Source organism: Dromiciops gliroides, chromosome 3 (assembly GCF_019393635.1).
Source record: "Dromiciops gliroides isolate mDroGli1 chromosome 3, mDroGli1.pri, whole genome shotgun sequence".
NCBI classification, from domain to species: Eukaryota; Metazoa; Chordata; class Mammalia; order Microbiotheria; family Microbiotheriidae; genus Dromiciops; species Dromiciops gliroides.
The window spans coordinates 177,491,019-177,612,914 of NC_057863.1; the positions used below are offsets into that span (position 1 = coordinate 177,491,019).

The window sequence follows — 121,896 nt, forward strand, 5'->3', positions numbered from 1 at the left end:
TGAATGGCCTAAATGGGATGAGGAATGGGATGCTGGAGACAAACTTTGTTCAATAAGTTTTTACCTGTGTCTATTTCATAAAATTATCTCCAAATTTGCCCAATTTAAGAATTATTAAGAAGAAATTTACAAAATATCATTAATGGAGGAGGCGAAGGGCTGCAACTGAAACAAGATGAGCAAAGCACACCCGCCCGAGCTAAAAAAATTTATGGACAAGAAGCTATCATTGAAATTAAATGGTGGGAGGCATGTCCAAGGAATATTGCGGGGGTTTGATCCATTTATGAATCTTGTGATTGATGAATGTGTAGAGATGGCACCAGGTGGGCAACAGAACAATATTGGAATGGTGGTAATCCGAGGAAACAGTATCATTATGTTAGAAGCCTTGGAACGAGTTTAAGAAATGAAGCACCATTGATACCATATGCCTCTGCTTTTCCTTTATATCACACCAAGAGCCTCTTTTTTTTCTTTTGATACATACAGTTAGTCATTGTATATTCTGTTTAACTTTTTGAAAATAAACTTTTTGTAAGATGGAAAAAAAAAACAAAAAAACAAAATATCATTAATGATAATTCTTTATCTTTCATGAGTATTCCATTATGTAGAGCCAATTAGGTAGTAGGGTTCTGTGCCCTGGAGTAAAGATGTCAATCTTTGCACTTAATTATGTGTGTGTGAGAGAGAATGTATATAGCACCCCAACCCAACAAGCACTGAAGTGACTACTGTGGGAAACACTCCTTACTAGATGGTAGAGATATAAAGACAAAACAAAAAATTGTCCATGCCCTCAAATCATGGACCTCAAAGCCCTCTCGTACTAGGGAGACCCATTGATAAATATATACATGATAATTTGAAGAGGTAGAGACCAATAGCAAGTGGGGGGGATTCAGTAAAGATTTCCTCATAGGAGAGAACTTGTGAACTGAACCTTGGATGAAATTCAAGATTCTACAAAGCAATACTGTTACTCTAAGCACAAGAAGCCTTCCTAATGATTCTAAAACATAGTTTAAATAATATCAGAGCCCAAGATTTGGGCCTTTTTTTTTTTTTGCAAGCATCTGGGTGTGCATTTCCCAAAGATACTGATGTGATATGTTTTGGTGATGGTTATATATTCCTAAAGATCATTTCATCTTGTGCATCCTGCCTTTCAGGAAATGCTGAAATACAGTAAAAACTGTGAAGGAGCTGAGGATCTACAGGAGGCATTAACTTCTATCCTTGGAATTCTCAAAGCTGTCAACGATTCCATGCACCTGATTGCCATTACTGGCTATGATGTAAGTGACAATCATTTAAGTGTAAGGCATTCTTTTTTTTTTTTTTTTCGGGGCAATGAGGGTTAAGTGACTTGCCCAAGGTCACAGAGCTAGTAAGTGTCAAGTGTCTGAGTCCAGATTTGAACTCAGGTCCTCCTGAATCCAGGGCAGGTACTTTATCCACTGCACCACCTAGCTGCCCCTGTGCAAGGCATTCTAATTGAAGAACTGTACTCTATCCCTGGAACACCCATTTATTTGCCTGCAAGGACCTCATCAATCTAATAATCTAATATGTAATAATAGAATATATGTACCACATATAATGTTATATAGTACATATAATAGACATGTATCCATACAATGATATATATTACATATGTACTACATGGATTGCATGTAGTACACACAGTATATGTAATACATATATAACATACAATGTTATATATTACATGTATAAATATAATGATATAATAAGTATACTAAGTTCTGTTTAAAGGGAAAGGAAATTATACTTCACAAGTCCGAAGTGAATGTTCCCCTCTATATCTCATATGCTGGACTAGATATAGCAGCTGTAGAAACTTATTTCGGTATGCTATGATTTATTTATGATTTACGTGAGAGGTAGCAGGGTGTGTGGATAGAGAGCTGCTCTAAAAGCCAGAAGGACCTGGGTTCCAGTCCTGCCTCTGATATAAACTGACTGTGTGACCTTGGACAAATCACTTAACTTCTGAAAGTTCTAGGCCAGTGGGGTAAAACTCAAATAGAAAGGGAGCTCCCTAACAGTGTCTAACATCACTCTAGTGCTGTTCTTGGAGTCAGGAAGATTCATCTTCCTGAGTTTAAATCTGGCCTCAGCCACTAGCTGTATGACCTTGGGCAAGTCACTTAACCCTGTTTGCCTCAGTTTCCTCATCTGTAAAATGAGCTGGAGAAGAAATCGCAAACAGGATCTTTGCCAAGAAAACTCCAAATGGGGTCACAAAGATTCGTATGTGATACAACAACAACAGCAATGCTTTATTGTATTTTTAAATTTATTTTTACAAATATTTCCCAATTATACTTTTAATCTGGTCAGAAGTGCACTTGGCAGTGTTGAACACTGTGCATTTGGCACTTCTGTGACAGGCAGTTGCCTAACACTATAAAGTTGTACAGAAGTAGCTAAGCTTTAGTGGTAAAGGGCATTTCCTCATCCAGGTGTTCCCTGTATGAAGGAAATCCCAGGTCTAGACAGCTCTTCTGTTGTCGATAGAAAGCCAGCCTTGCATGCAGGGCTTCCCAGTAAGAGGTCTCAATATCTCCACTATGACACCTTCTGGCATTGAATACATTGTTGAAGTACCAGCTCACTTGGTTTTTTTTTTTTTGATAGAGCAAATTAGAGCCCATTCACAGGAATTCTTGTTTGTTGTTGTTCTATTGTGTCCTACTCTTTGCAACCCCATTTGGGGGTTTTCTTGGCAAAGATACTGGGGTGGTTTGCCATTTCCTTCTCCAACTCATTTTATAGATGAAGAAACTGAAGCAAACAGGGTTAAGTGACTTGCCCAACATCACACAGCTAACAAGTGGCTGAGGCCAGATTTGAACTCAGGAAGAGGAATCTTCCTGACTCAAGGCCTGGCACTCTATCCACTGTGCCACCTACATGCCCTTGGAATTATTGTAGGTATGAGGTTTTCTCAAGGGCTACTAACATGCATATGTCAACTTTCTGCCTTTCATATCTATTTTATCAGTCCCTTTCTCTCTCCCCCTTTTAATAATACCTAACATTTGTATAATGTTTATTACGTGCCAAGCACTTCAGAATTCTTATCTCATTTGATCCTCACAAGAACCCTGGGAGGTAGATGCTGCTTTATCATCATCATCATCATCATCATTCCCATTTTATAGATGAGGAAACTGAAGGCAGTGGGGGTGTGGTGACTTGCTCAAGGTCACACAACTAGTAAATGTCTATGGTTGGATTTGAACTCAGGTCTTCCTGATTCTAGGCCTAGCATTCTATCCATTCCACAGTTTCATGTCCATAATTTTTTTTAATGTGATTGATGTGTTTTCCTTTTTTTTTTCCCAGGGGAACTTAAATGACTTAGGCAAGCTGTTAATGCAAGGTTCCTTTAGTGTTTGGACAGATCACAAGAAGGGTCATGCCAAAGTAAAGGATCTGGCCAGATTTAAACCAATGCAAAGACATCTGTTCCTCCATGAGAAAGCCGTTCTGTTCTGTAAGAAGAGAGAAGAGAATGGAGAAGGTTATGAAAAAGCCCCTTCATACAGTTACAAGCAATCCTTAAATGTAAGTAAAAGTTTAGAGAAGATTTTGTGCTTTTCAAGAAAAGTACTCCTTTCTCTCAGTGTGAAAAATTTTATCGAGAAAGAAAAAAAAATATTGAGGATATATCTAGTTATGATTTATCTCAGTTCGAATCCAGTCTCAGATAATTACTAATTGTGTGACCCCAGGCAAGTCTCTGCCTGCCTCAGTGACCTCATGTGAGGACCAAATCAGCACTTAGCACAGTACCTGGCGCATAGTAGGTGCTTAATAAATGCTTATTTAATTGAAAAATTAATAAAATGATACTTAAAAAAATAATCTGGTCACCACCATGCCCCAAGGGTGCATCAGAATTGAACTTAAAAGGATGGGGGGGGGGGAGTGTGCAGCTAAGTGGTGCAGAGGATAAAGCACCAGCCCTGGATTCAGGAGGACCTGAGTTCAAATTTGGCCTCAAACACTTGACACTAGTTGTGTGACCTTGGACAAGTCACTTAATCCTCATTGCCCTGCAAAAAACAAAAAGGATGAGGGGACTTTCTTTAAGACCTGGCTATGCCCTTTAGAATATTTTTAATGAAACAGTTGGTTTCCTGCATGTATTTATGCCCCTTCCCTGTGTCTTGTGTTTGCCAGATGACCTCGGTTGGAATAACAGAGAATGTAAAAGGAGATGTTAAGAAATTCGAAATCTGGTACAATGCAAGGGAAGAGGTTTACATCATACAGGTAGGGGAGGCATGCCGATTTCTGTTTCTTAAACGGGGTTTTCATTTCCTCTGTTGTCCCTGTGTGGGATTTTATAATGTTTCCCTAGGCCCAGGCACCCAAGTTCAGCAAGAGTAGCCATGTCACTCTAATAGGAACTTGGCAGAATAGGGAGATGGGTGTGAGGTAGATGGAAAATGATAACTGAGACTGGGATGGCTTTCCTAACAGTTCTAAGGGAGGCTTGAAGCTTTATTAACAGCTGCCAAGAAAAGACTTTAAAGAGAGCTAACATCAAGCCTCTTTTGTAAAGTTACAAGGCTGTGAGCTCAAAGACATGGGGGAGGGAGGAGGGCAGCTAGGTAGCGCAGTAGATAAAGCACTGGCCCTGGATACAGGAGGACCTGAGTTCAAATTTGGTCTCAAACACTTGACACTTACTAGCTGTGTGACCCTGGGCAAGTCGCTTAACCCTCATTGCCCCGCAAAAAAGAAAAAAAAAAAGACTAAACTTCAAAGACATGGTGCGGCCTTTGATAAGAGACATCTAAAACTGAAAAAATCGCAGGATCTATACAGTAGAGACAGAAAAAGTTGAATCTACTCAGGCTCCCTATTACTCTGCAGATGTTCCCAGGTGAGGGGACTAGCTAAGTCTACAAAGTGTTTATCCCAATATATCTTGAGCCAAATTATCTATTTGCCCAGACTGCATCCTGAAAACGAGGGCGCCAACCTTAGAAACCACATGACTATTTTTGAGCATGTCTAGGCATATTTTGTAAGTGAATCCTGCAGTTTACTTATTCAAGGTCAGGGTCTTTTTAGCCATGGAGGCTAAAGGCTCTGGAGGCTCAGAGATACATGCTGCCTCTGGTTCACAGATCCCTGCCCCAGCCTCTGATTCACTTTGAAATTGGGCTGCTTTGTAAAACTCTTCTGGAATCCCCAACCCAGGAATCAGCCACATTCCTCCCCTTTTATCCAAATCAGCAGCTCTAAAATGGCCAAACCTTATTATGGCAAAACCCTAATTCAGTCTTTATAGTCTTCTCACCCCTGGGGAGAGAACACATAACTAATAATCCAGGGCAGGGGCATGCTCGGTAAACTGTAATGCTGTCTTGGGCTCCTCTTAAGACCCATAATTAAGCTGCCAATGAAGAAGTTGGATGGCCCCTTGAGTCTGAGGTGAGCTATGGTAACAGAATAGGTAGAAGAGAGGGACAAGAGTCACATCCAATTATGCCTTTCCACAGACCTGCCATGCTGTGTGTGAGTCCACCCCTACCTCTATTCTTTACAGAAGTCCCAGAGAATGACTCGAATCAATGATGAGTAAACTAGATATCACTATAATCCCAATCTGAAAGGACCATGAAGGCTTTGGGTGACTAGATAAAGACGAATGGCAGCAACCACAAACTATTTCCTGTGTGTTCTCATCCTCTCTGATCCAGTGATCCTCTCCATTGTTAAAGGACTTGCTCCAGCTTGTTTTACACTTTTGATCCAATTAAGCCTCCTGGGACTTCTGTAATTACTTGGGATTGGAGTAGAAATATCTCCTTATACCTGGCATACTCTTCTTCCTCACTTCTACCTCTTAGAATCTTTTGGCTCAAGTGAAACCTCCTACATTGATTCCTCCCAAATTGACTTCAAACTTACTTTGAATCTATTTTATTTACATATTTCTCCCCAGTAGAATATAAGATCCTTGAAGGCAAGAGCTATTTTGTTTTTTGCTTTTTATCTCCAACAGCTCCCAGCACAGTATCCGATACATAGTAATGAATCATTGATTTTGGCCAGTATCTTGTATTGATGCCTCTATGTTACCTCTGCTGCTTATAGCTCATATTCTTGACCAAATCTCCCCTCCTTCCAGGCATGAGGGAAATACTTAAGGAGGCTGGATCTGGTGGTTTCTAAGAATAGAACCATGAGATTTTTTTGGAAGACAGGATCTTCCTCAGCTTCGCTCTGTGATTCATTTATCATCAGAGTAGTTTGTGTAGAATTCTGAATTCTATTAACTTTGAACCATTGTTACAGTTGTGTGGAGCCCTAGGGGAGGGAGCATGGGTAATGGAGAATCAGAAACATCAGGTCCCACCTGTGACACGTATGAGGTGTGTGACTCTGAGAAAGCCAGTTTTCCTCTGGGTTCCCAGTACCTCTCAAAACTGTAAGGGGGCAGCTAGGTGGTGCAGTGGATAAAGCACCAGCCCTGGATTCAGGAGGACCTGAGTTCAAATCCAGCCTCAGACACTTGACACTTACTAGCTGTGTAACCCTGGGCAAGTCACTTAACCCTCATTGCCCGGCAAAAACAAAAAACCCAAAAAAAAAACCAAACCTACCACTATACGTAAGAGAAAAGCCAATCTGTGTTGGTAGAGAGAGTTCCTACTCCAAGGAAATCACACATCCAAGTCTTTTTTTTTTAAATAGAGTCCTTATTGAATTGCTGTTTTGATTTGCAAAGGAAAGGTGTTCTAGCAAAAGGAAAATTACTATTTTTCTTATTTCTCAGCAAGAAACTTGGATGAAAAGCAGTTGGATAAAGAACAAAAGAGATGGTATCATTAGCTACAGGAAAAAAATAATACTAGCTTGTGCCCTGGTCTCAAACTACTAACTGATACCCACCAATCCCATCATCCCAGTCCTTTTTTATTCTTGTATGTGGCATTCCATTCAGATGATCTAAGGAGTGCTAAGGTTACATCTTTGCACATGGAGTTGGATGAGTAAAGTACGTATTTATTGTACAAAAGAGATTCAATACTTTCATGCTGACTTTTCACTTTTTTGGCAGGCCCCAACTCCTGAAATTAAAGCAACCTGGGTAAATGAAATCCGGAAAGTCTTAACCAGTCAGCTCCAGGCTTGTAGAGGTAAATAGTTCTTTCTCCAGCATTCTGTGTGCCCAGCTGATTTCTACTTTAAGAAAAAAAAGCCCCAAAAGTCAGTCAGTCAGTCTGTCTGTCTGTCTGTCTCTCTCTCTCTCTCTCTCTCACACACACACACACACACCCTTCAATCCTGTCTTATGTTTGTCTTTCCTTACAGAGGCCAGTCAGCACCGAGCATTGGAGCAAACTCAGAGCTTGCCATTACCTGCATCCTCCAACACAAGGTAAGTGGCCATAAATCCAACATGTGAAGCACGGTAGGCTTTTTTGCCACAGAATGTGGTCTCATTTTCTTTATCTGACCCTTTCCTCTCTGAGTCTCCACAAGGGTGCTTCTATGAAGGGGTTGGAAGATCTTTAACATTGCTTCCAGCTCTAAAAATCCTGGGAGTCTGTGGTATTCTCCGCCAGGGTAATGTTTATCATCGACTGTTTCTACATTTACAACACCTCTTGAATCTGGTCCCTTCTCTTCATTCACATAACTGTTACCTTCAGTCCCTCAACTTCCAAATTGGTCACTCTGCCTCAGGTCTCTCCCCATACCCATCCATCTTACATACTATTGCCAGAGTAACCAACTCTAGTGACTTCCTATTGCCTCTCAAGCAAAACATAAAATACATTTAGCTTCCAAATTCTTACACAACCTGCCCCAATCTATCGTTCCAACCTAACTGAATGATTCCTTCTCCTGCCCTCTATGATTCAGCTCAATTGGCCTTCCCTCCACTCTTCCCTAACAACTCCCCATCTCCATGCTTTTGCACTGGCCATGCCCCATTCCTAGAATATATTTCCTCCTTTTCTCTAATTTGTAGTCTCTCTCTTCTATTAAGATACAGCTCAAGCACCATCTTATGCATTCCTTAACTGATTCCCCACAGCTTTTTGTTCTTCAACTGTGCATGCCTCTGAGTGGTTTACCATTTCTTTCACCAGCTCATTTTACAGATGAAGAAACTGAGGCAAAAAGGGTTAAGTGACTTGCCCATGGTTACACGGCTAGTAAATGTCTGAGGCTGGATTTGAACTCAGAAAGATGAGTCTCCCCAACTCCAGGCTAGGTGCTCTAAACACTGATGCCTGATTCCCCCAATTAATAGTGTCCAAACTATGCTGTATTTAACTACTTTATATTTGTGCTATTTATACAAGGTGTCTCAAAAGTCTCATTGTAGTTTTAAACTATTAAAACTTGAGCTATTGTTTATATTTATTAGCTATTAAGGCTTAAAACTACACTTAAACTTTTGGGACACCCTATATATTTATATGTTCTTGTTGCCTTCCCCATTAGAATGTATGATCCTTGTAAGTAGGGATTTTTTCGTTCTTTATACTTGTATCCACAACATAGTGCCTGCCACATGATAGCCACTTAATAAATATTTGTTGATGATCAATTCCCTACATGTTGGATTGGGGCCATTGTATCAGCTTGAGGAAAAAAAAATCTCTCTCCCCATACACCCATCCTCTCCCACCAACTCCAAATAAAAAAAAAAAAATACAGGCATCAGCCTAGATTTTTGTGTGTGTCAATCATTCATTGCCAGTCTTGATAAGGTTATGTCAGTATCTAAACAGCAGGAGACTAATTATAGGACAGTTACATGCTGTCATTTAATGTTGGACTTGGAATCAGGAAGACTTGGAACCAAATCCCTTCAATGGTCAAATCACTTATCTGGGTTTCAGTTTGCTCATTTATAAAATCTGAGGTTCTGGGTACACTCGATGACTTCTCAGATGGCCTTCAGCTCTAATTCTATGACTTAGTGAGCAGTTTTTTGGGCTAGTGCCATTCCCCTCTAAAGTTACCTTGCATCTATTCTGTATTTATCTTTTCAAATTATATCTATATATGTTGTCTCCCCATAAGTTTCTTGAGGGCAAAGACTGTTTTTGTTTTTTCTTTGTATGTCTATTGCTAAGTACAGTGCCTGGAATGTAGCAATTGCTTAATAAATGATTCTTGATTGATTAGACTACAAAGCCCAGTTGTCTATTAAAAAAAATGAAATCTCTATATTCTAACTCATTTTTATTTGTTTCTTATTGCAACAAATTCTTTTTCTACCACCTTGTTAGAAGGCTATGGATTCAATTTTTTTGGAGCATGTGTTGTTTTTAAGCCGTCTGCCCTTCCACTCTGAACAGAGGCCATGCTTGCCACACAGCCTCTGTATAACCTGATCCCTTTCGACTCTCTTTCCCTAGAATGTGAGATGTCTCCCTAAACCAAAGCTTCAACTTTGGCAAGATTTATCAAAAAAAGATTATTTTTTTAAAGAGAGGGAAGACCCTAATGGTTGGTAGTATTTTTTCTGATGCTTTGGAAATGGAAGCATTCACTCACTCGAAGGACTCAACAAGAAAATGTTGTCAGGGGTATAATATAGAAAAGAAATCAAGAACATCCAGGTACCAAGATGCTTGAGAAATTCTGAGTGTGACTGATATTATCATCACCATCCTCATTATTAATTTTTATTATCATTTGTCTCATCTATTAGTCCCTCGAAAAATCAAACAAAGAACATTAAAAAATTAGAAGAAAGAAAAATGGACCCAGCAAGTCTGGAGGGATATGTCAATTCAGCATCGGTGACAAAAAACCCAGACAAAAGCAAAGGTGAGGCTGCCTGCATGTGTTCTGTGTACTCACAGGTATCTGATACATCTGTGCCTCTTTACTGAGTTAACTGTAACATTTAAGTTAGAAATTTACTATTTGTTATTACAAGGTAGCCTTTACACAGATAACTCTCGTGCTTCTCCTATTGTCCCAGGTCTATTTTCATTAAGTCAGTTAGTATTGCCTTTAACCCTGCTACAGAGAGAAGCTTTTCTGAAAAGTGATGCTCCCCTGGAGTTGGGCTCACAGCCTTGCCTGCATCTAGCCCTGAGAATGCCGAGTATAGACAGACATCCAAATAGTAACAATAAGTTGCACTCCTCACCCTTCCTTAAAGGCATCTTCCACTGTCTTTATCACTGTCTCTACGCCCTAACTCTGAGGTCCATCAGTTCCTTGGGGGTTTTGTGTACTCTCTCCATTTTCTTTGTCTCTCTTTTCCTTTATAGATGACACAGTTACTAGCTCTACCTCAGAGAGCTCTGCGCTATCCAAAAAGCGCTTTACACTGCAGGGTTTTGCTAACCTCAAAAGTCAGAAAGGTAAACACAACTCACCTTGGCCTCTTTCCCACTTGTGTCCATCGTTGTGATAGCATGTCCTTGTATTTGTGTGGCAGCTCATCGGTGTGTTGTATGCAAATGTTGCTTGCCTTCCCTGTTCTTTGGTAGCTTAGGAGACCTAAAAAGAAATTTTAAGCCCAATTACCTCAGATGTTTGAAACATATCAGCATTAAGTAATAACCCACAACATTTTTTTAAATTACCTCCCCTTTTGAAAAAGGAAAGTTTTTCAGAAGAAAACTTGCCCAGAAATTGTTGGTGTCATTTTGCTTTTGTGCTTTTTTTCCCTGTTAGGTCTTTTATTAGTCTTTCCCACCATCTTTGTTCTTTTCTGACAAATGAAGGGCCTCATGTTACAGTGCACTCAAATAGCTATGTTTACTGGGAAGTTCAAGCCCTCTGAGTCTTTCCTGAGCATTCTGGGTAATGCAATTCCATACCCATTCTTAGGTAACTGAGCAGCAAACAGCGCTAGTGTTCCATGCTTGCCTTTACAGAATCTCCATGCCTTGCTGCTAAGGGGCAGGACATGACAGTAATCCTTCTACCAAGACCAAGTTTCCATGTAGTTATTTCCTTCTAAATGGCAGCTAGATGGTACAGTAAACGGAGATCTGGGCCTGAAGTAGTTCAAATGTGGTCTCACACACTTATTAGCTGTGTGACCCTGGGCAAGTCATTCACCCTGTTTGCCTCAGTTTCCCCATCTGTAAAATGAGCTGGAGAAGGAAATAGCAAATCACTCCAATATCTTACCCAGAAAACCCCAAATGGGGTCACAACTGAAACAACTCAACAACAACAAAGTTCCTTCTGAAAAAAAAATAGTAACAACTTCAAAATCATGTTTAATCTTTCAACTTTTTTTGAAAACACCAATGTTTCATTTTTTACTGTGTCTTTCTGAAAAATAGTTATACCATAGAGTGACCATAAATTAAAGCCTCATTCCCATGAGGCGCCCTTGGAAATTGAGTTTCATTCAACAAAATTTATCATGCAATTATTATGGGCAAAGCACTAGGGATATAAAATACGCTCTGCCCTCAGGGAGGTTATATTCTATTGAAAATAATCTCCTTCCTTTATAACTACATTGCATTTGCTGTATTTACACTGTTAATTCTCTTGACAATTGCCCAATTACATTCTATGTTTCCTGGAGCCATTTGCTAGATCTCTCTCAATCAATAATTCAGAAGCTCAGGGGCATGAATGTTTCCTCCACAAAAGCAGATTTCAAACCCCTCCACACTTCAATACATCTGAGATCCTGTGGCCAAGAAAATCAATCCCCTCATGGTCAACCATGTAGAGATAAACCTCTATATAAACTCAAATGAGACAAGTGCACAGGGCCCCTGCTCAAAAGCCTTTTCAGCTTAGTCAGATGTGCCAAAATGTATGCATCCTGTTATGTCTGGCAGAGCCTTTGAGAATCTATAGGAAGTCCCATGCCATAGGGAGGCATCAGGGCAGGATTTCAGTGTAAACAAAAGCCAAAAGAAAATCTGTATCCCATTCTAGAATGAACTTGGACTACTTAATATTTCTCCCTCCTATTCTTCATTATCTCTCTTCTGTTTTTTTTTTCTTTGCCTGTTCATCTTATTGCAGCTTCTCCTACCAGTCCTGACAAAAAAGCTAAGCGCCACGAAGTTAAGAGTGATCCAACTCCTTTTGGTTTAAGAGGTAGAGTGATGCAACTTTCTGTACACAAAATGACGAACCATTTTCCAATCCCACCACAAAAGCCTCTGGGGCACTTCAAGGGATGCCATCTGTATTGTTGTTGGCTATTGCCTTCTATGAACTTAACACTTCCTTCCTTGCCAGTGAAAAACTTCACATGTGTTTATGACCATCAAATTCTGGATATGTCATCAAAAAACAAATCTCACGATGACTTCAGTTCCATCAGGATCATCAGTCTTGTGATTAATCTACATTTTTTCCCTAGTACTTTAGTCTAGCTCATTCCTATCCCAAGCTGAGACATTCTGGGCCTCCAGAGACACTACAGGGTTCAGGCTGGGTACCTTCTACTTATTTCTCCATCAAGCTTCTGAGTAACAAACATCCCAACTTTCCTAAGAACCTAAAACAAATTATCAGAGGGTAACAGAAGCACCAGGGAGGGAAAGAGTCCATTCTCATCCTTCTGTTTTCCTATGCATGCCTATTTATGTTTATTAAATAGTTTTTATTCAGTTACCTGGAAAAAAACATCTTTTTTTGTCTTTTTCATTCCAAGGCTGAAATAGACTTATCACTTATGCTCTTCTAACTGAGATGTGAGCCCTGTTAAAGCCCTTCTTATCCAGTCTGTTTCTTCCATTTCTCCCTTAAAGAGAGATTTTAAAGAAATTAAAGATGGCACAGACTTACTGGATCCCTTCATCTAAAATACTATTCTAACAAAAGTTGTCCTGGAATAAATACATAAATCATAGGATTTTAGTGATGTGTGGCTAAAACTACCCAAAGAATGTTGTCATGTTATGTTCTTTCATATTTATTACTATCTAGGGATTTTTTAATTCCAACCTTTACATGTTTGTTTCCTTGCCTTCTCTATTTTAATGCAGTGGCAGCTTCCAGGGGCCTGTTAAAGCAGGTTTGTCCAGAGGACATTTGGCAGCTACAAGTATTTTCAGGCCCAGTAAAAGAATGTGCTACAAGCAGGGATTTTGGTGTTAGAAAAGCAGGGGCTCTGCTTTAGACCCAACCTGTATTTTTCTCTTTGGGAGATGCTGTCAGTCTCCCATAGACTTTTGCATAAAATAAGATTAGTAACATTTGTACATAAAAAGTGCCTTGAGCTTCAGTGTCGAAGTGATGTGCATAATAGCTCACTACAAATTAAGTGCCCCCTTCTCCAGCAAAAGGGATTGACTAGTTAGCAGTCTTTTCATTTTTATTAGTAGCAAGGAGGTTGATGTCCAGTTTGGACAAGGAGCCACATTCTCCAAAGTATTTAATAACCAAACCTGGTTGAGATGGGTAAGAGAAAGAAAGCTATTAGATCTTCAACCTTAGAATCCAGTCCTCTTATCCAATCTTTTCATGTACAGGTCTTAGTGGAAGTGTTAGAAAGTTGATGGTTGGTGATAATACTTTATCTTGGCATTTTACTATTTGTTGCTGTTCCCTAAGGTAGAACCCCCAAAGCATGCTAAATTAAAGTGAGATTTACCATAGAAAAACTCACAATTCCTAGTTCTTTCACAGATGCAACCTCAGTAGTAACACTGACCAGGGCCAGGTGGTTCAGCTCATCAAACTTGGCCCCAGCAGCCCAGCACAGGAAAGGTAAAACCCAGGGCTGGACTGACCCTGCCCTTGCCCCCAATCTTGCTGTAATTTGGAGTGAATCCTAATCTTGGTGTGCAGTGGGACCACAGTAGAGATGATGGCTCTGGCTCTTTCTGGCTATAACTAGTCTATTTAGAATGCTTCTTTTGCTGACTGAAGACACTCTGTTGACTGATGGCAAACTGAAAGGAGAGAGAGTAAGCAAGAATGAGGTTCCTTTTTCCTCCCCATCTTATCTGTCTCCTGTTTACCTGCACAAAATGGTCTTTTGACCTCCTTTTAAAAAGCTATGCTTTTCACTGAGATTAAAAGCAATGGACAGTTATAGGGAGTTGAGCTTCAGCCAACTCTGCCCCATCACCTTTCCAAAAAAAAAAAAAATTGTATTTGGCTATTTTTAGTTCTTTGTATCCAGTGAAAATCAGGCTGCCCACAGTACTGGAGTGTAATTTGGGAAATGCATGCCGCATATTCTGGTTGGGTCAGAACCAGAAAAGAAACTGGAATGGCTTTGTTTCTCAGGTCGGCTTGTTCTTAATCATGCGCAGCATGGCCTGTGGACATGGTATGGCTCTTACTCCCACAGGAATTATGCTTAAATTTGTTAACAGAGAGAATGTATTTTACAAGGTTATTTTGACTTTTTGATGTCTATTCATATTAACAGTTTCCCTGTCCTATTAAAATGTAATTGAGGGGACAGCTAGGTGGCGCAATGGATAAAGCACCGGCCCTGGAGTCAGGAGTACCTGAGTTCAAATCTGGCCTCAGACACTTGACACTTACTAGCTGTGTGACCCTGGACAAGTCACTTAACCCTCATTGCCCTAAAATAATAATAATAATAATTGAAATCTCAGTAGCAAAAAGGAGAGATATATAGATATGTGTATATGAGTGTTTGTATATGCACACACATTTATGTGTATAGTACTTGCCTATTTAGGGGGACGTTAGCTCAGCAGAGAGGCAGCACAGCATAATGCAGTGGTTCTCAAACTTTTTGGTCTCAGGACCCCTTTAAACACTAGGACCCAAAGAGCTTTTGTTTAGGTGGGTTATATCTCTTGATATTTACTGTATTAGAAATTTTAACTGATAGCAATTTAAAAATATTTATTAATTCATTGATTAAAATAATGCTAAACCCATTACACAATGGCATCATTTTTAAAAGCATTAAAAATATCATTTTAAACTATATTTTCCAAAACAAAAACATTTATTCAGAAGAGTAGTTTTGTTTTACATGTTTTTGCAAACCTGGCTTTTAATTAATGGAAGACAACTACATTAAATGTGTTGTGATGTAGTACTTTGGTTGAAATATATGAAGAAAATCTTGTTTCATATATGTGGTTGAAAATCAAGCAAATAACATCTTAATGTTATGAAGTTTTGGTCTCATAAATACCCCGTAGGGGTTTCAGTATCCCCTAGGAGTCCATGGACCACACTTTGAGAACCAGTGTTATAATAACTAGAAAACAGCCTTAGAGTCAAAAAGGACCTGGGTTCAGGTTCTGCCTCTGACACATACTGGCAGTTATGACCCTGGATAAGTCATTTAACCACTTAGCACCCAATTCATTCCAAAAAGAATTTTTTAAAAATAGTCCAAAAGCTCAGTTTTTCCCTCTTTGGATTCTTTCTTATTAATCTACTAGATTAGAAAAATTACTGTTTTCTTCCCCCAGTTCTGGTTGATAGGATGATTTATAAAAGCAGAAATACCAAGTGGTTCTTTTCTTTTACTTGGGCATCTCTGATGTGAGGGAGAAGTATAGCTATCTTAGGTGTTCCTAGTGAATTCCCATTGGAGTGTTAACTTGTGTTCACCAAAAGAGACTAGCAGAGTAATCCTTTCTGCTAGAGAAAAGGATATCCCTCCTTTCCTTGTAAAGGACAGATAAAACTTTGCAAGGTCCCCAGATAAATAGTACAGCATGAAGATCTGAAATTAATTTCTTTCCATTGTGCTTGCTTGGCAGATAGTAGCATTTGCCAATATTTAATCCTTATTTCCTCAGTATTCATTTTTACAACTAGGCCCTAACCAGCTTGTGTCAGATATTTCTGAAATCTGAGGTCACGGAGAGATGCTATACATAACAGAATTTGGAAAAGATTAAGTATATGTGTAGCAATTTTTTTTTGGCTTTGAATCCCAAAGTTTTGCTCATAAATGTTGTCATATAGACATAGTACAGCTTGAAGTCAGGAGACCTGAGATCATTCAGATTATGGCTCCAACCTTTGCTAGTCACATGTCTCTGGGCATATCCTATCTGAGCCCTTTCTTCGTCTGTAAAGTGGAGATGATAATACTTGAGCTACCCACTTCAAGGTTGTTGTGTGGAAAATACTTTGTACTACTTAAAGTTCTTTGGAAATAGGAGCTCATATTGGTCCAATTTATGTGAGGCTCTAAAATTACACGATGCTTTTGCCACAAGGTGGGTGCCTTTGTGTAAAGTTCTAAGTTCCTTACTTCTTTATCAGGTTGGACTAAAACCTCTCATTCACTTGATGCCTCTGAAGACAATGACGGCTGGTCAAGTACTGAGGAGGCCCTGAATTCATCAGATGCAGAGGAAGAAGGTGGAGCAGGACCCAGGAAACTGGTAAGCCCTTTAAGGTATTCTCATTCTGGTCATGGAATGTTACAGGTGGACTTCACTATATTCGGGATAAATGCTCCTAACAAAATAAACCCAAGCCAAATTTTTATCATGTGAATCCAGTCTCTTTATGGTAAATCTGATAATCTCACAGATGTCTCATCTTCACTTCTGTGATCTGCGTCTAATTGGAAGCAGCCCCTCATGCTGAAAATTTGGGTTTCTCAGCCCTCTGAGGAACTTCTCTGCCGAATAGTTTTTTAAACAAAAACCCTAAATTCCCGAGAGCTACTATTTTGTGGTTTGAATTACACTGTTTTCTCCTTTTTTGAAAATTAGAATGTTCCTGCATTTTTGTAAAGCAGGGCATACCTATACAGACTCATGAGGTTGGTTGGAGTCTTAAAACTCGAATCAGATTTATTCGTGAGAGTATATTGCACTTCTATGGTCAACTATAATAATCTGTTTGAATTAAAGAGGTCTTCAAATGTGATCATTTTATCATCAAAAGATTATAAAAACAGCTAACATTTACATAGTGCTTACTATGTCCTAGGCACTGCATGCACTAAGCACTTTATAGTTATTTTCTCATTTGCTTATGTGATAGAAGTTCACAAGTATGAGCAGATTCCATCCTCTTGCATTTCCTCACAGAGGCCTCAATTCCCTCACCTTCCCAGATTTCCCTTCATCCCCTTCCTTGGCACCTAGAGAACCTACAGCACAGAATTAGACACTGCCTTATATTATGCTCTCATTGTTTCATATTAGAGTCCTACCCTTACCCTCTCTCTGAGGGCCAATACCATGTCCCCAAGTCTTTTCTGTCTCCATATCCTGTCAAAATTAATCTGTTCACTGAATATCTATGGATTGCCTGCCTCTCAATATACACTAGTTTATATATGTATGTATATGTGTACATCTATGTGTTATGGGGGAAATAGATGAGGGTTTGGGGTAGGGGTTCTTAGGAATTCCTCTTTAAAGAATTATACCCAGGGCAGCTAGATGGCGCAGTGGATAAAGCACCGGCCCTGGATTCAGGAATACCTGTGTTCAAATCCAACCTCAGACACTTAACACTTACTAACTGTGTGACCCTGGGCAAGTCACTTAACCCCAATTGCCTCACAAAAAAAAAAAGAAAAGAAAAGAAAAAAGAATTATACCCTCAGGGCAGCTAAGTGGCCCAGTGGATAGAGCACCGGCCCTGGATTCAGGAGGACCTGAGTTCAAATCCAGTCTCAGATACTGACACTTAACTAGCTGTGTGACCTTGGGCAAGTCACTTAACCCCAATTGCCTCACCCAAAAACCCCACAAAAACCAAAAAATAATAATTATACCTTCTTGCACACAATTCCAATTAGAATAAAATAATATTTTATTTAGGCTCTAGGGAAAGGAAACCAAGAGAGAAGGCATGGCACAGAGGTGTGGCTCTCTGAAATACCTATCTCCTCGAGCAGAAGACAAGCAGATATTCTTATGGAGGACTGATGGTGGTCCAATGGGCTCATCATCCCCCTTACTGGGGGAGGACTGTCCCCCAGTGGTGATTGGGAGGATTTGGGTGAGAGGCAGCTCTGATCTCTTAAGCCATCTCTGTCCTCCTCAGGCCACAAAGGCAGCAGCCATACCTAATCTTATCTCCCCAAGGGGTAGGGGAGACTGAAATGGAGGGTGGTGGTGGTCCTGGAGCTCAGTCCAGATCTGGTGTTGCTTATCTCTTTAGGTGTGTCTGTCCTTTGGTTTAGTTTCTCAAGGAGAAGTTTCCTTGATTTCCCCCAGAAAACTTCTGAGGTTCCCCAGGCCCATAATATATGTATATATGTGTGTGTGTATATATATATATATATATATATATATATATATATATATATATATATATATATATATATATATATATATGTGTGTGTGTGTGTGTGTGTGTGTGTGTGTGTGTATGTATATATATGCACACACATATAGGTATAGTTTATATATTTATAATCCATCAAAAGACAGTGTTTTAGGGGCAGCTAGGTGGTGCAGTGGATAGAGCACTGGCCCTGGAGTCTGGAGGACCCGAGTTCAAATCTGGCCTCAGACACTAGCTGTGTGACCTTGGGCAAGTCACTTAACCCCAAATGCCTCACCAAAAGAAAAAAAAAGACAGTGTTTTTCTGCTCATATCCACAGGAACCCAAATACTGTAAATAATTTTGTTGTTACCCTTTCTTCATTCCTTTTTTCCCCCTCTTTCCCCAACCTTAGGTTCCTGGCAAATATACAGTTGTGGCAGACCATGATGAAAAAGGAGGTCCAGAAGCCCTTGCTGTGAAAAGTGGAGATATAGTAGAATTGCTACATGAGGGAGAAGAGGGACTTTGGTAAGGGAGAAAGTCATCTGTGCTTTTTACCTTTTTTAAGACTTCTTTTTTAAACACATGGAATAGAACCATTTGACAGATACCACCTTTTTTAGGTTTGTAAAGAACCTGACCACCAGCAAGGAAGGCTGGGTACCAGCCAGCAACCTGTTGGCATTGATTGGCAACTCAAAATCAGCTCAGTCTTTAAGCAGCTCAGGTAAGACCATACTGCCTGCATGTCCAGGGTTTCCGGCTTTCCCATTCCAAAGAATATATCTATGTGTTCAAGAGCAAAGTTAAAAGTAAAAGCGGTGACAACATCTATTTATTCTAAATAATTTTCCGTCTTCTCTAGAATCTGGTACCGGCTCCACCTTTCTGAGCTCCTCCTCAAGCTGCAGTGAGAGTTGCAATGCCACCTTCTCGGACATCAAGGGTTAACAACTAAGGGCTTACTTATTATTCCTGAAAGGAAGATACCATGTTCAAACTTCTGATGGTCAAAATGCAGGAGCAAAAATCATCATGTACATCTGACAGTTTTGTCTTGCTTGGAATTGACTTGGTTTAGACAAGGGGAAGTTTCTTTTAAGGATAAAAAAGATTCGGATGATGACTCTGAGAATCTGAAAATAATTTACTGGAAGAACTCCCGTGCTGTATGTAGAACATCATAAGGTGTAAGAATAAAAGGAAATGTGCTGAAGAGGGACACGCAAGAAGCTTCTCATCTCTAGTCTCAATTCCTGAACTTAATTCTTAATGTACAATATTCCAATTTTCACAGAAAGATACCACTTCAGTCATGCCACATTGGAAGAAATGGACAGTGGTGAATGCCCTGGTAAAAATAAGACCTTGTATAAAGTATGGCTAAGCAAACTTATGCTACTAATCATATCCTCAACGAACATTCTTTCCCAGACACTTATGGGTTGATAGTGTCAATTATAAATAACTAGAAATGAGGTTTTGATCCAGTTATTCTGCTTTTGTTTTCTTCTGCAAGAATATGCATCCTTTTGAAATTAGTCGCTAAAGAAATGAACATTTAATTCACTGACCCAACAGCCTGGAGACAGGACTATTTTTATCTTCTAGAAGTTTTTTTTTTTTTAAGATAATTATTTGGTGGCCATTTTTTTTTTTGTGGTACTTTGGCCTCTAATCAAGTTCTTTACCAAGAATCACCATGTTTACCAAAAAAAAAAAAATTGATACCACCTTTGATACAGAACTATTTTTTTGTTATTAGGGTTCAGATTTAAACATATTTGTAAAGTTAAATGCTATCTTACCTGTTTATAAAACCAAGGTAACTGCATTCAACTGAAGCTCTTTGGTTGTTGGTGAATGAAATTGGGTTGATTTTGATTGCCAGAAGAAAAATAGAAACTGTAAAATATTCATCTTCTTTTTCTACCAAAAAAAAAAAAAAGGTGTGAGGGAACTCTTTCCATTTTTTAAGAACTTCTCTACTTTACATATCTTTTTTACTGTTTTTAAAGAAATGGTAAAGATGCAATTTTTGCAGGCTATTTGCCCAACCAGTGTTCTTTATGATAGCCTGAGATTCTCTGAGATCTAGCCTTCTACTATGCAGGCTTAGACCATAGCTGGTCTATTCCAATCCAGAACTTTCTTCTGCTTAAGAATCAAAACTTTGGTTGTCCATGTAACATTATTTTACAGTACTTCAAATATATCAATATAAATGCAGAGGAAATTTTTTTTGCTCAAGGCAGAACTGAAAAGGAAACACCTCATTTTTGTTTGTTTGTGTTTGTGTATGTGTGTGTGTTTCAGAAAACAAAACTCTTGTTCTACTGATTGTTGAAACACACCCTGTACCTGATTGGGGCAGATATTTTTTATATGTATGTATATATGTTGATGTGTGTACATATGTATATATAAATATTGATGTAAAGGATGTATTTATAGTCTCCATGCTGCTGAGAGTATGTCACTTTACAGTCCCTAAATAGAAGTCTTCATGAACTCCAAAAACACGAGACTGATCAGGGTTTTTGTTTCCTAGTCTGTGTCTCATATGCTCTACCAAAAGGAAATCACTCTACATTTCCTGGTCTGTGACTCTTCTTAGCCAGAAACCTCTTGCCTCAAGTGCGGTATTGAAAGTAGAACATGGGAAGAGGCGTATGATGGCTTTTCTTCAGATTTGTAAATCATTTGTAAATGCCATGTAACATAATTTACTCAAGTCTACTCGGATGCTTTCCTTGTGGCAGACTCGCTACTTTGTGATTGTCTATCTCAGCACTTTAAACCTCACATTTCATTCACTGTTACTTTTTTTTTCTACTGCTAATGTAAATGCCATACAAAATTAGAATTCTTTATTGTATGTATTATGGTTGGATGAATAAATTTCAGCAGCTCTTTGCTGTATGTATATCCCTCATTTTATAAAGAGAACCAGAGCATTCTCTATGTGTCTTCTTACTGTATCAGTGCAATTTGCTCCCCCACCCCCCACCCCCTCCACCCAAGGTCCTTGTGAAATGTATGTCAATTTTGGAGGGTATATAAATCTAGCCTTAAGTAGGATTTGCTTGAGCTTTCTTTGTTTTTTGTCTTAAAGTTATTATTCCCTTGTGAAGGGCTCAGCCTCTCATTCTGTGTGGTATTGGAGAAATCACCTGTCTGTTCTGGTCTTTTAGTTCCTTCCATTCACCTGTAGGTTAAGATGATAGCATAGCACATTATACTTTCTCACTTTCTCACTTTCATCCATCCCTAATAAAGAAAATGAGGGAAAGGTTGAAAATGTGTGCAAAGGGGAGTTTCATCATCTCGTTTCTATGGAATGGGGTGTTCTGGATCATAGCAACATGAATCTGCACAGCTTAACATAGTTATGTTGCTAAGGCGGTAATACTGGGCATCCTTTTAGCACCTTCCTGTAGGAAACTATAATATTTATTTGAAATTTATCTCCTTTACTCAGCACTGACTTATTCAAGCAATACTTAGTGTGCACCTTCTATGGTAACTATTCTGTTAGACAATGGCAAAGAGAAAATGAAAGAAATCCCCAAAACATCTCAAATAGAGACAGGTAGCATTATCCCTATTTTCTGAAAGAAGAAACTATGACCTAGCAAGTTTAACTTATTTTCTCAAGAGTGTAATGAAGCTAGACCAAAAACCTGTTTCTAAATCCTAGTCCATGATTTTATTCATAATCCCAAACATGTTACTTCCTAGTCTTGGACAAGGAAGATACCTCAGAGATGATCTAGTCCAAAGTTTCTTAAACTGTGGGTCTCAACCCCATATGGTGTCATGTAACTGGATATGGAGGTTGTAAAAAATTTGGCAACAATAAGAGGTTATATATACCTATTTTATATACCTATATACCCGGGGGCACATAAAAATTTCTCCAGTAAAAAGGGGTCAAGAATGGAAAAAGTTTAAGAAGCGCTGATCTAGTCTAACCCTCTTATTTTTCACATGAGGACACCAAGGCTGATAGATTTGAGTGTGATTTGCCCAAGATCACAAATCCACAAAGTATCAGAAGTGGAATTAGAATCCAGCAATCCTTGACTTTTACCTAACTGCACATGTATAACCTATACTGATTGCTTTCTACCGAGGGGAAGGAGGGAGGGAATGAGAAAGGGTTAGAATTTGGAACTCAAAACTTTAAATAAATAAATAGAATCCAGCAATCTTTCTACCATACCAAAGTGCCTCTATAGAGTATATTTAATTTAGCTGATCCTTGAAATTACTATTAGTCCAGTAATTGATATGAGTTTCATAATTTCTGTTCCAATAGCACCAAAAAAATCTGCATGGGAGAGAAACAAGGGGTTTGGTTTTTTGTTTTGTTTTTAAATGAGTTTCTGTTAAGTGATCATGGATATAAGGAGAGTAAGAGACCATGAAACCAAACAGATGGCATTGTGGAGTGGGGGTGGGGAGGACACTACAAACCTCTACTTCCTAGCTTGCTTGACCTCTCTGGGATGCCATGTTCTCATCTTTAAATAAAGATGTTGAATTAGCTATCTCCAAGGTCCTTTTCAGTTGGACCAGTCTGAGTCCTTTTTACCTTTTTACTTCAGACCTTTAAAGACCTATGGTTTTGTTTGGCCATCTCCCTTAGCCCATAAGGATCACAACCCTTCCATACCTTAGTAGATGATCGTCATGGATTACTTCATGGCCAAAAAGATTCATCATCTGGTGATGGGCCTGTCTGAACAAACCAGCACCTGCCAGTGCTTATGCTCCATTGAAAAACCTTTTAGGACCCAAGATCATCTCACTTGTATGAAAAATTGGGGGAGCAATTTGGATGAAATGAACTAGAGTTTTACATTGTTTTTTTTTCATCCATTAACCAAAGGCCTGACAGAAATTAAATGAGTTTTGATATTGAAGGCTGTGCACTTGTAGACTGAGAAAGCAAGCTTTGTAGGTGAGAATTTAAAAGCGTTGGAAAAACTGGAATGCTGACGTGTAGCTAGCTTTCTGCGGGTAAACAATTCCAACTGACCAGAAGGAATGGAATGTGTGAATAACAGAAACCCCAGGTCACAGATCTCTTCTGGGGAAGTTATTTTTAAACAGCTTAACCACATTGTGTGATGCCCTCCAAGCAACAGGATAGGATGCCAGCCAGCTGCTCCCACTGCCACGTCCACTATGGGAGATAAGCTCGAGACCATCAGCCAAAAACATTAGGCCTTCTCTGCTTGTTGGAGGGTGTGAAATGTGACGAAAGCAACAAAACTTTTTTAAAATTTTCCCCTGTCGGGGGCAGCTAGGTGGCACAGTGAATAAAACACCAGCCCTGGATTCAGGAGGACTTGAGTTAAAATCCAGCCTCAGATACTTGACACTTATAGCTGTGTGACCCTGGGCAAGTCACTCAACCCTCAATGCCCCTCAAAAAAAAAAAATTGTTTTCCCCCCTGACACCAGTTTTTAAATTTCTGTACTCACAGATGATCTGAAAAGGATTGTGTTGAAATGAAAGGCATTTTAAAACCAAAATCCAAAAAAGAGAGAATATTTTCCATGCTATATGCATTCAATATCTTGTGGAGACATATAGACAATGAAGAGTGTTTAACTACACTCCTAGTACCACCTGTGTGACCTTGAATATATCTCAACCTTCCTGGATCTCAGTTTCCTCACCTAAAAAATAAAGGGATTGTGACTAGATGGTTTCAAAAGTCCTTTCAAGTTCCAAATCTATGATCCTATGAACCCAAAAACCTCAAAGAACATCAAGTTCAACCTGGGGCTGAACCAGAATTCCCTCTACAACAACCCTAACAGTCTCAGCTTGCATTCCTACATTGAGAGGACCCAGGCTTGTTGTTCATCATGTCCAACTCTTCATGAGCCCATCCAGGGTTGTCTTTGGCAAAGATGCTGGAATAGTTTGCTGTTTCCTTCTCCAGCTCATTTCACAGATGAGGAACTGAGGCAAAACAGGATTAAGCGACTTGCCCAGGGTCACACAACTACTAAGTGTCTGAAGCTGGATTTTAACTTAAAAAGATGAATCTTCCTGACTCCAAGCCTGATACTATCCACTGTCCCATCTAGCTGCCTGATAACAAATGCATCCAATACCCCTTTTGAACAACCTTTTTATCTTGTTGAGCAACTGAAACCCCAGTGGGCCAAAATAGTTCTAGTTTAATAAATCTGTTATAACTAAAAGTTTTGTGCATTTGGTTGTCATCCCCTATACATTTTCCCAGTGCAAGAAAGCCAGTAAACTTCATTTAAAAAAAAACAAAACAAAACACCTACAACAGCATTTTATTGACCCGAAGATTCTGAAATTAGTTGGAAACCATTGCAATTATATTATTCGTTATCTTTAAGATAGGAAGCCTACCGTGGAAGGAGGAAATGAGAATTAATGGTAGAGCCAGTCAGGTAGAAAAGCAGGCAGTATCCAGGCATTTTTCTCTCTGATCATCTGCTTCCTTAGCATACCTCACTGCATCCTGGGAGCCTGAACCATAGTGCTTTCCTGATGCCACTCTCCTCTGCTGTCCCTTGCCGTCCAGATACTAGGTCTGCTGTACCCTACATGCCTAACTCCTATCTCCTAACATGATCTTTTCTCCTAATTATCCCAGCCCCTAATGATTTTACTTTATTAATAATTTCAGATGACCTGACCATAACAGTAGAAGAGCTGAGCCCTTCCCCCAACACAAAGATAATTGTCAGAAATTACAAAAGCATTTCCAAAGATCTTCAAATTTTCTTTGTCCACCTCCATTTTTCTTTTCTACCTGCTTTCATGTGTTACTAGGGCAAGAAAAGATCAGCATTTGTCTGTGGCAGATGCTATACTTGTGCTTCTTCCACAAGTAATACTCTTCATGGATACCAGTAGATGGCCCTGTGACCTTGGTCACCAAACATTTACTATGTTCCAGACAAACAAGTGCTCATACACTAAGTAGCTATGTGACCCTGGGCATGTCTATTACCCTTGTTTGCCTCAGATTCCTCATCTATAAAATGAGCTACAGAAGGAAATGGCAAACCACTCCAGGATCTTTGCCAAGAAAACCCAAATGGGGTCACGAAGAGTTGGACACAACTGAACAACAACATGCTAGACACTGTGCTAGGAATACAAATATAAGCAAAAACTGCTTACTATGATTAATGAAACTATAATGGGATCTCTTAATATCCAAGTTTCCTTAATTATATTGTAAATCAAACTAAATAAATTTCTTTTTTATACCAGAAAAAAATCTTGCATGTTATAAATTTTTTTCATAAGATGTGCATGTTAATATCATACAAGATTCCTTGGACTATCTATATGCAATGCAGAAAACAAAGAGATATATGTCTACCAAAGTATCACTAGTAGCTTTTTTTTTGTACTAATTATACTAAGCATCAGAAAACTACAGGATGTCCTCAAAGAGATACACAATCACCCAAAAGGAATTAGCTTAACAAGGAACACAAGAAAAAAACCAAAATAAATGAAGAACACTCGTGTCCAAATAGTGATGTGCTTGATATGCAATATACTTAAATGGATAGCCCATTGAATTAGTCCAATAATACATATATTTTGTATAAGCCCTTCAAATGGACAAAGAGTTTAACAAAGGATTGAATAAAAGAGCAAGTTATCTCTTATTTGGGAGACTGTTTCCCTTTTAATAATTTCAAGCTGCTTCCTGAAATAGACACTCATCTTTTTAATGCAAATGGCCTCCCAATGGTGCTTTACAGCTGCAATTCATGAAGTCAATGATGTCCAAAGGATGAGAACTACAAATGATCCAAAGGACAATGAAGAGACTCAAGGGAGTTATAAGTAAGCCTATTTCCAATGGTATTTCTGTACAAGGGGTGGTTTAAAAGATGTAATTGAGGAGATAAGATCTTATAAGGGATAGACAAGGAGACAACTGCTCAAGTACCTATGAAAAGTTTCAACACCTAAAGGGCTTTCTGAGCCTCCTTTTGGTCAGTCTTCTTGGGAAGATTTATTGGGGACTTCATGTGAAACATAGAAAGCAGCATTATGCAGAATTTTTTTAAAAATGGAATGGTTGTGAGATCCCTCCATGGATAAAGTATCAGTACTTCCAAAACTCCATTAATACGTACTAGGAAGGAGGCAGCTAGGTGGCTCAATGGATAAAGCACTGGCCCTGGATTCAGGAGGACCTGAGTTCCAAATCTAGCCTCAGACACTTGACACTTACTAGCTGTGTGACCCTGGGCAAATCACTTAACCCTCATTGCCCCTCGCAAAAAAAAAAAAAAAAAAAACCCAAAAAACCAAAAACAGAAAAAAATCTTAGATTCTTTATTGTTGTTGTTACTGTTTATTTATTTCAGTTGTGTCTGACTCTCCGTGACTCTATTTGGGGTTTTCTTGGCCAAGATACTAGAGTGGAAAGGGCAGCTAGGTGGTGCAGTGGATAAAGCATTGGTCCTGGATTCAGGAGGACCTGAGTTCAAATCTGACCTCAGACACTTGCTAAGTCACTTAACCCTCATTGCATCAGCCCCCGCCCCCCCCTCCCCAAAAAGGATATTGGAATGATTTGCTATTTCCTTTTCCAACTCATTTTACAGATGAGGAAACTGAGCCAAACAGAGTGAAGTGACTTACCCAGGGGTCACACAGCTACTAAGTGTCTGAGGCCAAATTAGAACTCAGGAAGATGAGTCTTCCTAACTCTCAGTTTAGCACTTTATCCACTGTACCACCTAGCTACCCTAAGTTCTTTTTTTTTTTTTTTTTAGTGAGGCAATTGGGGTTAAGTGACTTGCCCAGGGTCACACAGCTAGTAAGTGTCAAGTGTCTGAGGCCGGATTTGAACTCAGGTACTCCTGACTCCAGGGCCGGTGCTCTATCCACTGAGCCATCTAGCTGCCCCACCCTAAGTTCTTTGTAAGGCATATGAAATAAAATATATATGTGTTACTATAACAAAATCTTATTTCCCCTCATAAAACTAAAGCTTCGAAGTAGTCCTAGTCCAAATTAATTTTTCAAAGATCCAGCTACTTAATGATTCTAAATGCCAATACAAGAGCAATTCAACCAACATTTATCAAGCCTCCTTCATGCAAGACACTGTCCTTGACATTAGGGGAAACAATACAAATTAAATAAGATTGTCGCTCCTTTTGATGTAGGAAGCAAAAAAGGGTTTCACAGAAAAATTCAAGATCCAAGCTCTAATTTGGATAGGAGCTCTAAGAGGGATTCAGATCCCAGTTAATGGATAACTCCTTCATTAACATAAGTCAGGGCCCAGCTTCTCCTGTACCTGATGTGGGATGCAATTTGGGGTCCAATTGATCGTGAGTCGTCCCAAAAGAATTACAAGACTCGGTGACTCCGTTTCCCAAGTTTTATTGCAATACTTTGGGTGACCACAGGGAGAGAACCAGAATAGTGGAAAGGTATCTCTCAAATAGTGAAAGAAAAGACAGTTATATTTATAGTATGGATAAATTGATTATCAGTCTCATTATAATAATCAGATACTTGACACTTATAGCTGTGTGACCCTGGGCAAGTCACTCAACCCTCAATGCCCCTCAAAAAAAAAAAAATTGTTTTCCCCCTGACACCAGTTTTTAAATTTCTGTACTCACAGATGATCTGAAAAGGAGGGCCTGTCTTTCTCATTATAATAATCTGCATCTTTGGGAGGTACAGGGGAGGGCTTATCCTAATTTGGAGTTCCTGTGGTCCTAAACCAACCCCCAAGGCGGTACCTTTTTCAGTGGAGGTGTGTTTTGGGGGTTCACATGTCATAAGGTGAATCTGGGGACAAATTTGGCCTTTTCTGCGCATGTCTCTTTCTGGTTCCCATGCTTAGTTTCAACACATCTTCATTTTTCATTTATTTCTAGTCTAAGTTTCTATAGCTTATCAATGTATCATTGTTATAGTCTTAGGCCTTCATGGCCTAGCTCCCTCTGTTCCCATTATGGCTACTGATTACTGTGGGTAAGAGAACTTAGCATCCTGACTTGTAAGTTATCCATTAACTGGGGTCTGAATCCCTCTTTTTTTTTTTTCTCAAGGATCAGATAGATTTTTTTTTTAATTAATAAAGTATTTTATTTTTTTCCCCGTTACATGTAAAGATAGTTCTCAACTTTTATTTATACAAGCTTTCTAATTTCAGATTTTTCTCCCTCCTTCCCCTCCCTCCCCCCTCCCCTAGACAGCAGGTAATCTGATATAGGAGATATATATATATATATATACACACACACATATACATATATATATATACACATAATAACATTAAACATATTTCTGCATTAGTCATGTTATAAGAGAAAAATCAGAGCAATGACGAAAAACCTCAAAATAGAAAAACAACAGCACCAAAAACAAAAGAAATAGTATGGTTCATTCATTCAGCATCTATACTCCACAGTTCTTTTTTTTTTTCCTTGGATTTAGAGATCCTCTTCTATCATGAGTTCCCTGGAACTCTTCTGTACCATTGCATTGGTGAGAAGAATATAGTCCATCACAGTAGATCAACACACAATGTTGATGATACTGTGTACAATGTTCTTCTGGTTCTGCTCATCTCACTCATCAGCCCACGCAAGACCCTCCAGGTTTCTCTGAACTCCTCCTGCTCATTGTTTCTTACAACAAAATAGTATTCCATTGTATTCATATAACACAACTTGTCCAGCCATTCCCCAATTGATGGGCATCCCCTCAACTTCCAATTCCTTGCCAAGACGTAAAGAGCAGCTATAAATATTTTTGTACATGTGGGTCCCTCTCCCCTTTCCATGATTTCTTTGGGAAAAGGTCTGAATCCCTCTTAAAGCTCATATCTGAATTAGAGCTTAGGTCTTAGGTTTTTCTGTTAACCCCTTTTTGCCTCCTACATCATACATTAATCAGTACTCATAACAAAAACATAAAGAGGCAGGTCAGAGAGATCGTAACAATAACAATGATATACTGACAGACTATAGAAAATCAAACTAGAAATAAATGAACAAGGAAGATATTTTGAAACTAGCCATGAGAATCAGAAAATGACATGCACAGAAAAGGCCAAATTTGTCCCCAGATTCACCTTATGACACGTAAACCCCAAAACACACCTCCACAGAAAAAGGTACCCCCCTGGGGGTTGGCTTAGGACTCCAGGAACTCCAAATTAGGATAGGCCCTCCCCTGTACCTCCCTAAAATGGAGATTGTTATAATGAGGCTAATAATCAATTTATCCATACTATAAATATAATTGTCTTGTCTTTCACTAATTGAGAGATACCTTTCCACTTTTTTGGTTCTCTCCCTGTATTCACTCAAAGTATTGCAATAACACTTGGGAAACTAGGGGCAGCTAGGTGGTACAGTGCACTGGCCCTGGAGTGAGGACGACCTGAGTTCAAATTTGACCTCAGACACTTAACATTTACTAGCTGTGTGATCCTGGGCAAGTCACTTAACCCCAATTGCCTCACACAAAAACAAAAAAAAACTTGGGAAACTGAGTCACTGAGTCTTGTAATTCTTTTGGGACTACTCATGATCAATTTGACCCAAATCCACCCCACATCACTTTCTTGTCATTTACCATTCGATATGCAGTATTGGTTTCCAAAAGTGTTTGTGGTTGTGTTCCATCTAATTATTCAGCCTTTGTGCTTGAAGGAAAAAAAAATATGCTTTATAAAAATAGGTATTTCTTTTCTTTGGTTGTGGAATCTATGCTAGCTTTCCAATATCTCCTGGTGCTTTCTTAGTCACCAAACCACCAAAGCCGTGACTCCCTTATTTCCATCCTTGCTCAAAAAAGCAAACAAACCTATCAGCTTTCACTGAATTAGATATTCTCCTAGTGATAATTAATCAAAAGGAATGAGTCTAAAGTCACTCTGAGCAGTCGGAAGCAGTGAATGTATATATAGATGAATGTAAAAAGAGAGGTTTTACATTTTAATACTATCTTTTGCTCCCTTATCCTATCATCAATCATGCCTTGCTAAATTGCAACCTTGTAATACTGTAGTCTTCACTTCCTTTCTTGTGCTGCTAACTGGATCTAAAACAAATTACATACATTATCTCAACAAGGCTCTCACCGCTACAAGACAGTCCTTTTCTACCTCCTTAATCCATTCACTTTTCTATTTACCACAACAGTGAACTGAACTGAATATTGAGCAGATTTTCAGAATGCACTAGGTTCCATGACTATAGCCCTCTTGCAATTCCTTGATAATTGGCCAACTTAATCATATGAATGTCAGTAGGTAAACTGGTCACATGCAGTCCAGTGGAGAGTCTAATAACCACAGTGATTTCAAAATAGTAATGAGCATAAAAGATAGTTCAACATATATGTTATGGGCCTGGGAACCTCATTGGAATGGCCCTGGATACCTCAGAAGTTTTGCGGGGTAAATCAAAAGAACCTTCTCCTTGAGAAACTAAACCAAAGGACAGACACACCTAACCAGTATCCCCCAGCCCTAGGAGAGATAAGATTGGGTGTGGCTGCTGCCTTTGTGGCAGGAGGAGCAGAGAGATGACTTGAGAGATCCAGAACCACCCCTCACCCAACTTCCCCCAGACACCACCAGTGGGGGATGGTCCTCCCCCAATAGGGGAACTTGCACAGTCAGACCTCATCCAACCACCATGGACCTCTATAAAAGTATCTGCCTGTCTCCCGCTCGAGGAGATAGGTATTTCAGAGCCACGCCTCTGTGTTATGCCTTCTCCCTATAAGAGAAGTCCAAGGATTTCTCTCTTGGTTTCCTTTCCCTAGCCCCTAAATAAACTATTATTTTATTTTATTGGATTTGTGTGCAAGAAGGTGTAATTCTTTAAAGAGGAATTCCTAAGAATCCATATCCCAGACCCCTACCCCAAACCCCCACCTATTTCCCCATAGCACACACACACACACACAATTGTAATATGTTACAAAAATGTTTGTGGTTTTTATTAGTGACAAAGTCAAAAGTACTGCTTATATGACTAGTTTGTTGCCTACTTTGATAATTGAAGGAAATACTAGATTTCATTTAGAGAGTAGTAAAAATGAAGATCTAATTTTTCCCCAAAGTTCATGACCTCCCCCTAAAATAATCTTTCCACCAGAATAAGAACCCCTGCTCTAAAATTTTCTTCCTCCTTCCCCCCCCCCCAGCCATGTGATTCCCCAATTTGAAAATCTTTGATTTAGGGCAGACTCAAGATGGTGGACTAGCAGAAAGAAGTACAGCCTTGCTCCCCCCACCCCAAACAAAGATAAAAAAAAAAGCAACAAACCAAATTTTCCTCCATGGAACTCAACAAAAAGTCACAGTCATTTTTTCCAACCTAGGTCAGCTCAGTGTGTCAGATAGAAGTCTATGGGACCACCTGTATGTGAAGTATTCCAATGCCTAGGTATTGAGAATCAAGACAGATACCAGGGTAGGAAGCATTGAATTAGGAACAGGAACCTTCTGGCAGCTCTATAACCCAGAACTAACCAGTTCTCAGTCAGACTGGGTGAGGTAAGTAAAGGGGATCTGCACCTGAAGGTGATGGAGAAGAGCAGTTGCTAGTTGGCCATAGATGTGTACTGAACAAGGAATAGGTCTGTAAGCAAATAGGAGCTTAGTGGCTCTGATTCTGGGAGTAGAGGAGGAACTCCATTCCAGCCTTTGGTCCAGACTAAAGCCTGCAGGACAGTAACCAGGCTAGGACTCACACCAAAGGGAAGCCTTTTCAGTCACTCTAAATCTTCTATAGAGACTCAGTCTAGAAGTAAATCCATCAGGAAATTGCAGAGCTCAGACCAGGAAGACAGGGTGTAAACTGCATCCTGGATTGAATAATTTAGGGAATACTAAAAGCTTGTAGAACTTCAATAATTTTATTAAAAAGATGATAACAATGAAACAATATGCCAAAATTTTGTGGGGTACAGCCAAAGTAGTCATTAAGTGAAAATTTCTAAATGGTTTCATCAATAAAAGAGAAAGAGCAGATCAATGAATTGGATGTGCAAATTAAAAAAAACACCTAGAAAACCAACGGATTACAAACCTCCAACTAAACACCAAAAGAAAAGTTCTGATAACCAAAGAAGAGATTAACAACATTGGAAGCAAAACAAACAAACAAAAAAACCCTTCACTGAATAAGGAAAATAGGACCTTTTTAAGAAAAAAAATAATAAAATTAACAAGCCATAAACTAATTTGATCCAAAAAAGAAGGAAACCAAATTACCTATATCAAAAATCTGAAAAGATAAATTCACAATCAATGGAAAACTAAAAGATATTGATGAGTCATTTCTCCTACCTATATGCCAAGAAAACTAACAAGCATGAGAATCGGAGTGCCACCATCCTGCTGAGAGGAACATTGTGAGAAACAGGGAGATGCCCCCCTGAAAAGAAAACATGTGAGTAAGCATCCAGAAGCTGTCTGGCGTCTGGGAGTTAATGCCTGTAAGTCTTGTCTATCAATGCTATCAGCCAATTAGCTTAAAGCTGTGTGTGTGTGTAGCGACCTCGCCTGGGCAGCCCGCAGAGGGCTTTTGCTGGAGAGAACTGGGAAGAAGGCCTTTCAGTTGGAGGTGACAGAAGGAGCAGCTTCAGGTGCAGGGAGCTAGGGTTTTTTCTTTCTTTCTCCACGTGTTCTCTTTACTAACCCCTAATATACTTTAATAAATGCTTAATGCCCAAAGACTGGTGCTAAAGCTTCTAATTTGAGGCAACCACTCATTAGATTTTAAACATCACAGTCAGAAACTTTAGGCTCCACACAATCTAAATGAAATGGATGAATATTTGCAAAAGCAAATTGTTCAAATTAACAGAAGAGGATATAGAGTATTTAAATAATTCTGTCTTAGGAAAAGAAATTGAATAAGCCATTAATGAACTGCCAAAGCAGGGGAAAACAGGATCAGATGGATTTACAAGTTAATTCTATGAAGCAGTTGAAGAACAATTAAAATACTACATAAACTGTTTGAAAAATAGGAAAAGAGGAGTTTCTATCAAATTTCTTCTATGATACCAATATGATCTTGATTCCTAAACCAGGAGAAAGAAACAAAGAATACTATAGATTTACATCGCTAATGAATATTGATGCAAATAATTTTAAATGAAAAATTATCAGGGATACTAAAACAATGTCACAAGGATTATATATAATGAAAGACTTAATTTATAACAGAAATATAGGGCTGATTCAATATTAGGAAAAATTTAATATAATTAGGCAGCTAGGTGGCATAGTGGATAGAGTGTTGGGCCTGGAGTGAGGAAGATACAAGTTTCAATCTAGCCTCAAATACTTACTAGCTGTGTTACCCTAAACAAGTCACAACCCTGCTTGCCTTAGTTCCCTCATCTGTAAAATGATGTGGAGAAGGAAATGGCAAACTACTCCAGTTTCTTTTCCAAGAAAACCCCCAAACGGGGTCACAAAGAGTCAGACATGACTGAAAATGACTAAACAACAACAACATAAACATAATTGATTCTATTCATAACAAAAATATGTCTGTGTCAATAGATCCAGAAAAAACTTTTGACAAAATGTAACATCTGTTCCTGTTGAAAGAACACTAGAAAGCATAAGAAAAAAATGGAGATTTCCTCAAAATTATTAGTATCTATTTAAAATCAAGAGCAAGTATTATCTGTAATAAGGATGATGGAAGTTTTTCCAATAAGATCAAGGAAGAAGGATGTCCATTATCACCATTACTATTCAATATTGTGCTAGAATACGAGCTATAGCAATAAAAGAAAGAAATATAAGGGGAAAGCATAGGCAATGAGGAAATAAAACTATAACTTTTTGCAGATGACATGGTGGTTTATTTATAGAAACCTAGAGAGTCAACTAAAAAATTCATTGAAACAACAACTTCAGCAAAGCTTCAGGATATAAAATAAACCCACAGAAATCAACAGCATTTCTGCAAAATTAAGCAGGAAAAGATAGAAAGAGATATCCATTTATAATAAGTACAATATAAAATACTCGAGTCTACCAGCCAAAATACACTCAGGAACTACATGACCACAATTACAAAACACTTTACAAAAATAGACATCTTACTTGCTCATGAGTAGGCTAAGAAAATATTATAAACATGACAATACTACCTAAATAAATTTACTTATTCAATACCATACAAACCAAACTACTAAAAAAACTTCCTTATAAAACTTGAAAAAATAATAACAAAATTCATCTGGGGGAACAAAATGTCAAGAATATCAAAAGAATAATGAAAAATGGGAGGGAACTATACTCCAAAGCTGTAATCATTAAAATAATTTGGTGCTGGGTAAAAAATAGAACAAATTATGTACACAACATACAGAAGAGGCAAATGTGCACAATAGCCTCATGTTTGATAAACCCAAAGATTCCCATTACTGGGGCAAGAATTGACTACTTGACAAGAGCTGTTGGGAAAATTGGAAAGCAGTTCGGCAGAAACTAGGTATAGACCAACATTTCACATTGTACACCAAAATAAGCTCTAATTAGGCATATGCTTAGACATAATGAATAACATCATAAACCAATTAGAGGAACATTAAATTTTGATGACATAAAATGTAAAAATTTTTGCACAAAGCTATTGTAGCTAAAATTAGAAGAGAAGCATGAAATTGAGAGGGGGAAAAAACCTCTGCATCAAAGTTTCTCTGATAAAGGACTTATTTCTAAGATATATAGGAAACTGAGTCAAATTTATAAGAACATGAGCCATTCCCCAATATGAACAAGGATATGAATAAGCAACTTTCAGAGAAATAAATATAAGTGATTATTGGTCATATAAAAATACTCTAAATCACTGATTATTTGAGAAATGCAAATTAAAACAACTCTGAGTTACCACTTCATACCCAAAAGACTAGCAAAGTTGATAAAAAAAGGAAAATGACAAATATTGTTGGCTACACTGTGGGAAAATCAATACCTTGATGCACTTTTGGTGGAACTGTGAACTGGTCCAGCCATTTTGGTCTATACTCCAAAGAGATCAAAGAAAAAGAAAAGGCACCCATACATACAAAAATGTTTAAGCAGTTCCTTTCATGGTGACAAACTATTAGAAACTGAGGGAATACCCATCAATTGGGAAATGGCTGAACAAGTTGGGTATATGTATGTGATGAAATACTATTGTACTGTAAAAAATGATGAAGAGGATGATTTTCAGAACAACTTGGGAAGACTTACATGAACTTATACAAAGTGAAATGAGCGGCACTAAGAAGAAGTCACATGATAACAACAATATTGTGCAGACAACTCCAAAACACTTAAGAACTCTGAAGACAATGGCCAACCACAATTCCGAAGGATTCAGGATAGAACATGCTATCCACCTTCAAACAGAGAGATGATAAACTCAGTACAGATTGAAGCATACTTTTTTTAAAAGACATTGCTAGTGTAGGAATTTGTTTTGTTTGACAATACCTATTTAGAATAGTTTTTGTTTTCTTGATTTCTCACTGGGATAGAATGAGATGGGAAGAGAATTCAGTACTGAACATAAAATACTTAATTTTTTTTTGTTTTTTTTTTGTTTTCGGGGCAATGGGGGTTAAGTGACTTGCCCAAGGTCACACAGCTAGTAAGTGTCAAGTGTCTGAGGCCGGATTTGAACTCAGGAACTCCTGAATCCAGGGCCGGTGCTTTATCCACTGCACCACCTAGCTGCCCCCACTTAATTTTTTAAAAAACTCATCAAACATGAAGGTGGGGCTTTCTGAAATGTCAGTAAACATTTATTAAATATGTACTTTTCCTTCAGCTCAATTCAGTCATTTTTTTGGTCATGCTCAACTCTTCATGACTCCATTTGGTGTTTTCTTGGCAAAGATACTAGAACTGGTCTACCATTTCTTTCTCCGGCTCATTTCGCAGATGAGGAAACTGAGGCAAATAGGGTTAAGTGACTTGCCCAAGATCACACAGCTAGTAATTGTCTGAGGCCAGATTTGAACTCAGGAAGATGACTCTCCCTGACTCTAGGTTCAGCACTGTATCCACTGCACCACCTAGCTGCCCATTATACTTTTCCTACAGTCATTAATTGCAGAATTCAATAGTTGAGTTTGGGCATGTTCATTCTAACAAAGACCTTTAGTATAGAGAAATATTTTATTTTACATAAATAAAATAACTAGCTAAAATAACTATTACATAAAGTAAGAAATGATGGGAATATTTGATGCAGAATACAAGGGAAATCAAAGGAGATAACAGTCATTATTGAGGGGCTCTAAGAAAGCCTTATAGGGGAGATATTTAGATTGGGATTGAATTCCTCAGGTAGAAAGAGAGAAGGAAAGGCAATCCAGATGGAAAGAACAATAATAAATTTCTTCTTCAAGCTTTATGTGTTTATATGCTGTAAAGAGTAATGTGAGAGACTACATAATGGAACTTGTATCAGGAAAGGTCCAAGTTTGAAGTCTTCTTTCAATACTTATTAGTTATGTGACCATAGGCAAGTCACTTAACCTAGTTCAGCCTGTTTCTTATTCTATAAAACAGATACTATATGTAAAGTATTTAGTAAATGCCAACTATTGTTACTATTTTAGAGTAACCCCAAACTATGAAGGGCTTTAAATGTTTGGCTAAGGGGGTTGGACTTTACTTGGTGGGTGATATGGAGCCGCTGCAAGGTTTTGAGTAGAAGAATGACATGACAAGAAAAAAAATGTATCTGGTAGTGAACTTAAGGATAGATTGGAGAGGCAAAGAATTATGGTTGAAGAACTTTTTAAGGTGCATTATAATAAAACAGGCAGCAGAGAACAAAAGTATGAACTCAGGTGGTAGCAGTGGGGATAAAAAGGAAAGGATGCCTATGAGATATTACAAAGGTAATTTTTTAAAAAGGATTTGGTAAATATTGGATCTGATAGTAAGGATGTGCAGGAATCAAAAATACCAAAGTTTGGACATGGGAGACCAGATGAACTGATCAAAATAGTAACATGTGACATCAAAAGGAAAAGCAATCTTTGAGGGAAAGATTATATGCTCCATTGGATACATTTAAAATTTTAATTACAAGCTACACACCCAGATAGAGATGTCCTATGGTAAAGCTGGAGGGGAGGGTCTAAAGCGGTTGTCTCTAAATTTTTAAGAAGCAGAACTCTTATTAGTACAGAAACTTTTGAGCATTCACCTCTCTCCCCCTCAATATACATATAAGTACATATATATATATGTATATATATACACACTCACACACATCTTATATATGTACTACTGTACTTAATAATTATATATTATAAAATAGAAAGAGAAATGTTATAAGATGAGATCAAGATGAAATCACATTTGAAAAATAATACTACTGGTATAAATATCTTTTGCATTCTCTAAAATATTATTACTAATGGTGTTTTTATTAGAGCAATGTTGCTGAATATGCTGCATTAGGCTCAAAAATTTTGCTTTAACACTTTATGAAACAGCAAATCAAAGGTCTGTTTTTAAGTTCAGTTCATTTTGATATTTTATTTTAATGGCTGTCATAGCTGAGAATGATCCTCTCATATATCCAAAAGGAAGATAGGCATTGGTATAGGTTGTGCTTATTAAGTTATTATAATTTTTTCACTTAATAGTATTTTATTTTTTCCAATTACATGTAAAAATCATTTTCAACATTTATTTTTGTAAGATTTTAAGTTACACAGCAACATTGTGTGATGATCAACTGTGATAGACTTGGCTCTTCTCAGCAGTGCAATGACCCAAGACTATTCCAAAGAACTCATGATGGAAAATGTTTTCCACATCCAGAAAAAAAAGAACTGTGGATTCTGAATGCAGATTGAACCATACCGTTTCTACTTTTTTTGTTTTTTTTTTCCTCTTTCTTGAGGTTTTTCCCTTTTGTTCTGATTCTTCTTTCACAATATGACTAATGCAGAAATGTGTTTAAAGTGATTGTACATATATAACCTATATCAGTTTGCTTTCTGTCTTGGGGAATGGGGAAGGAAGGGAGGATGGGAGAAAAATTTGGAACTAAAAATCTTATGAAAATAAATGTTGAAAACTATTTTACATGTAACCGGAAAATAATAAAATACTTTTATGATTTAAAAAAAAAACCCAGTAGGGAAAAGTATTCAGTTGTTTTCTGGGGAATCAGCACTACAATATTAGGCTTCATCTGGGATAATTTTCTGGCCTTCTGCATCCATAAGAATCCATTAGAGTGATGATTCATCTGGAACTGTCATTCTTAGATACCCTAGTATTACGTGATTTATTATTAAAAAATACCATTTTTCTCTCTTTTTTTGTTCTATAATTAATTTGTTTTCTGTTATATTTGCATATAAGCCAGACCAGTTTCTCTGTGATAACTGATTGCTTAGGTTTTAGTATCTGTTATATTTTCCCACCTTTATTAGTATGGAAGCTATGAGTTATATGGAATTTTGCACCCCTAAAATGCTAGTACTTAACAGTATCCCTAGAATATATTGTAGTAGCTGATAAAGATTCACTTTTTCAAATGCCTAATCAAAAAAAAAAAGTTTTTGAGTTACAAATTTTTCTCTCTTCCTCTTCCCTCCCCCTCCCCAAGAGAACAAGCAATCTGATATAGGTTATATATGCACAATCATGTTTCCACATTGGTCATGTTGTGAAAGAAGAATCAGAACAAAGGGGAAAAACCACAAGAAAGAAAAAAAAACAAAAAAGGGAAAATAGTATGCTTCAATCTGCATTCAGACTTCATAGTGGAGAACATTTTCCATCATGAGTTCTTTTGGAATTGTCTTGGATCACTGTATTGCTGAGAGGAGCTAAGTTTCTCATTGTTAATCATTACACAATGTTACTGTTAACTGTACACAATGTTCTCTTGGTTCTGCTCACTTCACTCAGCATCAGTTTGTGCAAGTCTCTCCAGGTTTTTCTGAAATCCACCTGCTCATCATTTCTTATAGCACAAGAGTATTCCATTACATTCATTTACCACAACTTGTTCAGCCATTCCCCAACTGATGGGCATTCCTTTGATTTCCAATTCTTAGCCACCACAAAAAGAACTCCTATAAATATTTTTGGACATGTGGCATGCTTATTTTTTAATCCCAACCACCAATAACACAAAAGTTTTTTGTTGAAATTCAGCATGCAAATCTTTATCTTCATTGACGTCAATCTGTTGTGAGTTCAAAACTCACATGATCAGTGGAACTGATTTGGTACACCACATAAAAAAGCAAATGCATCCAATACCATAGTTTTTTGATAAACATAAAAACCCCAGCTACTGGGATTAGGACTCAATATTTTACCAAAAATACTGTAAAAATTAGATAGCACCATAGAAGAAGTAGATATAGACTAGTACCTCACACCTTACATAAAGATAAGCTCCAAATGAATATATGATCTGTATATAAAATGTCACATTGTAAGTAAATTGGAAAAACAAATACTTATCAAATCTACGGACAAGGGAAGAGTCCAAGAACAAACAAGGAAATGAGGGGATTACAGAAGATATAATGGACAATTTTGATGGTGACATATTTTTAAAATAAATTTAATATTTTAAATATTAATATTTTAATTAAATATTATATTTATTTACATTTACATGTAAAAACAATTTTAACATTTGGGGGGTTTTCTGCTACAATCTTTGGTTTTATTTTTAAAAGCGTAGCCTCTAAAACAAAATCAGAGTGTTTCTGCCGTCTGTTTGATCAGGTCACATTTGGAGTATTATATTCACTTCTCAGTGCTATAGTTTATTTTTTTTAATTTAGTATTTTCTTTTTCCCTAATTACATGTAAAAATAATTTTAACATCTATTTTTAAAACTTTGAATTTCAAATTCTCTTCCTCACTCCAATCCCTATTGAAAAGGCAAGCAATTTGATATAGGTTTTTAAAGAATTAATTGTTATTTGAGGTTTTTATGATGCTATCTTTTGGCTAGAACTTAAAAAAAAACCTTGGCATGCACAGTGGCCTGGGGCTCTGCAAATGGCACGATCGCTCACTGACACCTACATGGGCCTGGCAAAATTATAATGATTGGAGGCCCAATGAGGGCAGTCATTTGACTGTCAGAGTGGCCAGCCAACTGGCTGGGGGCTGTGTGTGGGCAGCCTGGGGTCTGCAGGGAAGAAGGGAGGTTTTTCCGCGATTACATCTTGAAACTGGAAGGTGACAGGAAGCTACTGTGTATTCTCAGCTGATTCCTGGGAGGTGGTGTGATTCAGGTTGTATTATTTCCCTTTCCGCATTTTATTTCCTTTCCCTTAATCCTACTGATCCTGTTTGTGTTTTTTTTAAGTTCGTTCTTGTTAAATAAATCCTGCTCTGTCTTGAGGGAGGCTGTCAGTTTCCTTCCTTCCCCCAATATTGCGGCAAGCCGCCTAGCTAACACTCCCTAATTAAAAATTGGTCCCTACACTTTATACATGTGTAGTCATGCAAAACATTTCCATATTAATCATGTTATGAAAGAAAACAGACAATAAACCTCAAGAAAAATAAAATTTTAAATTATTCTTCAATCTGTATTCAGACACCACAGTTCTTTCTCTGGGGATGGATAGCATTCTTCATCATGTCTTTCAGAGTTGTCTTGGCTCATTGTATTTCTGAGAATAGCTAAGTCATTCACAGCTGATCATACCACGACATTGCTGTTACTTTGTACACAGTACATTTATTTCACTTTGCATCAGCTCATGTCTTTCCAGTTTTTTCTGATAATGTTCTGCTCATCATTTCTTATAGCATAATAGTATTCCTTTATAATCACATACCACAATTTGTTCAGTCATTCCTCAATCAATGGACATCCCCTCAGTTTCCAATTCTTTGCCACCAGAAAAAAAAACTGCTATAAATATTTTTGTACCTATAGGTCTTTTTCCTTTTTGTTTTTTATCTCTTTTTGGATACTGACCTAGAAGTAGTATTGGTAAGTCAAAGAGTAAGTATGCATGGTTTTATAGCCCTTTGAGCATAGTTCCAAATTCTCTACAGAATGGTTGAATGGGTTTACAACTCCACCAACAATACATTAATGTCTCATTTTGCCCACATCCCCTTTAATATTTGTCATTTTCCTCTTCTGTTCTATTATCCAATCTAATAGGTATGAGGTAATACCCCCCAGAATTGTTTTGATTTGCATATCTTCCATCAACAGTGAGAGCATTTTTTTAAAAATATGGCTATAGATAGCTTTGATTACTTCATCTGAAAACTGTTCATATCTTTTTTTTTTTTTTTTTGGTGAGGCAATTGGGGTCAAGTGACTTGCCCAGGGTCACACAGCTAGTAAGTGTTAAGTGTCTGAGGCCGAATTTGAACTCAGGTCCTCCTGACTCCAGGGCCGGTGCTCTATCCACTGCACCACCTAGCTGCCCCTAAAATGCCAATTATTACTACTTGTATTAATTTTGGCATCTCTCATTCTGCCTGGCATCCAGCGTGTGTGTGTGTGTGTGTGTGTGTGTGTGTGTGTGTGTGTATGTGCACGCGTGTGCAGGGCAATGAGGGTTAGGTAACTTGCCTAGGGTCAGACAGCTAGAGTCAAGTGTCTGAGGTCGGATTTGAACTCAGGTCCTCCTGAATCCAGAGCCAGTGCTTTATCCACTGTGCCACCTAGCTGCCCCCCATATCTTTTGATAATTTATCAATTGGGGAATGGCTCTTATTTTTATAAATTCAACTCAGTTCTCTATATGTTTGAGACATGAAGCCTTTACCAGAGAAACTTGCTTCAAAATTTTTTTTCACAATTACTATTGCTAACTGTATTTCCCTCCATCCTATTCCCTCCTCACCCCCATTTATCCTATTCGTTGTCTCCTTTCACCCTGTCCCTCCTCAAAAGTGTTTTGCTTCTGACTACCCCTTTGCCCAATCTGTCCTCCCTTCTATCACCCACCCCACCACTTCTTATCCCCCTCCCCTCCTACTTTCCTACAGGGTATAATAGATCGATTTCTATACCCAATTGAATGTGTATGTTATTCCCTCTTTGAGCCAATTCTGATGAGAGTAAGGTTCACTCACTTCCCCTCACCTCCCCCATATTCCCCTCCAGTGTGTAAGTTTTTTCTTGATTCTTCTGAGATAATTTACCCCATTCCATTTCTCCCCTTCCCTTTCTCCAAGTGCATTCCTCTCTCACCCCTAATTTTATTTTTTTAGATAGCATTCCTTCATATTCAACTCACCCTGTGCCCTCTGTCTGTATATACTCCTTCTAACTACTCTATTAATGATAAAGTTCTCATGAGTTACAAGCATCATCTTCCTATGAAGGAATGTAAACAGTTTAGCCTTTTTAACTAATGATTTCCTTTGCCTGTTTACCTTTTTATGCTTCTCTTGACACTTGTATTTGAAAGTTGAATTTTCTATTCAGCTCTGGTCTTTTCATCAAGGGTGCCTAAAAGTCTTCATTTTCATTGAATGCCCCCTTTTGACCCTGAAGGATTATGATCAGTTTTGCTGGATAGATGATGCTTGGTCATAATACCAGTTCCTTTGCCCTTCAGAATATCATATTCCAAGCCCTCTGATCATTTAAAGTGGAAGGTGCTAAATCTTGTGTGATCCTGACTGAGGTTCCACAATACTTAAACTGTTTCTTTCCCACTGCTTGCAATATTTCCTCCTTGACCTGGGAGCTCTGGAATTTGGCTACAATATTCCTGGGAATTTTCATTTTGGCATCTCTTTCAAAAGGTAATTGGTGGATTCTTTTGATTTCTATTTTACTCTTTGGTTCTAGAATATCAGGACAGTTTTCCTTGATAATTTCTTGGAAAATGATATCTAGACTTTTTTGATCATGGCTTTCAGGTAGTCAAGTAATTTTTAAATTGTCACTCCTGGATCTATTTTCTAGGTCAGTTGTTTTTCCAATGAGAGATTTCACATTGTCTTCTATTTTTCATCATTCTTTTGGTTTTATTTTATTGCTTTTGATTTCTCATAAAGTTATTAGCTTCTATTTGCTCAATTCAAATTTTTAAGTAATTATTTTCTTCAATGAGCTTTTGAAGCTCATTTTCTATTTGGCTAATTCTACTTTTTAAGGGCTTTTTTCTTCAGTTAATTTTTGGCCAATCTTGCTTTTCAAGGAATTCTTCTTCTCATTGGCTTTTTGTACCTCCTTTACCATTTGACCTAGACTGGTTTTTTTGGGGGGGGTTTGGTTTTTTTGCGGGGCAATGAGGGTTAAGTGATTTGCCCAGGGTCACACAGCTAGTAAGTGTCAAGTGTCTGAGGCCGGATTTGAACTCAGCTACTCCTGAATCCAAGGCCAGTGCTTTATCCACTGCACCACCTAGCTGTCCCCTGACCTAGACTGTTTTTAAGGTTGATTTCTTGAGGGTGTATGTGTGTGTGTTTGTGTGTCCATCCTTTACCAAGCTGTTGACTCTTTTTTTCATGATTTTCTTGTATCACTCTCATTTCTCTTCACAATTTTTCCTCTACCTCTCTTACTGTATTTTCAAAGTCCTTTTTTGAGCCCTTCTATGGCCTAAGACTAATTCCTATTTTTCTTGGAGGTTTTCTTGGAGCTTTTACTTTGTTATCTTCTGAGGCAGTGTTTTGATCTTCCTTTGACCATAGTAGCTTTCTATAGTCAGAAGTTTTTTCTGTTGTTTGCTTATTTTCACAGCCTACTTCCTGACTTTTAATTCTTTGTTAAAGTAGAGCTCTGCTTCCAGGGTGAAGGGCGCACTGTCCCTAGGTTCAGGGGTTTTGTGCAGTTGCTTTTGGAGATACTTCTAGGGATCTTCAAGTTTTCAGTTCTTCTAAGGTGGTATGATCTAAGGAGAAGTATGTTTATTACTCTCCTGGTATGTGCTCTGGTCTGTGAGTGACCACAAGCACTCTTTTCTGCCCTAGAGCTATAAGGAGTATCCCTCCTCCACTGCAACTATCTGCAAGTTCAGGTGTACTAGCACTCCTCCTTGCCCTGGAACTCTCCCCAGGACTGTGACCTAGATTCAAGTATTAGCAAAGTAACAGGATCCTGCCTCAGTGCCAGCAAAGAGATCTTCTGACCGGTTGTTTGACTTCCCTTACCATCTGAGGGCTAAAAGCTTCAGAAGCAGCTCCCGCCACTGCTGATTCAGTGACTCTCTGGGCCTGCTTATGGTTTGCTGGGGTCTGGTCTGAATGGGAGTATCCTGTGCTAGTCTGAGCTCCACTCTCACCCTGGTAGGTACAACAGACCTTTCCTGCAGACCTTCCAAGTTGTCTTTGGCTGGAAAATTATTTCATCATGTCCTTTTGTGGATTCTGCTGCTCCAGGAATTCTTATAGCATTAAAGATATTTGGAGGGGCAGCTAGGTGGCACAGTGGATAGAGCACTGGCCCTGGAGTCAGGAGTACCTGAGTTCAAATCCGGCCTCAGACACTTAACACTTACTAGCTGTGTGACCCTGGCCAAGTCACTTAACCCCAATTGCCTCACTAAAAAAAAAAAAAAAAAGATATTTGGAGAGGTTTGGGAGAGAACTCAGGGGAGTCACTTCCTTTCCTCTACCATCTTGGCTCCACCCTCAATGACAAAACATTTTAAGTTTTTGCACAATCAAGGAAATAGTTAACTGGTAAGAAAAAAACCAACAACCTTGAAGCAAGAATCTTTGATAAAAGTCACATTCTAAAGCCTTATCAACTTACTACTGTACTAGGACTTTTGAGATGCCCTGTTTAAGTAACTGATTCATGTTTGTAAGAATAAAAGCTATTCATCAATTGATAAATGGTGAAAATAATGTTCTCAAGGGAAGAAATATAGATAGAAGATAGAGAGATAGAAGAAATATAGATAGCTTGGAAATCCAAGCTATCTATAACCATATGAAAAATGCTCCAAATTAATAAAGATAGAAAGGCAAATTTAAACAACTTCCACAGGAAAGATGTATAACTCCAGGTAGGTGTAGACCCAGTGGGTCTTGGAAAAGGCCTGACAGCAACAACAACTTTGTGAGTTCTGAGCCCAGAGATGGTAAGGAGGTAGGACAACTGGTCAGAAAAAGATTAGAGGGGAAGCTTTGCTGGTCCTGGGTGCATCTGACACTGATTGGCAACTCTATTACCTATAAGCAGTTCTGGGAGGCAGTTCCAGGGAGGAGAGAGCAGGAGCCTTGGTCACAGTTCCAAGACCAAGAGGAATGTTAGCAATTGTAACTACAGGAGAACAGGAGACCTAGTCACAGTTCCAATCTGATGGATGTGAGGTGGTGCCTCAAGAGTTGATTTAGGAGGCAGCTTGATGGCACAGTGGATAGAGCCCCAACCCTGGAGTCAGGAGGACCTGAGTTCAAATCTGGCCTCAGACACTTGACACTTACTAGCTGTGTGACCCTGGGCAAGTCACTTAACCCCAATTGCCCCACCAAAAAAAAGAGTTGCTTTAATTTGCCTTTCTCTAATCAACAGAGATTTAGAGCAACTTTTCATATGAATACAGATAGCTTTAATTTCTTCTTATGAAAACTGCCTGTTCATATCCTTTGAACATTTATCAATTGGAGACTGGCTCTTATTTTTATAAATTTGGCTCAGTTTCTTATGCATTTCAGAAATAAGGCCTTTATCAGAAAAAATTGCTGTAAAATTTTCCCCCAGTTTCTTGCTTTGACTGCATTAGTTGTGTTTGTGCAAAAACTTCTTCATTTCATGTATCAAAATTATCCATTTTATTTTCCATGATTCTATCTGTTTGGTAATAAACTCTTACTGCATCCATAGATATGACAAGTAAAATTTTCTACACTCCCCTAATTTCCTTATATCACCCTTCATATCTAAATCATGTACCTATTTTGACTTCATCTTGGTATAAATGTGAGAAATTAGTCTATGCCTAGTTTCTATGAGACTGCTTTCCTGTTTCCCTGGCAATTTTTGTTAAGGAGTAGTTTTTGCCCCCAAAGCATAGATCTTTATCAAACATTAAGTTACTAGGTCATTTACTGCTGTATATTGTATGCCTAATTTAGTCCACCAATCTACTATTGTATTTCTTGGCCAGAATTAGATTTTGATGACCACCACTTTGTAATATAGTTTGAAATCTGGTACTGGTAGGCCACCTTCCTTGGCATTTTTTTTTTTACATTTATTTCTGTGGTAAAATAAAGGGATAATTGGAGATGGACCACACCTGGCCTGCCCTGAGTGACATATGCTGCTGATGTCAGCAGAGGAACCACTCTCCACAGGCAGTTTGAAGGACCTCCCTTTTGGGGGAGGGAGAGTAAATACTCACTGAGGGAAGCTCTGTCCTTTTCTGGTTGGCAAGCTGCTGGGAGCGGATGAGAGAGAGGTTTTTCCTGGCGGTTTGTCCTGTGGGCCCTGGCTACATAGCTGTGTTTCCCATTGAAACTATGGACCCTAGGTGGTGAGTTACTAAAACGATCCCAGCTCTTTGAATTAGCTGAGCAGGAAGCGAGTTTGAGGATTGTATAGGCTTTTGTTAGAGTTAGGGGGATTATCCATTTTCCTTTTTCTCTATTCCCTTGTCCTTGACTTTATTAATTTTTACCTTTGCTGTGTATTTTATTCCCATTAATAAAACCTGATTCATTTGTGGAAAAGAGGCTGTAAAGCTCCTTTCTTATTGGCCTGGGAGAAATATTTTAAAAGGCAGTTCAGAGGGGAGGAAGTTTTAGACCTAGAGGTCCCTCATTATTTTCTGAACCCCAGTGTTACAACAAGCCACCCAATTAACCCTCTACATATTAAATTTTGCCCCTACATTTCCTTGATATTCTTGACCTTCCATTCTTTTTTTTTTTTTTTTTGCAGGGCAATGAGAGTTAAGTGACTTGCTCAGGGTCACACAGCTAGTAAGTGTTAACTGTTTGAATCCAGATTTGAACTCAGGTCCTCCTGAATCCAGAGCCAGTGCTCTATCCACTGAGCCACCTAACTGCCCCCTAAAGCAACTCTTGAGGCACCACCTCACACCTATCAGATTGGAACTGTGACCAGGTCTCCTGTTCTCCTGCAGTTACAATTGCAAAAGGCAAAATAGATAGATATTTTTGATTCTATAAAACCAAAAGCTTCTGCGCAGACAATATTAATACACTGAGATAAGAAGGGAAGTGACTAAATGAGAAAAAATATCTTTGTAAAAAATTTCTCTAAGAGCTTGATCTCCAAGACGTATAAGCCATATCTATGTAGCTATAAACATATGTACACACATATGACTAATAGACATTCCTAAAGGCTATTAGTGGTCAAAAGATATAAACACATAGTTCTCAAAAGAATTGCAAAGCATTTACAACCACATGAAAGAATGCTCCAAAACACTAATAATAAGAAAAATACAAATCAAAAGCACCTTGGGGTTTCATCTCACAACCTAATTGGCAAAAATGACCCAAAAATGTCAATTGTCAATGTCAGAGGGTTTGTGGAAAGATTGACATACTAATACATTGTTAGTGGGGCTGTGAAATGGTACAAAAATTTTGCAAGGCAATTTGGAATTATGCAAATAAAAGAACTAAAATGCCCATACCCTTTGAATCAGAGACTCCATTATGGGGCTTATACACAAAGAAAGTCATAAATAGGAATGATATACACATATACCAAAATATTTATAGCAACACTTTTTGTGATGGAATAGAATTGGAAACAAAGGAGATATTCATCGATTGGGGAATGACTAAACAAACTGTGGTATGGATGTAGTGGAATTTTACTGTGTTATAAGAAATTCTATGTGATAAACACAGAAAAACATGGAAAGAGGGGCAGCTGGGTGGCGCAATGGATAAAGCACTGGCCCTGGATTCAGGAGGACCTGAGTTCAAATCCGACCTCAGGTGCTTAACACTTACTAGCTGTGTGACCCTGGGCAAGTCACTTAACCCTCATTGCCCTAATAAATAAGTAATTAAAAAAAAATGGAAAGATCTCTATGATCTTTCTACAATCACTCTGTAATGCAGAGTAAAGTCATCAAGACAAGAAAACAATACATACAATAATTATAACAATGCAAATGAAAAAAAACAGCCACACACAAAATCAAAAGTGACTATAACAAAATTATATAGATCACATATGACTTAAATGAAGAGATATAAGAGACTATCTTCAAACCTCTTCTTTATATGGAGATGGAAGGTCCACAGGTATTATATATACATTGCACTTTTCCTGATTTTTTTTCAATGTATTGATCACTTGTACTGATTTTTCTTCTTTTTTTGTCTTTAAAAAGTATAATATATGGGATGGCTCTCTGGAAGGGGGAGGCGGAAGATGCTGGAGATAATTATGATCATGTAAAAAACAGAAGACATCAATAAAACTTATAAAACTTATTTTCTTTTTCTTTTTTTTTTTTGCGGGGCAATGAGGGTCAAGTGACTTGCCCAGGGTCACACAGCTAGTGTCAAGTGTCTGAGGCTGGATTTGAACTCAGGTCCTTCTGAATCCAGGGCCTTTATCCACTGCACCACCTGAATGCAGGGCTTTATCCATTGCACCACCTAGCTGCCCCCAATAAAACATATTTTCAAAAATAAAATAAACAAGCTTGGCACGTAATGGGGCAAGAAAGATGAAACATGGGCTGGATGGGATGAAAGGGTCAAAGATAGCCCTTTATAAGACTGAGGGAACCTAAGCATGTTTGGAGGCTAATGGTATCTACAAGTTGTTCCTACAGACACAGTCTCCCCTTTGACCTCACCTGGAGACCTGTGCCAAGAGTGAGCAGAGGTGTGGGTATAAAACCCAACCCTTGAGTTAGATAGTGTAATTATTATTATCCCCACTTTAAACAAACCAGGACTCCTCTGTGGGAGGAATTGAGTGACTAACCCACAGTCAAAAGGCTAGACCAGCATCACCAGAACTTGAATCCAGGTCTTCTTAGTTCAAGTGAAATCAAAAGTGTTCACCTCGGGGGCAGCTAGGTGGCGCAGTGGTAAAGCACCGGCCCTGGATTCAGGAGTACCTGAGTTCAAATCCGGCCTCAGACACTTGACACTTACTAGCTGTGTGACCCTGGGCAAGTCACTTAACCCCCATTGCCCTGCAAAAAAAAACAAAAAAACAAAAGTGTTCACCCCTAAGAACCTGGAATTCTCATAACTAAAAAGAGTAATTAATGTTTATACCTTGAAAAATAGTGGTTGATATTTGTACCTCTAAATTAATGTTGGGTTATAATATAACATACATATATATATATAATATAACATATATGTATAATATATAACATAATTTTATTAAGATCTCCTTAGCACTCTGAAGAAACTGTTAGAATTAAGCTACCTGATATCCTGAGAGAATGCTGATAAGTGTTCTCATAAGTGCAACTTCCAATTCTGTGTTTGTATAGCTCTCCAATCTCCCCAGTAGTCCCCTATCCCACATTTACACTACACACACACACACACACACCCTTTGAAGTAGAGAACTTTGGCCCAACAGTTCTGTCTGGAATGTCAACAGATGGTTAGGAGGTTAGCATTGAGATCTTCATCATGGTTTCCAGGTCCTACATGGTCCAATTTCTCGGCTTTACTTTTGTGCTTCACCAGTCTCTGACCGCAGGTATGTTGGGGGAGACATTTTTCTTACTAACAAAATTTTTCTTTCTCTACTTGCCATATACTGATTGAATGAAGGCGAGCTCACTCTGAGAAGCAAATTTTGCGCGTCCATCCCTCAGCACCTTCCAAAAGTTAATCTTTATTCTGTGTATTGATGTCTACCCACTAGGAACATTTGCTTACAGAATTGTGTATCCAAATGTGCCCACAGAGGAAAAACAAACAACCCCAAATGGTGTGCTTTTTTTTTTAATTGTAAATGATATTTTTAGAGGACAAGCAAGCAAACTTGACACGTCTTTTAATTTGTGGAAGCTGATTTTCAATGAGAAAACAGAACAAAACTGCAACAACAAAAGTCATCAGTTCTAGTGTCTTTTTTAAAACTGTCATTTACTCCAAAACTGAAAAATTAGTCCTAAGCTGCCAAACATATAAGTGGGAACAAACTGACCACTTGCTGTACTCAGGGCTCCTGATCTTTCATCACCAAATCTGGGAAGAAAACAGGATTTGTCGATGCTGAGTGACTAGCAAAACAACCTAGCATACTTGATTTTCTTCAGCTATTGTTTTTTGTATTTCTTTAAATTTCATTAAGAGAAACTATAGGAATAATAACTAAACCTTAAGGTTTACAAAGGACTTATACTCGATAGGGAGTAGACCTGCGGATGTAGGAAACTCCTACATGAGTAAAGTACAATTTTCTTTGCAACTCATAGACTTAGAAAGTTGCCTGTTACACTGAAGTTCAGTGATTTACCCAAAATCACAAAAGTCAGTATATGGGAAATACTTATATGAACTGATGCGAAATGAATCAAGCAGAACCAGAAGAACATTGTACATAGTAATGTCAATATTGTATGATGATCAACTGTTAATAGCTTACCTATTCTCAGCAATACAATGATTTAAGACAATTCCAAAGGACTCATGATGAAAAATGCTATCCACATCCAGAGAGTCTGAATGCAAATCTAAGCATATTGTTTTTTTCATTTTCTGTTTTTTTTTTCATGTTTTTTTTTCTTTGGATTTGTGTCTTCTTTCACAACATGTCTAATGTGGCCATATGTTTTACATGATTGCACATGTATAATCTATATCAAATTGCTTATTTTCTCAGGTAAAAGTATGGTGAGTGAATGAGAGATAAAATTTAGAACTCAAAAAAAATTTAAAGGAATGTTAAATTGTCTTTACATGTAACTGGGGGAGGGGGTGAAGATAAAATATTAAAACAACAACAAAAGCCAGTATGTGGAGAAAAGGTAGGACTTGAACCCACATCTTCCTGACTCTTAGATCCCCTCTCCATCCACTTTGGCACACTTTCCAACACTCCTTTATTTTTTAGGTATGTCAACAGGTGATAAATGGAGCATTTATTTCCTATGGTGAAGTTAATGTCTCAAATTTTGCTTCCTTGAAAACCACAAACGCCAAACCTTTCTCTGATACTTCTCCCATCAGAGCATTCCTGGATAGAAGCTGTATTCAACATGTCTTATCAAGGTTAGCAAGTTAATTAGTCAACAAGTATCTATCGATTACCTTCTCTTTGCTAAGCACTGAGCTAGTTGTCATTTAAAAAGTGTAACATGCAGTACAAATAGCACTAAATGGAGTGTCAGGTGAATTGAGTTCTAGTCCTGGATTTACCATGAACATGGTTGACCCAAGAAGTTATTTCATTTACCTTTCTGTGCCTTTACTTCCATGCCAGCAAAATTAGGGACTTCACCCTGATGACCTCTAAAATCTCCTCCTCTAAAGTCCTATAATTCTATTTTATTTCTTCCCAATTACATGGAAAGACAATTTTTAACATTCATTTTTTTAAAAAATTGATTTCTAAATTTTCACACACACATACACGGCCTCCATGAGACACTAAGCAATTTTATCTACATTACACATGTGCAATATACAATATTCTTTTTATTTTTGGCAGGGCAATGAGGGTTAAGTGACTTGCCCAGGGTCACACAGCCAGTGTCAAATCTGAGGCCAGATTTGAACTTGGGTCTTCCTGAATCCAAGGCCAGTGCTTTATCTACTGTGCTACCTAGCTGCCCCCATGAATGACCTATAATTCTAATGAAATATTTTGGCCCTTTATACTCAGAGAGCATTCAATCTAGTTAGGAAGACCAGAGGAAAACCCAATCTCATTTTACCTTTATGTATCAGGAGGCATATGAACTGGCAAAAGAACACCGCAGAGAGGCAATACATTTTAAGGGTTGTTTTTTTTAATAGTATTTTATTTTATTTTTTCCAAGTACATGTAAAGATGGTTTTCAACATTCATTTTTGTAAGATTTTGAGTTCCAAATTTTTCTCCCTTTCTCCCTTCCCTCCCCACTCCGAAACCAGCAAGCAATCTGATAGAGGTTATACATTACAATCACGTTAAACAGATTTCCACATTAGTCATGTTGTGAGAGAAGACTCAGAACAAGAGGAAAAAACCACAAGAAAGAAGAAACAACAACAACAACAAAAGTGAGAATAGTCTGCTTCCATCTGCATTCAGACTCCCTACTTCTTTCCCTGGCTGTGGAGAGCATTTCCTATCATGAGTCTTTTGGCATTGTCTTGGATCATTGTGTTGCAGAGAGGAGCTAAGTCTGTCACAGTGAGGCAATACATTTTAATGAAAGCAGAGAAACTCTCTAGTACACTTGGCCAAATGATGTGCTTTGCTATCAGAAACATCCTACCTATGCCTCAAGCAATTTTTCCAACTTTATCTCACATTGCTATGACAGCTAAAACAGTCCAGAGCAACACTGCTTAGAGTATGAGTTCATTTGCAAAATATTAGAAAATAGGATGGAAGATTATTAGAAGTAACACCTCAAAAAAACAGCAAACAAGCAACTCAGAGAAAAACAAACATGCAGAAACCTTGATGTATGACCCTGCTAAGCCAGAACTGGTCGAGTGTCATTGATCAAACTAGAACAACCCATAAATACAATACAGATGAGCTCTGCCAGTGTTTTTGTTGCCTTCAGATGAGGGCTTTGGAGCTTCAGGGGTCATCAAGTGCCACCCTCTCATTTTACAGATGAGTATGTTGAGGCCCAAAGGGTGTTGTTTACTAAATTGTCCAGAATCACACAGGTAATAAGTGTCTGAGGCAGGATTCAAACTCAGGTCTTCCTGACACCAAATCCAACATTCTATCTTTTTTTTTTTTTTTTGCAGGGCAATGGGGGTTAAGTGACTTGCCCAGGGTCACACAGCTAGTAAGTGTCAAGTGTCTGAGGCCAGATTTGAACTCAGGTACTCCTGAATCCAGGGCCTGTGCTTTATCCACTGTGCCACCTAGCTGCCCCCCAACATTCTATCTTTTATGCCATAATGAACAGGGCTTAGCATGATGCCTTAGACATAGGAATTATACAGTCAATAACTGAAAAGACTACTAAAATGTTTGTAGGCCTTAATTGTGGGAGTTAGGCCCTTGGTAGCCAAGGGGCAGCAGAAGGACATGGAAATTTAGGAGTATTCTGCTGGAGAGATGAAGGGAGGTGAAAAGCAAACATAGCCTACTTTACAATTCTGAGGAAAGCTAGCTCTTACCTCTAACTCTGAGTCAACATAAACCAAGCAGGGAACAAAACTGACAGGAGTCTGTACTCACTTAAAACACCATTGAATCTTTTGAGTGCTTAGGAAGAGCGCAATGATAACAATGTCTCACGTTTATATAGCTCTTTGGGGCTTACATTTATATAGTGCTTTCATCATAATAACCCTATGATATAGGGAATTTGAGGCAGCTAAGTGATGCAGTGGATAGAGTGCTGAACCTGGAGTTAGAAAGACCCGAGATAAAATCCAGCCTCACACCCTGGGTCAGTCATTTAACCTCAGTAACACAACTGTAAAATGGGGCTAATAATAGTATATACCTTGCAGAGTTGTTGTAAGGATCAAATGAAGTAATATTTGAACAGTATAAGTGCTATAAAAATGCTTGTTCTCTTCTCCTTTCCCTTATATAATCATTTTAGAAATTAAAAAACTGAGACTCAGAAGGGTCCATGTCACATGCTAAACTCAGTGGAATGAGAAACTCTCTTTAATTTTTATTCATTCATTTCCTTAGCAGGATAGAGGGCAGAAACTGGACTTTGGGCTTCACTCCACTCTGTATCTGCTGCCCTTGCCTGTTGGGGTTTTTTTCAAATTTATGGAACAAGATGCCCCTAAACTGGGTACCCCTGGTGTCTTCACCAACTTTCCTGCCCTACCCCCTTTGTATGTTACCTGCCCTGTTAGATTGTAAGCTCCAGGAGGGTAGGGACTGTCTTTTCTTTTATTAATTGTATCCCCAGAGTTTAGCACAACACCTGGCACATAGTAGGTGCTTAATAAATGTTTTTTGGACTGGATTAGATTGGATTTTTTAAAAATAGTGACAGTTACTTACTATATGCACACCAAATAAATTTCTCTAGCACCTTGATGTGATAAGGTAGCAAGTCATTCATGGGATTTTCATTTCTCAGTCTTCCTAAATCAGGAAGAAGCGAATAGTATCTTGAAAAGAGAAAGAAGAGCTAACTCTTTCCTTGAAGAGTTGAGATCAGGCTCTCTGGAGAGAGAATGCATTGAAGAAAAATGTTCATTTGAGGAAGCCAAGGAAATCTTCAAGAGCAATGAAAGAACTGTAAGTGAATGGCCATTCTGCGGTAATTATTTGATTTTTCTGCTTTTTTTTCTGCTTTTCTGCTTTGTTTAGTTTTATCTAAGACCTTTGTAGATGCTAGAAGTTGGTCTTCATGATGTTTTGATTTTCATTCCAGCCCTCCATGTCTAGATACCAGAAGGGGAAAGAATATTTAATACCTTTCTAGCCCATCCTACTCTACCTTGGCTATATCATTTTTCTTCCCAAGGGGTCACTGTGTTTTACTTGGTCATACATGGAGCTGCATTTAGTTTTACCAGATGTGACCCCAGGAGCAGCTAGGTGGTGCAGTGGATAAAGGCCCTGGATTCAGGAGGACCTGAGTTCAAATTTGACCTCAGACACTTGACACTTACTAGCTGTGTGACCCTGGGCAAGTCATGTAACCCTCATTGCCCTACCAAAAAAAAAAAGTGATCCCATGCTGCAAGACTGCAGACCAAAAATAATAAGTGTCACCAAAAGCAAGCCCAAAGGATTCTGGGTATACATGAAAAAATGAGTAAAATACAATGGGGAGAAGTATTGAGGTAACCAGAATTTCTCTGCCTTAGAAGAAGACCATGGAACTTCTCTTAGGGGAGAATTTTATAAGGAAATTAAATTCAAGGGAACTGTTTCTCTCTACAGCTCCACTTTAACCATTATTTACAATTTTTCAAAACTATTTTCTCCTTCCTTTTTCTGACAGATATGTTTACATTTTAGAATGTACCTTTTTCCCTCAGAGAAGAGAAGTCCTTTCTTTGATGTTTGGTGGGGTGGGGAAGTAAGCCTGTGGGATCCAGTAGCTAGATATGATAACCCCACATTCAGTTAACCCCAGAATCCCCAAACTAAAAGATAGATGTAAATGTTGGAAGTTCATTTTAAATTCTTAAAATTTGTCTTCCTGGGGCAGCTAGGTGGTGCAGTGGATAGAGCACCGGCCCTGGAGTCAGGAGTACCTGAGTTCAAATCCGGCCTCAGACACTTAACACTTACTAGCTGTGTGACCCTGGGCAAGTCACTTAACCCCAATTGCCTCACTAAAAAAAAAAAATTTTTTTTTAATTTGTCTTCCTTGGATAAATTTCAGAAACCTTTCTCCCTATTTGCTGGGAAAAGTAATAGTGATTTACAGTTTGGTATCCTTTTTGTAATGGAAATATAGACTATTTTCAAAATGTGTTATATTTCTTAATAACAGTTATCTATCTATTATCTATTATATATATAGTAACATGTTTATAATGGGCCACCAGACTTTCTCTTAATTATTCCTTAATAAACTTGGGAATCTCCTAAATGTTAGCATACCACTCACTATCTACTGAATTTTATCCAAAAGCAGTTATGTTGATCCCTGACAAAATAAGCACATGAAATATTGTACTACTAAGAAATATTTTTAAAGAAAAATGATTAATTAATTAATTAGACATTGATAGTGTCTTGTAGATTGTTATTTTTATTATTGATTCTTTTTAGGTTTGTTTCTTCATTGGCTGTGCCTTCCTTAGACTCCTTCTGACTTCAAGTTTCTAGGAATTCTGTGATGCATTTAGTAATCCTATGCAATAGATAGGGCAGGTATTTTTATCCTTAGTTCATAGGTGAGGCTGACAAACATCAAGACATATGATGAACCCAATGTCTCCCAGCTCTTTAGAGTTAGAACTATCTAGCTCTTCCTCTTTCCATTAGCATGTATCACCTCTAATGGCTATCAAGGATTCTGGGAAGAAGAATTCAATTCAATTTAATAAACCCTTATTTCATGTCTACTTTGTAGAAGGCACTATGCACTTAGCCCCTGCAGACAGAAAAGTGAATAAGATACAGTTCTTATTCTCAAGATCACAAATCTTCTAGAGATATAAGATAATTTGTCCACTTACCCTCTGGGAAGCAATATACTTCTTCTGTGTGCTCACGTGTATACACACACACACACACACACACACACACACACTCATCCCTCTAGTTTCCATCTCTCTGAGCCAGAAAAAAAAAGTGTCAAAGATTGTGCCTAAATCTCTCATAACTAAACATTCCACTATGTGAAAACAATTAATACTTAATATCCAGTGGACTGCTCACTTACAAGTTATCTCCTCTTCTTTTCCCAGAAACAATTTTGGATTCAGTACAATGGTAAGTTGGTCAATCTTTGAAACTTTCCTCTTATCCACTAAAACCGCCTCCTTCTTATCAAATTCTCTCATGCCCCCTGTTTCCACAGATGACAACCAATGTGCTTCAAACCCCTGCCAAAATGGAGGAACCTGTACTGACGACTTCCAATCCTACATCTGCTTTTGCCCTATGGAGTTTGAGGGCAGGAACTGTGAAACAAGTAAGACATTCTTGGCCTAAACCATTGTTTCCTGTAGAGGTGGACCATAGCATGCATGTCCTTCTTCACAATAGCATGAACACTGTGTGCTGTCCCTTAGAATGTTGCTTTCAGACTGTGACCACTATGAGACACAGGCAGGACAAATACCCTATTGGCCCCCATCAGATGGGAGAGGAATTTCCTCTTCTGGGACACTGTTAGAACAAACAACTGTTACCCATTTGTTCCTGTCAAAGCACTGTGGTATAAGCAGAAAAAGGATTTGACTTAAGAGGCAGGAGAGACTTGGGTTTGAATCTTCTAACTAAATGGATGACAGTAAGTAGCTAAATGACTTAACCCCTTGAAATCTCAATTTCCTTATCTGTTAAATGGGGGGAAAATAACTATATTACCTATCCCCAAAGTTTGGTTATGAGGATAAAATGAGATATCTAAATTACTACATAAATATCAGCAATTTTTATTCATAGAAATATTATTATTATTATCAAGGAAAAGGAAAAATAATATAGAACTTCATTGATCTGGATCTCACTCTGAAAATTTAATAACCAACTCTTGCCAGCCTGAACCAGCTTCAGCACATCCCCAGTTGAAGCCAACAAATTCTCAGGGAATAACAACAGTGAACCTAAAGAGAAGCCCACGCATCCTTTTCCACAAAAGATTTAGAAGTGAACATGGTTGGCTCTCCTTGACCCAAGGTAGTGTCCTGAACTCACATATTCCCTCCGTGTTCTCAGGCAAAGACAGCCTGCTAATCTGCAGATACGACAACGGAGGCTGTCAGCAATACTGCACTGATAATCCTGAAACCATACGCCAATGCCATTGTGAGGTGGGCTATGCTCTGGCCCCAGATGGGATATCCTGCAGTCCAGTAGGTATGAGTCCACTTCTAGTCTCCTCAGAGTATTGTTTCTGCCTGGCATTCCTTCACCAAGTCACATTCCCCTCATGTTAGAACATTAGAACGACCAATAGGCTTTGGGGCTGAAATTGTCAACAGACTGGTTTTAGAAAGTTGCTTAGGTTCATTGAGATATTAAGTGACTTGCTCAAGGTCACACAATATGTGTCAGAGACAAGGTTTGAATTCAGGACCTTCTGACTCTGAGGTTGGCCCACCATCCAGTTCTTTGTTACTTGGCTCTTCTCTTGACTGAAATACAAGTCTGAAACTTAGGATAACTTGACTTTTGAGGTTGGAAAATACCAACAACTGTCATGCCCTCTTGATGTCTGACCCATCCTATCACTACAGGGAGCCCAGCTCCCTGAGCATCCCCTTGTTGTATTAGAGCAGGTAGGTGGTACAGTGGATAGAGCACTGGCCTTGAAATTGGGAGGACATAAGTTCAAATCTCACCTCAGATACGTAATAGCTGTATGACCCTGGGCAAGTCACTTAACTCCAATTGCATTAAACATCCAGGGCCATCTCCAATTATCCTGATAATATATCTTGCCACTGGACCCATATGGCTCAGGAGGAAAAAGTGAGGCTGGTGACTTTGCATAGCCCTTCCTCACTTAAATCTAATTCATTGAAAATCATGGCATCTGTCACGGTCCTCTGTGAGAATGAAGGACCAACAACACACTAGGAAACTGAATGATTCCCTCGAAGTCAACCTGTTAACTGTTGTGATGCTATGACAACATGTTAGATCACCCAAGCTTTAACTTATCTGCCTTTTATCTCCTCTCCCCTAAATAAAGAGTCAGGGATTCAGCTCCCTGAAGGACCAAAGGCTATTAGAAGTATGCAGTTAGGTAGCAAAGTGAACAGTGTTGGACTTGGAATCAGAGAGACCCAAGTTCAAATCCTGCCTCAGATATTTAGTAGTTGAATGACCTGGAACAAAACACTTAACCTCTCCAAGCTTATTTCCTCCTCTATAAAATTGGAGTAAAAATAGTACCCATTTTATAGGGTTGTTGTAAGGATCAAATGAGATAATATATACAAAGTAATTGCAAACCTTAAAATACTAGCTACAAATGGTATTATGTTTTACTATAAGTAATTATGACATGCTAGTCGTAGAATTAGTATTTCAACTACATTTTAGGTTCAACTGGTATCTTGGTAGGTTAAATTTGGTTAAACTCCACACCTAACATTGTATCTCAGGGAAAGAGGATGGTCTAAATTTCAAGCAGCAGATTTGGAACTCAAATCACTCAGGCCTTCACTGATGAGGTGAAAGGGCAAACCAATCCATCAGAATAGCAATATAATTTTATTACAATAATGATTATGTATATCATGTATTATGCAAGTCTCATATTTCTATATAACTTAAAGAACAAATTTTTACCAAAGTTTCAAGCAATGCTTTCCTAGAAAAAGAAACCATTTTGGCCAGAGCCCAGCCTCAGGAATGAGAGAAGGTCTCACCCTACCCATCTGTCCATTATTGGTATCTCAACACCACCCCTAGTTTGGTTCTACCAAAAAAATTCAATTCTGGTCCCAATACATTTCTACCAGCATTGCACCTGTCAAAGCTATCAGAACACAGCCAGCTCTTGTATCAGGAGAATGGCTCCAACAGGAGTGATACTACAGGAAAGTCCTACATCTTTCCACTCCTCCCTCCACGAATCCTTGGTTGCTCTTTCCTCCAGCACAATGGAGGAAATAGTTCTGTCCTGCTCCCCTATGATTCTATTCACCATCCCTGTAAACCAAAACCAAAATATCCCTTCCTGACCATTTCCCTATGTGTGTTGCTTCCTTCATTAAAACAGAAGTTACTTGAGGGCAAGGACTGTTTTTGCTTTTATATGTATAACCCCAGCCTTAGTTTAGTAAGGGCATCATGAGTACTTTTCATTCATTTTGAATACTAGAGAAAAAATCAGTGACAATTTGTACTTCCAAATTTAGAGCTATAAATTGGGGGCTTCAAGGTATCAGAATAAATAAAAATGTGCCTTATTCTTTTTGCTTATGGTACTTAACTACATGGGCCAACTAAGTGGCAAAGCGGGTAAAGCACCAGGCCTGGAGTCAGGAAGTACTTCCTGAGTACAAATCCAACCTCAGACACTTACTAGCTGTGTGACCCTAGGCAAGTCACTTAACTCTGTTTGCCTCAATTTTTCATTAGTAAAATGAGCTGGAGAAAGAAATGGCAAACCATGCCAATGTCTTTGCCAAGAAAATCCCAAAAAGAGGTTATGAAGAGTTAGACATGACTGAAAAATGCCAGAATAACAACAAATATGACCATGGGCAAGTCACAACCTCACTGGGTCTCAATTTCCTCATCTTCAAAATAAAGGGCTAGGATTAGGTTTCTTTCTGCTATAGAAGGATTTATGACCAGGGAGGAAGGGAAGTGTTGAGATTTGAATTCAGGATTATGCAGTTTCTGAGCAGTGAGGCTCAGGATGAAACCTTCCCAAGTGGTTCTAAATTCCCACTATACTGTACAGTGCTCTTCCCACTATACTATACAGTGCTGACTCTTGTCAATGCAGTACGTGGCATCATATTCCTCTATTCTCTATGATTAAACTACCAGTTTGTCATTGGTTCATTGTTTCATACAGTTGACTATCCCTGTGGGAGAATACCAGTTTTGGAAAAGAGAAATGGAAGTATGCCAGAAGGCAGAATCGTAGGTGGTTACGCATGTCCTAAAGGAGAATGTCCATGGCAGGTAAGGAGATGACTAATTTAATCCAAGATTTGTTCCCTGATCTGGTCTATCATTCCTCATTACAAGCCTTTTCCTATAGGTTGCCTGGGGGTTGATCAATCCGGGCTTTCTGACATAGAGTAAATATGTTTTCTTCTCCATCTTTCTCTTTCTTGCTGTCTCTGTCTCTGTCTCTCTCTCCCCCCTCTCTATTTCTTTTTCTTTCTTTCTCTTCTCTCTCTCTTTTCTCTCTCTCTCTCTCTCTCTCTCTCTCTCTCTCTCTCTCTCTCTCTCTCTCTCTCTTTTTTTTTTTGGTGAGGCAATTGGGGTTAAGTGACTTGCCTAGGATCACACAGCTAGTAAGTGTTAAGTGTCTGAGGCCAGATTTGAACTCAGGTCCTCCTGACTCCAGGGCCAGTGCTTTATCCACTGCATCACCTAGCTGCCCCCAGGAATTAGCCTTTGAGTTGAACACAGTGCAAAGCCCAGCCCACACTAGGCCCTCAACAAATTCTTGTTGACTAATAGATATTCCATGCCATGCCATGTCTGAACTCTAAATTAATGGTTCCCTTTCTTTTTTGACACCCTTAATGGCATTTCCCTACTTGATTTTGTGACACACCTTTCTCCCCTCCTAAAAGTTCTGTATGGCAAAGATTTGCATCTAAAATGAAGGTTATTAAAATTAAGAAGAATTTTTTTTTTTTAGTGAGGCAATTGGGGTTAAGTGACTTGCCCAGGGTCACACAGCTAGTAAGTGTTATGTGTCTGAGGCCGGATTTGAACTCAGGTCCTCCTGACTCCAGGGCCAGTGCTCTATCCACTGCGCCACCTAGCTGCCCCAAAATTAAGAAGAATTTGAAAGTTTAATATTCCTTGAAAACAAGGAGCCTCGAGGGGCAGCTAGGTGGCGCAGTGGTTTAAGTACCAGCCCTGGATTCAGGAGGACCTGAGTTCAAATCCAGCCTCAGACACTTGACACTGACTAGCTGTGTGTCCTTGGGCAAGTCACTTAACCCTCATTGCCCCACAAAAGAAAAAAAAGAAAGAAAGAAAACAAGGAAACTCTCAGGGATGTGGAAAATCATAGCCAAGACAAGTTGGGGTGTTGCAAAGTATGGAAATGCATATTCCATTTCTCTCTTTTCTTAGAAAAAGGGACATTCCCTTTCACAACATTACTAATATGGAAATAGATTTGTATGACTGCATATGTATAATCTATGACAAACTGCTTACTGTCTCAGGGAGGAGGGAGAGAGAATATGGAAGTCAAAATATTTTTTAAATGAATTAAAATTAAAAATTTAATTTTAAAAAGTTAAAAAAATTTAAATTTTAAATGAATATTAACAATTGTCTTTACATGTAATTGGGAAAAATAAACTATTTTTTCCATATAAATATTTTATTATCTTACAGTTACATTTAGAGATAGTTTTCAACATTTGTTTTTATAAGATTTCTAGTTTCACATTTTTCTCCCTCCCCCCTCCCCAAGACAGCAAGTAATCTGATGTAGGTTATATATGTATAATCACATTGAACATTGTGAGAATTTTTAACTGACTTGCTGGGCTCAAATCTAACTGGGGGCCTAATCTGTGGATGTTTGACTGGCTGGATATCTGACTGCTATCAAGTTAATATGGGACATTTTCCCCCCACTGTCTCTCAGACTGATAAGAAAAAAAGGATTAAAATGCTTCTATTAATTAAAGCAAATATGGGGTTTATTTCGGTGAATAAACTTGGAGTTAAATGTAGAAACAAGGATGAAAAATTAAAATACAACTTGTCAGTTTGTTAAACTTTTTGCCACCTCTTGCCTATGGGTATGCTGGCCACTGCTGCAGCTTGGACCATTCACCGCCAGTCCTCTCCAACTTTGACTCTTTTTCTCCTTCACTATAGCTCCCCTGTGCTTTCACTGCTCCGCTCCTCTCTTCTAACTCCAAGCCCCCTTCACTTTATCGACCCCCCTGTGTCTTCTTTCTTTTTTTTCTTTTTTCTTTTTTTGCAGGGCAATGAGGGTTAAGTGACTTGCCCAGGGTCACACAGCTAGTTAATGTCAAGTGTCTGAATCCAGATTTGAACTCAGGTCCTCCTGAATCCAGGACCAGCGCTTTATCCGGCCCCTGTGCCTTCTCTACTTGCTCTGGCAGTCCACTCCCTTTATGTAGCCTCAGTCTCCTTAGTGAACCCCCTTTCTGTACTGTTGCGAGGAACTCCTGTCTGTGTCTGTCTGTCTGTCTGTCTGTCTCTCTCTCTCTCTCTCTCACCAACCTCCTTCCATTCTCCTAGTCCTCTGGCATCCTCTTTCTGTCCATCCTCCAGCAACTCCCTGGTATATATATTCCTTCTTTCCCCTCAAACCTCGGACTCCCCACGCTCCCGCATATGCCAAGCTAATCCCCCGGCCTCGCTAGGGCTGCACCCAGAGTGGCTCAAGTCTCCCGTGCACACCACACCCAGGGCTCAAGGGGCCCATGCCCCCTGCTGCAAGCCTGGGACCTCCACACAGGCTGTGTCAGAGGCCAGCCTGGACAAGCCCAGGATATCTGGGGTAGATCCCCTCAGGGTGGAGGGAGCTGGGGCTTTTTCCCTAGCCATCTGACCTGGCATCCTGTAAGGCCCACAGGGGCTTTTCAGCTAGGCTGAAGCAGAGGGGGAGGGGCCCCAGCCCCTCTTACACAGAAAAAAACCCTGAGGGACTAAGGCTTTTTAATCAATCTCAGCCCAAAGGCAGGGTCCCCAAATCACAACAAATTCCCACAACATATTTCTGCATTAGTCATGTTAGGAGAGAAGCATCAGAGCAAAAAGAAAAAACCTCAAAAAAGCAAAACAACAAAAACAATAGAAATAGTATGGTTCGATCTGCATCCAGATTCAACAGTACTTTTTTTTTTTCTGGATTTGGAGAGCATTTTCCATCATGAATCTTTTGGAACTATCTGGGACCACTGTATTGCTGAGAAGAATCAAGTCTATCACAGCTGATCAACACACAATGTTGTCGGTACTGTGTACAATATTCTCCTGGTTCTGCTCATCTCACTCAGCATTAGTTCATGCAAGTCCTTCCAGGTTTCTCTGAAATCTGCCTGCTCATCATTTCTTACAGCACAATAGTATCCCATTACATTCATATACCACAACTTGTTCAGCCATTCCCCAGTTGATGGGCAATCGCTCAATTTCCAATTCCTTGCCACCACAAAAAGAGCAGCTATAAATATTTTTGTACATGTGGGTCCTTTTCCCTTTTTTATTATCTCTTTGGGAAAAAGACCTAATATTGCTGGGTCAAAGGGTATGCAAAGCTTTATAGCTCTTTGGGCATGGAAAGTAAACTATTTTTTTTTAAATTAAATATACCTCCCCCGCCGCCAAGGGGACATAATCTACTACAGTCTCTTCTTTACCTCAGAACTACATTCCTTCTAATGCCTGCATTTGTGGCATCCATACTGATCTTGAACTTGTCTTTTTCCAACCCTTCTCTTACTGAACAGAAAATGGATCCTCTATGTAACCCTCAAAAAGAACCCTTTGAATCAGGTCTTCATAGTAACCAGAAAATTAGGTTGGACTCAAAGAACCATTTTGTTCCACCCTAATGCAATTCTTCACTCTAGCTAAGCAGCTAATTGGCAAAATGAGTATCCCTCCACCACCATTACATCTCACAGTTTGAGATAAACCTTGGAAAATATTGGTCCTGGTTAGAATCACCCACAGCAAAACCATCTTTGGTTCTGCTTCAACTGAACTTTCATTACCTTTAATGCCTCCTTTTGGCCTTCTATGCCACAGGACCATACATTTAGAGCTAGAAAAAAACTTTAAAGTTCATGTAGCCCAACCCCTTCTTTTTTCAGATAGGGCAACTGAACTCTATAAAGGTCAAGTGTCTTGGCCAAGCTCATACAGCTACTAAGTGGCAGAGCTGGGATTTAAATCCATCTCCTCTGTTTCCCAATCTAGTGTTCTTTCCAATACAGTATAAGCCTTCATCATGGGCAAACTATTTCTTTTCACCTTTGTCCATATTCTCCATCAGAATGGACCCATATGTCCTTATCATCCTCACTAGTAAACAGGATTGTGAAAGATTTTTTACTACTAGATCCAAAGAATTCATGGCAGGATCAAGCTCTGAATCAATGACTTTTTGAACCAGTTTGGGAGTGTCTCAAGTGATTTTTCATATCTAATGTGCTTATTTCCCTCCACTGTCCCTACTTCTTTTTGTGTGTGTGTGAGGCAATTGGGGTTAAGTGACTTGCCCAGGGTCACACAGCTAACAAGTGTTAAGTGTCTGAACTCAGGTCCTCCTGAATCCAGGGCCAGTGCTCTATCCACTGTACCACCTAGCTGTCCCCCTACTTTTTAAAATATCACTTCTCATCTGTCAATCTTACTGTCTTCTGACATCTTCTCCACACATGTCCAAAGTTGTCTCTGACATGATCTTCTGTCTCACTTGAAATGAAAGCTACCCATGACTAGCCAGCCATCCTAGGCTTCCTTTCTTTCATAGTCTGCTTTTATTATTTAATAGTAACATGTATTTCTAGACCATTCTTTAAATCTGAGAAAGATCTGTTGCTTGTGGCAAGGCAGATGCCAAATTAAGGCGTGTTGTACAGAATTTGGACCAAAATAGAGATTTGGCGGGGCAGGAAGGCCATAACAAGCCCCTATCTTTCCATTTTAAGAAAGCTAGTGGGGGCAGCTAAGTAGTGCAGTAGATAAAGCACTGCCCCTGGATTCAGAAGGACCTTGAGTTCAAATCCGGCCTCAGACACTTGACACTAGCTATGTGACCCTGGGCAAGTCCCTTAACCCTCATTGCCCCACCAAAAAAAAGAGAAAGAAAGCTAGTAAACTCAGAGAACAGTCTAGAGGTTCCCAGGTAAGGAAAAATAATATAACTTAAAAAAAAATTTTTTTATCTTTGAGCAGGCTCTGATATTGCTGAAAAATGAATTGCTGTGTGGTGGCACTCTGCTTACTGATACATGGGTTGTCTCTGCAGCTCATTGCTTCGATAAATTATCTCGTCGTTTTTGGGGGGACCTAACAGTGGTGCTCGGTAGGTAGTTCCATCATTTTTCTTTGGATTGTATTTAAAATCTTAAACTACAATTAATTTTTAGTTTTCTGTAACAAATGGAATTACATACATAATTTTAGTGATTATCATCATAATAGCATTTGCCTTGTGAACATATAGATTAGGCAGTAGAATTGTCCATCTCTTTCTGGCTTCCTTAGGTATTGGGGAGATAGGATTAGAAGTGGAATCAATATGGTTATAGTTATAGTCTCTACATAAAGAATATCACATCCATTATAGCATCCCTTAAATGAAGTAGATGATGAGTAATAATCATCCCATTTTATAGATGCCTGAAATTTATATGGGGTTTTCCCCTAGTGTTTGCTCTATGCAACCCCAGGACCAGATCTCTGCTCAACACCACTAAGAAGTAGACCAGGTTTGTTCAGTGGCAAAGGGCATTCAGCATTAAGTTGGTTAAAGTGCAAGCATTGAGATTAGAACCAAGAGGCCTGAGGTATAGGATCCAGGGATTCCAGTCCAGGAGACAGTGTCAGACACAACTGAAAATGATTCAATAACTATACATGTACAGTCATGCAAAAGTATATATATATATATATATAATATATTATATATATATTAATCATATTGCAAAAGAAAACAGACCAAAAGAAAAAACCAGTAAAATTAAGAATTTTTTAAAACCAAGGTTCAATCTACAGTCAGACACCATCAGTCTTCCTCTGGAGGTGGATAATATTTTTCATCATAAGTCCTTCAGAATTATCTTAGATCATTGTATTGCTGAAAAAAATACTAAGCCATTCACAGTTGATCATTATACAATATTGCTGTTACTGTGTACAATATTCTCCTGGCTCTGGTCACTTGATTTTGCATCACTTCGTGTATGTTTCACCAGGTTTTTCTGAAACCATCCTGCTCCTTATTTCTTATAGCACAAGAGTATATAATAAATTTTCAATAGAAGGGTAAAAAGATCGACTCCCTTAAGATTAATTTTCTTTCCTTTTTGCTACTAACAGAACCTTGAAGACCATTTAGGCAAAAAAAGTATACAAATGGGTAAACCAATAGCAGAGCCTAGATGGCTTCAGAGCTACTTAAAGATACCATCTGTTCCCCAAAATTTCCATGAGTTTTCCTTTTTCCTATCTATATTTAAATTAATTAAATTTTAAAAGTTATTGTCTCGGGGCAGCTAGGTAGTGCAGTGGATAAAGCACCGGCCCTGGATTGGGGAGGACCTGAGTTCAAATTCAGCCTTAGACACTTGACACTTACTAGCTGTGTGACCTTGGGCAAGTCACTTAACCCTCAATGCCCAGCCCCCCCAAAAGTTATCTCTAGAAGGCTACCACTAAAGTGTGTACATATTATACGTATGCATGTGTGTATATACACCAATTACATATGCATACATACATTGGCACTTTTATATCTATAAATGCACATATAATTTATATAGAAAAATTTCTGTACATACGTATAAACATACAAAACACATATGTACATACATCAATGAATGCATGTGGGTATACACTTATATGTGCTTACACAAAATATGCATATACATGTGTGTATAATGCATGTATGTGCATATGTTACAAATATACATCTAAATATATGTATATAAGTATATAGAAATATAAAGTATACACAAATTAAATAAAATTCTGTTAGCACAGATTGGTTCATTAGATTACTTTAACTGCTAAACGATCAACTAAGCAAACAAAGGAAGAACTCAGGCAGAAAGGCTTAAAGACAAAATTTGTCTTCTTCACATGTAAAGGGTGAGTCAAATGGATTTTGTATTTCTTGCCTTCTCAACAGGGGGCTAGGGAGCGGGCGGAGGGAAAGGGACTTAGCAGAGGGAGAAAATCTTGAACTAAAATAAAATTTTAAAAAATTTTAAGTGCACCAAAATCCCCCTCTGAGCTTTGGACTGACTGTAAATGCATACAAAAAAGGCCTAACCTACAGTTAGGCAGACAGAAAAGATATTCTACTGGGCAAATATGCTACATACATACATACATAAGTATAGGGATAGGTAGATAGGGAACAGACTTGTGATTTCTTTGGGTTAGTGAGGACATCCTTCTGTCAGTGTAGGCCAGCACCTTCTCTGCAGATGTATAATCTTAAAGAGGTGCCTAGAATGCAGAGATGTCCAGTGACTTGTCCAGAGTCACACAGCCAATTTTTATCTGAGACAGGACATGAAACCAGTTCTTCCTGCCTCCAGCTAACTCTCTCTCTGGTATACCACGCTGCTTCTGAGCACATATAATTTTATTCAAAATATATACAAATTCAATTCAACAAGCATTTTAAAATAGTATTTTATTTTTTCCAATTACATATAAAGATAATGCTTAACATTCATTTTTATAAAATTTTGAGTTCTAAGTTTTTCTCCCTCTCTTTCCCCCCAAAATGGTAAGCAATTTGATATAGATTATTTATATATGTATATGTACATAAATATACATGCAATCGTGTAAAACATATTTCCTATTAGTCATTCAACAAGCATTTTTTAAAGCAGATTCTTTTGTTTTTGTAGGGCAATGAGAGTTAAATGACTTGCCCAGGTTCACACAGCTAGTAAGTGTCAAGTGTCTGAGGCTGGATTTGAACTTAGGTCCTTCTGAATCCAAGGCCAGTGCTTTATTCACTGCACCACCTAGCTGCCCCCAACAAGCGTTTTTTAAATGTTTTCTTCGTTCTGGAAGTAAATACAAAATTTTGTTGAGGAAGGGGAATTTAATTGACTTAATTCACACTAAGGTGTCTGTAATCTTTTCCCAGAAGAAAATATACAAATTACTCTAGCGTTCTTGACATGGATCATTTCCAAATTAACCACTGTTTAAAGGCTGTATGAGGAAGGGATGTGTCAAGCTATATAAATACGAACCTTTAGGCAGAGAAACTCATGGCAATGCTACATAGATCACTTTATTCCCTCCCAGGTGAGAATGAAATAAACAAAGAAGAAGGAACGGAACAAAAGAGCCAGGTTGCTGATATTATTGTTCACGAATGGTATGTTCGGTTGAAAATCAACCATGATATTGCCCTGATACGTCTGCAAAGGCCCATAAATTTCACAGACTACATCGTGCCCCTCTGCTTGCCTGAGAGGAGATTCTCTGAGGACCACCTGGCCTCTATCAGGTTTTCCTCAGTATCTGGCTGGGGCCAGCTCCTGGACAGGGGGGCCACAGCTTTAGAGCTCATGATGATTGAAGTACCCCGCATAAAGACCCAGGACTGTCTCCAGCAAATAAAGAGAACATCCTTAACACCTGAAATTACTGAGAACATGTTCTGTGCAGGCTTCCTAAATGGAACTAAAGATTCCTGCAAGGGAGACAGTGGTGGGCCCCATGCCACCAAATACAAGGGCACTTGGTATCTAACAGGGGTTGTCAGCTGGGGGGAAGGTTGTGCATCTGTGGGCCACTATGGAATTTACACAAGGGTCTCCAAATACATTGACTGGCTGAATAAACACATCAATCCCTAAGTCTTCCTTTTCAATTAGTTGACATAAATTCTTTCCTACTCTAATGGCTTACTAATAAGGTATCTCTGGTTTTTTGGCATTACCTTACCTGGAATAAAAATACCTACTGTTTTAAATCATTCTTTGCAACAAATCCAATTATTTGGGGTGGGGTAGTAAAGGGAAGGGCTGTTTTCACAAAATATAACTGCCCAATTATAGGCTGATTCTCTTTTAGTACTTGCAAAGCTGGGTTCACTGATTAATAAACATTTATTTATTTAAAACATTAATGATCATTAAAAACATAAAAGCTATAATAAAATTTAAAATAAAAACATAAATTAAATGTATTTATTGTATTGTATAATACCAAAGTTCCATGACCCTGATAAACCTGTCAACAGGGAACTGTGGAGTAAGAGAACTTGTCAGGAAATAAAGCAACTTAAGAGTCCTTGCCATACACCCTGTATGGAAAGATTTCAATAGAGAATAGCATAGGAAGAATCAGGGGATCTGTTCCTCCCTTTGTTAGCGTTAGACCATCACTGAGAAATACAGGCACAGTTCTAGGTAAAGCCAGAACTAGGATGTGGCTATCAGAACTTTGGTTCAAGGCACCACAATTTAAAGATGCAAAATTTTAATGTACTTTCAGTAGAAAAGGAATAAGTAAACTTAATACTTAGGAAGCAATAATAACTAGTTTAAATAGGAGGAAACCAGATTTTCCATATGGAAGGTAATTAATTCCTCCTCCTGAATTGGTATTAATACTCTTTTATGCTGCTTGGTTCAAGTGACAAAATGGCTAAACTTCAGACAAGGGAGCCATTAATTAGTGACCTAAGAGTTAGTTGCCTATGATCATAATTCTTGAAATCATCAAAAATCTGGTATTTGAGACAGCACTTAGAAAGGAACAGGTCTTCTTATTGTTAATACCAAACACTATGATCTTACTAAAATGAGATGCAAAAAAGCAAGATCTTTGTCCTACTTAGGAATAGTGACTTGGGATCTTTGGGACTGGGTCTGCCACTCAATGTCACAGACACAAACCAGAATATCTTGAGACCCCATCCTCTGGGTAAACTTCTGTATTAATTGTGTGGTTTCCAGTAAACCCATAAGGTTGAGATCTATCTGTCTTTAGGCTGTAGCAATGGACAAAGTTTTAAAAAAAATTTTAAATAAATAAAAGAACCCATTCAGGTAGGTACCATTCTCCCAGGAGTGAGAGGAAGCTAGATAGCACAGTGGACAGAGATGTGGGACTGGAGTCAGAAGACCCAAATTCAAATCTAGACATTAGCTATGTGATCCTGTGCAAATCATTTAACCTCTGCCTACCTCAGTTTTCTTAACTAGTAGTCAATAAATATTTATTAAGTACCTACTATGTACTAAGCACTAGATATATTTTAAAAAAAAAAAGAGGCCAAAGATAATCCCTATCTTCATGGAGCACACAATCTAATGAGGGAGACAAGTAAACAAATATTTAAAAACAAGCTATAGACAAGACAAACAGGAAACAATTAACATAAGGAAGGCATTGGAATTAAGAGGGTTGGAAAAGGCTTCCTGGAGGAAGGTGGGATTTTAGTTGGGACTTGAAGGAAGCCAGGAAAGTCATTAGGTAGAAATGAGTACATAGTGGTAAGAAGAATGGAAAGTGGTAGGGGAAGGTGGGTAGTTTATGAAGGGCTTTGAATGCCAAACAGAGGATTTCATTATTTGATACTGGAGGCAACAGAGTACCATTGGAGTTTGGGGTGGGGGTGACTTAGTAAATCTGCGCTGTAACTTTGGTAACTGGGTGGAGGATGGATTGGAATGGGGAAACAACGTACAAATAACTGTTCATTAGATGGATGAGTAGATGAGGTAGACAGAGCGTGCGTGCGTGCATGCGTAAGGTAATCTCAGATAAACAGAATGGGGTAGGAAAAGGTGAGAAATTCTCCTACAGAGGGTGGTCTTGACAGAGATGAAGAAGAAGATCATTCCTAGGTACATGGATAACCAATGCAAATACACAGAGTTGGAAGATTGCATTGTTTGTGAGTAAGTAGGCATGGAAGGGAATAAAATGTGAGAAGACTGAAAAGGCGAGAAGAGGTCAGGCTGTGAAAGGTTTTAAAAGCCCAACAGAGGATTTTATATTTGATCCTGGAAGAAATAGGGAGCCACAGGGGTTTATGGAGTAGAGGAGTTCAGACCTGTGTTTTAGGAAAAATCACTTTGACAACCTAGAGGAGGATAGAATGGAGTGGGAAGAAAGTTGAGGCAAGAAGAACATAGCTTTCAAGGAATAGGGAGCTGATAGTACCTCTCTTATCTGACCTCATTTGGATTATGTGTTTGCTGTTTAAGAAAAATTAAATTAGAGAGTGTTCAGGAGAGGTCAATCAGTATGAAGAGCCTTCAGTCATTGACATATGAAAATCACTTGAAGGAACTAGGCTTGTTTAGCCTGTAAAAGAGAAGATTTGTCAGGGTTGGGAGTATATGATAATTGCCTTCAGGTATATGATAGGGTAGTTACAAGAAGAAGGGATTAATCTTGCTATATTTGGCTTCAGAAACAGGTAAAAGCTGCAAAGTAGCTAATTTAAGCTTGATGTCTGGTGGGGGGGGGGTGGGGAACCTGAAAACTTAGAACTGTCTAAAAGGGGCAATAGGTTTCCCCTTCTTCTAACTCTTCAATCAGAGGTTGAATGACCACTTGTTAGTTATATTTTAATGGCAATTCCTTTCTTGTATGGTTTAGACTAGCTGGCTACTAAATTCCCTTCCAACACTCAAATTCTGTGATTTTCTATGAATTTAAAGGGTCTCTGATTTTTTTCTGTAATCTATCACAATACTTTATTATACTGGTCAAATAAATAGGTAAGTATTAAATGCTTTCAATACCTCAAAGAGACAAAAAGAAAAAAAAATTAAAGAACCCATATGTACAAAAAGATCTGTATCATCTCTTTTCATAGTAGCCCCTAACTAGAAATTAAGTGGAGAATGACTAAATAAATATGAATATTTAGTATGTGAATGTAATGAAGTATTATTACACCATAAGAAATGGGGAAATGAATGGTTTCAGAAGAAACATCTGCATTAGTAAAGGGAGTTTCCTTACCCAAAGTTTCCTATATCAGCAAAATTATAGGTCCTGGGACTTCCTTTCCTGTTGGCATTAATGATTATTACTTGAATCTGTACAGTCAACCAATTCCAAATCTATTTTATTACATATTACATTGGTCCATATATCTTTATCTTGGGGGCGGCTAGGTAGTGCAGTGGATAAAGCACCGGCCCTGGATTCAGGAGTACCTGAGTTCAAATCCGGACTCAGACACTTGACACTTGCTAGCTGTGTGACCCTGGGCAAGTCACTTGACCCCCATTGCTCTGCCCCCCCCAAAAAAGTTCATATATCTTTATCTTGTCCACAAGAATAGCTTGAGGTACTTTATTAAACACTTGACTAAAATTTAAAGAATAATAATATTTAGCATTTAAATAACACCTTGAGGTCTGCAAGGTGCTTTACATATTTTATCCTCACAATAGGCTTGGGAGGAAGATGTTATTAATATCCCCATTTAACAGATGAGGAAACTGAAGCAGACAGTGGTTAAGGGACTCAGGGACACATAACTCATAAGTATCTGAGGCTGGATTTGAACTAAGGTCTTCCTGATTCCAGGTCCACTACTCTACCGCACCAACTAGATGCCCAGTAAGTTTGCCTAGGTAAACTGTATCTCCAACATTTTCCATGCTTGCTAGTTTAGTAACCCTCTGAGGGGAAAACAGAATAATAATGTCAGTCTGGTATGATCTATACTTTGTACAGTCATGCCTCAAATGGGCAATTACATGTCTTCTACTATGGGTCTCCCACATAGACTCCTGCATCCCTCCTAGTTGTTCCAATGAGACCCTTCTCCTGACTTTGAGTCTTAAGAAATGGGACTGCCCCCACTGTCTTTTAGGGCACCTTAGTACAGTGAGATGATCCGCTGGAATTGAACTCATATCATCAGACACCTAACAGCTATGTGAGCTTGTTAGTTTTGTTTCACAACTATGAAACCCAATTTCATCGGTAGCCTGGGAATTCCTATCTACTCCAATTACCTCACAGTGGGTATCATGAGGATCAAATGAAATAGTGTGTAATAGTCTCTTGTAACCATAAATATCTGCACCAATAAGGCATTATGATTATAATTATTTTTCTGTGTGGTCTCCAGGCTCTGCTTCTGCTCATAGTAGAGTCTTGTAAAGAAAAATGAAAATGTCACGATCCCCGACTATGCCACCTTCCCTCTATGATGATGAGACCTGCATGAACTGCTTTTCCTAGTTACCTCACAAGTGCCAGATGGTGTCGCATTGTAACCCACCTGGCATATGTCATTGAACCAGAGGACCTCACATCCCACTGATCCTTGGACAATGTCCAAGCCATCTCCAGGGTCCTAGAGTGTAGAGCTGATCTAGAACAGAAGTATATGGAGACCTAGACAAAAGAGGAATCCTCCCCCCACTTCTTTTTCTGAAATATACGAGAAAAAAACCAACTCCTTCAGGGTCTTCTGTTTCAAGATTAGATTCAATTTTGCACTGAATTCAGTCCTATCTTCTCTCTTTCTTTCCTTTTCTCCTCATTTCCTCTTTTTCCTCCTTCCCCTCTATCTCCAACCCAGATTTGGTCCCATAGAACTCTGCTCCCGTCTTTGCTCCTCTCTCTCTTTCCATTGTCCTCCCTCCCCTCCCCTCCCCTTAATTCATTCCTGGCTACGATATTCCCCTCTTCCCTACTTTCCTTCCTTCCCCTCTTTCCCTCCCCAAAACAACTCCAGCTGGATCAGATCAGCCAGCCTTCATTGATATTAATGAAAACAGGTAGGAATCTTGCACTTCAAGGACTGAAGTAGGTGGGCACCACTAAAATCATCAAACTTAAGTAAATTATTTCTTAAAGAACCTACAGATATTTGTATGTGCATTTATGTGTATATATGATTGACAGATTTTATACATATATACATACATAGAGAGAGAGAGAAATTATAGGCATCAACAATGCCCACATTATATCAGAATAGATTCCTCCAATATGTATTGGCATCATGGCATCACCGTTATCTTAGTCACTCAGACTCTAGACCTTAAAATCATCATCAGTTCTAGTCTCTGTCTTTGTCTCTTCTGTCTCTCTTAAGTCACTTAACCCCAATTGCCTTAAAACATCTGAGGTCATCGCCAGTCATCCTGATATGTATCTTGCCATCAGACCCAGATGACTCTGAGGAGAGAGTGAGGCTGGTGATTTTGCACAATACTCCCTCACTTAAATCCAATTCACTGCAAGTCATGACATCACTTTGATGTCATGGCTCTCTTCAAGAATGAAAGACAAACAACAACAAAGATGAATTCAGCAATGATCTCTGGCTCATGAGGCAAGGAAAAATGTGCAATGTCTTTTCTTTGGAAAATTCCGTTCTCTCTCATGCAGAACGGAATCAATTTTATCTGACTTTTCTGAAGATGCAGTTTTCTGTAAACTTAGCATCCAGTGAATTACTTTCTATCTAAGGTGTTACTAACATACCTCAGTTCTTCTAAGTTTTCCCAAGTTTTCCAGCTGAAGCAGTCTCTCCCAAAACATGAAGGCTTGTAGTGAGATCCTGCAATTGGAAGATGCCAAAGGGTGATTTCAAGAGATAGCCCCAGACTTGATCACTCCAGGCATGGGTCTGCCCTAATTCACCTGACCAAAGAAATCACAAGCATTTTTTGCTGAGAATGACATTCCTTTCAGAAACTTGTAAAGTAAAGAACCTCCATAGGAAAAGAAACAAATCAGCCTAAGATTTCTAAAAGCCTCTCTTAGAAACTGAATGAATGATTGGAATGAACAAATAAATAAATGAATGCATGAATGAGCAAGCATTTATTAAGCACTTGCTATATACATAGAGACAGAACTAAGGACCCAAGATACAGGAAGGGTCCTCTCATCCCAGGACTGAGCACACAGGGTTTAAGGTCACCTAGGCAGCCAGGTGGCATAGTGGATAGAGCACCAGGCCTGGAGACTCATCTTCCTGAGTTCAAATATGGCCTCAGACACATTAGTTGGTTGACCCTGGGCAAGTCACTTAACCCTGTTTGCCGCAGTTTCCTCATCTGTAAAACGAGCTGGAAAAGGAGATGGCAAACCACTCTAGTATCTTTGCCAAGAAAACCCAAAATGGAGTCACAAAGAGTTGAACATGACTGAAAAATGACTAAACAACAAAACAGGCACATTCAAGGAATCATAAAGAATCCTAGAGTTGGAAGAGATATAAGAGGCCATTTGCCCAACCTGTCCCTGTGCAGGCATTCTCTTTAAAAAGATTACCATAAGTGGTTGTCCAACCTTGAAATGAAATTTTAAATTAATTTCAATAATATTTAAAATAATTTAAATAATACATTAATTCACTTAAATTAACCTTTAGTTTAACCCCTTCTGGTGAAGAGGCACCAAACAAGTAATTCAAAATAAGGGGGAACTCATGGACATTATGTTTAACTATGGTATACACTCTGGACATGGCTAGGCACCAGGGCCACTCCCTTACCCTCTCACCCTGACTTGCCAGATATTCTGGAAATTTTTTATCTAGCTTTTACGAAAATGAGAAACAACTGAATTTTCTAACCTCCAACCCAGACGAACATTTCACAAGTCAGGTCCCTTATTCATCATGGAAAGTGATTCATTATGACTCATAAATATGATAAATTCTGCGTGTTCATACTCTTCCATCTCTGGACCAGAATAACTTTATTCCAGCCATCTCTGCCCTTAGTTATAGCCACTAGAGGGCAGGCGTTCATATCGCTCCAATGACTGGTTGGTTGGCTTTGTTTTCTGAAACATTATTACCCAGACATACATGAATGTACTTTTCATCCAAGAGTAAGCTTGTTATTGAAACAAGTCTGTTTCCATTTGGGCAGATAAAGCTAGCCTTTAGACAAAGGAGAAATAGACAACCACCTACGTGATGTGATTTCAAGGGCCAACGAGTCCTAAGAGAACACTTTGTGTAGCTCTTTTACCCCAATGGGGCTAATTAATTGTCTGGAATTTAGAACTTCATTGCTTTACTGAAAACTCTGATTCCTGTTACAAAGAAAACAAATTACCCTCTGAGAGGTACTCTTTAAGATGTCTTCAGTCATTTACACTTCAGCGTGAATGAGTTTGTGATTCTTTTCTGATGTGTTTTGATGGAGGTGGAGGCCTCAGGAGGTATAAAGAGACAACAGTGATTTAAAAAATCACCTTAAATTCCTATAGTGCTTGTATTATATCATTTAATCATCCAGATAACCCTGTAGGACAGAGAGGAAAATATATTCCCCATTTTAAAGATGAGGAAATGAAGCTTCAAAGAAAAAAGTAATTGAAAGGGAGCCAGTTAGCTTTGGTTTGAATCTGAGCTCTGCCATGACTAGCCAGGGGACCTTGGGCATGGGACATCATCTCTCTGGGACTCACCTATAAATTATAATGAAAGGTTCAAAAAATTATGGACTAGAAAGTACACTAGAGATCATCTAGTTCGAATCCAATAAAGGGAACTATTAAATCCCTTCTGTGTGTAAGGCATTTTGCTGGGTGCTAGAGATTCAAAGACAAATGAAAAGTAGTCCTTGCCCTCTAGGGACTTACAGCCTACTGGGAGGAGATGTTTATACAGATAAAGATATACTGTATATAATAGAAACCTATACCATAATTTGAGGGGGAAAGAGGTAAGGGAATCAAGAAAAGCTTTCTGTAGGAGATATCCAGGAATGGGGGACTGCCTATGCAAGAAGATGGAGTCAAGTTCAGGAAACACAAACAGGTTGCTTTGACTAGAAAATAGGAAGCTTAACTCTATCCCCTATCTTTACACCTTTGTATAAGCTGAATATATGTGTGTTTATACACACATGTATACATGTGTGTATATGTATATGTTTATATATGTATATACATGTGTGTATATGTGTATATACATATATACACACACACATATATATATCCACCCTTGTTGGGAATGCACTCCCATCTCACCCCCCACTTTTTGTTTTTGTTTTTGTATTTTTGAGGGGCAATAGGGGTTAAGTGACTTGGCCAGGTTCACACAGCTAGTAAGTGTCAAGTGTCTGAGGCCGAATTTGAACTCAGGTCCTCCTGAATCCAGGGCCGGTGCTTTATCCACTGTGCCACCTAGCTGCCCCTACACTCCCCACTTTTTAAAATCCCTTGTTTCCACTAAAACTGTACTTAAACAACACTTTCTACATGAAGCCTTTCTTGATTCCTTACTCCCTTAGTGCCCTTCCCCACACACATAAAAAATATACTTTGTGTTAATTTTGTATCAGCCTATTTAACCATGTGTTGTCTTCTTAAAATGAATATTAAGCTCCTTGAAAGCTTGGCCAGTGCCTAACAGAACTTGGTAAGGGTATATTTAATTTTTGTTGTTGTGCAGTCATTTCATTCAGTCTTCGTGATCCCATTTTGGGTTTCCTTGGCAAAGCTACTAGAGTGGTTTGCCATTTCCTTTTCTAGTTCATTTTACAGAGGAGGAAACTGAGGCAAACAGGGCGAAGTGACTTGTCCAGGGTCATACAACTAGCAAGTATCTGAGGCCAGATTTGAACTTGGGTCCTTCTGATGGCAGGCCAGGCACTTTATCCACTGAGCCACTCAGCAGCCCCAATATTTAATAGATAGGTATATTTAATAAATGCTTTTTCTAGTTTTTGATTGCTTACTTGTTTGTGTGATTAATGAAAAGAAGTAAAACACAATAAACCTGAATAGAATGGCTAGAGTCAGATTATGGAACATTTTACATTTCAATCATAGATTCAGAGAGGTCAAGGGCTTTGGTGAAAGTCACATAGCCAGTGTCAACCCTAGATTTATTGATTAAAACAGATGAGAATGAGCATCATTTCACAGTTTTCTTAAGGCCCCACCGTGAGTGTCCCAAGTGCAAAAGAAACCACAATTTCTATGAGAACTGTGGAAACAAGAACACTTGATAACTTGTTATCTACCATTGTTTTTCTTCCTCTGGCTACTTTCTAGTTTTGCTAACACCTGGCTTGGACTTCATCTTTCCTCAAACACAGCCTAGGACCTATGTTCAGGTCCCAAATCTAGAAGAAGTCCGTTTCAACTTAAAAGAAATCAGTTCTGTAACAGAACAATTTTATTAAAAATTGAAAACATGACTCACAGAACTTGAAGCTGCCAACAAAGACAGCCATGATTTAACCCTAGTTAAGGAAAGGAAAAGTTCCCAAGCTGTTTCTATTTACATCGGAGGTACCCAGAGGAAAACAAGGACTTTCTCCCAGAGTCTATACTCTCCCCCTACAAATCCAATCAATCAGAGGGAGGATGGTCTGTCAACTACCGCTCAACCCTCCACCCTCATACTCTCCCAGGCTGCCTTCCCCCTCCCCCAACTCCCATAAGGCTCAGACCCATGGAGTAGAAAAGGGAGTGGTCCAGATCAGCCCCTCCCTCCCCCCAACCTCTGCAGCCAAAAACCCTTCTGCCTTATTCTCCCTGAGGTCCATCTCCTCCCTTCCAGCTCTTAGAGGGGGTAGAGTTAGATGCGGGAAGGCCATGAGGCATGAGAACAACCATTTCTGGACTGAGTTGAGGAGGAAGTGCACCCCAAGTGAACACCCCCCCCAAACATATTAGGGGGATCAGGAAAGCCACAACTTTTCTGCCCTAGCTGCAGCTCTGATGATAATGCTATCTGGCATTTTTATACACATTTCCCAGAAGAACTAAAAATGACATCTATAAATTGAGGGGGTTGGGACTCTAAGGTCCCTTCCAATCCTGACTCTGGGATCCTATGTCCTGAAATGCTCTGAAAGGGTTGATTCCTAAGCCTCTGAACATAAACTTTGGCTTCAGAATGTTTCTCATGTGCCCGGCCTTGATGAATATGCATGTGTGCATATGTATATACACACATCCATCTTCATTCTGTATTATAATGCTCAAGGTGGAAGGAGAGGTGAAGAAATACCTAAAGTGCTAAGGAAGGAGATTTTCCATCATCACTTATTGAATAAATATTTAGTAAGACTGTGCTAATCTCCAGAATGTGAGGAAAAGGGAAAAAGGGAAAAAGGGGAAAAGGAAAAAAGGGGAAAAGGAAAAAAGGAAAAAGGGAAAAAAGGAAAAAGGGAAAAAGGGGAAAAGGGAAAAAGGGAAAAAGGGAAGGGAAGGAAAAAAAGAAAAGAAAAGGTAAAAACATTCCTTGATCTCAAGGAGCTCACAGTCTAATGGGGAAGCCAAGGCAGGGGCTGAATTATTTAAAGTAACAACACATAACCCTTTAGGATTTATGAAGTATTTTCCTCAGAAAACAATCCTCTGAAAGATAGTCGTATCACATAAGTTTTATTATCCCTGTTTTACAGATGAGGAAACGAATCCTCAGATGTTAGAGAGCTAAAGTTAAATGACTTGTCCAAGGTCACAATCTGGTGTCACAGAGATTTAGAACCCAGTTCTCCAATCTCCAAGTCTGATGGTTTCCCACTGCACTCCAACTTCTTGCACAGATCTAGCCTCAACTTCCAGACCTACAGATTTGATAAGGATGCCCCTTCACAAAATCTGGTCTCACAAGCTCCCTTCCAGAAAGGTCCTAGTAAGACTGAGATTACTGCCAGCCCCTCTTCTTGAAGGAAGGTTATAGAAAGTGATATATCCTAGGGGAAACATGCACATGTACCCTACACACCTGTCTCCAGTCCCACATCCTAACTGTGTGACAGTTGGAACCATTGCCAGTACCTTGACAGCCCCAACCCTACAGGGGAGCGCTGGAAAAAGAATTCTCTAGCCATGAAGTTGTAAACAAGTTTCAGTGTTAAGGAGTCTAACTCTAATTGGGGGATTGGGCATCCTTTTCTCGAACTTTTTCTCTTATTAAGAGCCCTTCCCTGGCATCCTTGTCCAGATCTCCTCAAACTGGGGAGTAAAAGAGGTAACAGGGTGCAAAATGAATCAGGTATGCGACAGTGAGTTTATTCCTACACAGAGAAAAATGCCAACCACATTAATGGAATGATTTCCACAGGATTCAGTAACTTAACTTATAACTAGTTACAGTTGGCTGTTGGACTAATATTTAAATACCATGAGGACATAAAACAGTCTTTCAGTACTGCTAATTAGGCCTTTGACGTATGACCGTGGTACTCTGCTGTCCAAACATCACACTGGTGAAAGCCTGCCAGGGAAACAGCTAAACAGTCCCAGTTCCTTCTCCAGTGTCTATTACCCTCCCTCCTGCCACCAGCGAAACTAGAACCAGTAGACATTGCCAGTGCCACCCGAAGACCTCTGTGACTAGCACCCCTGCTTGTGGCCCCTGGCCCTGGTTGTCACATGTGTGGGATCGCTTACATTACAGAAAGACCCTATTCTCCTGCACCCTCAACTAGAGTCATACCACCCAGAGGACCAAAGGGGAGAAGATAGCCAGGAGCTAACTCTTCTTTGAGAATAGATAGCATTGGGGCAGCTAGGTGGCACAGTGGATAGAGCACCAGCCCTAGATTCAAGAGGACCTGAGTTCAAATCTGGCCTCAGACACTTAACACTTACTAGCTGTGTGACTCAGGGTAAGTCACTCAACCCCAATTGCCTCACACACATAAAAAAAAGAAAAAAGAAAAAAAGAGAGAATAGATAGCATTCATATAGCACTTTAAGGTTTGCAAAGTGCTTTATAAACATCTCGTTCTTTCCCGACACAATCCTGGGAGGAGGTGCTATTATTATCCCATTTTACAGATAAGGACACTAACTAGGTAGCACAGTCGATAGAGTGCTGGTCCTGAAGTTAGGAAGACCTGAATTCCAAACCAGCCTCAGACGTTTATTAAATGTGAGACCCTAGGCAAGTCATTTAACCTCCATCAGTCTTAGTTTCTTCAGTTCTAAAATGAGGATGATAATAGCCTCTGCCTCACAGGGTGAGATATTTGTAAAGCACTTAGTAAAATGCCTAGCAGATAAAAGATGGTTCACAAATGTTTGTTCCCCTTCCGTAATTGTCTTGCCTAGGGGAACACAGCTAGTAAGTGTCTGCGGCTGGATTTGAACTCCTTTCTCCCTGACACCAAGTCCACACTTGGATGTCTCTTATTTTAACAAATGCAGCACCCTACTTCCCCTGCTACTCTCACAGGGATAGGGGGAAGACTCAGGGACTCTCACTTCATATCAAGCCCTTTCACCAATGAGTCATCACATGGTCAGAAGAAAAGTTCCCAGGCTTCCTTGTGGGTGACTAGCATCAGGCAAGGAATATCTGTGCAGACTCCAAGGAGTGGCCCTTAAAGGCCAATTCCCCAGAGTTACACTTCTTTTTAGAAATGCCTAACTAAATGCCTCCCAAGGACAGGATCATGGTTGACTTTGGGGGTTTTATATCTTTATATATCTTTATATATCTATGTGTCTTCTAAGTCTCCATAATATATACTGCAGGTAACTGTCTCTTTCCCACTTCAATGTTACCTCACACTTTCTTTTGTATTTACTATACATATAAACATATATACAAAGTATATATATACAAAGGGGATCTTAAAGTAGGGAATTATGTTCATATATACATACACATGTATGTCTATACATATGGCATGTATATGCCTTATGCATATTATGTAGATATGCAACAGGTGCCTATACATGTACCATATTATCCATGCATGTATATATACACATGCTGGTCCATGTGTGGATTGCAAATGTGTATACATATATACACATGAATATATCACATAGAGGCAATATTGCATAGTAGAGTGATGGCTTGTGAGTCAAAAAAAACCTAGACCCCAAGTCGTCTCTGACGCCTGCTGGGTATGACCCTGGATAAGTAATTTATCTCCTCCATACACCAAGCAGCTCTCTAAGTTAGAAAGCTGCAGCACAAGTTTCCATCCTGCATTGGTCAAAGGAATTTGTTTCTTCATTAAATCCCCATTAGCAATGAAATCTCAGATTCTTTCCAATAAATATACACACACACAAACACACATACATACAAACACAAACACACACACATACAAATACAAACACGCATACACACATATATACACAAACACAGGTACATATATGGAATGTCCTCTTTGCAAAGTAGCCAAACCAACGGGATGTGTTCAGCTGTTTTTCAGTTGTGTCCAACTCTCAGTGACTCCATTTGGAGTTTTCTTGTCAAAGATACTGAAGTGGTTGGCCATTTCCTGCTTAAAATTCTATTGAAATAAGATGAGCCCTTCTCCAGCTCATCTTACAGATGAGAAAACTGAGGAAAAGAGGGTTAAGTGACTTGCTCGGGGTCACATCGCTAGTAAGTGTCTGAAGCTGCATTTGAACTTCAAGAAGATAAGTCTTCCTGACTCTAGACCCAGCACTCTATCCACTGAGCCCCCCCCCCAAGCTGAGCCAAAGGAAAAACTGTTACATCTATGCAAACATATATAGTGTGTGTGTAGGCATATTGTTTCCGCAATAGAATTAAACTCATTGAGGGCAGGGGGTGCTTCATATCCGTGATGTCTAGCCTTTAATAGACTTAATAGACATTTAATAAATGCTAGTTGATTGGTGCTATCCTTTGACTTTCCTTTGGCTCTGAAATGGCTTCTCCCTTGTGCCTGGCATTATGGTCAGGTAAACAAGGACCAGGCAAGGGTAAGATTTAGAGCTGGAAGGGACCTTAGAAGATGGTCTAGCACAACTTCCCTCCTTTCCATTTGACAGATGAGGAAATCAGCCAGGGCCTGCGGTCTTCCTCCACCCTTTTCATCTGGCCCTGCCTGCCTGACCTCACCAGGAAGCCCCATCTGCCAATCAGATGCCTCATCCTATTTGTGATGATAAGTAGAAGGACAACAGAGCAAGCCAGGGAAGCCCAGTGTGAGCTGAACCTTGCCCCAGTCAGCCCTGCAGCAGCAGAAGAGGCAAAACACCACTCTTTTCTCGAGCCAAAGACCATGACAAGCTGGTTGTACCTCCTACTGCTTGGCACCTCTCTGGCAGTGCACTATGGGGAAACCGGTAGGATCCTGCCCTTTGACATTTCTGTTTTTTCTCCCAGGTGACTGCCTTGAGATGAGGATGGACCTCTCCCCAGAGAAGGCAGATGGTGGAGTGGGCATAATCCAGGCAGCTATGGAGCCCTGGACTCTATATTTCACCCCTTTTCTTATCGGAGGCAGTTCTGCTGCTTTTCTTTGGGGATAACAGTGGGGAAAGTGCTGGGTCTGGAACCAATAGAACTGGGTCTGACCCCTGACTCCACTAACTTCTACTACCTTTCTGACCTTGGTCAAATCCATTCTTTCTGGACTTCAGTTTACCCATGTGTAAAATAAGGGATTTATTGGACTAGATAGTATTTGAGTTTCCTTCCAGCTCTGAATTTATTGCTCTACCATCCTCCTTCTGAGTATTGTCTGAGAATAATAAGCCTGTTTTGACTACTAGGGATTGAAAAAAAATGGGCTTTCCTGTCTCTGCCAAGATGTTGATGAGAAACAGAAGTGGGGGATGGGGAGGGGGTGCATGACAGATGGAAAGTAACCACTAGAGAAGTGGCAGACAACAGGAAGAAGACTGACTCAATCTTCATCCAAACAGGACCCAGATTAGGCAAGGCAGCATGGTAAAATGGGATGGTAGCTGGTTTTGGAGTCTGGAGTTGGGGTCATATCATAGCTCTGACCTTGCAAGTCGAGTAGCCTCTCTGTGCCTTGGTTTCCTCATCTGTAAAATGAGAGGACTGACCTCTAGCTCTAAATATTTTATCCTAAAATAGGAGGAAGAGTTGCTCTCTCTCCAAGTCTAATAGGAAGCTCACCTCCCAGGAAGGAGGTAAAAACATAAGGAAGCTGGTTTTTGTTTTCACCAAAATTAATGAAAAGGGTCAAAGATGAGTAGAGAATAAGTAGAACTCACTGACAAAATGTTCCACAAAAGGGAACCAAATTGATAAGAAATCAGGAACAAGGGGGTAGCTAGCTGGCACAGTGGATAAAGCACCAGCCCTGGATTCAGGAGGACCTGAGTTCAAATCCAGCCTCTGACACTTGACACACTTACTAGCTGTGTGACCCTGGGCAAGTCACTTAACCCTCATTGCCCCTCAAAAAACAAAGAAAGAAAGAAAGAAAATGAAATCAGAAACAAGATGTAGGGTTGAGAACCCAATAATGATGCATAACAAGAGAGCTGACAAAGTGGGCATTAATCTGTGTGTTAGATAGGGAGTGATAAAAATCGTGCCTATGGTGCCAGCAACCTAAGTAATGGGTTGTAAAGAACTTTTTAGAAAAGAAAAAAACGGAAAGAATTCTCTGCATTTCACGAAATGCTTACAAACCAATCATCTCATTTGCTCCTTACAACAACCCTGTGAAGTGGGTGTGGCAGCTATCATTAGCCCTATTTCACAAATAAGGAAACAGATTCAGAGAGTTTGACTTATCCTAATGATTATACTAGGAGTAAGAGGTGTATATGGGACACAAACCCAATTCTTCCAACTACAAGTTAAGTAGGGATGCTCCTCATAATACCTAACTCACACAGTACTGTGAGGAAAGCACTTGGTGAATAAGTGCTATATAAATGTGAGCTATTATTATCACTATGCATAACCCTTACTGACTATTTGGGCACTTGATTATATTCAAATAAGGACTTTATTGCATGTTACCTAGCATTGTGATCTTACTGTTTCATGAGGATAAGTGTGGGCTTCCCCCCAAAAAAATTTAAGCTCTTTGAGATCAATGTATCATATACGTACAATCCTGAAGAGAGCCTGCATACCATTGAGCACATAGTAGATGCTCAGGAAATAAGATTAATCCAACTGAATTAAGTTGAACTGAGCTGAATTGAAAGAAAAGGAATCTTCTTGAAGTTTGCTACTCTGTCTCACAGATAATGTCTGAGGCTGGATTTTAACTCGTGTCTTCTTCACTCAGGGCACAGTACTCTATTCCCTACACCAGCTAGCAGCTCCAACCTGTACCTAGTTGGGAACAACTAACTCTGCTTCCCAGTTTACATAGGCATCACCACCTGCATGACACTGATAATCACAGACATCTTTTTCTGCCTGATAATTCAATTCCATTGGACACTTATTTATTGTGTCATACAAAGTTAGAAGAGGCAAGATCAGCATGGAATAAATCGAAGTTAAAATGATCAGAGAGGCTTTGTGGAGAAAGTAGAATGATATTGACCTTGAAAGCTAGGTCCAGGGTATAGACAGGTGAAAAGAAGAGGGGAAACAGCACTCGACTTGGAACCAAATGGTCTGGGTTTCACAATTTTGAACTCATTAAACTTTACATGTTGGTCCAGTGATACCACTATTGGGTCTATGATTCAAAGAGGTCAAAGACAGAGAAAAGGTTCTGTTTATAACAAATATTTATAGCAACACATTTTTTTAAACAGTAAAGAACTGGAAATTAAGTTTCCATTGATTATAAATGGCTAGACAAATTGAGATATGTAAATTTTTTAGATTGTTGTTATGTCATAAGAAATGACAACTATGGAGAATTCAAAGAAACTTGGGGAAGACTTGTGTGGACTGATACAGAGTGAGGTAAGCAGAACCAGAAGAACAATCTATACAATTACCACAGTAACAAAAAGGAGAATGACACTAAAAGACATGAGAATTCAAATCAATTTCAGAAAACTAATAGTGAAGCATGTCTCCTGTATCTTGGGAAAGAAATGGTAGACTACAGGCACGGAAGTTTTTAAATTAAATTCTTTTACAATTAACATACATTTGTTTTCTCCCCCTCCTATCTTACCCTGAACACACTAGAAAAAGAAAAAGAAAATTCTCATATCATGCAGTCAAGTAAAACAAAGTCCAGGCATTGGCCTTGTCTAAAAAGTCTATCTCCTTTAGTACACTAGGGCAGTTAGGTGGCATAGTGGATAGAGTGCTGGGTCTGGAGTCAGAAAGACCTGAGTTCAAATATGACCTCAGACTACTTGTGTGATGCTGGGCAAGTCATTTAACCCTGCCTCAGTTTCCTCTTCTGTAAAATGAGCTGGAGAAGGAAACGACAAAATACTCCAGTATCTTTGCCAAGAAAACCCCAAATGGGGTCATGAAGGATCGAACATTAGTGAAATGACTGAACAACATTCTGCACATTGAATCCATCATATCTGTCAGGAGGAGGGTAACATTCTATCTACATCACTGATACTCTGAAATCCTGGCAAATTACTGAGTTGATCAGAATTCTTAAGTCTTTCAAAATGTGCCACTTTTACAATTATAGTAAAATTGTTCTGGTTCCCTCACTTCATTCTGCTTAAGTTTATACCCGTCTTCCCAGGTTTCCCATTTCATCTTATTTTTCTTATTTCAAAATAATATTCTATTCTATTCATATGTAATAATTTGTTCAGCAACTCCCCAATTGATGGACACCCCCTTCTCTTAGTTTACGGTTTTTTGTTACCATAAAAAGAGATACAAGAAATATTTTTGCATAGATGGGTCCTTTTATCTTTTTTTGATCTTTTGGGGTATATGTAGTGGTATTGCTGAGTCAAAGGATATGCACAGTTGAGTAACTTTTGGAGCATAGTTTCAAATTGTTTTAGAGGCATTAATTTTTGCAAGCATAATTTCTTTTGTCCACCTGTGCTTATTTGTTATAATGGAGGTTGGGGAGGATGTTTGGAAGCAGTTATTGAGAAATATGTATGTCTGTATTTATGTTCCAACTTTGCCATTGCCTATATGACCTTGGACAAATCACTTTGCTTCTCTTTCCTTCATCACTTTGCTTCGATTTGCTCATGTGGAAAATAGGTTGGATGATCCTTTTGCACAAGGTTATCGTGAGGAAAGTGCTTTGCTTACTCTAAAAAAGCTCTGTATCAATGAGAAGTATCATAAATAAAGGGAGAGAAGAAAGTTTCCAAGGTAAATGCATCAGCATGAACAGTGGTAGAGAGCTAGAAATGAACCGAGCTGGTGATGAGCATGGCTACCCCATAGCCAATGACTTGGAGGCCAGCCTCACTGGGCCAGACAATACACATTAGGGAAGAATAGCACATAACACTGGAAAGGTAAATTGTGAATGAACTGTGGAGAGCCTTGAATTCTAAATTGTGCATATTGACTTGATCCTATAGAAAACTAAAAGCAGTTATATAGGCTTTTTATAAAAGACATGATAGGAGAGGTATTTAGGAAAAGTAAAAAGCAGTGCCTAATAAAGTAACTTAGAGAACAGGCCTGCAAAGCAGGAAGACCTAGGACTCAAGCCCTGAATCTGACACACACTCACCAAAGGCAAGTGACTTAAGCTCATGGTGACCCTAGAAACATTCCAAGAATACAAATCATGGGGAGATTGCTCATCCACATCAGTGAAGACAGTTTAGACACCTGGAGTTCCCCCATAACAGTTAAATTACCAGTTTGGACCCAATAATCTGGAAGTAAAAAAAGAAAATTTGAAGTCAAGAAAGACCAGAGTCTGGGAGAACAATTAGGAGGTTATTGCAGCATGAGTTGATAAGGATTTAGATAAGGATAATCTGTATAAGAAGAGAAAGGAAGGATTGAATCTCTGTGATTTTAAATATTGTTTGAATAAAAGTAAAATATTTGTTTAAAAACACATTTAAGATATAGACTTTCAAGTATTATTATTGAAATTGTATTATATATGTTTGTTAATCATAAAACATAACATGAGCTCCACATGTACATATAAATGCTATCTAGTGATCGTTTTTTTAAAAACTAAAAATTTATGGAACAAAAAAACAAAATAAAATCATTTATGGAGATAGCAAACAGAATAAATAATTGAACAAACAATAAGAAAATAAAATAATTTATAGATACAACAAACAAAATAAATTAAATCATTTATTAAACAAGCAAAATTAAAATAAAATAATTTATAGAGATAGCAAGCAAAATAAATAAAATAATATGTGGAATAACAAAGAAAATGAAATAATTTATGGAACAAAATATAATAATCTATGAATAATTCAAACATGAGGTGATAAGATTTAGAGGATAACCACAGTTAGAAGAGACAGGAAGGACTGAACTTAGGTGATATTACAAAGGAAGAATTACATATTGCATAGTATATAAGTGGCATTTTTTAACCTCAGGGTCTTGAAGAATGATAATTGAGCAAAATGTAGCAGTCAATGAGACTATGAATTCAGTTTTTAGCTTTTGAATAGTTTTAAGGCTATGGAAGGAGTCCAAGTAGAGATGTCCTGAAGGTAATTCAGAATATGGAACCAAAAATCAGGTAACAGGGCACATGGGAAGTCATATTCAGGCTAAATAATCCTGTTTAAGGATCATCCTCAAAGAGGCAATGCAAGAAGCCATAAAACCGAATGAGCTTCCTGAAGGAGACAGAGCAGAGACAAGCCAGAAGGGAGTGGCATCATTTAGGAGATATTAAGGGAAGGAAGAGCTAATGAAATAAGCCAGAAAAGGAGCAACCAGGGAGGTAAGAAAGAGAAGGCCTAGAAGAAAGGAAGGAACTTTAACAATTATATCACTGAATTTCCTCACTTTACAGATGAGGAAATGGAGACCCAGAAAGAATAAAGGAATTGAAGTATCATGACAGGGAAGCCAAAGGAGGAAAGAATTTCAAGAAAGGAAGGACATCTGGCCATGTCAAGGTCGTGTCACCAACCATTAACCTCTGGGTCAGAAAGAAGTGTTACTACTACAGGAAGATTTGATTTGATTTTGGGAAATAACCTTAAGTGAAACTGTTGTACACAAGACAGATCCTTAGACAAGTCAGTTTCAGAACAGGGTCCAATTTATATTGACTATATTAACCATTATGAGGCAGCAATGTGGCTCAGTGGATAGAATGCTGGGTCTTGAGTCAGGAAGACCTGAGTTCAAATCCAGCCTCAGACACTTACTTAGCTGTGTGACCTTGGGCAAGTCACTTAACCTTCTTTTGCACTGAAGAAGGAAATGGCAAAACACTCTAGTATCTTTGCCAAGAAAGCCCCATGGACAGTATTGCTGTACTATGGTCCATGGTGTCATGAAGAGTCAGACACAATTAAATGACTTTAGAACAACATCAAATATTAACCATTAGATTATGAGCTCCTCAAGGTGAGAGTCTTTCTTTGTATCCCCAAATAGACAGGGAAGGGGCACAATGGATAGAGATCTGGGCCTGGAATCAGGAAGACCTAAGCCCAAATCCTGCCTCAGACACTTACTAGCTGTGTGACCCTGGACACATCATTTAATCTCTATTTGCCTCAGTTTCCTCAACTATAAAATGGGGATAATAATAGCCCATACCTGACAGGGTTATTATGAGGATCGAATCAAATAATGTTTGTGAAGTGCCTGGCACATAGTAGGCACTACATAAATGCTGACATCATTATTACTATTAGCCCCAGCACTTAGCACTGTGTACAGTGCATAGTAGGTGCTTACTAACTGCCTGAGCTCAACTCAGTTCTCTAACCCAAGAGTCTGAGACTGGGCTGTTGGATAGTCATGGAGAAAAGCCATGAGATGAAACTCATCCAGTTTCATGGCTTCATATTTCAGCCCAGTTAGGATGATTGGATCATTCCTAAATAGGGGTTTTTAGCCTAAAATCAGACTTCCTATGTGCCTCCCATTTGACCTCCAGGTCTATATTTTGAATTTTCTTCAGGATATTTCTACCTGGACTCCCTCCACAATGTACAACCCTTTACAAACTTTCCAACGGGGAAGACTTTGGAAAGTATGCTATTGAAGACTCAGGAGGAGGAGATTTGGACGGAATAGATCTCATACAATTAACTGTGTGTTGCTAATTATCCTACAGTTTTCCTAAATCAAGAAAAGGCCAACAATGTCCTCAAGAGGACCCGGAGGGCTAATAGCCTATTTGAAGAGGTCAAGCAAGGAAATCTTGAGAGAGAATGTCTTGAAGAAACCTGTTCTTTTGAAGAAGCCAGAGAAGTCTTTGAAGACAAAGAAAAAACAGTAAGGATTAATGAGTTTAACTAAATTAATTAAATTGTATTCATTAAAGGATGAACTAAGGGGCAGCTAGGTGGCACAGTGGATAAAGCACCAGCCCTGGATTCAGGGGGACCTGAGTTCAACTCAGGCCTCAGACACTTGACACTTACTAGCTGTGTGACCCTGGGCAAATCACAACCCTCATTTCCCTGCAAAAACAAACAAATAAACAAACCAAAACCAAAAAAAGGAAGAACTAGTTCCTGCTCTAAGAGATTTTCAATACACTAAATTTGTGGGACAGGTTTGTTCGGGCCCCTCCTCACACATCTAATTTTTATTGTCTTTGCTGTTGTTCAGCCATTTACAGTCATGTCTGACTCTTTGTGACCCCATTTGGGGTTTTCTTTTTTTTTTTAATATATTTTTAATTTATAGAAGAAAACAAATAATTCCATAACATAGCATAATAAAAAGGTGATTGCACATGAAACTAAAAATCTATTATATACAACTTGATATTCCTTGGGGTTTTCTTAGCAAAGATACTGGAATGCTTTGCCATTTCTTTCTCCAGATCATTTGACAGATAAGGAAACTGAGGCAAACAAGGTTAAGTGACTTGCCCAGGGTCACACAGATAGAAAGTGTCTGAGGCTGGATTTGAACTCAGGGTGGTGAATCTTCCTGGCTTCAGACCTGACATGTTTCCAATTATTATTATTAATGATTGTGATACTATATGATAGTCTGTGCTTTTCTAACTTTTTAAATCTATTTTTCTTCCTCAGACAGAATTCTGGAATAAATATAGAGGTGAGTTACATTTTATCTTATCCTTACACGTGAAATAGATGAAAATACACATGTACATACACAGGAATGGAGTTTAACTTCAAACCAAAGTAACTCCATCTTGCTTTTAAGCAATTACTGCTTAGCCTTAGTTTGATGAAAAAGAAAAACAATATTGATCTGTGAAGAACACTCTCTGCTCAGTAGCCTATTAAACAGATATTTCTTAAATATAGTCAATCACCTATACCATATAGGCCATCCCAAAAGTCTTAATGCAGTTTTTAAATAGTTATTTAAGCTATTAAAAAAAAAACCCTTAAGACTGCACTAAGACTTTTGATTCACTATATGTCTATCTTATACATCACCTGTATCCTGTTTTAATTGTTTAAACCATATATCACCTTGTAGATCTCTCTTGCACTGAAAGGTAAAAACCAAGAAATCTGTTGACTACTGGTTGCATCTCAGATTTTTATTTCAGGTATCAGGCATAATGTGTGTGTGTGTGTGTGTGTGTACATATGTAAGTACGTATGTATGTATGTATGTATGAGCACTGGGCTTGGAATCAGGAAGACTCATCTTTGTGAGTTCAAATCTGGCCTCAGATACTAGCTGTGTGACCCTGGACAAGTCACTTAACCCTGTTTTCATCAGTTTCTTCATCTGTAAAATGAGCTGAAGAAGGAAATGGCAAACCACTCAAGTATCTTTGCTAAGAAAACCCCAAATGGGATTACAAAGAGTTGGACACTACTGAAATGACTGAACAATATGTGTATGTATTTGTGTGTGTGTGTGTGTGTATTTGTTCAGTCCTTCAGTCATGTCCAACTTCATGACCCCATGGACCATAGCATGCCCTTACTGTCTATGGGGTTTTCTTGGCAAAGATACTGGAATAGTTTGCTATTTCCTTCTCCAATGGATTAAGATAAACAGAGGCTAAGTGATTTGCCCAGGGTCACACAATTAATAGGTATCTGAAGCTGGATTTGAACTCAGGTGTTCCCGATTCCAGGCCCAGTACTCTATCCACTGAGTCATCTAGCTGCCTCTGTTGTTGTTTGATTGTTTGTCATGGGGTTTTCGTGTGTGTGTGTGTGTGTGTGTGTGTGTGTGTGTGTGTGTAAACATATACAAATATATGAAATCAGGCAACAACTTGAGGAAAGGGAAGAAATATACACCACCACCATGTTGGTGACCTAAGACAAAGTCTGTGATCCTGTGCTTGCTATCAATCAACATTTATCAAACTCCTACTATGTATGAGGCACTGTAAATACAAAGAGGGTGGGAAACAGTTTCTATCTTCAAAGAACTTACATTATAAGTGACTCCTTTAAGATTATACTGCAAATTAGTGACAAAGCCAACACCAGAACCAAAGCCTTCTGACCCCCATTCCAGTCTCTTCTATTTCACTTCACTAAATTCACCCCAACACTTCCAAACTCACTGTTTAGTCTTGGGTGACTCAGTGCCCATCTCTGGGTCTCAGTTTCTCAACTGGCAAAATGAAGTCACTGGCCTGGATGATCTCAAAGGTTCCATCTAGCTCTTACAATTTATGATCTATTTGGAAAGTAGAATGCCATTTGTTTTTTTATTGTTGTTTTTGTTGTTGTTGTTTTTGTTTTGTTTTGTTTTTTTGCGGGGCAATGAGGGTTAAGTGACTTGCCCAGGGTTACAACAGCTAGTAAATGTCAAGTGTCTGAGGTCGGATTTGAATGCAGGTCCTCCTGAATCCAGGGCCGGTGCTTTATCCATTGTGCCACCTAGCTGCCCCCCTAGAATGCCATTTGTAAAAGAATCCTAGAGACTCACTGCTAACACATAATGTACAGACATTACTCCCTTATGCCTAAGTGAGGCAATGGATAGAGCCCGAGACAAGGAGTCAGGAAGACTTGAATTCAAATCCTCTCTCAGACACTTATTAGTCGTGTAACCCTGGACAGATCACAACCTCTGCCTGCTTCAGTTTCCTCAACTGTAAGTAAAATGGGGGTAATAATAGCATCTATCTCCCAGGGTTGTTATAAGGATCGAATAAGATAATTCTTGTAAAGCATTTAGTACAGTGCCTGGTACATGGTAGTTGTTTAATAAATGCTCTTTGACTTCCTTTCTTCCCTTTCACCAAATCACACTGTTTTCCCACCTCTAAATAGCTTTACCTTTGTGGCTGTGTTTCCACATCAAAACCTCCCTTTGAAAAGAGCCCAGTTCAAGTCAGGTATCCCAATGACAGTCTACACATTGTCAATCCCATATCCAATGTGGGATACCAGGTAAGAACAAACACAGGGAATGCACTAACATGACAAGGTAAGAGCTTGATCCTAGGAATTAGTGGATGGGGCTCTGTTGGAAACAGTTAGCAAGGTCATTCGATTGTCTAAAAGTGATGTCATCAGCAAAGCCAAGGAGTTTCCATTAGGGATGATGGAAAACCTTTGCAAACTTTGGTTTCCAAGGCTTTTCTTTGCAGATGGTGACCAGTGTGAAAACAAGCCTTGTCAGAATCAAGGGCTCTGCAAAGATGGCCTTGGAGAATACACCTGCATATGTATGGAAGGCTATGAAGGCAAAAACTGCGAATTTTGTAAGTCCTATTTATCATAGTGTCTTAAAGACTGGTATTATCTAAACAGGAAAGAAGAATGAAGGAGAAGAGGTGAACAAGCAAGTCCTCAAATGCTATGTCTTTGAAATTGGCATTTTATATTGAACTCTTATCTCTATGAATGAACTATTGGGGCAGCTAGGTGGTGCAGTGGATAGAGAACTGGCCCTAAAGTCAAGAGGACCCGAGTTCAAATCTCACCTCAGACACTTACTAGCACTTAACACCAATTGCCTTAAACATCTGGGGCCATCTCTAGTTGTCCTATACATTATCTTGCCACGAGACCCAGATGACTCTGGAGGAGAGAGTGAGATTGGTGACCCCTTGCACAGCCCTCCCTCATTTAAATCCAATTCAGTGCAAGTCATGACATCACCATGATGTCATGGTCCTCTTCAAGAATGAAAGACAAACAACAACAATAGACTATTGGAGTGGGGAGGGGAAGAAAACTTACAAAGAGAAGGGAAAAGAGGGGAGAGGAAGTGAAACCCTGGAGGGGAGGGTATCGTATCAAATCAAAAACTCTGTTCAAAAATGTATTTTAGTGTTTCTTTCTATTGCTAAATAACAGAAAGAGATTATATATAGTCATCCCTTCCACATTATGACCTTCCCCATGGTGGTTTCAATATATAGCAAGTCACCATAAAAAATTAAATGGGAACTTGGGGGGAATTTTTCTGAAAGCTGCAGACAACACTCAAAGACCAACAGACAACATAGAAAAGGTTTAGAAATTCAGGAATACAAAATATGCATACAGTATTTTATAATATCAAAATATTTTATCTTTAATATAGATGGATATGGTATATATAAATCTATATATATAAATATAGATATACTGTAGATAAATAAAAATAATATAGATAATATATTTTATCTTTTAATAATTCAGACTTCTTCTCAGGTACAAAAAGAGAGCCAAAAATATTATAAGGATTTTTCAGATCATGGGGGCACTGTGTCCAAACCCCTGACCTCTAATTCCCAGGATGTGGGAGGGATAACTGTACTTTTAAGGAAATGTGAAATGATCCTAATTAAACAAAATAAGGAACTTGGGGGCATGGTTTTGTATGCATCAAGTATATCTCATTAAATATATGAATCACTTCTTGTCCTTTGGAGGTAGTCTAATTTTGGAAGAACTTTGAGACTATAGAACTATCAATCAATAAACACTCATAAGCATCTGCTGGGTGGCAGGCATTCTGCTAGGCACTGATTATACAGAGTCAAAAATTAAATAGTCCCTGCTCTGTAAGTAGCTTATATTTCATGGGGGAAACAATATACATTTAAATAAGTTTGTGTAAAATATTTACAAGGTAAATTTAGGGGGTTCCATACATACATACACACACACACACACACACACACACACACACATAACATTCATCTTACTTTTGTGGTCAGTGTCTTTATGGATTATAAACAAATATTGCCCCAATAATGAAACCTTCTGCTTTTCTGGCTAATAGACAGTATTAAGTTTAAGTCCTCAAAGCATACACGTAAGCAAAAACAAAACAAAATATCAAAAGGCATAAAATAAGCACAAAATTATTGTAGAAGGTCCCTAGTAGTCAGGGTAGGATTAGCAATGGGGCACAGCAAGGACATTAGACCTGAAGTCAAAAGACTCGTATTCAAGTCTGGGTTCTGCTATTTACCTTGGGCAAGTCACTTGATGTGTCTGCACCTTAGCTTCCCCATCTGTGAAATGAAGGAGTTGATCTAGCTGGTCTCCCAGGTCTCTTCCAGCTCTAAATTTATGATTCTATGGGCCTTCCACCCAGCACAGCAGAATGCTGTTAATGATGATGATGATGGTGGTGGTGCTGTGGGGCCTGGGGGTAGGGAAGAGGAGGAGGAGGAGGAGGAGGAGGAGGAGGAGGAGGAGGAGGAGGAGGAGGAGGAGGAGGAGGAGGAGGAGGAGGAGGAGGAGGAGTTTCTGGCTGATTAGAACTTCTGGGAGGGTAGACTTTTCAGAATTGGGGACCATGGGGGCACAACAGGGCTCCCCTTCTAGAAAAGTTGACGGTTCCCCTGGGGTGCTGAAGTGACCTGACTTTAGGCCACACTGTCACTTCCACAAAAATGTCTAACATGCTTCTCTCTTGGGCAGCAAAACTAACACTCTGCAGCTTGGATAATGGAGAGTGTGACCATTTCTGCAAAGAAGAAATGAGCACCGTGGTATGCAGCTGTGCTAGTGGTTACGTCCTGGGAGACGATGGCAAATCCTGTATCACCACAGGTAGGCAGTCATGTGCATCTATAAAACTGCAGGAGTCACTGGGCACGAAAGCATTCTTCTCTAGGAAAGCAAGAACCGCAGTAGAGACACAGGGAAGGGCCCTGGATTGAGAAAACCTGGGTTCAGATCCTGGCTCCAAATACTTACCATCTATGTGATCTTGGACAGATCGTTTAACTTCTCTAGTGTCCATTTCCTCCTCATCCTTGAAAATGAGGGGCTTGGGGGCAGCTAGGTGGCGCAGTGGATAGGGCACCAGCCCTGGATTCAGGAGGACCTGAGTTCAAATCTGGCCTCAGACACTTGACACTTACTAGCTGTGTGACCCTGGGCAAGTCACTTAACCCCAAATGCCACACACACACACACACACACATAATGAAAATGAAAATGAAGGGTTTGGAGCTGATGGTTTCAGAGTTCCCTCCCAGCTCTAAGTCTGAGAGGAGTGGAATGTGGGAACAGAGAGTAGAGTGGTGATTTTTATCAGCTGGGAGGTTCAGAAACATTCTCAAATGGTCAGGTAGGGTGATAAATGCACCCTACAACGTAGCTGTGAACTAAAAACATTCAAGTGGCAATCCCTCAGAAGGGTGAATACAAAAAATCCCTGAAGCAGGACGTAGAGGGCTGAAAAGAACAAATGTGAAAAGGAGAAAGCAATTAAAATGGTGAAGAGGTTTGGGGATGGGGTTAGAGCAGAATCCTTTGAAAGATGAGGGTTCAGACAGGATATTTGTTCAATATAACAGCTTGCTTCTACAACATGTAGCACTTTAAGGTTTGTAAGAAATTTTACAAGACTTGTTTCATTTGAATCCATGAGGAAGATGCATCCCCATTTTATGGATGTGGACTCTGTGAACATGAGAAATGAGGCAGGCCTCAAGCCCAAGTCCTCTTGATTCTCTGTCTAGCACTCAACCCACAAAATCATGGTGCCTCTCAAGAAATATAATTATAAAATCATGAATTAAGAGTGCAGATGGGATGAACATAGGCTTGTCCAACAAAGTCCTGGTTACTACAGCAAGAGGCCATTTCTTTTTTTTTCTTTTTTGCTCTGCATCTGTTTATTATAAGGTTTCCCATGTTTCAGCGTGAGCTATTTTTTTAATGTAAAACATTACCACATTAGTCATTTTGTACAAGAAAAAAATGAAAGAAAGAAAGTGGAAAATAGCATGCTTCAGTCTGTGTTCAATCAGTATCAGTTATTTCTTTGGAGGTGGATAGTATAGTTAATCATTGGTCCTTTGGGATTATCTTGGATCATTGTATTGCTGAGAATAGTTAAGCCATTCACAGTTCTTCATCAAACAATATTGCTGTCTCTGTGCACAACATTCTCCTGGTTCTGTTCACTTAACTGATGTATACATCAGTTCATATAAGTCTTTCCAGGAAGAGGCCATTTCTTGAAGTTTGGGAGTCCTCCATTTTTTTTTGGAAACAAAAGGACACTTTACATTATGAGCAGTAAAGATTGGCAAATCACTTCACCTGCCCCAGACAATTTCCCCAATCTGTAAAAAGGGAATGTTAACACATGGTGTCTGTGTATCTCACAGAGACACCATGAGAAAAAAAAAACCACTTTGTCAAAATACTATGGGGGCAGCTAGGTGGTGCAGTAGATGAGGCACCAGCCCTGGATTCAGTAGTTCAAGTCCAGCCTCAGACACTTAACACTTACTAGCTGTGTGACCCTGGGCAAGTCACTTAACCCCCATAACCAAAACAAAACAAAAAAAAACACACTATGTAAATTTAAGCAAGAATTGTAATTACTGTTTTTCTGAGAGGCAGTGCAAACTGAAACATAAACAGGTTCAATGATGGCATAAATTAATTCATTAATTATAGAGCCATGTTGCTATGATCTGGTAACACTGGGCATTGAGATTCCTGTAGAGAAATGGCATTGTGTTAATAAGCTCTGGCCTAAACACCAATACAGCATCCGGGATAGAGTTAGAAAAAAATACTTGTGGGAGAAAATGTGATTTGATCAATGTTGTAACTCCCTGTCAGGCCATTGAAAAGAAAAAAATGATAGCCTCTACCCTCAAAGAGCTTACAACCTAATGGGGGAAGACGACACACACACACAAAAACTCAGGCTAACTGAAAGCATCCTTGGTACCAGTCCAATACAAGATGATGGGGATGATATGAACCACATCCTCTTCCCACATAATTTTGATCTCCTCCATAATGCTGTTCTATACAGTTTATGAATATTAAATATTGTAGCATCTATTAAAATGTTGCCCTCAAAAAAATGATAGATTTAAGACAGTTTATTAAGGGTAATGAAGTTGCTTTAAGCCAGACTTGTCAAACACACAGCTTACACAACACTCCCAAGTGTAGCCCAAACCAGACTGAAATATTAAGGTTAACAAAATAAGCAAAAATACAACAGAACATAGATAATGTTTTTATGTGATTTTCCTAGTCAATGTGCAACAGACAAAGATCCTAATGTATGGCTTAGTGGGCTGCTTTCTATTTGAGTTTGACACCACTGTTTTAGGCAGCATCCTTACCTTCTTGGGGAAGAATGCAGCCATGCCATCCCACACTATATCCCTCAACACTAAGGTTAGGGCCCAAATTCTTCCTGGAAATCCTTCTTGACCTAGAACTGAATGATAGTTAAAAAAGTTATCACTTCACACCTGTCCCCACTACAGTAACTCAGTATTGGACTGGTGGAGCCTTGGTGGATATCTGGGATAAACCCTTGCCCTGATTTCTACTTCTTCTCTTTATCCTCTTCTTGTCCCTTTCCCTCTCCTTCCTCCTCTTCTCTCTTGTTCTTGTCTGTGTCTCTACCTGTCTTCTCCTTCCTCCCTCCCTCCCTTCACTGACATGTAGGACTGGAATATATTCCTACTGCCTTTTAGTATTTCAAGGGTCTGGAAATTGGTCCTTGTGAACATTCTTTATGATATGGTTGTTGTTGTTCATTTGTATCTGTTGTTGTCTGATTCTTCCTGAACCCACTTGGGGTTTTCTTGGCAGAGATACTGGAGTGGTTTTCCATTTCCTTCTCCAGTATATTTTACAGGTGAGGAAACTGAGGCAAAAAAAAGGTGAAATTACTTGTCCAGGGTCACACAGCTAGTAAATTTCTGAGGCCAGACTTGAATTCAGGAACACAGGTCTTCCTGATGCCAGGCTCTATCCTCTATGCCAACACCTGAAAACTCACTATAGCTGGGAAAACAATCATAACCCTGCAGCTAACTTGATGCTTAACTTCATTTAACTTCACTAGACTGGTCCTAAGATAAGACAGGTAATCTGTCCTAATATTTGTGTTACTCCTAGCTTTTCCAGCTTGGAAGGACTTATTAGCAAGAAGCTATACTCAGCGAGGTGGTACAAGGGGTAATTGAAGTGGACTTGAAGTCAGAAAGACCTGAATTCAAATTCCTCCACAAATTCTTAGTAGCTATGTGGCCCCTGGGCAGGTCATTTAACCATTCCTAGCCTCAGTTTCCTTTTCTATAATATGGGGATAATGATAATACTTAAGTCATAGGATTGTTGTGAGGTTCTAACATATGTGTAGCACTTTGCAAAATCTGGGAGTGCTGGGGGCAGCTAGGTGGCGCAGTGGATAAAGCACTGGCCTTGGATTCAGGAGTACCTGAGTTCAAATCCAGCCTCAGACACTTGACACTTAACTAGCTGTGTGACCCTGGGCAAGTCACTTAACCCCCATTGCCCTGCAAAAATTAAAAACCAAAACCAAAACAAACAAACAAAAAAAAAAATCTGGGAGTGCTACTTAAGTTCTAGCTCTTATTATTAGCTAGCCAAGTCTCTGGAGAACCATTCCACAATGAGGTAACAGAGTGGAACTTCAGTGAGGACATTTTTATTATTTGATGTATATACTAAATAAAGTTTCCTGTTCTCTAGTATTAATTTTTAAAAGTAAATAATTTTCTATTTCTTTCTCTCCTAACAACCCGCTTTTTGGTTCTGTATAATTGAATTTTCCCCCTAGGGAATTATCCAAAAATAGTCAGGAGAAAGGAGGAGAAGCAAAAGACTTGGATAATGAACCCCAGGAGCACCTAGAGTCCTGGGCCTAGAGTCAGGAATACTCTTCTTCCTGACTTCAAATCTGGTTTCAGACATTTACTATCTGCGTGGCCTTGGGAAAGTCACTTAACCCTGTTTGCCTCAATTTCCTCATCTGTAAAATGAGCTGGAGAAATAAATGGCAAAACCACTCCACTATCTTTGCCAACAAAACCCCAAACAGGACAGAAAGCATTGAACAGCAACAATCAACCCCAGAATAACTAGATCTAAGAATGAATTCATACCTAATTGTAAAGCTGTCTGAGACTTTCCCTTTGAAAGTCAAGAAATAGATAGGATCACTGCAATATTCTCCAAAGCTAACTCTGTGAAGTAACAAAGGCATTGGTCGTGTCATTTGGGGCCATTTTCAGATATCAGGTATTTTCCTTTTTTCTTTCAGAACCCTTTCCATGTGGAAAATATACAGTGGAAAGAAGGAAGAGGTCAGCTATAGAACCCGACATGGAACGTATCTCTTCTTCATCCTTAAAGGAGAGTTTACCTGCACATTTGGAGACAGAGACCCTGGGTCCCACAAAGGATCCTTTAAATGGGCTCTTCCCAAATTACACAGAAACTGAAGACGATGGAAATGATTTCATAAGGATCGTTGGCGGAAGAGATTGCAATGACGGAGAGTGTCCATGGCAGGTAATTGTGGTTTGTACTCATGCTAAGTCAGAAATATAGTTTGATACCTCTCAGTTCCACGAAGTCATTTTTTTAAAAGTCCCCGTGAATATTTATTACCACCTAAGCTCTCCTTATCCTTGTGACAAGTGTTGACCAAAGAGAACTGTTGTCCTAAGTTGATTTCACCTTGTAAAATAAGGTAATATGATGGAAATAGAAGAATGTTAAATTTGTTCCCAGAAGACCCCCATCTGGGCCTCAGTTTCCTATTCTGTAAAATCAGAGGATTAATCTAGGTGGCCTCTTCTACAGTCCCATCTAGTTCTAAATCTGAGATCCTATAATCTAAAAATTTTCTATCTTAGCCAAACACTGACAGGGGCACACACATGGACCAAAGACAAGAGAATAGAAACATTCATGCAAATACTTGTAGGTGTAGCCTAAAAAATGCAGGGTTCTGTATTTGTTTCTTGGTCTAACATTGGTACCATGTCTTTGGAAGGCAATACTGTTGTTGTTTAGTCATTTCAGTTGTGTCTGATTCTTTGTGACCCCATTTTGGGTTTTCTTGGCAGAGATACTGGAGTGGTTTGCTATTTCCTTCTCCAGCTCATTTTATACATGAGGAAATTGAGGCAAACAGGGTTAAATGACTTGCCCAGGATCACACAGCCAGTAAGTGTCTGAGACTGGATTTGAACTCAGGAAAATTTCTAGCCCAGCGCTTAATCCAGTGTGTTAGAAGGCAATAATTTAATGGGAAAAGGGGGTTATAAGAATACAAAAGGCTGGGGGCAGCTAGGTGGCACAGTGGATAAAGCACTGGTCCTGGATTCAGGAGGACCCGAGTTCAAATCTGACAACTGTAAAGTTGCTATCTGTAAGGGGCTAAAATTCTAGCTAGACTGTCTAAAAATCTAATGAGTGGTCACCATAAATTATAAGCTTTAGCAAGAGTTTAGACTTTTAAATATTTATTAAAGGGCATTAGGATCTAATAATCAGAGAGAAAGGTAAAAATCTAACTATTTCTAAGAGACCCTAGCATCTGACTTGCCATCACAAGGTCAGGAACCAAAAGGACCCAACACTTCCTTCCTCCTCCCAGAAGCCCCCTCTCCAACAGGAAACAGGGCTATCCACGCACACAGCCCCAAGCTAATTGGCTGGTAGCTTTGATTGAGAAGTCTAACAGGCGGCTCTACAGAGACAAGTTCCTAGATGCTAAAGCCACATGGCTTGTAAATCACATGCTTTCTCCTCATGACAGAGCCTCCCTACAGCATCTCTCCGGTAGGGGGTGCCAAATCAACTCTCACACCTCAGACACTTGACACTTACGAGATATGTGACCCTGGGCAAGTCACTTAACCCTCATTGCCCTGCAAAATAAAATAAAAAGAAAGAAAGAAAGAACTCATATTGATTGAACACAGACTGAAGCATGCTATTAAAAAAAAGAAAGACTACAAAAAGCCAATCCTCAAACCAATCGATTAATCAATAAGCATGTATTTAGGGCTTACTGTGTGCTAGGAATGATGCTAGTCTTTGAGGAAACAAAAACAAAAATGAAATAATCCCTTCCTTCAAAGAGTATTTTTATTCTGTTATAATGATTCTATCAGGAAAGATAAAATGCACCTAAATAAGTAGAGGTAAAATGGGGTGGGGTGTAGAAGGGATCACTTGAACAGAGTTTTGTAGGAAAACAAGGAATCCTAAGAGGTGGAGATGAGGTGAGAGTTCATTTAAAGCATAGGGTACAGCCAATGCAAATGCATGGAGATGGGAGATGGAAGTTGTGTAGGAGGAAAAGAAAGGTTAATTTGACTGGGTGACAGAATTTGGAAAGTGGAATATTGTAAAATGAGGTTGGAGAGGCAGAATGGAGCCAGGTTATGGAGGGCTTTCAAAGCTAAAAAGAGCAGCTTAAATCTGAGGGAGTCATAGATTGGAACTTGCCCCAAGGACAAAAGAAGGGGATGCTCATGGTTCTCCACTGGTTCTCTCACTGGTTTATTTCTCCTAGCCCACTTCCAGGAGGCATTCAAAAGGCTTGTTACATTTCATACTTCAAACAAAGAACTTCAGTTCCTGCCAAATTACCTGAGGCCACATTTGAACATCATCATAATAGATAAGAGCTAGCATTTATATAGCACCTACTATGTGCCAAGCATCATGCCAAGGGCTTTACAAATATTATCTCATTTGATCCTAACAACAACCCTGGGAAGTAGGTGCTATTATTATCCCTATTTTACAGATGAGGAAACTGAGGCAAAGACAGATTTAAGTTATTGTCCAAGGTCACATAACTAGTAACTGTCTGAGGTGGGATTTGAAATTAGGTCCTCTTAATCCCAGCTCAGCACTCTATCCACTGCACCACCTAGTTGCAGGCATACATTGAAAGCATCATGATAAACAGTAACATTCAAAATAACAATAATAATTATCCCATCTTCATGGGTAAGCATCTCAAAGTACTATTTGCATCATTATATGAATTAGGGGGGCAGCTAGGTGGCAGAGTGGATAAAGCACCAGCCTTGGATTCAGGAGAACCTAAAGTCAAATCTGGCCTCAGACATTTGACACTTACTAGCTGTGTGACCCTGGGCAAGTCACTTAACCCTCATTGCTCCACAAACAAAGCAAAAACAAAAAGATAAGAGAGAACATTACATGAATTAAATATAGCACAATTCAAAGTTTGTGTGGACCAGCTGGTTCATTAACTAAATTACTAAATTATATGGAGGACATATCAGGTATACACATACACATACACATCCAAAGTAAGAAACTACCCAGAGTAAGCAAGCAACTTAGCATAAACAGCATAGTTAGCAGCAAATGGTACTGAAAGGAAACAGAGCTTCTGGGTCTCTAGAATAACCATCCATGCATCATTGTTAGTGTTTTAGTAAATAAACATAAACATCAAAAGGATGCATTGCTAATAGTCAAATATAGCCACAGTCTAAACATAGAACCAGCATGCAAGCAAATAAATATTAACATCACAATAGCAATAAAATATAAATAAGAAAACTCATAATAATCGACACACTTATCAACAGATGCAAATATATTCATTTTCATGTAGAGCATATATTACCTGCATAAGCATCAGTGTTGTCATCTGGCATATGTATAACCAATTTTCCAGGCCCACCCCGGATATAAAATCTTAAGTTAGTCTGGCTCTTTGGGGACCTGCTGACCTTTCAATAACTCTACCTGGGCTGATGGATAGCATGTGGGTGAGACAGATCCACATCCACATCCATATCCTCATCCTCATCCTTCATTCCCAAACCTGAACTTATAAATGGTCTGGGATAGCTATCAATTTTTTAAAACACTATTTATAGGGCAGCTAGGTGGCGCAGTGGATAAAGCACCAGCCCTGGAGTCAGGAGGACCTGAGTTCAAAGCCAGCCTCAGACACTTGACATGTACTAGCTGTGTGACCCTGGGCAAGTCACTTAACCCCAGGTGCCTCACAAAAAAACAAAACAAAACAAAAAAAGCCCACTATATATAGATTGCCTTGAGGTCTCCACAGCTGAAGGAATAACCAGGAAAAAGATAAAATGAGCTCTAGCAGTTCAGAGGACTGTGGCTGGGGAAATAAGGAAAGCCTTCATAGGAAAGTTAGCATTGAAGCTGGGCCTTGAAGATTTCAATAGGTGGAGCTTTGGAAGGTCTGGTGAGAGAAGACTGTCCAGGCAGAAAGAACAAGAGCAAAATCACGGAGAGGAGATTGTGACTTAAATTTTCTGAAATTCACTTATTTAGCAAGTTTTGATTTTTATTATTGCTTTTACTATTCTGTGATTTTTGTATATCAGACTGTGTTTTAGGTAACAGTGGTGTTTGGGGAAGGATGTTATTATCTGTGTTCACCATTTCAGAGGACAAGCAGAAAGCAAACTTTTTAATTGGAAGGGAAAGGAAGAAAAGGAAAGATGTGATAGAAACATTTATTAATGGTGTTAACAGTTGCTTAATCTCATAATCATGGTTCAATGCTAACAGCCTTATAATTTCCATCAGAAAACAATTCTCATCAGGTAGACATTTTGCCAGTTTAATGTTTTGAAGAATTTCATTACTTCCATTTTTCAGGAGAGAAAGTATTGTCAAATTTTTGGAAAGATGGTCCTTATGTAGGTCAGATTATGAGTTAATAGATAACTTTTTTTAAAAGTTCTATGCTTACCTATGCTTGTTGGTTACAAGTTGTTTTTTCCTCTCAGTTTTTAATTGTACAGAAAAGGGTTGTTGTTCCCCCCCACACACCCCACCCCCTGCCCCCTCGCCCGGGAGAGGGATAGAACAGATAAGTGATACTGAAACCAAAAAAGGACCTTTGCAACTTTTTTTTTTAATTAACAAAAGTGAACAGAAGGTAGTTCAGAAGGAAGCACAAACAGGACGGTTTTGAAAGTAACATGTAAAATTTACTTATGTACTTAAGAAAAAACACAATATGAAAAGAAGATTAAGTTTAATCCACAATCCTGTGTGTGTGTGTGTGTGTGTATGAAAACATTCCTGGGCGGTGGTGAGAGGGGTGGGGGGGTGGGGGAAGAGTGTTCAGAATTTAAAAATCAAATTTTTAAAAAGTTGCTAGCTGGACTCTAGTAATTAAAGACTTTCATTGTTTGCATTTTCAAAGCATTATATAATGATTTATTCATTTATTCACACAGAATTAACATGGATCTATGATAATGGTTGCAATATCCCAAAACACTCAGTGGCAAATGGCTAAAGTAGTAGAGCGAAGATTACAGTCCTGTCTCCACAGTTTGCCAGCTATGTGACATGGGACAAATCACTTAAAACTCTACCTCAGTTTGGGGCAGCTAGGTGGCGCAGTGGATAAAGCACCAGCCTTGGATTCAGGAGGAACTGAGTTCAATTCCAACCTCAGACACTTGACACTTGACACTTGGTCACTTGTGTGACCCTGGGCAAGTCACTTAACCCCCATTGCCTTGCCAAAAAAAAAAACCAAACAAACAAAAAACCCAACTCTATTTCAGTTTTCTCATCCTGAAAATGGGGGTGATAATACTTGCCCTGTTTCTTGGGGTTCTTGTAATGACTTTGTAAATTATAAAGCACTATGGAAACATGAAAGATTAGCCTTCTGATAAAGAAAGTTTGATTTAAAACTAAACTGGCACTAAACCAGAGCCAGGCTTTGGCAAAACTATGAGATGATTGAAGTTTGTATTTGATGCCCATGATGCTGAGAACATATTAATTAAGTAGAAAAAAAAAAGTCCCTACTCTTCACATAACAAGCATATTCTAAAGGCAAGCTTCACTCAGGAAGGTTTGGGGTAAAGTATTCAGATCAGTATAATAAACTAACACAGGAAACCATTTTGAGTTCTGCCATCAGGAAAAAGCCCAATAAAAGTGACATTTTAGGCATGGTACATGCCTGTTTAATGGATTAGAACAGGAAGGTGACAGGAATCAGGGAGGCTAATGAGAAAGTGATGGCAATAATGTGGGATGGAATTAGGATCAAAATGATCATGAGTCATCCCAAAAGAATTACAAAACTCAGTGACTCAGTTTCCCAAGTTTTATTGCAATACTGTGAGTGAACACAGGGAGAGAACCAGAAAAGTGGAAAGGTATCTCTCAAATAGGGAAAGAAAAGATAGTTATATTTATAGTATGGATAAATTGATTATCAGTCTCATTATTATAATCTCCACTTTAGGGAGGGAGGTACAGGGGAGGTCTTATCCTAATTTGGAGTTCCTGGGGGCTTAAGCCAATCCTTGAGGCAGGTACCTTTTTCCAAGGAGGTGTGTTTTTGAGGTTTACGTGTCATAAGGTGAATCTGGGGACAAATTTGGCCTTTTCTGCATGTCACCTTTTGATTCCCATGCCTAGTTTCAAAATATCTTCATAGAAATTCTATGCCCTATCAGTGTATCATTGTTATAGTTAAGGTCTCTCTGACCTGCCTCTTTATGTTCTTGTTATGGGTGCTGATTAATGTGGGACTTGTATTAATGAAGACTCAAGTCTTAAGTTATCCATTAACTGGGGTCTGAATCCCTTTTAGAGCTAATATCTAAATTAGAGCTTGGGTCTTAGGTTTTTCTGTTAACCCCTTTTTTGCCTCCTATATCAATAATAGTCCAGATGTGAAGTGATTAGAGTCTAGACTTAGATTAGAATCCCTGGATATCAGAGTGGCAAGGACCTTCATAGGCCACCTACAACAGCCCACAACTGAATAGGACACCCCTGCTCATCCTCAACCCTTGAGGACCTTTATCATAAACAAAGGAACCAATAGACTTTGGCACCCTCAATTCACTACCTGCCCCAAACTTGTTTCAAACCATCTGTGATTTCTTTATTGAATTATTTTTTAAATTAAAAAAAAAATCCCTGTGATTTCTTCAATATGAAGATTACAACCTCTCTACCCCATATGACTTTATTAATACAAGTTAATCAATCAATAAACATTTGTTAAGTGTCTATTATGTGCCAGGTACTAAGAGCTGGTGTGCTAAGCAGATAGACAAAGTTCAGCCAGAGCTGCCTCTGTGTTTCTGTTTCTGTTGTTTTTTTTTTTAATGAACAGTGATGATTTTGTTTTCAGAAGCAAACATGAAATGGTACCTGCCCTCAAGGAGTTTATATTCTATTCTAATTTTTAGATAAAATGTTATTGAAGCCTTTTGTTTTTACATCACAAGAATCTCTGGATATATGCCTTTGAATCTAACAAACCTGCTGTGTATTTCCCAGTTACAAATTAAAACAGCTAAATGAAACCAACTCACTTGGAGATTTCATCTGACATTGCAACCATGCAGTGTCTTCTGGTCTTCCCCCTCTCCAATAAAAGGAAAAAGTTCCAACCTTCTCTTTGAATATTCATTTTGAAATTCATGATCCTCTCTTGTAGGCTCTTCTCATAGATGAGAACAAAGAAGGCTTCTGTGGTGGTACAATATTGAATGAATACTATATCCTTTCTGCTGCTCACTGCATGTACCCATTGAAGAGGTTCCAAGTGTTGGTAGGTAAGTGACTACAATTCATGGATCATCTCAACGACTGAAGGAAATATGAGGAACGGCCATAAATAATTCATGGTGAATGTCTTTCTTTCCTTTTTTTTTTTTTTTTTGGTGAGGCAATTGGGGTTAAGTGACTTGCCCAGGGTCACACAGCTAGTAAGTGTTAAGTGTTTGAGGCCAGATTTGAACTCAGGTCCTCCTGACTCCAGGGCCAGTGCTCTATCCACTGAGCCACCTAGCTGCTCTGCAAATGTCTTTCTAATCCAATGAGTACTAATAAAGGGCCTACTGTGTGCAAGACATCAGGCCCTCAAGGAGCTTACATTCTACAGGGGAGTGATAGGAAGAGAAGGGGGAGAGTAAAGGGAGGTGGGAATTGCTTTCCATGACCAATTCTTATATCTTTTTCAGGAATATTTTTCCCTTGTTGGCTCTCATATTTGCACGGTTCCAAAGTACCACCTTCATGTAGGAAAAATAATCAAATATATGTTAGTATGAGAGATTGCATAGCATAGTGGATAGAGAATTGGCCTTTGACACAAACACCACCATTGTCACCTCTCCTTGTTCCAGGAAACTATCTGCGACTATAACTCACATAGGTTTGCTGATCTGTATCAGATAGAGTTTCCACACAAAATGTTCCCCACATGATCAACCCCCAAAAATGTATCTATGTCCATATGCATGTATCTACATATATACACTTGCATGTATACATGCCCTGAGGCATGTACATACATGTACTATTTCTTTAATGTGATTCTTTAAAAACAAAACCACAGATCAGAAAGAATTCTTCAGATGAAAAGATCCAGAAAAGGGCTTTGGGAACTCTTGTACTACTTCTGTTGGAATCTAGAAATCCAGCCACCCAAACCATAGTGTGGCCCACATGCTTGCTCACTTGGGTTTTCTCTGTCTCTGTCTCTGTCTTTGTCATAACTGTCTCTGTCTCTTTCTCTGTGACTATCTCTCCCTTTCATTCCCTCATCTTTCTCCTCCCCTCTCCTCTTCTTTCCCCTGTACTCCTTCTCCCTATCCTTTCCTGTCCCCTCCCATCCTCTTCTGTCTATCTGTCTATCTCTTAGTGTGTCTGTCTCTCTGTGTCTGTTTCTCTGTCACTCACTCACATATTCAACATCACTTCACAAGTGGGCATTCAAATTTGAAGCTAACTCCAAAGCAACTCATTTACTTTCACTTATAACAGCTTACATACACGAAGTGTTTCCTGGTTTACCAGAGGCAGTGCTGTATAGTGGTTAGAGGACCATCCTCAGAGTCAGGAAGTCCCACCTTTGACATATTACTATGTGACCCTGCACAAGTCATCTAAACTCCCAATGGCCCCAGACACCTCTGCAATACTAGAAGTGACTTCCCCATCCTGGGATTTCTCCATATAGATGAAATCATGGGTCTAGACTAACATAAGTGAGTAGAGTTGAGGTGGAAGTATTGTCATGAAATACTTTCCTAATAACCCTGAGAATTATGCAATTATTACTTATATCTTACAGATGAGGAAATGGAGATTTAGGAACTTACCCACAGTGGCACAACTAAAAAGCTTTGGAGTCCATGCTTAAAATCCAGATCATCTGATTCTGAGTACATGGCTTAGTCTATTTCTCTACCTTGTCTTTCAAATATTATTCTCATCTACTTTCATAATCAATTAGCAGGTCCTTATTAAATACCAACTACGCATCTAGCTCTAAGAAAATGTGATCACCCCCTGCCTATTTTCTAGACAAAATGAAATTAAAAGGCCAGTGCCAGACAATTAGAAGGGTGGAGAAAGGGTGGGACTGGACAAAGGACAGGGGAGAGAGGAAAAGTAAGGAGGCTGGATAATTTACAAACTTCCCAACTCATTTTCAGTTATCAAGAATTGGTAGAGGTTTGAGATTCATCTTTGGTTGTTCATTGGTTTTTGTTTGTTTTATTTATGTGGAGGTTGGGGATTCTTTGAGACTGGGCACTCCATCTCACTCAGGCTACATAGACAACAGTCACCTGTGGCTCAATTCCAGTATTGGTTGGCATGGAAACCTTGACCTGTTCCATTTTTCTGACCTGGGACAGTTTGTTCCTCCTTAGGCTGTGAGCCCCTTGAGAATAAGGAGTCTTTTGTCATTCTTTGTATACCCAGTGCTTAGCAACAGTACCTAGCACACAAGAGACAATTAATAAATGTTGGCTGAGCGCGTAGCTAGGTGGCGCAGTGGATAGAGAACTGGCCCTGGATTGAGGAGGACCTGAGTTCAAATCCGACCTCAGACACATGGCACTTACCAGCTGTGTGACCCTGGGCAAGTCACTTAACCCTCATTGCCCTGCAAAAACAAACAAACAAACAAATAAATAAATAAATGGATGGATGGATGGATGGATGAATGGATGGATGGATGGATGAAATGTTGACTGACTGACTGACTGACTAACTGGGGACCCTCCCTGTGATCCACCAGTCTCAGCTGCCCCAGGAACAAGAATTACAGGAATGGATCACCATATCTGACTAGTTCCTAGTTTGTTTAGATAAAACTGCCTCTTCTATTAAAAGACTGTCAACTCTGTAGCCCTAGGCAGTAGGGTATCTCTGTAAATAATAATAACAATAACCACACTAGCTAGCATTTATATAGTACTTTTACTAAAATATATATTTGGGGGGACATCTAGGTGATGCAGTGGATAGAGCACCAGCCCTGGAGTCAGGAGGACCTGAGTTCAAATCTGGCCTCAGACACTTGACACTTACTAGCTATATGACCTTGATCAAGTCACTTAACCCTCAATGCCCAACTTAAAAAAAAATTTTTTTAATTAAAAAAATTTTAAATATATATATATTTAAAATATAGTGCCCGTATACAGTGACTGGCACATAGTAGGTGCTATATAAATGCTTATTCCCTTCCCCACTTTAAAGTTTACAAATCGCTTTACATTTGGTCCTTGTAACAAACCTGCGAGCTAGGTGCTATTGTTACCTTCATTTTATAGATGAGGTTAAGAGACCTGCTTAGGATCACACAGCTAAAAAGTGTCTGCAGCAGGACTGAAATTCAGCTCTAGCCACTATACCAACTAGAGGCCAAAGTGAATCAATCAGTGAGCATTTCCTAAACACCAGCTGTGTACCAAGGACTATATACTCAGCATTGTGAGGAAGACAAAATAAATATAAGGTGGCATTATGGAATCTAGAACTAGAAGGAACCCTAATGATTATCTACTATAACCTTGGGGGCAGCTAGGTGGTATATTGGATAGAGTGCCAGGCCTGAAGTCAGGAAGACTCAACTTCATGAGTTCAGAACTGACTTTAGACACTTACTAGCTGTGGTACCCTCAGCATGTCACTTAACCCTCAGTTTCCTCATCTTTGCCAAGAAAACCCCAAATGGGATCTTGAAGTCAGACATGACTGAACAACAATATAACCTTCTCATTTTCCAGATGAAGATTCTAAGTCCCAGAAAGGGAGACTAGTCTTCCATATTGTAGGATGCAAAGCCAGGACTTCACTATAATCCCTACCCTGGCATAGTATTTTAGTTGTGTGACCTTGAGCAAGTCCCCTAGACTCTTTGAACCCCAGATTCCCATCTATAAATAAGTACCAGTCATGGAATCAGGAAACTAGAATTTGAATTCTTTATCTAACACCTACTAGCTGTGTAACCATGGGTCTCTATACATGGGGGTAATAAAATATCTTAATCATCCCCTTCATAGAATCCCTGTGAGAAAAGTGCTATAAAAATGGACACCCTTGTAATTACCTACCTCATAACATCACTGCACTAAATTCAGTTCTACAAATGCATATTCAATGCCTACCATTTGTTGTGCTAGCCCCTGGAAGAGATATAAAGTTTAGCTAAGAAACAGTACCTGCCCTCATGAAATTTGTCTAATCAGGTCAAAAAGATAGCATATGGGGGCAGCCAGGTGTCACACTAGATAAAGCACTGGCCCTGGATTCAGGAGGACTTGAGTTCAAATCCGGCCTCAGATACTTGACACCTACTTAGCTGTGTGACCCTGGGCAAGTCACTTAACCCTCATTGCCCTGCCCCCCCCCCCGCAAAAAAAGAAAAGGAAAGGAAAGATAGCATATGTGAAATGAGCATTAACTAAATGTATGCTGCTATTACTCTCACTATTATTAGGAAGCAAAACGCTCATGATTAAAAAAGCCTCCTAAATGAAAATAAACTATTATAGACTTTATGGGCTCTCAATCATTCCCTCATAGGTGAGCGGAACACCGAAATCGAAGATGGCAATGAAGAGGCCCATGAAGTGGAGAAGATCTTGACACACAAAGGATTTGTCAGAGAAACCTATGACTACGACATTGCTCTCATCAAGTTAAAGAACCCCATCCGGTTCCGAAGGAATGTAGCTCCTGCGTGCTTACCAGAAAAGGACTGGGCTGAGGCCGTTCTGATGAATCAGAAAACGGGCATCGTCAGTGGCTTTGGACGCATCCATGAGAAAGGCCGCACTTCCACTATACTCAAAATGCTGACAGTTCCCTATGTTGATCGGAACACATGCAAGTTGTCCAGTTCCTTCACCATCACCTCCAACATGTTCTGTGCTGGCTATGACAACATGCCTGAAGATGCCTGTGAGGGAGACAGTGGCGGCCCCCACGTGACCAAGTTTAAGGACACTTATTTTGTCACTGGAATTGTCAGCTGGGGAGAAGGATGTGCTAGGAAGGGAAAATATGGAGTCTACACAAAAGTCACTGCCTTCCTTGGATGGATAAAGAAATCCATGAAAACAAAGAAAGTTCTGTAGAACTGGCTGAGGCTTCTGTAGCAGTGGTCTGTTCCCCTTTCTAACCCTTTGTTTGGCTAAAAGCTTCCTCTATAGGTTAGTTCCATTTACTACAGAATGTTCTGATTAAAAAGAATTCTACTCAAGTGATCTTCCGGTAGCGTTGGGGGTGTGTTTTATGCTCCTCTTCTGTGGTTAGGGTTCCAGGTCTCAAAAGGGAAGATTCAGTACAACTCCAAATCTCCCTGAAGCAATATCATTGTTCTGATTCCACTTCAGGTCCTCCTTTAGTTACTAAATTGCCATTTGGTCTGCTGTTGACACGGGTTTTCTCTTACTCAATCTGAAGCAGTAAAATTCCTGTCTAGACAACTCGTCCTCACCTCGCCCTTGCCAGCTTGGATATATTTTCTTTTAGAAACCCCATCACATTTTGCTAGAAATCTAGGATATCCTGACTGTTCCTCCTGTTTCATAAGAAGTGCTATTTTAAAAGAAAATTAAAACATTTTGTATTAGCAGAGTCTTTTTTTCTTTATTTGATGATGTTTTGTTTAACCAGGAAAATATGGAGGTCCTATAGGGTAGGTCATTTTGTTGTTTGGTCATTTCAGTTGTGTGTGACTCTTTGTGATCCCATTTAGGGCTTTCTTGGCAAAGATACGGTGTCGATTACCATATCCTTCTCCAGATCATTTTACAGATGAGGAACCAAGGGAAACAGGGCTAAGTAACTTGCCCAGGGTCACACAGCTAGTAAGTGTTTGAAGTCAGATTTGAACTCAGGAAGATGAATCTTCCTGACTCTAGGCCTGCTACACTATCTACTTTGCCACCTAGCTGCCCCTTAGGGTAGATCATAGCAGGGTCACATGAAGGAATTTCATTGTTACAAGCACAAAAAATATAGGAAGAAGAGACATTTTCCCCTATCACTTTCCACCAATGTTTCTGGTGAGCTTAGCTTTCTATCAGCATCAGGCTTAATTTGAGGATATAAGTAGTACCCACTGCTGCTCCAGACACAACAGAGCAGCTACAGAAAATCCTAATGCCTCAGGCCTCTGTTTGGCATATCTCACACCAACTGTGAGCAAATTAAGGGAAATCAGGTGAAGTCAACAAGTACTTGTTAAAAACCTACTACAGGGCAGCTAGGTAACACAGCAGATAAAGCACCAGCCCTGGATTCAAGAGGACCTGAGTTCAAATCTGCCCTCAAACACTTGACATTTACTAGCTGTGTGACCCTGGGCACTTAACCCTCATTGCCCTGCAAAAAACAAAAACAAAACAAACAAACAAACAAAAACCTACTATGTACCAGGAACTATACTAATCTCAGGGGATAAAAAGAATGGCAAAAATCCTGTACATACAAAGATCTTGCAATCCAATAGGGAGCTGAATGGGAACTTCTAGTCAGGCCCAAGCCCAGCTGAGTATCCTCAAATTGGACAGTGATCCCAACCAAGCTGCCCAGGGTGAGTATGGTCTTGGTTGATTACCAGTATTATTTTATCCATTCTGCCCATAAGAATAACAATTTCTGACCTATTATAAAATTGTAGGTGAAACCTATTCCGTGTTTTTGTAAAGCAAGCAGTTCTTGAAGCTGTATAACGTGATTAGGCTTTAAAGACCCCAACTAGACCCCAAGTACTTTGTCTCTTTGGTACCATTTCTTATATGACCGATCCTGCAATTCCCACCATGTAAAAATTATTGCTTTGGGTTAGGTATTAAAGATAAGGACAATGTGTTTTTTTTGTTTGTGCGGGGCAATGAGGGTTAAGTGACCTGCCGAGGGTCACACAGCCAGTGTCAAGTATGAGGATGGATTTAAACTCAGGTCCTTCTGAATCCAGGGCCAGTGCTTTATCTACTGTGCTACCTAGCTGCCCCAACAATGTCTTTTAAAGGACACTTTTAACTTTGATGTAAGTTACCAAAGGGAAATCTGTCCATATTATTGTGGACTAATTTCTTAGAATTAGAACCATAGAACTCTCTGGAAGGAAGAAGACAGATTATCCAATCTAAGCATTTGATAGATGAGGACAGAATTAAAATTACTATATATGCTGAGACTAGGATTTTTCCCAAGGTGCCAACGCAGGGGTTCTTTACTTTGGGTGCATTAACTTAGTTTAAATTTTTTTTAGATAACTATTTCAATATTCCTTTTGTGATCCTATATATTTTACCTTAAACACTTATATAGCATTATTCTGAGAAGGGATCAATAGATTTCACCAGACTACCAAGGGGTTCCATAACACCAAAAAAAAGTTAAGAATCCTGTTTTCAAGGATAGGCTACCGCAGTACCAAGTGCTAAACCAGTCATTTTATAGTCTTCTGGGCCCCTGTTCATACCCCCAAATAAAGTGAATTTGTCTTTACCACAAGAATCCCCAGTTATATAGCTTCTGGATGAAGCTACAGAATTGTTTAGCTGACATCTAGGAAAGCATTGAGTACCTGGCTCTGAAAAAACTAAGATGCAGGACAGATAAGTATCAGTGGAGAGAGTAAGAGGAACATCCCAGTTACAAATCTTGGGTGGTTGGGGACAGCATAGAGTGGACTGAGGAAGGGAGGTAAGATGTTTTAATATAGAGCTAGAAGACAGGAGAGCTAGGGGACAGATAGGCTGAGGGTCCCCTGATAGTAAGACCTGGTCTTGGACAAGAGGATACTTTGGAGAAGAGACTGAAAGAGAGGGAAAGACAAACAATATAAGTCCTAATACTAAGTCAAACTTCTACTTAATTTTACCTAGAGTGAGCCTACAGGAAATTCCTAAGGATCCCAAAGAAGCTAAACAATAAGAAAATCACAACTCATACTCTCCAAGCAGATGATCTGATAGCAAGGTCCAGTAGAAAGAACTAGGGATAACCTGACCCTTGTTCTGATACACTGAGTTGTCTTGCTAGACCAAGCTCTAAAAAGCAGGGTGATAAAACCTATCCTTGGATGCCATGAGAATGCTCTAGAGCACAAATGGTTTTTTGTTTGTTTTTAATGGAATACGAAATACGGCATAATGGCTGAACAATGAAATTTCATATTGCAGAGGCAAGGCCAAAGGCCCATTTATTGGTATAGAAATAGAATGAAAAACTCAAGATTCTTAAATTTTGATGCATATCTCCATTTTTTGCTTTAAGGAGAATAGGAATAAGTACAAGACCTATGATGTCAGTGGTATAAGAAACTCAGAGTTGAGAAAACTCCTGCTATTGTTGTAGGTCTGTACCATCAATTCCACTTAGATTCTTAGATGGTTGTCTAAAGCGCTGAGAGATCAGGTGTTTGGCCCAGGGTCATACAGCTAAGATGTCAGAGACACAACTTGAACACAGGTCCTCCTCACTCCAAGGCCAGCCAGGCTGCTTCATGAACTATGCCACATTTCATTTGTTTTAAATAATTCAGCTAACTGATCATAGCTTTTTACAGCCATAAAACCCTGGTTCTGGCCCCAAAACTTTTAGTTTAACTAGAGAAGGGATCTCTAAACTATTTTTATCAAGAAGCTCTCTCAGTAAACATTTTTTGAGTGTGTATCCCCAGTGTATGGATATTTACTTATTTATAAATCACATGCATTACTACTATATTAATAATTATATTAAAATTTTAATATTATATATCATAGAATAGATAAAATGTTAAGTGATACAAAAATGATATATCAATAAAAATACATTCAATGAAAACAATGTTTTGACCATGCTTCATTATTTTTGAAAATATTCATATAACATTTGTTGATGCAGCTATTTCAAAGTCTGGTCATAAAACGTAGTTTATTTTGATTCATAGTTTTAACAGCTGTCAGCTGAAAAAGATACCTCACAAATAGTCCTAGATCCAAGTGGAAGAAATGCATCATTGACTGCCCTTGCTAAATCACGGAGGTCATTTTTCAATCTCATCCAACATTGATATAAAAGTCTTTGTTGAAATGCAGTCTATTTCTATCTTCTCTGATGTCGATTGACTATTCTTGCAAACTAATTAGAAGATATTGCATTTTCATATTTTTAACAAATGGATTCAAAACCCACAGAAGCTCTTCATTTGGAAGACTTTTAAATAGACCAGAATAGTCTGCTTCCAAGATTTTTGAATATACAAGTGAGAGAATATTTTATAAGTGCCTCATTTAACCTTATTTTGAACAATTCAGAAAGGAGAAAGTAAGTATATAGAACGAGAGGGTGGTCAATACTGTCAGATGCTAGAGAGAAGTCAAGGAGGATGGGATTAAGAAAAAGCAACCAGATTTGACAATTAAGAGATCATCAGCTGGGGCAGCAACTGTGTCACAGTTGATAGAACACTAGGTAGAGAGTCAGGAAGACCTGAGTTCAAATTTGACCTCAGATTTTTACTAGATGTGTGAACCTGGTCAAGTCACTTAACTTTGTTTGCCTCAGTTTCCTCATCTGACAAATGAGCTGGAGAAGGAATTAGCAAACCACTTCAGTGTCTTTGCCAAGAAAACCCCCAAAGGGGTCATAAAGAGTTGCACATGACTGAAAAACAGCTAAATGGCACAAGTGGTGGGCAAGTCACAATCTCCATCTGCATCAGTTTCTTCAACTGAAAAGTGGGGATAATAACAGCACCTAGCTCCCAGAGATGTTGCAAAGATCAAATGAGATAATATTTATAAAACACTTAGCACAGCAAGTGCTATAATAAATGCTTGCTTCTTTCTATCTTTCCATTGGTAATTTTGAAGAGAGCAGTTTCAGCTGAGTAAAGAGTCAAAGATGACAAGGAAATTGAGGATCAGAAGAATTAGAAAATTGAGGACACCCTCAACAGAAATAGGGGAGTTTAGAAGAGAGGTGATTTTGGAGAGGGAAAATAATGTAATAAGGTATTCAGTGCAAATCACAGTTCATCCATGCCTACTTATTTTGTGCCACTCACTTTCACACACATGCACATATACATACATATATACATACATACACACACACACAAGTTGGTGGTTGGGGTAGGGGGATATTTTCCATCAAACATTGCCTTGCAACCCAGAGTCCCCCTGCTGAGAGGATCCTGGAGCATCTATGAATTGAGGTGGATAAAAGAGTGTTAGGATGCTAAGGGGTAAGAAAGAATTTTGCTTGTGCAGCTCCTGCAGATTGTAATCACCATAAGCAACTAACACTTGTAGATCTACAGGAGGTCAGTTTGAGAAGGGATGGAGATGGGAAGTTCCAAGGGAAAAGCTAATCAGTTTAGTTATATTCAGTTTAAGATGTCTCCAGGACATCCAGTTTCCAAAGTCTAATGGGCAATTGGTTATATGGGACCTTAATGTTAAAGATCATACTATAGGGGCAGCTAGATGGCACAGTGGATAGAGCACCGGCCCTGGAGTCAGGAGTACCTGAGTTCAAATCCGGCCTCAGACACTTAACACTTACTAGCTGTGTGACCCTAGGCAAGTCACTTAACCCCAATTGCCTCACTAAAAAAAAAAAAAAAGAAAAGAAAAAAGAAAGATCATACTATAAAAAAACAAACAAACAGAAGAGAAACAGGTCATATACTTGTCACGGTTATGGATAATCTTAACCAAACAAGAAAAAGAGGTAATTACAAAAGAAAATAGATAAAAATTGATTACTTTGAACTGAAAAGCTTAACACAGACAAAATTAATGCTTTTAGGACAAGAAGAGAAGTGGTCAAATAGTGGGGAAAAACCTTTGTATCAGATTTCTCTGATAAAGGTTGGGTATCCAAGATATACAAGCACTTAATAAATATATATATCTATATGACCAATAACTATTAGTTCTGAATTTCTCTACGTTTTTAACAGATTACTGCAACACCCTGTAATTTCTCTCTCTGCTTCAAGTCTCTTGACTACTCCAATTTATTATATTCACTGTTGCTAATTTTTCTTAAGAGTAGATTTGGCTATATGGCTCTGATTCAATGGATTGGCGAAAGGTGGGCCAGTCATGTAGTGAGAGTGAGGAATTAGCTTCCTATTTCCTGTAAAATGTAATATAAAGTCAAATTAGCTTTCAAAACCCTACACAGGGGCAGCTAGATGGCGCAGTGGTAAAGCACCGGCCCTGGATTCAGGAGTACCTGAGTTCAAATCCGGCCTCCGACACTTGACACTTACTAGCTGTGTGACCCTGGGCAAGTCACTTAACCCTCATTGCCCTGCAAAAAACAAAAACAAAACAAAAACAAAACAAAAACAAAACAAAAACCCTACACAACCTAGCCCCAACCTGCTTTTCCAGATTTACTGGACATTACTTCCCCTTCTATACTCTGTGATCCAGACAAATTGGTCTTTTTTTTTTCCATTCCTCACTCATGATACTTCATTTCCCATCTCCATGCTTTTTTTTGGGGGGGGGGGGCGGGGGGCAGGGCAATGAGGGTTAAGTTACTTGCCCAGGGACACACAGCTAGTAAGTGTCAAGTGTCTGAGGCTGGATTTGAACTCAGGTCCTCCTGAATCCAGGGTCAGTGCTTTATCCACTGTGCCACCTAGCTGCCCCCTCCATGCTTTTTTACTGGCTGTCCCCCATGCCTGGAATACATTCCCTCTTTACTCCTGTCTCATAGGGTCTTTCTCTTCCATTAAATTCCAGCTAAGACATTATCTTCTGCATGAAGTCTTTCCTGATGGCACCAATTTCTGGTGTTTTCTCTCCTGTGATATATTGTATTTATCTACTTTGTGTTCATATGTGTACAAATATAACTTTATAGTTGTGGTTTATATATAATTATATATACTTGTCTTCATCATTAGAATTTAATCCAATGGCAAGTAGAGATTGTTTCATTTTTTGTACTTATATACCCAGAAACAAGCACAATGTTTAGCACATAGTAAGAGCTTAATAAATTCTTGTTGATCAGTTGATTGAAGATGGGGAAGACAGAATGGCATATTCTAGAGAAGAGGTTGGATTCACTTCTTGGTGGGGTTTTTTGGGGGGGTTGTTTGGTTTTGGTTTTTGTTTTTTGTTTGTTTGTTTTTGCAGGCCAATGAGGGTTAAGTGACTTGCCCAGGGTTACACAGCTAGTAAGTGTCAAGTGTCTGAGTTCAGATTTTAACTCAGGTCCTCCCAAATCCAGAGCTGGTGCTTTATCCACTGTGCCACCTAGCTGCCCCTCACTTCTTGTTTTTCCACTAAATGTGGCAACCCTAAGCAATTTTTTTTAACATTTCCTTTCACTAATACACATTCAAAAGTATCTGCTTTCTCTAAATCAAAATAGTAATGTATACTAGAGGAAGAGAGGAAGAAGAAAAAGAAAAGAAGGAGGAGAAGGAAAAGGAAAGGAGGAAGAGGAGAACAAGAATAAGAAGAAGAAAAAAAGAAAAAGAAGTCATTATCAAAAATAGATCCCCTAACTTATTTTCCCAGGATTTGTGTATAGTTTGCATTTTACATAATATTGCTAAGCAAACTTTAAAAGTCCTAGTACAAAGACCTCAAACAGGGTCATTACAGGCATAAAACTCCCACATAAACAAGGTAATACAGAAAAATCAATATTAATCAAGGTGAGTATTCCATTTCCCAGAATGCTATTAAGAAATCATTGGCAAAGGTAGTTTGACTCATACTCATTTTGAAAGATAATTAAATATTTTTAATGTACCCATTTCTCCCTGATTTTTTAATAGTAAGATTTTTTTTCAAAGTGAAGCAGGTAAGTTGCTTTGTGTCTCAAAGCCCCAGTTAATTCATCTACAAAACAAGGATATCCGCCCTACCTCCCTCAAAAAATTATAGTAAGAGGGGCAGCTAGGTAGCACAGTAGATAAAGCACTGGCCCTGGATTCAGGAGGACCTGAGTTCAAATCTGGCCTCAGACACTTGACACTTACTAGCTGTGTGACCCTGGGCAAGTCACTTAACTCTCATTGCCCCACAAACAAACAAACAAAAAATTATAGTAAGGAATAAATAACCTGCATACTAATATATGTAAAATCTATTGCTAACTATAAAGTATTATACAAAGTGTCATTAGAATTTCATCACATCTGATCCAACCATTCTGGAAAACAATTTGGAACTATGCCCAAAAGGCTATAAATTTGTGCCCTTTGATCCAGCGATACCACAACTAGGTCTATATCCCAAAAAGATTTTTTAAAAGGTAAAAGGACCTATTTTTTCCAAAATAATTATAGCAGCTCTTTTTGTGGTGGCCAAGAATTTGGATGCCCATCAATTAATGAATGTCTGAACCATATGATTGTAATGGAATACTATTGTCCTATAAGAAATGACGAGATGGATAGTTTCAGAAAAACGTGGGAAGACTTATATAAACTGATGGAAAGTGAAATAAGCAGAACCAGGAGAACATTGTATACAGCAACAGCAATAATGTAATGATGCTCAACCATGAATGACAGCTATTCTCAGCAATACAATGATCCAAGACAATTACAAAGGACTTATGATGAAAAATGCTTTCCACATCCAGAGTAAGAACTGATGAAATCTTAGTAGAGATCAAAGCATACTTTTTAAAATTTTATTTTTCTTGGGGGTCTTTTTGATCTGTATTTTCTTTTATGACATGACTAATATGGAAATATGTTTTATGTGACTGCACATGTATAATCCATATAAAATTGTTTGCCTTCCCAAGGAGTGAGGAGGGGAAGGAGAAAATTTGGAACACAAAATTTAAAAAACACAAATGTTAAGCAGTGTTTTACATGTAATTGGAAAAAATAAAATATATTTTTAAAAGAATTACATCACAGAAACAATACAAAGGATGCCATTAAAGGCTTGCATGAATGGAAAAGAAGATGGGCCAGTCATGTGGTAAGAGTGTGAGAGATAATTGATGTGCAGCCCAAGTCCTTCACTGGTTTCCACAAAATGATGAGGTATGCTTTGAAGTACATTGGCTTGGTCCCCTGTAGCAGATTTACAGGAGGGCATAGACAAGAGGAACAAAGAACAAAATGGCATAGGGAAAAGGGTGGGTACCATATTTATCTGTGGAGTCAGTACCATCCTAGATATAGCATAATAACAATGAGCTTCCTTTTGCCTTTAGTATTTGTTGGAATTCTTCCTGGAAAAACAATATCTAAACAGTAAACTCTACATGTGAC

The 121,896-nt window shown here is 39.0% G+C and overlaps 4 protein-coding genes across 17 annotated transcripts in view; all 4 read left to right on the forward strand.

The window, feature by feature from the left end:
- The window catches only part of MCF2L (MCF.2 cell line derived transforming sequence like), a 397,307-nt gene extending 376,156 nt beyond the window's left edge, over window positions 1-21,151 (forward strand). For 9 of the 14 annotated variants that reach the window (XM_043992544.1, XM_043992552.1, XM_043992547.1 and 6 more), the window contains 13 exons: window positions 1,176-1,301; window positions 3,376-3,597; window positions 4,216-4,308; window positions 7,112-7,190; window positions 7,366-7,432; window positions 9,728-9,846; window positions 10,299-10,391; window positions 12,031-12,105; window positions 13,645-13,725; window positions 16,231-16,352; window positions 18,615-18,730; window positions 18,826-18,929; window positions 19,068-21,151. In XM_043992544.1, coding sequence (XP_043848479.1) covers window positions 1,176-1,301; window positions 3,376-3,597; window positions 4,216-4,308; window positions 7,112-7,190; window positions 7,366-7,432; window positions 9,728-9,846; window positions 10,299-10,391; window positions 12,031-12,105; window positions 13,645-13,725; window positions 16,231-16,352; window positions 18,615-18,730; window positions 18,826-18,929; window positions 19,068-19,153 — 1,383 coding nt within the window. In that variant the 3' untranslated portion in view covers window positions 19,154-21,151. The remainder of the gene's footprint in view (window positions 1-1,175; window positions 1,302-3,375; window positions 3,598-4,215; window positions 4,309-7,111; window positions 7,191-7,365; window positions 7,433-9,727; window positions 9,847-10,298; window positions 10,392-12,030; window positions 12,106-13,644; window positions 13,726-16,230; window positions 16,353-18,614; window positions 18,731-18,825; window positions 18,930-19,067) is intronic. The other 5 variants (XM_043992546.1, XM_043992555.1, XM_043992545.1 and 2 more) reach the window with 3 other exon arrangements.
- LOC122746696 (small nuclear ribonucleoprotein G) lies at window positions 151-515 on the forward strand. The gene has a single exon (XM_043992557.1). The coding sequence runs from the start codon at window positions 176-178 to the stop codon at window positions 404-406; it is 231 nt and encodes a 76-aa protein (XP_043848492.1). The 5' UTR covers window positions 151-175; the 3' UTR covers window positions 407-515.
- A 28,639-nt stretch (window positions 21,152-49,790) lies between the features above and the next one.
- F7 (coagulation factor VII) lies at window positions 49,791-69,474 on the forward strand. The gene is made up of 8 exons (XM_043995639.1): window positions 49,791-49,901; window positions 54,433-54,593; window positions 56,726-56,750; window positions 56,839-56,952; window positions 57,702-57,842; window positions 60,523-60,632; window positions 65,586-65,715; window positions 68,688-69,474. Exons 1-8 carry the CDS (start codon window positions 49,832-49,834, stop codon window positions 69,242-69,244), a joined length of 1,308 nt encoding a protein of 435 aa, XP_043851574.1. The 5' UTR covers window positions 49,791-49,831; the 3' UTR covers window positions 69,245-69,474.
- A 13,790-nt stretch (window positions 69,475-83,264) lies between these two features.
- On the forward strand, window positions 83,265-113,264 carry F10 (coagulation factor X). The gene is made up of 8 exons (XM_043990529.1): window positions 83,265-83,420; window positions 90,266-90,426; window positions 91,197-91,221; window positions 93,704-93,817; window positions 95,976-96,107; window positions 100,615-100,865; window positions 107,818-107,935; window positions 112,209-113,264. The coding sequence occupies exons 1-8, from the start codon at window positions 83,357-83,359 to the stop codon at window positions 112,760-112,762; spliced, it is 1,419 nt and encodes a 472-aa protein (XP_043846464.1). The 5' UTR covers window positions 83,265-83,356; the 3' UTR covers window positions 112,763-113,264.
- Window positions 113,265-121,896: the final 8,632 nt, after the last annotated feature.

Bases quoted from the DNA above. Each gene is read 5' to 3' on its own strand.
- LOC122746696 (XM_043992557.1), top strand. From the start codon at position 176: ATGAGCAAAGCACACCCGCCCGAGCTAAAAAAATTTATGGACAAGAAG.
- F7 (XM_043995639.1), top strand. From the start codon at position 49,832: ATGGTTTCCAGGTCCTACATGGTCCAATTTCTCGGCTTTACTTTTGTG. The intron at 56,751-56,838 runs GTAAGTTGGTCA...CTGTTTCCACAG, and splicing joins ATTTTGGATTCAGTACAATG to ATGACAACCAATGTGCTTCA. The intron at 56,953-57,701 runs GTAAGACATTCT...CCGTGTTCTCAG, and splicing joins GGGCAGGAACTGTGAAACAA to GCAAAGACAGCCTGCTAATC.
- F10 (XM_043990529.1), top strand. From the start codon at position 83,357: ATGACAAGCTGGTTGTACCTCCTACTGCTTGGCACCTCTCTGGCAGTG. The intron at 90,427-91,196 runs GTAAGGATTAAT...TTTCTTCCTCAG, and splicing joins TTGAAGACAAAGAAAAAACA to ACAGAATTCTGGAATAAATA. The intron at 96,108-100,614 runs GTAGGCAGTCAT...TTTTTCTTTCAG, and splicing joins CAAATCCTGTATCACCACAG to AACCCTTTCCATGTGGAAAA.